The sequence below is a fragment of the Coregonus clupeaformis genome, chromosome 30, assembly GCF_020615455.1.
Source record: "Coregonus clupeaformis isolate EN_2021a chromosome 30, ASM2061545v1, whole genome shotgun sequence".
Taxonomy (NCBI): domain Eukaryota; kingdom Metazoa; phylum Chordata; class Actinopteri; order Salmoniformes; family Salmonidae; genus Coregonus; species Coregonus clupeaformis.
The window spans coordinates 1-103,925 of NC_059221.1; the positions used below are offsets into that span (position 1 = coordinate 1).

Consider the following 103,925-nt stretch of genomic DNA (forward strand, 5'->3'; position numbering starts at 1 on the left):
AACTAAACAAAGTGGCCGACAACTCAGAGAAGCCCAAACAGGGATTCTGGGAAGAGTTTGAGGTACGAGAGCGGTGGTATCGTCATCACCGCCAGTGTGTTTAAATGACTGTGGATTACACATATCATCTCATATTCCAAAACATGGAAGTCAAGATTAAGAGAATGTAAATCCAGTATGTTCATGAGGCATTTCCTGAAGGACAACACACAGCACATTATTGTTAACTCTAAGATGGACACCACTGGTTCCTGTCATAGTCTGGTTATGGGCCCTGATCAAAGGTTGTGCACTATATAGTGTGGTCCTCTGTAGCTCAATTGGTAGAGCATGGTGCTTGTAACGCCAGGGTAGTGGGTTCGATCCCCGGGACCACCCATACGTAAAAATGTATGCACACATGACTGTAAGTCGCTTTGGATAAAACCGTCTGCTAAATGGCATATTATATTATATTATTATTATATAGGAAATATGGTGCCATTTGGGATACAACCTGGGTCTAAGGGATTTGTCTCATTATAACCTCTTGATTTTACCCTCAGCCTCCCCTAGGGGCAGTGGATGGGTACACACTGCATAGGGCCAGGTGTGTTCAGGCATGACTATACAAAAAGTTGTCTAGCATGAGTTTACATAATAAGATTCATGATCTGATGTACATCCAATCCATAGTGACCCCTACTGTATATGTGACCAAACATACCCAAAGCAGGCCTAAGCCAAACTCAAATTATTATGATCTAATTATATTTACATTACATGTCAGACTGATGTCCTTAGTGTAATAGTTAACTCGTGCTTTTTCTGTGGCTCAGATTCTTCACTCCAAAATGACTTCCTAGGCTTTGGTCAAAAGTATTGCACTAGATTGCCATTGGGGAATGCCATTTCAGATACTGCCTCTGTCTGACTTTTTTGTATGTCTTCTTTCTCTCACCTTGTTCTCTTCTCTTCTTTCTTCTCTCTTCTTCCAGGTGCTACAGCAGCAGGAGTGTAAGCTCCTCTACCCTAGGAAAGAAGGGCAGAGAGCAGAGAACAAGAGTAAAAACAGATACAAGAACATCCTCCCTTGTGAGTGAGATATCGACCTGTACCTCCTGTCTACAAAACCTCCCTGTGCGTGTGTGACCAAAGACCCTAATCCCTGTCTATCTGTGTTCCAGTTGACACCACACGGGTGGAGATCAGGGAAGCAGATACAGACGTGCCTGGCTCCAACTACATCAACGCCAACTACATCAGAGTGAGTTCTGGAAACAGCCTGGAGATGAAGAACCAAGAATTGAGTTATGCACTTCATAGCTGAGTGGAATAATTGCACTTAGGGGCGAATCCTAACTTCCACTTAAGTAAATGTTTCCCTTAATCTCCCATTGACATCAAAGCATGACTAATGCTGCTTTTTGACTATAACACCAGTGTTACACTAGTGTATACACCCTTATGTTATACTAGGGAAATTGTCAGCTAGGGCTGACAGTGAGGACTTGTGAAGAGCAGAATCAACAACCTCTGCATAATCAAACGAGTTGCTTTGTGAGAAGGTGTTAAAGTTGACAGTTAGCCATTGTTATGTAAATGAAAGCTGAAATGTACCAGTGGCTTGGCATTGACCCCAAGCGAGAGCAGTTCCGCCGGAGCCATGGCCCAGTGAGACACGGGTGCCGGCCCGAGTAGATGGAAACAGAAAAGTGAACATTTGGCTTGAATTTGATTTGCCCCTTACACTTAGTGCCTTCAGAAAGTATTCATACCCCTTGACATATTCCACATTTTGTTGTGTTACAGCCTGAATGACAAAATTGATTTATTTTCTCACCCACAATACACCATAATGACAAAGTGAAAACAGGTTTTTATAAATGTCTTCAAATGTATTGAAAATGAAATACAGAAATATCTAATTTACATAAGTATTTGCACCTCTGAGTCAATACTTTGTAGAACACCTTTGGTGGCGATTACAGCTTTGAGTCGTCTTGGGTATGTCTGTATCAGCTTTGCACATCTGGATTTGGGGATTTACTTCCATTCTTCCTTACAGATTTTCTCAAGCTCTGTTAAGTTAGATGGGGAGCGGCGAACAGCAATCTTTAAGTATTTCCACAGATTTTCAATGGGATTCAAGTCTGGGCTTTAGCTGGGCCACTCAAGGACTTTCACATTCTTGTTCTGAAGCCATTCCAGCGTTGCTTTGGCTATATGCTTGGGGGGGGTCATTGTTCTGTTGTAACGTAAATCTTCGCCCCATTCTAAGGTCGTTTGCACTCTGAAGCAGGTTCTCATCAAGGATTTGTCTGTATTTGGCTCTATTCGTTGTTCCCTCTATCCTTACCAGTCTCCCAGTCCCTGCTGCTTAAAAGCATACCCATAGCATGACGCTAGCCACCACCATACTTCACGGTAGGGATGGTGTTAGACGGGTGATGCGCTATGCCTGGTTTTCTCCAGACATAGCGCTTTGCATTCAGGCCAAAGAGTTCAATTTTTGTCTCATCAGACCACAGAATATTTTGCCTTATGCTCTCAGTCTTTCACATGCCTTTTTGAAAACTCCAGGCATGCTGTCATGTGCCTTTTTCTCAGGAGTGGCTTCCGTCTGGCCACTGTCCAATATAGCCCAGATTGGTGAAGTGCTGTAGAGACTTTTGTCCGTCTGGCAGGTTCTCCCAGATAAGTTATATGTTCAGCCAAAGAACTCTGTAGTTCTGTCAGAGTGGTCATGTGGTTCATGGTCACCTCGTGACCAAGGACCTTCTTGCCCTGTTGCTCCGTTTGGTCAGACGGCCAGCTCTAGGCAGAGTCTGGGTAGTTCCAAATGTTTTCCATTTCCCAATGATGGAGACCACTGTGCTCTTGGAAACTTTCAACACACTAGAAATTGTTTTATACCCTTCCCCAGATATATGCCTCAACACAATTCTATATCAGTGCTCTACGGACAGTTCTTTGGACTTATAATTTCTGATCTGACTTGCACTGTCAACTGTGGGACCTTATATAGAGAAGTGTGTTTCTTTCTAAATCCTGTCCAAACAATTGAATTGGCCACAGGTGGACTCCAATCAAGTTGTAGCGACATCTCAAGGATGATCAAATGAAATTAGATGCACCTGAGCTCAATTTGGAGTGGCATAGCAAAGGGGTGTGAATACATAATGTTGTCAATAAATTCAAAAATGTCAAACAACAAATTTCCACTTTGTCATTATGGGGTATTGTGTATAGATGGGTGAGAGAAAAAAATCATTTTGAATTCAGGCTGTAACACAACAAAATGTGGAATAAGTCAAGTGGTATGACTACTTTCTGAAGGCACTGTAAATATTACAGCAATATGGCCATATTCTAATGTGCGTAATATGAAACAGATCTGAGCACTGGAAACTCTGGAAGTTCCTCACAATGTCTCTACTGATGGACCCATACATATTGTCACAGTCGGCCCCAAAGTTTTGTCCTTTTCCCATACTGTAGCCTATGTGCTGTCATAGCCAACTCTTCTATGTTTGGCATGAAAATGAACTAACACAGTGAGGAATTGGCTAAAGCACAAACAGACTGAACCACCACCAGGCTACCAATGTTCATATGTTCCCCACGAATGAAGACATGAAATTAATGAAGTACTGTATGTTTCTCTCGTCCAGAGTATGCATGAAGAGGGCCGCCACGTGGAGGAGGGCAAGGTGTTCATCGCCACCCAGGGCTGCCTTCAGAACACCGTGGTCGACTTCTGGAAGATGGTCTACCAGGAAAAAACACACGTCATTGTCATGACCACCAAGGAGATGGAGAGAGGACGGGTGAGGGCATAGAAGTATAATTACTGGGTCCAAAATCTGGTCGGGCGATAACGGTATCATCTATGGAACCACATACAGTCGTGGTCAAAAGTTTTGAGAATGACACAAATACTAATTTTCACAAAGTCTGCTGCCTCAGTTTTGATGATGGCAATTTGCATATACTCCAGAATGTCATGAAGAGTGATCAGATGAATTGCAATTAATTGCAAAGTCCCTCTTTGTCATGAAAATGAACTTAAAACATTTCCACTGCATTTCAGCCCTGCCACAAAAGGACCAGCTGCCATCATGTCAGTGATTATCTCGTTAACACAGGCGAGAGTGTTGATGAGAACAAGGCTGGAGATCACTCTGTCATGCTGATTGAGTTAGAATAACAGACTGGAAGCTTTAAAAAGAGGGTGGTGCTTGAAATCATTGTTCTTCCTCTGTTAACCATGGTTACCTGCAAGGAAACACGTGCCGTCATCATTGCTTTACACAAAAAGGGCTTCATAGGCAAGGATATTGCTGCTAGTAAGATTGCACCTAAATCAACCATTTATCGGATCATCAAGAACTGATATTCTGCAAAAGGTACAGGGATTGGACTGCTGAGGACTGGGGTAAAGTCATTTTCTCTGATGAATCCCCTTTCAGATTGTTTGGGGCATCCGGAAAACACCTAGTCTGGAGAAGACAAGGTGAGCGCTACCTCAGTCCTGTGTCATGCCAACAGTAAAGCATCCTGACACCATTCATGTGTGAGGTTGCTTCTCAGCCAAGGGAGTGGGCTCACTCACATATTTGCCTAAGAACACAGCCATGAATAAAGAATGGTACCAACACATCCTCCGAGAGCAACTTCTCCCAACCATCCAAGAACAGTTTAGTGACGACCAATGCCTTTTCCAGCATGATGGAGCAACTTTCCATAAGGCAAAAGTGATAACTAAGTGGCTCGGGGAACAAAACATCGACATTTTGGGTCCATGGCCAGGAAACTCCCCAGACCTTAATCCCATTGAGAACTTGTGGTCGATCCTCAAGAGGCGGGTGGACAAACAAAAACCCACAAATTCTGACAAACTCCAAGCATTGATTATGCAAGAATGGGCTGCCATCAGTCAGGATGTGGCCCAGAAGTTAATTGACAGCATGCCAGGGCGGATTGCAGAAGTCTTGAAAAAGAAGGGTCAACACTGCAAATATTGACTCTTTGCATAAACTTAATGTAATTGTCAATAAAAGCCTTTGACACTTATGAATGCTTGTAATTATACTTCAGTATACCATAGTAACATCTGACAAAAATATCTCATAACACTGAAGCAGCCAACTTTGTGAAGACCAAATACTTGTGTCATTCTCAAAACTTTTGACTGCGACTGTACATTCCCCCATGGTGGGGATCCCAGTTTGCTCTTTTCACAAATAAATTAAAACGTTAGGCATTCAGAATTGTTTTATAAAAGAGGGGAGAGGAAGGGGATAGGCATTCCTATCAAGTCAATGTAATACAATTTCTATGGATGAAGGTCTCACGCTGACACCATCTCTGTTTAGAAGTACATCAGTGGATGGGTTGCATGTAGGGACGGATAGATACTTATCAGAACTGAACTTCAGGAGGCTAGCAATACATTGTTTGGCTAACTCCCCCCCTCCCATCCAAAACAGCTGGTTGTCAGCCAGTCTCCTGGATGAGCAGGATAGTATGACAGCTAAGCTGCTTGTAAAGCTGCTTGTGAAGAAAGCGTGGCCTTCTAGATTATCTAATGCTCCACTTTTCCCTCTTCAGAACAAGTGTGTGCGTTACTGGCCCGACCTCAACGCCACTAAGGAGTTTGGGAAAGTGAGTGTGAAGAACGTGGAGGAGCATCCGGCTCAGGACTACATCCTGAGGGAACTGGAGGTGACGCGTTTGGACAGGGTAAGACAGCCCCCTGTAGTGACCACATAAATCCAAATAGGTTCTTTATAAAATTGGTCTAGTTTGGTATGGCACATTGTCTTTCACCTTAACTAAGTCCACTTGTGATGGGGGGTTGATTTCTGGTTGGATAAATTAATGTATAATTAACAGGTACCACAGGCCATTTCTGAGTGACCACCGTAAGATTTGAGTAATGCACTATTTTGCCAAGTTCAACGTGCAAATCGCCCCTCCACCCATTTCGCTTCCCTTAATTGAATGGGGCTGCCGTGTTTCATCTCCCAACGCGTTCAAAGGACGGCTGACTGAAAAGACACATATGGATTGACCATGCCTCCACAGCCAAAGTATGCTATGGTTTGCGTGCCCTGCTGAAGGACCCTAGTATGCGGAATAGGTGGTTGGAGTCTGCACAAGTAACGTTAGCTTGGTGTGCAACGACCGGTGGTTGTAAGTATAACCAGAGATACTGGAAAATAATGACCTCTCTGGTATAACTTAGCTAATGGCATTAGATAACGTTATTGCTTGTTATGTAGCTTGGTATCTATCTTGTGATATAGCGAGGCAGGCTAGCTAAAGTTTTAGCTAACGTTAGAGTAGCTAGCTAGATAACTAGCTAGTTAATTACCTCATTACAACTTAGGTCGTAGCTCATACAAGTATATTGTGTATTGTCTAAATACTGCTGGTTATGTAACGTTATATTTTGATAATGCTAGCGAGGAAGGCTAGCTAGCTACATGCTAGCTAAAGTTACATAGATAGCTAGCTAGCTAATGTTAGCCTACAAGTCAGATTTATAATTCAGTTCGTAGCATATACAAGTGTATTCTGTATTGTCTAGGGCAGGGTTTCCCAAACTCGGTCCTCGGGACCCCAATGGGGGCACTTTTTGGTTTTTGCCATAGCACTACACAGCTGATTCAAATAATTAGCTTTTTGGTGTTAATTTAAGGTTAGGCATAAGGTTAGCAGTGTGATTAGGTTAAGAGAAATTGTAGAAATGGGCGGGGTTTGACTTTGTGGCTGTGGTAACTAGCGACGACCTAGAACTAGATTGACCCAAGTTACTTCCCTGATGACACAGATGGCTTCATCAACGTGTTATGTGAAAAGTTGTATAAAAAAATACCCAGTTCGATCAACTAGTAGGTTAATTACCCAGCCAAGCAGATACAAGTAGTAGAGTCATTTTGGTTGTGAAGTGCATTATCAAAAAGCGTTGTCCTTTCTTTATAACAAAATGCAATTTATCGCTTGGCTGTCTATTGTATCACCCTGTCACAGGCCCTCCCAGTCAACACCACCTCATAAGATGAGTAAGTACATTGTTTATGAGGATTGCCTGCTGCAGTTGTTTGAGCGATTTCCAGTTTGCGCCGAACATGCAACATAGAGAAGACCAGCAAGGGGACCCTCAGCATCATGCAGACGTGCCCTCGCTGTGAGCATTCCTATAAATGGAATAGGGCGGACACATGAATAAGGTTAGTTGAAACAGTTTCGAGTTTTGTCCCAATTCACCTTCATAACCTAGCCTGGTGGAACCAGCCTGATTCCTGCGTTTACCATTCTATTTCACTTCACATATCATGATATCTGAAGTGAAATAAAAAGGTGAATGCAGCGATCAGATTGGTTCTACCATGCTAATCATAACCACCATTGATAATCTAATCAGTGCTCTGTGTGTTTGTGTGTGACCGACCAGTATCTTTGATGAGGGGACAGGAGCTGATCGACGCTGCTATGCCCATCAATGGGGCGCTGGCAAAGACCTTACCTCCTGCCTCACATCTTGCCTGCTCGCCAATGGTCGTCGATGGGGAGACCAGAATTAGGTAGGTTTAGTCTGACCTGTTCAAACTTCGAAATAGTATGTGTGTTTGTCATATATCACCTATCCTAACTGCCTTGGTAATAGAACAGTGACTATGTGTGTATGTGTTCACAGAAATATGTATGGAGCCAGCACATGGAGACTTGCAAGATGATGTGATGAAGTCCAGACTGATACTGATGTCTCTAAATGGGACCTGGCACTCTGCATACATTTTTTACTAGACACAACTTTTACTTGTATTGTTTTTTTTATTTTTATTGGGTTGAATGGTATCAGTCAATATGGGGAGGGAGAAACCCAATGTATTCTGCACCAGGATCAATGAACTCCTGTTGTATACGGGACACCACACAGGGAGGTACTCTGACATGTTTGCCAAGGTAGCCCCATTACCACCAGACAAAATGCCGATAGGCACAGTATCTGTATTGGCTGGGAATGACAATAAAAAGTGAAAGGTGCAAATTGTTATACTGTATTAGCAGAACACTGCTTCTATGGTATTATGTAAAGGGTTGTTTATTCTACATGGACCTGTTACTACATTTGAAAGTTAGCAAAACACTTAGTTTAGAATATCTACAGAAAGTCAACAATTGCATTCTTCTCATATTACTCTGTAGGCTACTGACCTATTCAAAGTTTCCGCCGGCATCTCCCCATACATCTGCCTGTAGTTATTGAACTCAACCTGCCGGAGGTTTGTTTGTTGTGATTGAGTGGGGGGAAACGGCTGCGGGCAAGGTTCTGACAAATGGGTGTGTCATGGTGGTGGCAAGGACACACTCAAGAAACACACACATCAAACCACACCCCCAAGCCAACTCACGTTTGGCTTCTGTCATGGCCGCCAGCATTTCTTGAGGAGCAAGCCAAAAACCGAGGCCAAATCAGCAGGTGCAGTTCCCTATTAAGTAAGAACCTTTTTACTGCATAGTGTCATAAGGCCCCGATTCCGACATAGGAAATGTATGGCTTTTCCTACGCACTTCTCAGTAGTTGGTATTGAGACTTACCTTATAGAGGTGCGTAACCAGGTTTGCTGGTGTGGCGCCCTTGCGTACACTGAATACATTGAATTCAACCCCAGAAAAAGCACCCAATGGGCAGCCTGCGTATTTGACCAGGGAGTTTTTGTTCAGTTAGTTTTTCTAAAACAGGGATGGGCAACTTTGATGGGGAGGGGATGCCACAACAAATCTGAACTCATCATGATGGGCTGCTGTGGCATTGTGGGTCTGTGTACCAACATACATAGCAACACATGCCTTATGGGGGTCCTAAGCAAAATGTTGCGAGCAAAACATTTTAGCGGCCCCCTTATTGACAGCGGAGAGAATAATAATAATAAAAAAGTTAATTTCCTGCAATTATACACTTTGTCATGTGGTGTAGAGAAAATGTTGCAGTTTTAAAGCAAGTTTGCTGCAATTTTGCACATTTTGCAATGGGGCAGAGAGAAAAAGTGCAGTTTTACAACTAATTTCCTGCAATTCTACACATTTTACCATAGGGTAGAGAGAAATGTTTGCTGTTTCTTAAATGATATCTGAGGTGATTGAGAATAACAAAATAAATGGGGGCCACCCGGTCGGTAATTCAACCATGTTGACTACAAGTTTAGATAGCTAGCTAGACTAATTTACCAATCTAAAAATGTTTAGCGGATATGGGTGAGTGACTGTCAGAGACTGACATAACAAGAGAAAAGCTTGTGTATTCTACTATTCTAATTCTCAACAGTAAGTTGAGACCCCGACTGAGTTAATACAATACAGTGGGGAAAAAAATTATTTAGTCAGCCACCAATTGTGCAAGTTCTCCCACTTAAAAATATGAGAGAGGCCTGTAATCTTCATCATAGGTACATGTCAACTATGACAGACAAATTGAGATTTTTTTTCTCCAGAAAATCACATTGTAGGATTTTTAATGAATTTATTTGCAAATTATGGTGGAAAATAAGTATTTGGTCACCTACAAACAAGCAAGATTTCTGGCTCTCACAGACCTGTAACTTCTTCTTTAAGAGGCTCCTCTGTCCTCCACTCGTTACCTGTATTAATGGCACCTATTTGAACTTGTTATCAGTATAAAAGACACCTGTCCACAACCTCAAACAGTCACACTCCAAACTCCACTATGGCCAAGACCAAAGAGCTGTCAAAGGACACCAGAAACAAAATTGTAGATCTGCACCAGACTGGGAAGACTGAATCTGCAATAGGTAAGCAGCTTGGTTTGAAAAAATCAACTGTGGGAGCAATTATTAGGAAATGGAAGACATACAAGACCACTGATAATCTCCCTCGATCTGGGGCTCCACGCAAGATCTCACCCCGTGGGGTCAAAATGATCACAAGAACGGTGAGCAAAAATCCCAGAACCACACGGGGGGACCTAGTGAATGACCTGCAGAGAGCTGGGACCAAAGTAACAAAGCCTACCATCAGTAACACACTATGCCGCCAGGGACTCAAATCCTGCAGTGCCAGACGTGTCCTCCTGCTTAAGCCAGTACATGTCCAGGCCCGTCTGAAGTTTGCTAGAGTGCATTTGGATGATCCAGAAGAGGATTGGGAGAATGTCATATGGTCAGATGAAACCAAAATATAACTTTTTGGTACAAAGAATGCTGAGTTGCATCCAAAGAACACCATACCTACTGTGAAGCATGGGGGTGGAAACATCATGCTTTGGGGCTGTTTTTCTGCAAAGGGACCAGGACGACTGATCCGTGTAAAGGAAAGAATGAATGGGGCCGTGTATCATGAGATTTTGAGTGAAAAACTTCCTTCCATCAGTAAGGGCATTGAAGATGAAACGTGGCTGGGTCTTTCAGCATGACAATGATCCTAAACACACCGCCCGGGCAACGAAGGAGTGGCTTCGTAAGAAGCATTTCAAGGTCCTGGAGTGGCCTACCCAGTCTCCAGATCTCAACCCCATAGAACATCTTTGGAGGGAGTTGAAAGTCCGTGTTGCCCAGCGACAGCCCCAAAACATCACTGCTCTAGAGGAGATCTGCATGGAGGAATGGGCCAAAATACCAGCAACAGTGTGTGAAAACCTTGTGAAGACTTACAGAAAACATTTGACCTGTGTCATTGCCAACAAAGGGTATATAACAAAGTATTGAGAAACTTTTGTCATTGACCAAATACTTATTTTCCACCATAATTTGCAAATAAATTCATTAACAATCCTACAATGTGATATTCTGGAGAAAAAAAATCTCATTTTGTCTGTCATCGTTGACGTGTACCTATGATGAAAATTACAGGCCTCTCTCATCTTTTTAAGTGGGAGAACTTGCACAATTGGTGGCTGACTAAATACTTTTTACCCCCCACTGTATGTTGAGCATTTGTTGGCTGCTTTTCCTTCACTCTGTGGTCCAACTCATCACAATTGGGTTGAGGTCAGGTGATTGTGGAGGCCAGGTCATCTGATGCAGCACTCCATCACTCTCCTTCTTGGTAAGATAGCACTTACACAGCCTGGAGGTGTGTTGGGTCATTGTCCTGTTGAAAAACAAATGACAGTCCCACTAAGCCCAAACCAGATGGGACGGCGTATCGCTTCAGAATGCTGTGGTAGCCATGCTGGCTAAGTGTGCTTGAATTCTAAATAAATCACAGACAGTGTCACCAGCAAAGCACCCCCACACCATAACACCTCCTCCCTGCTTTACGGTGGGAAATACACATGCGGAGATCATCCGTTCACCAACACCGTGTCTCTCAAAGACACAGCGGTTGGAACCAAAAATCTCCAATTTGTTTTTTTGTGCAAAATGATAATATTCTGGCTGATAATGGTGTCGTCAAGGAATAAAATGGGCTGTTGTGTGGCCCTCAAGGGAATTTTTATTTAACTAGGCAAGTCAGTTAAGAACAAATTCTTATTTACAATGACAGCCTACACCGGCCAACTGTACGCTGCCCTATGGGACTCCCAATCACGGCCGGTTGTGATACAGCCTGGAATCGAACTAGGGGGTCTGTAGTGACGCCTCAAGCACTGAGATGCAGTGCCTTAGACCGCTGCGCCACTCGGGAGCCTGTGTGTTAGAAATGCCAGAGCCGATTTATGGTCCCAGTCCGCCCTTCCTACAATTTGAAGGAAACTAACACTGAAGTGACAGTTAAAAATGTGTGTGGGTATTACTGAGAGTGGCTACTGATAGTGGCTAATATTAAACATGATACTAATTGAGAAAAGTCTTGGTGTATAATTTAACCATTAATTACAGTATAGTGCACAAATCAACTCGGTCGGTCCGGCGATACTGTCTTTGCGCAAGGCTTTCCATATAGGGAACAGTGGCATATTTAGCTTGGGTCTCCAAATTCCATTCCCACAAATTATGAGGCCATACAATTATAATTCAGAATTACAGCACAGCTATTTATAGCCAAAATACCTATCATAATGATATCATTTTCAGCTTGCTTCCACATGACTGGTTTCACATTAGTCTCAAGTGATCATAAGGAAAAGTAATCTAAAGCAATCGCTATGCTTTCTCAGTATTTGTGTTTATCATCCCCTTCTCCAAACTGATTACACCTAATAATTTACCTGTAATAGCTCTTATCAAATTATAAATTATAGTGCATGGATAATGGTGTCATTCTTATCGGAGAAAATCATGAGAGGTGTTTTCCCACTTGCAACCGATAGGTTGCGCAACATTATTAATGTGTTCCTCACGCGTAAAGGTGCTGGAATTATCCGGAACTTAAATCAAGGTCAGAATTCGCGTATCTGTAGACACACCTCTGCCACACCTCCATTTCTGTGATCTCCATCCCAAACGTATACACTACTGGTCAAATGTTTTAGAACACCTACTCATTCAAGGGTTTTTCTTTATTACTATTTTCTACATTGTAGAATAATAGTGAAGACATCAAAACGATGAAATAACACATATCTTTGCTTATTTGAGCTGTTCTTGCCATAATATTTTAAAATGTTTTTGTCATTTAGCAGACACTCTTATCCAGAGCGACTTACAGTTAGTGAGTGCATACATTTTCATACTGGCCCCCCGTGGGAAACGAACCCACAACCCTGGTGTTGCAAGCACCATGCTCTACCAACTGAGCTACAGGATACTAATATGGACTTGGTCTTTTACCAAATAGGGCTATCTTCTCTATACCCCCCTACCTTGTCACAACACAACTGATTGGCTCAAACGCATTAAGAAGGAAAGAAATTCCACAAATTCATTTTTAAGAAGGCACACCTGTTAATTGAAATGCATTCCAGGTGACTACCTCATGAAGCTGGTTGAGAGAATGCCAAGAGTGTGCAAAGCTGTCATCAAAGCAAAGGGTGGCTATTTGAAATATAAAATATATTTTGATTTGTTTAACACTTTTTGGGTTACTACATGATTCCATATGTGTTATTTCATTGTTTTGATGTCTCCACTATTATTCTACAATGTAGAAAATAGTAAAAATAATGAAAAACCCTTGAATGAGTAGGTGTTCTAAAACTTTTGACCGGTAGTGTAGCTGGCTGGCACATGCGCTTCCCGAAGTTCAAGGTCAGAATACGTGTAGAGAGAAAAGTGCATAAAAAGAGAATGTAGTTCCATTTACGCGTGCATAACTATGGTCTGAATTCCCCCCCAGGTGAACGCCTGCTGAAATAGGCATGTAAACTGTAGTGCTACCTATCTCCATCTGTAGAGGGAGCTGGTGAGGTATATCTGGCACTACCAATACCTGAGCTGGCCTGACCATGGAGTGCCCAACGAGCCTGGGGGCGTGCTCAGCTTCCTGGAGCAGGTGAACCGCACGCAGAGCGCAATTCCAGACACCGGGCCCATTGTGGTCCACTGCAGGTAAAACAGACAGAGGGCACACATTGTGACAGATGGCACGTATCAGACACAACACCTCTCCAAGCCCTACTGACATAAAGGAGGTCATTAAAGGGCCTAAATGCCTCTCTGTTTGTGATGACCGTCCTTATTGGTTATGTTTGGGAGAACACCGTCATGTGATATGGAAAGATAAATATATAAACATAAATATATCATTACGGGTCTATTAGTCTAGGACTGTATACATCAAGAGTACACCATTAATCAGTGTTATACTATACATTTAACAGACCAAAAGGTAGGATGTATTTTCACATTTTAGTATAAAGCTCAACTGTATCATATAGATTTGTTCATATTTGTAAGTGTAACATATTAGTAGTGCAGGAATACTCAGGAGCCAATGGTCATAGAGTATGCCCAAAATTCTGCTTGTAACTTTAGCGGAATGGTAGTTTGGGTCTATGTCTGTTATGAAAGTGCCACCTAATTGTAGTAATATAGTGCTATTGTCTCCTTTGACCCCCCCCAGTGCAGGAATCGGGAGAACAGGCACCATAATTGTCATTGACATTCTCATTGACATCATCAACAGACAAGGTAAGAGAATGTCAAACATTATGGTTACCAGTCCTAACCAAACGTTACCGCTATAAAGTCATTTCTATCCAAACGTAATGTCTCTGACATCAGTCCTGGCCAAACGTTACGGCTCTGACATCAGTTCTAGGCAAACGTTACGGCTCTGACATCAGTCCTATCCCAATGTAACGGCTCTGACATCAGTCCAGTCCAAACCTTACAGCTCTGATATCAGTCATATCCAAATGTTACAGCTCTGAGATTGTTTCCTATCCAAACGTTACGGCTGTGAGATCCTGTTTTTTTGGAAGGATCTGCATGTAGTAGAGATTAGTATTTGGGAGAAATCTGTGTAACTGTGCTAAATATGCTGCCCTTTGACCTTTGTGCCTGTGTGTGTGTGTGTGTGTGTGTGTGTGTTGTTTTCAGGATTAGACTGTGATATCGACATCCCTAAGACCATCCAGAGGGTCCGTCAGCAGCGGTCAGGCATGGTGCAGACGGAGGCCCAGTATAAGTTCATCTACATGGCCGTCCAGCAGTACATTGACACGGCACAGAAGAGACTGGAGGAGGAGCAGGTACCTACCAAACACTCAGTAGTATAGGAGTAGTGGAAGTAGTTCTGTAATATTGTCACTACTGTGGCAGTAGTAGTATTCTAGCAGTAAATGTGTCCCTTTTAGTCACAGTTACTGTATATTAGCAAGGAACAGTAGTAGTTATTACTAAAGGTACTAGTAACTATTGTACCAACAGCAGTATTGCAGTACATATTCTCTAAAAGGACTGTCTGGAGCCTAGGTATTGCCTTACAGTTGGAGCCCCAAACATTGAATCAAGCTATTATAAAAAGGAACAATCAAGTTGAACCCGAGTTACAGGGATTACATTTCTGGGTGTCAACCAGCAAAACATGTTGGCCAGGTGCGCGTTATGCTACCCTGTCTCAATGGGCGGCAGGTAGCTTAGTGGTTAAGAGCGTTGTGCCAGTAATCGAAAGGTTGCTGGTTCTAATCCCCGAGCCGACTAGGTGAAAAATCTGTTGATGTGCCCTTGAGCAAGGCACTTAACCCTAATTGCTCCTGTACGTCGCTCTGGATAAGAGCGTCTGCTAAATGACCAAAAAAAAAATAAAATAAAAATAATGAACGAACTTATTTTTCATGTTATGAAAACATGGTTTCTTGTGGCCACTTTGCAGAGGAACAAAACGAAGGAGAGGGAGTACTCCAATATCAAATACCCCCAGATGACCAATGCCCGGTCAAAACCCAACATGACATGTGTGTCACGCTCCTCCTCTGTGTGAGTAGCCCTGCAAATACACACACTGCTCATAGTCCACAGACAAATGCTACTTTACTCTCTCTAAATGCACACTATCGTTGACATCTGTATCATATAATTCCATCCACATCCAATGAACATTGTCTGAATGAACATGAAATTGAATTTCAGCTCACCATGTTTTGTCTGTGTGTGCGTGTGTGTGCGTGTGTGCGTGTGTGTTTGTGTGATGCAGGGTGACGAACGACAACCCGTCTGGCGTGTATGAGAACTTAAACATCAAGAACCCAAAGACCTTTGGGAGCAGCAGTAACACCAGGAAGTAAAGTCCAGCCACGGACCTCTGCCTCTCTCAACCTCTCTGTGAGTACTCTATTACTGTGGCTCGTTTAGTTATTAGTTATATTACATTATAAAGGCTCATACGTGCTTATAACAAGTTATGAAGCATCATACCGGCAGGATTTAAGTAGTGTTATTGTTATTTTCTAAAATAAATCATTTATCACTTTTTATTGAGCAACTGCTCCATATACTCTTAGATTGCTCTATTTGATTGATAAAATGTGATAATAACCAGCCAACGAGCACCAAAATAAATTATTGGCGAAGAAGCATTTAAGATAAGATAGATAAGAAAGCATTTTATTGTCGGCTTACATAACATAAAATACAACTTACAGATGATGTGGAGGTCAGGGAGTTATAGAAGTTTAACAGGATAGTTAAACTCAACATTTCAATCAGATTTACCCCTCTACAACTGAAAAAAATGGTTACAGTACACTCTTAGAAAAAAAGGTTGATCATATAAACAAAAATAGTTATATTGTTTGCTTCGTACAGTAACAGTCAAAAGTTTGGACTCACCTACTCATTCAAGGGTTTTTCTTTATTTTTACTATTTTCTACATTGTAGAATAATAGTGAAGACATCAAAACTATGAAGTAACATATGAAGTCATGTAGTAACCAAAAAAGTGTTTAACAAATCAAAATATATTTTATATTTTAGATTCTTCAAAGTAGCCACCCTTTGCCTTGATGACAGCTTTGCACACTCTTGGCATTCTTTCAATCAGCTTAATGAGGAATGCTTTTCCAACAGTCTTGAAGGAGTTCCCAAATATGCTGAGCACTTACATTTTACATTTACATTTTAGTCATTTAGCAGACGCTCTTATCCAGAGCGACTTACAATTAGTTAGTGCATACATATATTTTTTTTTCATACTAGAATCGAACCCACAACCCTGGCGTTGCAAATGCCATGCTCTACCAACTGAGCTACATCCCTGCCGGCCATTCCCTCCCCTACCCTGGACGACGCTGGGCCAATTGTGCGCCGCCCCATGGGTCTCCCGGTCGCGGCCTGCTACACTTGTTGGCTGCTTTTCCTTCACTCTTCTCAATTGGGTTGAGGTCGGCTGATTGTGGAGGCCTGGTCATCTGATGCCGCACTCTATCACTCTCATTGGTCAAATAGCCCTTACACAGCCTGGAGGTGTGTTTTGGGTCATTGTCCTGTTGAAAACAAATAATAGTCCCACTAAGCGCAAACCAGATGGGATGGCGTATGACTGCAGAATGCTGTGGTAGCCATGCTGGTTAAGTGTGCCTTGAATTCTAAATAAATCACAGACAGTGTCACCAGCAAAGCACACCCACAACATCACACCTCCTCCTCCATGCTTCACGGTGGGAACCACACATGCGGAGATCATCCGTTCACCTACTCTGTGTCTCACAAAGACACGGCGGTTGGAACCAAAAATCTCAGATTTGGACTCATCAGACCAAAGGACAGATTTCCACCGGTCTAATGTCCATTGCTCGTGTTTCTTGGCCCAAGCAAGTCTCTTCTTGTTATTGGTGATCTTTAGTAGTGGTTTCTTTGCAGCAATTCGACCATGAAGGCCTGATGCACACAGTCTCCTCTGAACAGTTGATGTTGAGATGTGTCTGTTACTTGAACTCTGTGAAGCATTTATTTGGGCTGCAATCTGAGGTGCAGTTAACTCTAATGAACCTATGCTCTGCAGCAGAGGTAACTCTGGGTCTTCCTTTCCTGTGGCGGTCCTCATGAGAGCCAGTTTCATCATAGCGCTTGATAGGTTTTGCGACTGCAGTTGAAGAAACTTTCAAAGTTCTTGAAGTGTTCCGTATTGACTGACCTTCATGTCTTAATGTAATGATGGACTGTCGTTTCTCTTTGCTTATTTGAGCTGTTCTTGCCATAATATGGACTTGGTCTTTTACCAAATAGGGCTATATTCTGTATACCTCCCCTACCTTGTCACAACACAACTGATTTGGCTCAAATGCATTAAGAAGGAAATAAATTCCACAAATTAACTTTTTACAAGGCACACCTGTTAATTGAAATGTATTCCAGGTGACAACCTCATGAAGCTGGTTGAGAGAATGCCAAGAGTGTTCAAAGCTGTCATCAAGGCAAAGGGTGGCTACTTTGAAGAATCTAAAATCTAAAATATATTTTGATTTGTTTAACACATTTTGGTTACTACTACTACTGCTATGTGTTATTTCATAGTTTTGATGTCTTCACTATTATTCTACAATGTAGAAAATAGTAAAAAAATAAGAGAAACCCTTGAATGAGTAGGTGTGTCCAAACTTTTGACTGGTACTGTATATGGAACCCCTAAAAGTTATATATACTGTTTAACCCTTTTATAGGGTTCTTTGATCAGAACCCTAGAGGCTCTTCTTCAATGAACCAAAATGGTTCCATATAGAACCCTGCATGGTGCCATTTATGAATTATGGCTACTACTAGTAATATTTTGAGCTAAGAATATAATTTAATAAACAACTAAATAATGGACAAAAGAATACCAGCATAATTTTTTACATTTATTGTCAATATATGCAAACATAGTTTGAAAATATGCACTGGTGGCAAGTAAGGCATCTCTTTGTTTGAATGATGGCCCAAGTCAACTTTGCCTGACTTCTTTACAACACAGTACAATACTTTGTCCATTAATTACAGTGAACAGCAAAAATGTGTCATCTGCTCTGTTTTCAACCCCCCCAAACAGTAGACCTCACACATACAGTTGAGACGAGCAGAGGTTCATGCTACATACAGCGCCCCTGGATGGAGAGCATGTTGTGGCGTTAAGGGCCTTGCTCAAGGGCCCAACGGTAGGGGAATGTTTTGAGAATGTGAACCCAGCAACACTCCAGTTGTCAGATTAATTCTGCTCGTTTTCTTTCCGGCGCCCGGCCCATGATTCTAACCGGTCACCTTTCCACCACAGGTCCAACTCCTTAGCCACTGGGCTACCTACTTGACTGTTTCCAGAGAAGAAGAAAAAAGGAGTTAATATTCAGAAATAAGCTAGAGTTAATCTGGCAAAATGAAGAGAAAACGCTATACAGACATATCATTATTATGATGTAGAAGAACAACTTGCATGCTGTTGTTGTCAGCCGCAGCCGAAAGAGAGATCCTCTGCCTCTGATAGTTCTGGGTTACTGCCAGACTGAGAAAAACATAAATAGTGTGTTAAAAGTCATGTAATGATTAACTAGGCTATTGAATCACCAAGACTTATTAAACATAATTGATTATAAATAATGTATACATACCTCCTCTCAGTCAGCAACAGTCTTCAAATGGCTTCATGAGACATAGGCTAGTTCCCTAAATTGACTCTGCACTGAAATACTAAAATAAAATAAACAATTAGCTAATTGCCAATGTCAGTCTGGGTCTGTAGCTCTATTTGACATATCCCATAATAAAAAATTAAATTTATTTGAAAAAGTTAGCTGGCTAGCTTTTAAAGTGGCAAATTAAAGTAACCGAACTTTTTCTGTTTCGCTAGCTAAGTTAGCTAGATAGCTAGCTAGATTACAAATATGCTCAAATTCTAATAAGGTTTTAACTTTATTTATCTAGCCTATAGTTTAACATATGACTTCATATATTTGAATTAAATAATCAACGTTGCTTACCTTAATACATAGAAAAATAACGTGCTTATTGGTAGGCTACTTGCAAGTTGGTTCAACCAGTTGGTTTTTGAATCGGAATGGCAGTAAAAAAAAAAAACACATGTAAAGTGTTGGTCCCATGTTTCATGAGCTGAAATCAAAGATCCCAGAAATTTTCAAATGAACAAAAAACTTTTTTCTCTCAAATTTTCTGCCCAAATTTGTTTACATCCCGGTTAGTGAGCATTTCTCCTTTGCCAAAATAATTCATCCATCTGACAAGTGTGGCATATCAAGAAGCTGATTAAATAGCATGACCATTACACAGATGCACCCTGTGCCGGGGACAATAAAAGGCCACTCTAAAATGTGCAGTTTTGTCACACAACACTATACCACAGTCCGGGTGGCCATTTGATTAATTGTTCAGCAGTCTTATGGCTTGGGGTAGAAGCTGTTAAGGAGCCTTTTGGACCTAAACTTGGCACTCCGGTACAGCTTGCCGTGCGGTAGCAGAGAGAACAGTCTATGACTTGGGTGTATATATATGTCCTGGGTGGCAGGAAGCTTGGCCCCAGTGATGTACTGGGCCGTACGCACTACCCTCTGTAGAGCCTTACGGTCCGATGCCGAGCAGATGCCATACCAGGCGGTGATGCAACCGGTCAGGATGCTCTCGATGGTGCAGCTGTATAACATTTTGAGGATCTGGGGACCCATGCCAAATCTTTTCAGTCTCCTGAGGGGGAAAAGGCGTTGTCGTGCCCTCTTCACGAATGTCTTTGTGTGTTTGGACCATGATAGTTTGTTGGTGATGTGGACACCAAGGAACTTGAAACTCTCGACCCGCTCCAATACAGCCCCATTGATGTGAATGGGGGTGTGTTCGGCCCTCCTTTTCCTGTAGTCCACGATCAGCTCCTTTGCTTGATCACGTTGAGGGAGAGGTTGTTGTCCTGGCACCACACTGCCAGGTCTCTGACCTCCTCCCTATAGGCTGTCTCATCATTGTCGGTGATCAGGCCTACCACTGTTGTGTCGTCAGCAAACTTAATAATGGTGTTGTAGTCGTGCTTGGCCATGCAGTCGTGGGTGAACAGGGAGTACAGGAGGGGACTAAGCACGCACCCCTGAGGGGCCCCCGTGTTGAGGATCAGCGTGGCAGATGTGTTGTTACCTACCCTTACCACTTGGGGGCGGCCCGTCAGGAAGTCCTGGATCCAGTTGCAGAGGGAGATGTTTAGTCCCAGGGTCCTTAGCTTAGTGATGAGCTTTGTGGGCATAATGGTGTTGAACGCTGAGCTTTAGTCAATGAACAGCATTCTCATATAGGGGTTCCTTTTGTCCAGGTGGGAAAAGGCAGTGTGGAGTGCAATAGAGATTGCGTCATCTGTGGATCTGTTGGGGTGGTATGTGAATTGGAGTGGGTCTAGGGTTTCCGGGATGATGGTGCTGTTGTGAGCCATGACCAGCCTTTCAAAGCACATCATGGCTACCGATGTGAGTGCTACAGGGAGGTAGTCATTTAGGCAGGTTACCTTCGCTTTCTTGGGCACAGGGACTATGGTGGTCTGCTTGAAACATGTAGGTATTACAGACACGGTCAGGGAGAGGTTGAAAATGTCAGTGAAGACACTTTCCAGTTGGTCCGTGCATGCTCTGAGTACACATCCTAGTAATCCATCTGGCCCCGCGGCCTTGTGAATGTTGACCTGTTTAAAGGTCTTGCTCACATCGGCTACGGAGAGCGTGATCACACAGTCGTCCGGATAAGCTGGTGCGCTCATACATGCTTTAGTGTTGCTTGCCTCGAAGCGAGAATAAAAGCCATTTAGCCCGTCTGGTAGTCTCGAGTCACTGGGCAGCTCGCGGCTGAGTTTCCCTTTGTAGTCCGTAATAGTTTGCAAGCCCTGCCACATCCGACGAGTGTCAAAGCCAATGTAGTAGGATTCAATCTTAGTCCTGTATTGTCGCTTTGCCTGTTTGATGGTTTGTCAGAGGGCATAGTGGGATTTTTTTTAAGCATCCGGATTAGTGTCCCGCTCCTTGAAAGCGGCAGCTCTAGCCTTTCGCCTGAGCTGACAAGGTAAAAATATGTTGTTCTGCCCCTGAGCAAGGCAGTTAACCCACTGTTCCCCTGGCACCGAAGACGTGGATGTCGATTAAGGCAGCCCTCTGCACCTCTCTGATTCAGAGGGGTTGGGTTAAATGTGATAGACACATTTCAGTTGAATGCATTCAGTTGTACAACTGACTAGGTATCCCCCTTTCCTTTTCCTTTAGCTCGGTGCGGATGTTGCCTGTAATCCATGGCTTCTGGTTGGGATATGTACACAAGTTTGGACACACCTACTCAAGGGTTTTTCTTTATTTTTACAATTTGTACGTTGTAGAATAATAGTGAAGACATCAAAACTATTAAATAACACATATGGAATCATGTAGTAACCAAAAAAGTGTTAAACAAATCAAAATATATTTTATATGTGTGGTTCTTCAAATAGCCACCCTTTGCCTTGATGACAGCTTTGCACACTCTTGGCATTCTCTCAACCAGCTTCATGAGGTAGTCACCTGGAATGCATTTCAATAAACAGGTGTGCCTTCTTAAAATTTAATTTGTGGAATTTCTTTCCTTCTTAATGCGTTTGAGCCAATCAGTTGTGTTGTGACAAGGTAGGGGGGGTATACAGAAGAAAGCCCTATTTGGTAAAAGACCAAGTCGATATTATGGCAAGAACAGCTCAAATAAGCAAAGAGAAACAACAGTCCATCATTACTTTAAGACATGAAGGTCAGTCAATACGGAAAATTTAAAGAATTTTGAAAGGGTTCTTCAAGTGCAGTCGCAAAAACCATCAAGCGCTATAATGAAACTGGCTCTCATGAGGACCGCCACAGGAATAGAAGACCCAGAGTTACCTCTGATGCAGAGGATAAGTTCATTAGAGTTACTAGCCTCAGAAATTGCAGCGCAAATAAATGCTTCACAGAGTTCAAGTAACAGACGCATCTCAACATCAACTGTTCAGAGGAGACTGTGTGAAATTTTGTAAAAAAAGAAATATTTCACCATTATTTAACCAGGTAAGCCAGTTGAGAACAAGTTCTCATTTACAACTGCGACCTGGCCAAGATAAAGCAATGCAGTGCGATAAAAACAACAACAACACAGAGTTACATATGGGATAAACAAAACGTACAGTCAATAACACAACAGAAAATCTATATACAGTGTGTGCAAATGTGGTAAGTTATGGAGGTAAGGCAATAAATAGACCATAGTGCAAAAATAATTACAATTTAGTATTAACAGTGTGATAGATGTGCAGAAGATGATGTGCAAATAGAGATACTGGGGTGCAAATGAGCAAAATAAATAACAATGTAAATAACAATATGGGGATGAGGTAGTTGGGTGGGCTAATTACAGATGGGCTGTGTACAGGTGCAGTGATCGGTAAGCTGCTCTGACAACTGATGCTTAAAGTTAGTGAGGGAGATAACTGTCTCCAGATTTTTGCAGTTCGTTCCAGGCCTTCATGGTCGAATTGCTGCAAAGAAACCACTACTAAAGGACACGAATAAGAAGAAAAGACCTGCTTGGGCCAAGAAACACGAGCAATGGACATCAGACCGGTGGACATTTGTCCAAATTTGAGATTTTTGGTTCCAACCGCCGTGTCTTTGTCAGACGCGGTGTGGGTGAACGGAGGATCTCCGCATGTGTATTTCCCAGCATGGAGGAGGAGGTGTTATGGTGTGGAGGTGCTTTGCTGATGACACTGTCTGTGATTTATTTAGAATTCAAGGCACACTTAACCAGCATGGCTACCACAGCATTCTACAGTGATACGCCATCCCATCTGGTTTGGGCTTATTGGGACTATCATTTGTTTTTCACAGGACAATGACCCAACACACCTCCAGGCTGTGTAAGGGCTATTTTACCAAGAAGGAGAGTGATTGATTGCTGCATCAGATGACCTGGCCTCCACAGTCCCCCGACCTCAACCCAATTGAGATGGTTTGTGATGAGTCGGACTGCAGAGTGAAGGAAAAGCAGCCAACAAGTGCTCAGCATATGTGGGAACTCCTTCAAGGCTGTTGGAAAAGCATTCCAGGTGAAGCTGGTTGAGAGAATGCCAAGAGTGTGCAAAGCTGTCATCAAGGCAAAGGGTGGCTATTTGAAGAATCTCAAATATAAAACATATTTTGATTTCTTTAACACTTTTTTGGTTACTACATGATTCCATATGTGTTATTTCATAGTTTTGATGTCTTCACTATTATTCTACAATGTAGGAATCAGGAGGATAGAATTATGGTCAGATTTGCCAAATGGAGGTCGAGGGAGAGCTTTGTACGTGTCTCTATGTGTGGAGTAAAGGTGGTCTAGAGGTTATTTTCCTCTGGTTGCACATGTGACATGCTGGTAGAAATGAGGCCACTAGTAGCGCCGCTTCTGGATGAGCATTTTCTTGTTTGCTTATGGCCTTATACAGCTCGTTGAGTGCGGTCTTAGTGCCAGCATCGGTTTGTGGTGGTAAATAGATTCCTACCAAAAAAATATAGATGAAAACTCTCTTGGTAGATAGTGTGGTGTACAGCTTATCAGGAGGTACTCTACCTCAGGCGAGCAATACCTCGAGACTTCCTTAATATTAGACATTGTGCACCAGTTGTTATTGACAAATAGACACACACCACCACCCCTCGTCTTACCGGACGTAGCTGCTCTGTCCTGCCGATGCACGGAAAACCCAGCCGACTGTATATTATCCGTGTCGTCGTTCAGCCACGACTCGGTGAAACATAAGTATTAAAAAATGTTATGTCCCGTCAGTAGGATGGTCTTGAACGGAGCTCATCCAGTTTATTCTACAGTGATTGCATGTTGGCCAATAGAACGGATGGGAGAGGCGGGTTACCCACTCGCCGACAAATTCTCACAAGGCACCCGGATCTGTGCCCCCTGTAACTCTGTCTTTGCTTCATGCGAATGACGGGGATTTGGGCCTGGTCCAGGAGCAACAGTATATCCTTCGCATCAGACTCATTAAAGAAAATACTTTGTCTAGTTCGATGTGAGTAATTGCTGTTCTGATTTCCAGAAGCTATTTTTGGTCATAAGAGACGGTAGCAGCAACATTATGTACAAAATAAGTTATAAACAATGCGAAAAAACACACAAAATAGCACAATTGGTTAGGAGCCCGTAAAACGGCAGCCATCCCCTCCGGCGTCATTACTCTGAAGGAGTAGTGATTATGGGATTAATTTAGTTGTCGTGCTCACTACTGTGTTTATGTGTGCATTTCTATTAGGAGTGGTTCCGGTGTATGTCTAACACGGTGTAACATTGTGTGTGCTTCAGTTTCAGCAGAGGTGCCGCTTCGCCAGTGCCTGATTAATGGGGGGCCTGTGGAGCTCTGGCCCCCGAACCCCCTGGCGGTGGACCCTACCTGGGGTGAAGGTGGAGGTGCTGACCCCTCCTAGTCTCCCCCCTTCTGCTGCCCTGCTGGCTGTCTGGAGCCTTCCCCTTCCACGGAGAGAGGGGTGTAGCGCAGGGCTCTTGTCCTTCTATTTCCACCCCCACCCCTCTCTCTCTCTATGACCTCTGCATGACTTCATGTCTCTTCTACAGGCTCTACTGTTTACTGACAGTGCCTTGTCAACAGACGTGTCTGTAACCCCCCTTCCTCCTCCCACAGTTGTTCCACACCACCCAACCCACCCATCCATCAACCATCCCACCACCCCAACCCAACCCACCCATCCATCAACCATCCCACCACCCAACCCACCCATCCATCAACCATCCCACCAACCCAACAAATGTCCTTTGCTTATTTCTGTTGACTCTAACTAAATTGACAAAAGAAACAAACAATTGTGTACTCTTGTGCGATATACATTTTTAAGTGATGCTTTGCTCCGTCGTGTTCCGTCGTGGGGTGGATGGGACAAGAAAGGATGAAGCTAAGCCATTTCTCTTCTCACTCTCAGAATTCTCTCTCTCTCTCTCTCTCTCTCTCTCTCTCTCTCTCTCTCTCTCTCTCTCTGCTGGCTCTCATCAAATAGAACCAAAGACTTTAGCAATGTTCTATTCTTGCTAGCAGCAGTCATTACTGCAGTGTTGAGCGATTTGTACCACGTGAGGCACTGGCACGGACAAGCTAACTCCTTACTCAACCCTCACCCATACCTTTATGAAAACCCTTCATTTTGAAAGTCAAGAGGAAAGTCAGGGTGTTCGCAATGGCCCTTTGTCAGTTGGGAGCTGATTTCAGAGTTGGGGTGGAAAAGTGGACATTTTCCATTTTTGTACAGGGAAGTATTTCTTCAATATAGTTTGAGAAGTACTTGTTTATCCCACCTGTTCCACCGATGGTCTCTTGTGCCAATAGAAGACGTGCATGCTCATCTACTGTAGTGATTCTACCATTACAGTTGCTGAGAGCCTATTCAATCAAAGATAACAAGCTCCTCTTCGGACTTACTCAAGCAATTTAGTTTGAATCTGTGTCCTTTCATTTGATTGTTGTTTATTTTATTGTTATTATTGGTGTGATTTTGTAATGCACAGGACATGTTTTTTTATGTTTTTGTTTATTGGGGAAAATGAAAAAGCAGTGCGGTATTGCCTCCGAAGGAAGAAAGATCCAATTCCATTGTTATGAATCGTCAAAAAAGCAAGATTTTCTGCCCTGCACTTGCTCTGCAGATCCTGGTTTATATGCGGGAAATGAACATAGTTTGAGGTCAACGTTGGCCTCAGCGAAAGTCTGCAAAGGTTTTCATCCTAATCTAATGGCATAACGAACAGGGTTAAACATCTGCCAAGCGAGAGAGAGGAGAGGATAGCAGAAGATGGGACAGGATAGGAGAGAAGTCAGAATGCTAGCCAGGCTCACTGATGTGGGCTGCCATCGCTGAAGTCTTTAGCCAAACATTGCTGGGCCAGATGGCCTATAGCCCAAGATTAAAGAATAGTCTCCAAAAAGCAATCTACAAGATGGCTATAATCCAGGCTTGACGATGGTGGGAGTGAAAACCGACGTCAGCGATGATGTCATAAGGAGGGAGACGCCGCACAGCAAAGAGCCTTCTGTAATATATTTTTAAATATACATGTACATAATGGGCAGTGGCTTCTTTCTAACTATTCTTATCATTTTGCATAAAAATCTAATGTTGAAGATGTTCACACCTGTAGCCCAGTTGGTAGAGCATGGCGCTTGCAACGCCAGGGTTCTGGGTTCGTTTCCCACGGGGGGCCAGTGTGAAAAAAATATATGATGCACTCACTAACTGTGTGTGTAGGGCTGTACTTGTACATGGTGTTCAGGTCTTTTTAATTAGGGCTTGGCAGCACATCTGAGGGACACATTTGCTACATCGTCCCCTGCTCGGCCTGACACCAACTCAGTAACTTTCAGTAATGCTGAAAAAAGGAATGTTCATTATTTCCTTTTTAGCTGAAGTTTCAGTATTTCAGAAAGCACAGCTAAATCAGTCCTAATAGGATACGTCATTCGTTGCAATTTGGTTGTTGATATTATATTCATGCTACATTGAGCTCCAAAAGTATTGGGACAGTGACACATTTGATGTTGTTTTGGCTCTGTACTCCAGCACTTCTTACCATGATTACGGATAGTCCTGAATGAATCGTTAATAATGATGAATGAGAAAGTTACAGACACACAAATATCATAATCCCCCCCAGAATGCTAACCTCCCCTGTTATTGTCATGGTGAGAGGTTAGCATGTCTTGGGGGTATGATATTTGTGCGTCTGTAACTTACTCACTCATTATTCAGAATTCATTCTGGACTATCCATAATCATGGTAGCATCTACATTAATGTAGGAGTGTTTAGAAACATATTATATTCTTATTTACAATAAAAGTGACTCCAAAATGACACAATACATTATTTACCATTCATTTCAATTAGGCACAAAATAATCTGAAACCGCCAAAACAATCAGCAAATGCATCCAACAAGTTTGTAGAGTCACAAGCTTCATGTAATCATTGTGTGCTAGGAATATGGGACCAAATAGTAAACTTTTGACAATTGTAATACATATATAAGTGAATTTGGCCCAATACTTTTGGTCCCCTAAAATGGGGGGACTATGTACAAAATGTGCTGTAATTTCTAAACGGTTCACCCGGTATGGATGAAAATACCCTCAAATTAAAGCTGACAGTCTGCACTTTTACCTCATAGTCATTGTATCATTTCAAATCCAAAGTGCTGGAGTACAGAGCCAAAACAACAATAAATGTGTCACTGTCCCATATACTCACTGTATATTCTGAAATCACTGGTAGCTTTAGGTATTTTGAAATGAAGTGGTATGCTATTCTGAAGTGAAATGATCCCTCTCCATTGTTCAACTGCCTGCCCAACTCCTAATCTTGTCCATTGAATGAAAAGTTATTTTTTTGTTTTCTGTTTTCTTAATTATGTTGCGCTGTTGTTGATGATGATAATGATGATGATGTTGATGATTTTGTATTGTATTTCACTTTGCCTCTATGGGTCAAAACTTTTTATGATGTGGTGAAACATTGAGGGGAAAATCCTTAACTTCTACTTATGACACATTTTCACTTAGTCATGTATTGATGTCAGTGGGACACTGAGTGAAAACTTTACTTAGGTGGAAATTAGCATTCGCCCCTAACACTTCAATACTTGAAATTCTGTTTGAAGCTTCTGAGTCCTTTAGCTGTGGGCTTGTGATCTGTGACTGTCAGGATGTCCATTGGCTGTTTAAAGAGTACAGTATGTTGGTAGTCTGCTAGAAGTATACGCCATCAGTGTTGTAAGTTTTCTTTTCATTTACTGAGGTGTTTCAAATTGTACATTTCCTATTTTCTTTTGATGCATTTTGTTTTGTATAAGATTATTATGATTATTATTGTTATTATTATTTGTGTTTCTATTTGGTGTTATTACACCATTGATAATAACATCATGATAATGATTTGTAAGCTAAACAGGTGTTCTTGGAGGTATACAGTAATTATATCAGTTATTTTATTTCTGCTCTTTAAATTGACTTGAATATGATGTTGACATAGTAAAAAAAAATACTTGTTTCTTTGTTGGTTGCAATATGCCTGATTTGAGTAGTGGTATACTGACTGTTGCTGTGTTCGGATGAAGACTGTTTCCCCCTCTTGCACTGGCTTAGCCCAAACGCCTTCTGTCCAGGCATATAGCGCTGATGCAATGAGTTGGTCAGAAATTACAACAAAATGATTAAATATTTAATAGTTTAATAAAAATCTATGAAGGAAATATCCAATATTTCATAAGATCTCTGCTCATTCCTGTCTCTATGTAATGATAGTTTGTTATGTCAAGTGCCCACTTGAATGCTGTAATAATGTGACTTCCTGTTGCTGATGTCCGTAGACAGTTAGCGCAACCTTTACTTATAAGCAGGGAAATGTGAAGTGATTTTCTTCTGCAGGAAATGTGTTATTTCTTAGGTAAAAGCAAAAGACAGACTAATGCAACTTTTTTCATCGCTATAAACTATTTGCTTATGTCATATTTAGTTAGCTATACTTAGTTATACTCCTCTTTTGTGGTTATGCTCTTACATTTTACATTTTAGTCATTTAGCAGACACTCTTATCCAGAGTGACTCTTGTGTGCTGTAATGTGACGTGCCAATCAATGTCCATGCCTTTCATGAGACCATATATTTACCTTTCAGCAGGAAGAAATGCATTATTAAACTAAAGCACTTATATTTTATAACTTTGCATATCTATCTAACACAGGGTAATAAAATGCTTTCTAAAATAGATTTTATTGCATTCTGAAGTAGGGTGTTTTTCAGACTCATATCAATACTCACTACTGTAAAAAGATAACTCCTAACTGGAAAGGCCACTCCTTACTGTAGTAGGAAGGGTTCACTATTCCTTTGAAGCAGTTTACAACCTTGTTGTTAGTAACAATGGTTGTGTATTGGAAAAATCCTGACTGGTCAATGGTGTGTGCCCAGATAAGATTCCATCACTCAACTTTTAAAAAAGTATGCTAAAAACTTGAAACTCGAACAATCCGCTAACATTGACACAATGGGAAAATATAATTATTTATTATTGAAATGTTGAAATAGCATGGGCGACCGAGAAAAATACATTGGTACAATTTAAGGCCAAGTGGCAAACAATAATGCAGACACTAGGGAAGGGGGAGTGAGCATGTGGGTCTGGGCAGAGGAGATGTGGTCATTGTTTGTGTGTCTGTAAGTTGTTGTTCGTATGTATACGTTTGTTTTTGTAATGTTTTTTTTTTTTAAGAACAAAAACATATTAGAAAAATACAATAAAAATATTCTAACAGGAAGTGGGAAACAGCAGTCCATGAATCATTAGTTCCTACCAAGGCCACCCATCCATGTCTATGTAATGTTGGTCAATCCTGATTAGAGAGGTGCTGTACAAAGCTTTTCATAAACAAAGCTATGCAGTATTTTCCTAAACCTAGACCATGCCTGTATTGTTTTTCATTTATTGTAGTATTGTAAACTAAATATATATCCAAATATTACAATCAACTATACATTTATATACACTTACAATTTCAGCATTGCGTTTTGGCATAGAATTATTTTCAAATCAGATAAGAAAGCTAACCTTGCACATTGATCTTAAACTTAACATTTTGAGTCGAGGTTCCTAAGTTATTCCGTTTCAGTGTCTGCTCTGACTTGAATACACAACAATAATACTTTGTGTGTTGTGAAAGCAATGTCGGACATATTTGGTTTGAAAAAAAATCACCTAGCTGTCAGACTATACTGTTGCACTGTGGCCAACAAATCTGATAGTGTATATATTAATAGATTTCACCCAGATTGTGTCTGAATATTACAACGCATTTTATCCACATATTATATTGTTACAGCAAAATAACAATTTTAAGGATAATCTCAAACAATTTTAGTTAATCAAAGTGCAAGGATTGGAATTAATGTATGAATTTCAATAGGAATGTTATTTGTAACTTTCTTGTCAGAATAATGACGCTGAGCACGCCATTATCAATTGTTAAAACAATTGGGATGGAGTGTGCAGAGTCTCTCACCATTGAGTGCTATATTTAGTCTTCTTTGATTCAGTCGTGGGCCTTAACCACATGGCCTTGTGCTTTTCAATGAGCACTCTGGGGATCTGTGGGCTTGTGAACCAGGTATCCGGCCTACTACATACATGTGTTTTAATTAAAGGCATCCTTTGTGAGACGGTGTATCCTGGCGAATGGGGTAGTGGCGGTGGTGGTGAAGCCGTGTACTGAGCCCACGGAGCGTGGCATGCAGCGCATATTGCCCGTGGTGACAATGCACTGCAGGGGCCACAGCACCATGATCACCAGCAGCACCATCAACACGATGAAAAGCAGCAGCCACTTCCAGTTGTTCAGCCGCTCCAGGAAGCCCATGTGCTGGGGCCGCGTCTGAGCAGGGACCTCGTCTGCCTTGCTGGCCCCGATGTCGATGCAGATGCAGAAGGCCGAGGTGGAGCTGGATGTTCCGGGGTCGGCCTCCAGTGGCCGCTTGTAGCACAGCTTCTCCCCATCCAGCCACACAGGTTCCTCGTGCTGCTGGTGGCTGGGCAGTTTACACAGTACCTCCTGGCTGGTGGCCAGGGCAGGCGGACCCTCCTCGGTTAGGAGGGTAGGGTGGCGGCAGAATGGACAAGGGATCTTGCTGCTGCCGCTTCCTTCCTGCTCTCCTAGCGAAATGGCCATGAGGCGCGATAGGCACTCAAGGCAGAAGGTGTGGGTGCACTCCAGCAGCTTGGGCGTCTTGAAGACATTGTCGTAGGTGTTGTAGCAGATGGAGCACTCGGGTTGGCTACCAAAAGCAACCATTTTGTTCAGGTCCACATTCTCTTCCTGGGGCATCACCTTGGTGTGCCACACCTGAGGGATCTGCGCCATCTTGAAGGGGTGTTCTGTATTATTTTCTCCCTTTCTTTGGTCTTTTGATTGGTACTCCCTCTTTTCCCCCTTACTCTTCTTTGTTTTTTGGTGTGGATTATCTGAGAATGAATGAAAATCCAGATTATTAATATTTTAATGACGTGTTCAGATGGTGTCTGGCCCGTTATTTTACTAGAACTGTGTAAAATCTATTTTTAACATCACACAGTGTGTACATAATCCCAAATGGTTAACATGATTTCATTCAAGAGCATATTATAAAGTAGGTCATAAAGGTTTATGTCCCCATGCAGGCAGAGTTCCAATACCATTAGGTTATTCCCTTCAGAATATGATTACCTTCTGACCTAATGTAAGGAGATTCATATTACACTCAAAGTAGTCACAAATAATCCAGCATTTGGTGGAATTTAATGTGTATAAATTGAATGTATTTTTAAACATATTATATATATATATCAGTCCCAAGCCAAATCAGCCTATCAGTCCGTTTATGTCACTAATTTCATGTATCTGCTTGTCAAGCCCTCATATTTAGCCTCACATTGAAGTGCTTTACTGTTTTCCTTTTAGCACAACCAGGGCTACAAGTAGAATGAAAAACTTTTTGACATAAAATGTTACATTCATGAGTTTAGTTGAATACTATGACTACAAGAATGAGGTCCGCCAAACAAAAACCTGATTTAAAAAAACATTTACAGTGGGGAGAACAAGTATTTGATACACTGCCGATTTTGCAGGTTTTCCTACTTACAAAGCATGTAGAGGTCTGTAATTTTTATCATAGGTACACTTCAACTGTGAGAGACAGAATCTAAAACAAACATCCAGAAAATCACATTGTATGATTTTTAAGTAATTAATTTCCATTTTTTTGCATGACATAAGTATTTGTTCACCTACCAACCAGTAAGAATTCCAGCTCTCACAGACCTGTTAGTTTTTCTTTAAGAAGCCCTCCTGTTCTCCACTCATTACCTGTATTAACTGCACCTGTTTGAACTCGTTACCTGTATAAAAGACACCTGTCCACACACTCAATCAAACAGACTCCAACCTCTCCACAATGGCCAAGACCAGAGAGCTGTGTAAGGACATCAGGGATAAAATTGTAGACCTGCACAAGGCTGGGATTGGCTACAGGACAATAGGCAAGCAGCTTGGTGAGAAGGCAACAACTGTTGGCTCAATTATTAGAAAATGGAAGAAGTTCAAGATGACAGTCAATCACCCTCGGTCTGGGGCTCCATGCAAGATCTCACCTCGTGGGGCATCAATGATCATGAGGAAGGTGAGGGATCAGCCCAGAACTACACGGCAGGACCTGGTCAATGACCTGAAGAGAGCTGGGACCACAGTCTCAAAGTAAACCATTAGTAACACACTACGCCGTCATGGATTAAAATCCTGCAGCGCACGCAAGGTCCCCCTGCTCAAGCCAGCGCATGTCCAGGCCCGTCTGAAGTTTGCCAATGACCATCTGGATGATCCAGAGGAGGAATGGGAGAAGGTCATGTGGTCTGAGGAGACAAAAATAGAGCTTTTTGGTCTAAACTCCACTCGCCGTGTTTGGAGGAAGAACAAGGAGGAGTACAACCCCAAGAACACCATCCCAACCGTGAAGCATGGAGGTGGAAACATCATTCTTTGGGGATGCTTTTCTGCAAAGGGGACAGGACGACTGCACCGTATTGAGGGGCTGATGGATGGGGCCATGTATCGCGAGATCTTGGCCAACAACCTCCTTCCCTCAGTAAGAGCATTGAAGATGGGTCGTGGCTGGGTCTTCCAGCATGACAACGACCAAAACACACAGCCAGGGCAACTAAGGAGTGGCTCCGTAAGAAGCATCTCAAGGTCCTGGAGTGGCCTAGCCAGTCTCCAGACCTGAACCCAATAGAAAATCTTTGGAGGGAGCTGAAAGTCCGTATTGCCCAGCGACAGCCCCGAAACCTGAAGGATCTGGAGAAGGTCTGTATGGAGGAGTGGGCCAAAATCCCTGCTGCAGTGTGTGCAAACCTGGTCAAGACCTACAGGAAAAGTATGATCTCTGTAATTGCAAACAAAGTTTCTGAACCAAATATTAAGTTCTGCTTTTCTGATGTATCAAATACTTATGTCATGCAATAAAATGCAAATGAATTACTTAAAAATCATACAATGTGATTATCTGGATTTTTGATTTTAGATTCCGTCTCTCACAGTTGAAGTGGACCTATGATAAAAATTACAGACCTCTACATGCTTTGTAAGTAGGAAAACCTGCAAAATCGGCAGTGTATCAAATACTTGTTCTCCCCACTGTATATGAATAATGTAAGTACAGAAAATGTTGGCTCAGTGGGATATGAACATTCAAATAGTATGTGACAACTGTGTTCAATTTGGAGTTTGTGACAACAACTATATGACTCTATTACGGTATAATAGACACTATTTCCTGAGCAGAAATGTATGAAATGGACTGTTATATCCACAAAACCTCACCCATTGTCTTATACCCATGTCTGTGATCTGTCTGTAAGTGTTTGAAGTCTGTTTGGGAGCTATAAAAAGCTCAGGAAAGCATCCGGAATTAAAGCTGCAAGCAGCATTGACGGAATTACGCTGTGTGCCCACTGTGCCACCATCAGGACAAATTGGACACATTGCCCTAGGACGAGTTACTTCTGTACTATTTACCACGCTTGCCAAATATCAGAACTCAAAATCAAACTGATCATGCAATATTATTTGCTTTTGATGTATTTTGGACAATTTTCAATGATGTTGACTACTTTAAACGTCCAGAACCGCAGGACCGATCGGAACCAAAATGTTTTGTTTTCTGTTTTCTTAATTATGTTGCGCTGTTGTTGATGATGATAATGATGATGATGTTGATGATGGTTTTGTATTGTATTTCACTTTGCCTCTATGGGTCAAAACGTTTTATGATGTGGTGAAACATTGAGGGGCAAATCCTTAACTTCTACTTATGACAAATGTTCACTTAGTCATGTATTGATGTCAGTGGGACACTGAAAACATTACTTAGGTGGCAATTAGCATTCGCCCCTAACACTTCAATACTTGAAATTCTGTTTGAAGCTTCTGAGTCCTTTAGCTGTGGGCTTGTGATCTGTGACTGATAGGATGTCCATTGGCTGTTTAAAGAGTACAGTATGTTGGTAGTCTGCTAGAAGTATACGCTGTCACGGTTTCGGCCGAGGCTGCTCCTCCTCCTTGTTCGGGCAGGCTTCGGCGGTCGTCGTCCCCGGAGTACTAGCTGCCACCGTTCGATGTTTCATGTTTGTTTGGTTTTGTCTGTTTGTACACCTGTCCCTTGTTAGTGTTTGATGTTGTTTCTAGTCGGTTGTGTTAGACCGTGAACTGTATTTACTCTCGTGTTTTGTTGTTTTTCGAGAGTCCGCACTGTGTGCGCTATCGTCGTTTTACGCAATGTGTTTATTGTGCGTAATTTGTATTTTGCCTCCCGGTTGGGTTGGCTGTTCGCCTGTTTCGTGCTGCTTTCGTTTACTAAAGTCTGTTCACGAACGCCCGTGTTTCCTGCGCTTGATTTCCACACCGCATCTACACTCAGCTACTGACAGAATCACACATCAACCCATGGAATCAGCAGGAGCAACCGCGCCAACGGACATCATGGAGGACCGTCTTCGTGGGCAGGAGGACAGGATCAACCAGATCGGTCACGCCCTGGATCGGGTGATGAACACTCTCCACCGATGGGAAAGCAGCGGGGTACCCACGCCCCCACCTACCGGACCATCCCCATCGGTCAGTCCTCCTGTCCCCCTTCCGGAACCCAGCGGGATTCGGCTCTCGCTCCCGAGGGCGTACGACGGCTCCGCTGCCGGGTGTCAAGGGTTCCTGCTGCAAGTGGAGCTCTACCTCGCCACCGTACACCCGGCGCCCTCGGGACACGAGAGCGTCTCCGCCCTCATCTCCTGTCTCACCGGCAAGGCGTTGGAGTGGGCCAACGCCGAATGGAGGAGAATAGACGCCGCTACTATTACCTATGCGGAGTTCTCCCGCCGCTTCCGGGCGGGGGAGCATCTGTTCTACCTCCGACAGGGGATGAGGAGCGCACAGGATTTTGCTTTGGAGTTCCGGACTCTAGCGGCAGATGCAGGGTGGAATGAGCGGGCCCTCATAGACCACTTCCGCTGCAGCCTCCGGGAGGACGTCCAGAGAGATTGGCGTGCAGGGGATACCACGTTGTCGTTTGACCAACTGGTCGACATGGCCATTCGGCTGGACACCCTGCTCGCCACCCGTGGACGTCCCGGGTGGGGGTTGCCCATTCCACCTTCCGGCACCTCCGAGCCGAGCCCTATGGAGCTCGGAGGTGCTGGCGCTAGAGAACGGAGGAGTAGGAACCCGAGGGGGCCGTTCCCTGCACCAACTGTGGCCGTGGAGGGCACACCGCGGCTAGGTGTTGGGGAAGGTCCCCCGGTGGAGGTGAAGGCAGGCCACGCATTGGGGAGTCCTCCCAGGTGAGTAGGCGCCCTACTTACCCAGAGCTTTCTGTCGTTCACATAACCTTGCCTGTTTGTTTCCCACAGGTTGCACCTCGTTCCCAGCATAAGGCGCTAGTAGATTCAGGCGCAGCTGGGAATTTTGTAGATCGCCAGTTCTGTGTAGAGTTAGGGATTCCTCTCCTTCCCGTTGATAAGCCTTTCCCTGTACATGCCCTAGATAGCCGTCCGTTAGGATCTGGGTTAATTAGGGAGGTCACAGCGCCCCTTAGGATGAAGACGCAGGGGGGTCATGAGGAGACGATTCAGCTCTATCTGATTGACTCTCCTGCGTATCCGGTGGTGCTGGGACTTCCCTGGTTGATTACCCATGATCCTACTATTTCGTGGGCGAGAGAAAGCTCTTAAAGGGTGGTCTGTTCAGTGTGAGGGGCTATGTCTGGGTGTTTCCATAGGGGCGACCTCGGTGGAGAGTCCAAATCAAATGCCCGCACTGCATATTCCCCCGAGTATGAGGATTTGACACTGGTGTTTAGTAAGACAAGGGCGGCGCAGCTGCCGCCTCATAGACGGGGGATTGTGCGATAGATCTCCAGTTAGGAGCAGCACTCCCGCGGAGCCATGTGTATCCCTTGTCTCAAGAGGAGAGGAAGGCGATGGAAACTTACATCGCCGAGTCTCTGAGACAGGGATACATACGGGCCTCCACTTCACCCGCTTCCTCGAGCTTCTTTTTTGTGAAGAAAAGATGGAGGTTTGCGCCCGTGTATTGATTACCGCGGTCTCAATCAGATTACGGTGAAGTACAGTTATCCACTTCCTCTGATTGCGACTATGACGGAGTCATTACACGGTGCTCAGTTCTTCACAAAATTGGATCTCAGGAGCGCATATAACTTGAGTGCGCATTAGAGAGGGCGATGAATGGAAGACAGCATTTAGCACGACCTCCGGTCATTACGAGTATCTCGTCATGCCATATGGGTTAATGAATGCTCCCTCAGTCTTCCAATCCTTTGTAGATGAGATTTTCCGGGACATGCAGGGGCAGGGAGTAGTCGTGTACATAGACGATATTCTGGTGTACAGTTCTACCCGAGCTGAGCATGTAGCCCTGGTGCGCCGAGTGTTGAGGAGACTGTTGGAGCATGACCTATATGTCAAGGCAGAGAAATGTCTGTTCTTTCAGAAGTCGGTCTCCTTTTTGGGTTATCAGTTGTCTGCGTCAGGGGTGAAGATGGAGGTTGACCGGGTGTCAGCTGTGCGTAATTGGCAAACCCCAACCACTGTGAAAGAGGTGCAACAGTTCTTGGGTTTTGCGAATTATTACCGGAGGTTTATCCGGGGTTTTGGACAGGTGGCAGCTCCCATAACGTCTCTGTTGAAGGGGGGTCCGGTGCGCTTGCGGTGGTCAGCTGAGGCGGACAGGGCTTTTGGGAGACTGAAGGACCTGTTTACCTCGGCGCCGGTGTTGGCGCATCCGGATCCCGCTTTACCATTCCAGGTAGAGGTAGACGCGTCCGAGGCCGGTATTGGGGCTGTCCTCTCACAACGGTCTGGCACACCACCTAAGCTCCGCCCCTGTGCCTTTTATTCTAAGAAGCTCAGTCCGGCGGAGCGGAATTATGACGTAGGGGACAGGGAGCTGTTAGCCGTGGTACAGGCCCTAAAGGTGTGGAGGCATTGGCTTGAGGGGGCTCAACACCCCTTTCCTCATTTTGACGGACCACCGTAACCTGGAGTACATCCGGGCAGCTAGGAGACTGAATCCCTTGCCAGGCCCGCTGGACTATGTTTCTAGCCCGGTTTGTGTTTAAAATCACTTACATCCCTGGGTCCCAGAACGGGAAGGCAGATGCCCTGTCTCGGCGGTATGACACGGAGGAGAGGTCCGTTGAGCCCACTCCCATACTACCAAAGTCTTGTCTGGTGGCACCGGTGGTATGGGAGGTCGATGCAGAGATCGAGCGGGCGTTACGCACCGACCCAAGTCCTCCACAGTGTCCAGTGGGTCGGACGTCACGTTCCGCTCGAGGTACGCGATCGCCTCATTTATTGGGCTCATACGTCCCCCTCCTCTGGACATCCAGGTATCGGCCGGACAGTTCACTGCCTTAGCACTAAGTACTGGTGGCCAACGTTAGCCAGGGATGTGAGGGTTTATGTCTCCTCCTGTTCGGTGTGTGCACAGTGTAAGGCGCCCAGACATTTGCCCAGGGGTAAGCTACAACCCCTGCCCGTTCCACAACGACCCTGGTCCCACCTCTCGGTGGACTTTGTTACAGACCTTCCCCCCTCACAGGGGAATACTACCATCCTGGTCGTTGTGGATCGGTTCTCGAAGGCCTGTCGTCTCCTTCCCATGCCGGGTCTCCCTACTGCCCTACAGACCGCTGAGGCTCTGTTTACCCATGTCTTCCGGCATTACGGGGTACCCGAGGATATAGTGTCTGATCGAGGCCCCCAGTTCACCTCCAGAGTGTGGAGAGCCTTTATGGAACGGTTGGGGGTTTCGGTGAGCCTTACCTCGGGTTACCACCCGGAGAGTAATGGGCAGGTTGAACGTGTCAACCAGGATGTGGGTAGGTTTCTGAGGTCTTATTGCCAGGGCCGGCCGGAGGAGTGGGCGAGATACGTTCCGTGGGCCGAGATGGCGCAGAACTCTCTCCGCCACTCCTCCACCCAACTAACCCCTTTCCAGTGTGTGTTAGGGTACCAGCCGGTTCTGGCACCTTGGCACGAGAGCCAGATCGAGGCCCCTGCGGTGGATGAGTGGGTGCGGCGCTCGGAGGAGACATGGAACGCTGCCCACGTCCATCTGCAGCGGGCCATCCGTCGGCATAAGACGAGCGCCGATCTCCACCGCAGTGAGGGGCCTGTATACGCACCTGGAGATCGAGTCTGGCTCTCGACCAGAAACCTGCCCCTCCGCCTGCCCCTGCCGGAAGCTGGGTCGGCGGTTTGTGGGGCCATTCAAAGTCCTGAGGAGGTTGAACGAGGTGTGTTACAGGTTAGAACTGCCTATTGATTACAGGAATATTAACCCCTCGTTCCATGTGTCTCTCCTCAGGCCGGTGGTAGCTGGTCCACTCCAGGACTATGAGATAGAGAGACTCCTCCGCCCCGTTGGACATCGAGGGGGCTCCGGCGTACACTGTGAGGTCCATCCCTTGAATCGAGACGCCGGATGGGGGGTCTCCAATATCTCGTGGAGTGGGAGGGGTACGGCCCGGAGGAGCGGTGCTGGGTGCCGAGGAGGGACATATTAGACCTGTCCCTGCTGACCGAGTTCCATCGGGGTCATCCTACGCGCCCTGCTCCGCTCGTCCTGGTCGTCCCCGAGGCCGGGATCGGCGCACGGCTGGAGCCGCGCGTCAAGGGGGGGGTACTGTACGGTTTTCGGCCGAGGCTGCTCCTCCTCCTTGTTCGGGCAGGCTTCGGCGGTCGTCGTCCCCGGAGTACTAGCTGCCACCGTTCGATGTTTCATGTTTGTTTGGTTTTGTCTGTTTGTACACCTGTCCCTTGTTAGTGTTTGATGTTGTTTCTAGTCGGTTGTGTTAGACCGTGAACTGTCACGTTATCGTTTTGTTGTTTTTGATCGTGTCTCTAATAAAGAGTATGTTTGCCTGCAACGCTGCGTCCTCATCTCTCACCGACGATCGTGACATACGCCATCAGTGTTGTACGTTTTCTTTTCATTTACTGAGGTGTTTCAAATTGTACATTTCCTATTTTCTTTTGATGCATTTTGTTTTGTATAAGATTATTATGATTATTATTGTTATTATTATTTGTGTTTCTATTTGGTGTTATTAAACCATTGATAATAACATCATGATAATGAATTGTAAGCTAAACAGGTGTTCTTGGAGGTATACAGTAATTATATCAGTTATTTTATTTCTGCTCTTTAAATTGACTTGAATATGATGTCGACATAGTAAAAAAAAATACTTGTTTCTTTGTTGGTTGCAATATGCCTGATTTGAGTAGTGGTATATTGACTGTTGCTGTGTTCGGATGAAGACTGTTTCCCCCTCTTGCACTGGCTTAGCCCAAACGCCTTCTGTCCAGGCATATAGCGCTGATGCAATGAGTTGGTCAGAAATTACAACAAAATGATTAAATATTTAATAGTTTAATAAAAATCTATGAAGGAAATATCCAATATTTCATAAGATCTCTGCTCATTCCTGTCTCTATGTAATGATAGTTTGTTATGTCAAGTGCCCACTTGAATGCTGTAATAATGTGACTTCCTGTTGCTGATGTCCGTAGACAGTTAGCGCAACCTTTACTTATAAGCAGGGAAATGTGAAGTGATTTTCTTCTGCAGGAAATGTGTTATTTCTTAGGTAAAAGCTAAAGACCGACTAATGCAACTTTTTTCATCGCTATAAACTATTTGCTTATGTCATATTTAGTTAGCTATACTTAGTTATACTCCTCTTTTGTGGTTATGCTCTTACATTTTACATTTTAGTCATTTAGCAGACGCTCTTATCCAGAGTGACTCTTGTGTGCTGTAATGTGACTTGCCAATCAATGTCCATGCCTTTCATGAGACCATATATTTTCCTTTCAGGAGGAAGAAATGCATTATTTCAGGAGGAAATAAACTAAAGCACTTATATCTTATAACTTTGCATATCTATCTAACACAGGGTAATAAAATGCTTTCTAAAATAGCTTTTTATTGCATTCTGAAGTAGGGTGTTTTTCAGACTCATATCAATACTCACTACTGTAAAAAGATAACTCCTAACTGGAAAGGCCACTCCTTACTGTAGTAGGAAGGGTTCACTATTCCTTTGAAGCAGTTTACAACCTTGTTGTTAGTAACAATGGTTGTGTATTGGAAAAATCCTGACTGGTCAATGGTGTGTGCCCAGGTAAGATTCCAGCAGTAATCACTCATCTTAAAAAAACGTATGCTAAAAACTTGAAACTCAAACAATCCGCTAACATTGACACAATGGGAAAATATAATTATTTATTATTGAAATGTTGAAATAGCATGGGCGACCGAGAAAAATACATTGGTACAATTTAAGGCCAAGTGGCAAACAATAATGCAGACACTAGGGAAGGGGGAGTGAGCATGCGGGGCAGAGGAGATGTAGTCATTGTTTGTGTGTCTGTAAGTTGTTGTTCGTATGTATACGTTTGTTTTTGTAATGTTAAAAAATAAACAAAAAAATATTATTAGAAAAATACAATAAAAATATTCTAACAGGAAGTGGGAAACAGCAGTCCATGAATCATTAGTTCCTACCAAGGCCACCCATCCATGTCTATGTAATGTTGGTCAATCCTGATTAGAGAGGTGCTGTACAAAGCTTTTCATAAACAAAGCTATGCAGTATTTTCCTAAACCTAGACCATGCCTGTATTGTTTTTCATTTATTGTAGTATTGTAAACTAAATATATATCCAAATATTACAATCAACTATACATTTATATACACTTACAATTTCAGCATTGCGTTTTGGCATAGAATTATTTTCAAATCAGATAAGAAAGCTAACCTTGCACATTGTTCTTAAACTTAAGTTATTGAGTTTCAGTGTCTGCTCTGACTTGAATACACAACAATAATACTTTGTGTGTTGTGAAAGCAATGTCGGACGTATTTGGTTTGAAAAAAAATCACCTAGCTGTCAGACTATACTGTTGCACTGTGGCCAACAAATCTGATACTTTAGATATTAATAGATTTCACCCAGATTGTGTCTGAATATTACAACGCATTTTATCCACATATTATATTGTTACAGCAAAATAACAATTTTAAGGAAAATCTCAAACAATATTAGTTAATCAAAGTGCAAGGATTGGAATTAATGTATGAATTTCAATAGGAATGTTATTTGTAACTGATGCTGAGCACGCCATTATCAATTGTTAAAACGATTGGATGGAGTGTGCAGAGTCTCTCACCATCTAGTGCTATATTCAGTCTTCTTTGATTCAGTCGTGGGCCTTAACCACATGGCCTTGTGCTTTTCAATGAGCACTCTGGGGATCTGTGGGCTTGTGAACCAGGTATCCGGCCTACTACATACATGTGTTTTAATTAAAGGCATCCTTTGTGAGACGGTGTATCCTGGCGAATGGGGTAGTGGCGGTGGTGGTGAAGCCGTGTACTGAGCCCACGGAGCGTGGCATGCAGCGCAAATTGCCCGTGGTGACAATGCATTGCAGGGGCCACAGCACCATGATCACCAGCAGCACCATCAACACGATGAAAAGCAGCAGCCACTTCCAGTTGTTCAGCCGCTCCAGGAAGCCCATGTGCTGGGGCCACGTCTGAGCAGGGACCTCGTCTGCCTTGCTGGCCCCGATGTCGATGCAGATGCAGAAGGCCGAGGTGGAGCTGGATGTTCCGGGGTCGGCCTCCAGTGGCCGCTTGTAGCACAGCTTCTCCCCATCCAGCCACACAGGTTCCTCGTGCTGCTGGTGGCTGGGCAGTTTACACAGTACCTCCTGGCTGGTGGCCAGGGCAGGCGGACCCTCCTCGGTTAGGAGGGTAGGGTGGCGGCAGAATGGACAAGGGATCTTGCTGCTGCCGCTTCCTTCCTGCTCTCCTAGCGAAATGGCCATGAGGCGCGATAGGCACTCAAGGCAGAAGGTGTGGGTGCACTCCAGCAGCTTGGGCGTCTTGAATACATTGTCGTAGGTGTTGTAGCAGATGGAGCACTCGGGTTGGCTACCAAAAGCAACCATTTTGTTCAGGTCCACATTCTCTTCCTGGGGCATCACCTTGGTGTGCCACACCTGAGGGATCTGCGCCATCTTGAAGGGGTGTTCTGTATTATTTTCTCCCTTTCTTTGGTCTTTTGATTGGTACTCCCTCTTTTCCCCCTTACTCTTCTTTGTTTTTGGTGTGGATTATCTGAGAATGAATGAAAATCCAGATTATTTATATTTTAATGACGTGTTCAGATGGTGTCTGGCCCGTTATTTTACTAGAACTGTGTAAAATCTATTTTTAACATCACACAGTGTGTACATAATCCCAAATGGTTAACATGATTTCATTCAAGAGCATATTATAAAGTAGGTCATAAAGGTTTATGTCCCCATGCAGGCAGAGTTCCAATACCATTAGGTTATTCCCTTCAGAATATGATTACCTTCTGACCTAATGTAAGGAGATTCATATTACACTCAAAGTAGTCACAAATAATCCAGCATTTGGTGGAATTTAATGTGTATAAATTGAATGTATTTTTAAACATATTATATATATATATCAGTCCCAAGCCAAATCAGCCTATCAGTCCGTTTATGTCACTAATTTCATGTATCTGCTTGTCAAGCCCTCATATTTAGCCTCACATTGAAGTGCTTTACTGTTTTCCTTTTAGCACAACCAGGGCTACAAGTAGAATGAAAAACTTTTTGACATAAAATGTTACATTCATGAGTTTAATTGAATACTATGACTACAAGAATGAGGTCCGCCAAACAAAAACCTCATTTAAAAAAACATTTACAGTGGGGAGAACAAGTATTTGATACACTGCCGATTTTGCAGGTTTTCCAACTTACAAAGCATGTAGAGGTCTGTAATTTTTATCATAGGTACATTTCAACTGTGAGAGACGGAATCTAAAACAAACATCCAGAAAATCACATTGTATGATTTTTAAGTAATTAATTTCCATTTTTTTGCATGACATACAGTGGGGAAAAAAAGTATTTAGTCAGCCACCAATTGTGCAAGTTCTCCCACTTAAAAAGATGAGAGAGGCCTGTAATTTTCATCATAGGTCCACGTCAACTATGACAGACAAAATGAGAAAAGAAAATCCAGAAAATCACATTGTAGGATTTTTAATGAATTTATTTGCAAATTATGGTGGAAAATAAGTATTTGGTCAATAACAAAAGTTTCTCAATACTTTGTTATATACCCTTTGTTGGCAATGACACAGGTCAAACGCTTTCTGTAAGTCTTCACAAGGATTTCACACACTGTTGCTGGTATTTTGGCCCATTGCTCCATGCAGATCTCCTCTAGAGCAGTGATGTTTTGGGGCTGTCGCTGGGCAACACGGACTTTCAACTCCCCTCCAAAGATTTTCTATGGGGTTGAGATCTGGAGACTGGCTAGGCCACTCCAGGACCTTGAAATGCGTCTTACGAAGCCACTCCTTCGTTGCCCGGGCGGTGTGTTTGGGATCATTGTCATGCTGAAAGACCCAGCCACGTTTCATCTTCAATGCCCTTGCTGATGGAAGGAGGTTTTCACTCAAAATCTCACGATACATGGCCCCATTCATTCTTTCCTTTACACGGATCAGTCGTCCTGGTCCCTTTGCAGAAAAAACAGCCCCAAAGCATGATGTTTCCACCCCCCATGCTTCACAGTAGGTATGGTGTTCTTTGGATGCAACTCAGCATTCTTTGTCCTCCAAACACGACGAGTTGAGTTTTTACCAAAAAGTTATATTTTGGTTTCATCTGACCATATGACATTCTCCCAATCCTCTTCTGGATCATCAAATGCACTCTAGCAAACTTCAGACGGGCCTGGACATGTACTGGCTTAAGCAGGGGGACACGTCTTGCACTGCAGGATTTGAGTCCCTGGCGGCGTAGTGTGTTACTGATGGTAGGCTTTGTTACTTTGGTCCCTGCTCTCTGCAGGTCATTCACTAGGTCCCCCCCGTGTGGTTCTGGGATTTTTGCTCACCGTTCTTGTGATCATTTTGACCCCACGGGGTGAGATCTTGCGTGGAGCCCCAGATCGAGGGAGATTATCAGTGGTCTTGCATGTCTTCCATTTCCTAATAATTGCTCCCACAGTTGATTTCTTCAAACCAAGCTGCTTACCTATTGCAGATTCAGTCTTCCCAGCCTGGTGCAGGTCTACAATTTTGTTTCTGGTGTCCTTTGACAGCTCTTTGGTCTTGGCCATAGTGGAGTTTGGAGTGTGACTGTTTGAGGTTGTGGACAGGTGTATTTTATACTGATAACAAGTTCAAACAGATGCCATTAATACAGGTAACGAGTGGAGGACAGAGGAGCCTCTTAAATAAGAAGTTACAGGTCTGTGAGAGCCATAAATCTTGCTTGTTTGTAGGTGACCAAATACTTATTTTCCACCATAATTTGCAAATAAATTCATTAAAAATCCTACAATGTGATTTTCTGGAAAATTTTTTCTCAATTTGTCTGTCGTAGTTGACGTGTACCTATGATGAAAATTACAGGCCTCTCTCATCTTTTTAAGTGGGAGTACTTGCACAATTGGTGGCTGACTAAATACTTTTTTTCCCCACTGTAAGTATTTGATCACCTACCAACCAGTAAGAATTCCGGCTCTCACAGACCTGTTAGTTTTTCTTTAAGAAGCCCTCCTGTTCTCCACTCATTACCTGTATTAACTGCACCTGTTTGAACTCGTTACCTGTATAAAAGACACCTGTCCACACACTCAATCAAACAGACTCCAACCTCTCCACAATGGCCAAGACCAGAGAGCTGTGTAAGGACATCAGGGATAAAATTGTAGACCTGCACAAGGCTGGGATTGGCTACAGGACAATAGGCAAGCAGCTTGGTGAGAAGGCAACAACTGTTGGCTCAATTATTAGAAAATGGAAGAAGTTCAAGATGACAGTCAATCACCCTCGGTCTGGGGCTCCATGCAAGATCTCACCTCGTGGGGCATCAATGATCATGAGGAAGGTGAGGGATCAGCCCAGAACTACACGGCAGGACCTGGTCAATGACCTGAAGAGAGCTGGGACCACAGTCTCAAAGTAAACCATTAGTAACACACTACGCCGTCATGGATTAAAATCCTGCAGCGCACGCAAGGTCCCCCTGCTCAAGCCAGCGCATGTCCAGGCCCGTCTGAAGTTTGCCAATGACCATCTGGATGATCCAGAGGAGGAATGGGAGAAAATCATGTGGTCTGAGGAGACAAAAATAGAGCTTTTTGGTCTAAACTCCACTCGCCGTGTTTGGAGGAAGAACAAGGAGGAGTACAACCCCAAGAACACCATCCCAACCGTGAAGCATGGAGGTGGAAACATCATTCTTTGGGGATGCTTTTCTGCAAAGGGGACAGGACGACTGCACCGTATTGAGGGGCTGATGGATGGGGCCATGTATCGCGAGATCTTGGCCAACAACCTCCTTCCCTCAGTAAGAGCATTGAAGATGGGTCGTGGCTGGGTCTTCCAGCATGACAACGACCCGAAACACACAGCCAGGGCAACTAAGGAGTGGCTCCGTAAGAAGCATCTCAAGGTCCTGGAGTGGCCTAGCCAGTCTCCAGACCTGAACCCAATAGAAAATCTTTGGAGGGAGCTGAAAGTCCGTATTGCCCAGCGACAGCCCCGAAACCTGAAGGATCCGGAGAAGGTCTGTATGGAGGAGTGGGCCAAAATCCCTGCTGCAGTGTGTGCAAACCTGGTCAAGACCTACAGGAAACGTATGATCTCTGTAATTGCAAACAAAGTTTCTGAACCAAATATTAAGTTCTGCTTTTCTGATGTATCAAATACTTATGTCATGCAATAAAATGCAAATGAATTACTTAAAAATCATACAATGTGATTATCTGGATTTTTGTTTTAGATTCCGTCTCTCACAGTTGAAGTGGACCTATGATAAAAATTACAGACCTCTACATGCTTTGTAAGTAGGAAAACCTGCAAAATCGGCAGTGTATCAAATACTTGTTCTCCCCACTGTATATGAATAATGTAAGTACAGAAAATGTTGGCTCAGTGGGATATGAACATTCAAATAGTATGTGACAACTGTGTTCAATTTGGAGTTTGTGACAACAACTATATGACTCTATTACGGTATAATAGACACTATTTCCTGGGCAGAAATGTATGAAATGGACTGTTATATCCACAAAACCTCACCCATTGTCTTATACCCATGTCTGTGATCTGTCTGTAAGTGTTTGAAGTCTGTTTGGGAGCTATAAAAAGCTCAGGAAAACATCCGGAATTGAAGCTGCAAGCAGCATTGACGGGATTACGCTGTGTGCCCACTGTGCCACCATCAGGACAAATTGGACACATTGCCCTAGGACGAGTTACTTCTGTACTATTTACCACGCTTGCCAAATATCAGAACTCAAAATCAAACTGATCATGCAATATTATTTGCTTTTGATGTATTTTGGACAATTTTCAATGATGTTGACTACTTTAAACGTCCAGAACCGCAGGACCGATCGGAACCAAAATGTTTTGTTTTCTGTTTTCTTAATTATGTTGCGCTGTTGTTGATGATGATAATGATAATGATGTTGATGATGGTTTTGTATTGTATTTCACTTTGCCTCTATGGGTCAAAACGTTTTATGATGTGGTGAAACATTGAGGGGCAAATCCTTAACTTCTACTTATGACAAATGTTCACTTAGTCATGTATTGATGTCAGTGGGACACTGAGTGAAAACATTACTTAGGTGGCAATTAGCATTCGCCCCTAACACTTCAATACTTGAAATTCTGTTTGAAGCTTCTGAGTCCTTTAGCTGTGGGCTTGTGATCTGTGACTGTCAGGATGTCCATTGGCTGTTTAAAGAGTACAGTATGTTGGTAGTCTGCTAGAAGTATACGCCATCAGTGTTGTACGTTTTCTTTTCATTTACGGAGGTGTTTCAAATTGTACATTTCCTATTTTCTTTTGATGCATTTTGTTTTGTATAAGATTATTATGATTATTATTGTTATTATTATTTGTGTTTCTATTTGGTGTTATTACACCATTGATAATAACATCATGATAATGAATTGTAAGCTAAACAGGTGTTCTTGGAGGTATACAGTAATTATATCAGTTATTTTATTTCTGCTCTTTAAATTGACTTGAATATGATGTCGACATAGTAAAAAAAAATACTTGTTTCTTTGTTGGTTTCAATATGCCTGATTTGAGTAGTGGTATACTGACTGTTGCTGTGTTCGGATGAAGACTGTTTCCCCCTCTTGCACTGGCTTAGCCCAAACGCCTTCTGTCCAGGCATATAGCGCTGATGCAATGAGTTGGTCAGAAATTACAACAAAATGATTAAATATTTAATAGTTTAATAAAAATCTATGAAGGAAATATCCAATATTTCATAAGATCTCTGCTCATTCCTGTCTCTATGTAATGATAGTTTGTTATGTCAAGTGCCCACTTGAATGCTGTAATAATGTGACTTCCTGTTGCTGATGTCCGTAGACAGTTAGCGCAACCTTTACTTATAAGCAGGGAAATGTGAAGTGATTTTCTTCTGCAGGAAATGTGTTATTTCTTAGGTAAAAGCAAAAGACAGACTAATGCAACTTTTTTCATCGCTATAAACTATTTGCTTATGTCATATTTAGTTAGCTATACTTAGTTATACTCCTCTTTTGTGGTTATGCTCTTACATTTTACATTTTAGTCATTTAGCAGACACTCTTATCCAGAGTGACTCTTGTGTGCTGTAATGTGACTTGCCAATCAATGTCCATGCCTTTCATGAAACCATATATTTACCTTTCAGGAGGAAGAAATGCATTATTAAACTAAAGCACTTATATTTTATAACTTTGCATATCTATCTAACACAGGGTAATAAAATGCTTTCTAAAATAGCTTTTTATTGCATTCTGAAGTAGGGTGTTTATCAGACTCATATCAACACTCACTAATGTAAAAAGATAACTCCTAACTGGAAAGGCCACTCCTTACTGTAGTAGGAAGGGTTCACTATTTCTTTGAAGCAGTTTACAACCTTGTTGTTAGTAACAATGGTTGTGTATTGGGAAAATCCTGACTGGTCAATGGTGTGTGCCCAGATAAGATTCCATCACTCAACTTTTTAAATAGTATGCTAAAAACTTGAAACTCAAACAATCCGCTAACATTGACACAATGGGAAAATCAAATTATTTATTATTGAAAAATAAATTGGTACAATTTAAGGCCAAGTGGCAAACAATAATGCAGACACTAGGGAAGGGGGAGTGAGCATGCGGGGCAGAGGAGATGTGGTCATTGTTTGTGTGTCTGTAAGTTGTTGTTCGTATGTATACGTTTGTTTTTATAATGTTTTTAAAAAAAGAACACAAAAATATTATTAGAAAAATACAATAAAAAGATTCTAACAGGAAGTGGGAAACAGCAGTCCATGAATCATTAGTTCCTACCAAGGCCACCCATCCATGTCTATGTAATGTTGGTCAATCCTGATTAGAGAGGTGCTGTACAAAGCTTTTCATAAACAAAGCTATGCAGTATTTTCCTAAACCTAGACCATGCCTGTATTGTTTTTCATTTATTGTAGTGTTGTAAACTAAATATATATCCAAATATTACAATCAACTATACATTTATATACACTTACAATTTCAGCATTGCGTTTTGGCATAGAATTATTTTCAAATCAGATAAGAAAGCTAACCTTGCACATTGATCTTAAACTTAACATTTTGAGTCGAGGTTTCTAAGTTATTGAGTTTCAGTGTCTGCTCTGACTTGAATACACAACAATAATACTTTGTGTGTTGTGAAAGTAATGTCGGACGTAAAGTGGGGAAAAAAAGTATTTAGTCACCCACCAATTGTGAAAGTTCTCCCACTTAAAAAGATGAGAGAGGCCTGTAATTTTCATCATAGGTACACATCAACTATGACAGACAAAATGAGATTTTTTTTCTCCAGAAAATCACATTGTAGGATTTTTTATGAATTTATTTGCATATTATGGTGGAAAATAAGTATTTGGTCAATAACAAAAGTTTCTCAATACTTTGTTATATACCCTTTGTTGGCAATGACACAGGTCAAACGTTTTCTGTAAGTCTTCACAAGGTTTTCAAACACTGTTGCTGGTATTTTGGCCCATTCCTCCATGCAGATCTCCTCTAGAGCAGTGATGTTTTGGGGCTGTCGCTGGGCAACACTGACTTTCAACTCCGTCCAAAGATTTTCTATGGGGTTGAGATCTGGAGACTGGCTAGGCCACTCCAGGACCTTGAAATGCTTCTTACGAAGCCACTCCTTCGTTGCCCGGGCGGTGTGTTTGGGATCATTGTCATGCTGAAAGACCCAGCCACGTTTCATCTTCAATGCCCTTGCTGATGGAAGGAGGTTTTCACTCAAAATCTCACAATACATGGCCCCATTCATACTTTCCTTTACACGGATCAGTCGTCCTGGTCCCTTTGCAGAAAAACAGCCCCAAAGCATGATGTTTCCACCCCCATGCTTCACAGTAGGTATGGTGTTCTTTGGATGCAACTCAGCATTCTTTGTCCTCCAAACACGACGAGTTGAGTTTTTACCAAAAAGTTATATTTTGGTTTCATCTGACCATATGACATTCTCCCAATCCTCTTCTGGATCATCCAAATGCACTCTAGCAAACTTCAGACGGGCATGGACATGTACTGGCTTAAGCAGGGGGACACGTCTGGCACTGCAGGATTTGAGTCCCTGGCGGCGTAGTGTGTTACTGATGGTAGGCTTTGTTACTTTGGTCCCAGCTCTCTGCAGGTCATTCACTAGGTCCCCCCGTGTGGTTCTGGGATTTTTGTGTGGTTCTTGTGATCATTTTGACCCCACGGGGTGAGATCTTGCGTGGAGCCCCAGATCGAGGGAGATTATCAGTGGTCTTGTATGACTTCCATTTCCTAATAATTGCTCCCACAGTTGATTTCTTCAAACCAAGCTGCTTACCTATTGCAGATTCAGTCTTCCCAGCCTGGTGCAGGTCTACAATTTTGTTTCTGGTGTCCTTTGACAGCTCTTTGGTCTTGGCCATAGTGGAGTTTGGAGTGTGACTGTTTGAGGTTGTGGACAGGTGTCTTTTATACTGATAACAAGTTCAAACAGGTGCCATTAATACAGGTAACGAGTGGAGGACAGAGGAGCCTCTTAAAGAAGAAGTTACAGGTCTGTGAGAGCCAGAAATCTTGCTTGTTTGTAGGTGACCAAATACTTATTTTCCACCATAATTTGCAAATAAATTCATTCAAAATCCTACAATGTGATTTTCTGGATTTTTTTTCCTCAATTTGTCTGTCATAGTTGACGTGTACCTATGATGAAAATTACAGGCCTCTCTCATCTTTTTAAGTGGGAGCACTTGCACAATTGGTGGCTGACTAAATACTTTTTTTCCCCACTGTATTTGGTTTGAAAAAAAATCACCTAGCTGTCAGACTATACTGTTGCACTGTGGCCAACAAATCTGATAGTGTATATATTAATAGATTTCACCCAGATTGTGTCTGAATATTACAACGCATTTTATCCACATATTATATTGTTACAGCAAAATAAAAATGTTAAGGATAATCTCAAACAATATTAGTTAATCAAAGTGCAAGGATTGGAATTAATGTATGAATTTCAATAGGAATGTTATTTGTAACTTTCTTGTCAGAATAATGACGCTGAGCACGCCATTATCAATTGTTAAAACAATTGGGATGGAGTGTGCAGAGTCTCTCACCATCTAGTGCTATATTCAGTCTTCTTTGATTCAGTCGTGGGCCTTAACCACATGGCCTTGTGCTTTTCAATGAGCACTCTGGGGATCTGTGGGCTTGTGAACCAGGTATCCGGCCTACTACATACATGTGTTTTAATTAAAGGCACCCTTTGTGAGACGGTGTATCCTGGCGAATGGGGTAGCGGTGGTGGTGGTGAAGCCGTGTACTGAGCCCAGGGAGCGTGGCATGCAGCGCAAATTGCCTGTGGTGAAAATGCACTGCAGGGGCCACAGCACCATGACCACCAGCAGCACCATCAACACGATGAAGAGCAGCAGCCGCTTCCAGTTGTTCAGCCGCTCCAGGAAGCCCATGTGCTGGGGCCGCGTCTGAGCAGGGACCTCGTCTGCCTTGCTGGCCCCGATGTCGATGCAGATGCAGAAGGCCGAGGTGGAGCTGGATGTTCCGGGGTCGGCCTCCAGTGGCCGCTTGTAGCACAGCTTCTCCCCATCCAGCCACACAGGTTCCTCGTGCTGCTGGTGGCTGGGCAGTTTACACAGTACCTCCTGGCTGGTGGCCAGGGCAGGCGGACCCTCCTCGGTTAGGAGGGTAGGGTGGCGGCAGAATGGACAAGGGATCTTGCTGCTGCCGCTTCCTTCCTGCTCTCCTAGCGAAATGGCCATGAGGCGCGATAGGCACTCAAGGCAGAAGGTGTGGGTGCACTCCAGCAGCTTGGGCGTCTTGAAGACATTGTCGTAGGTGTTGTAGCAGATGGAGCACTCGGGTTGGCTACCAAAAGCAACCATTTTGTTCAGGTCCACATTCTCTTCCTGGGGCATCACCTTGGTGTGCCACACCTGAGGGATCTGCGCCATCTTGAAGGGGTGTTCTGTATTATTTTCTCCCTTTCTTTGGTCTTTTGATTGGTACTCCCTCTTTTCCCCCTTACTCTTCTTTGTTTTTGGTGTGGATTATCTGAGAATGAATGAAAATCCAGATTATTTATATTTTAATGACGTGTTCAGATGGTGTCTGGCCCGTTATTTTACTAGAACTGTGTAAAATCTATTTTTAACATCACACAGTGTGTACATAATCCCAAATGGTTAACATGATTTCATTCAAGAGCATATTATAAAGTAGGTCATAAAGGTTTATGTCCCCATGCAGGCAGAGTTCCAATACCATTAGGTTATTCCCTTCAGAATATGATTACCTTCTGACCTAATGTAAGGAGATTCATATTACACTCAAAGTAGTCACAAATAATCCAGCATTTGGTGGAATTTAATGTGTATAAATTGAATGTATTTTTAAACATATTATATATATATCAGTCCCAAGCCAAATCAGCCTATCAGTCCATTTATGTCACTAATTTCATGTATCTGCTTGTCAAGCCCTCATATTTAGCCTCACATTGAAGTGCTTTACTGTTTTCCTTTTAGCATAACCAGGGCTACAAGTAGAATGAAAAACGTTTTGACATAAAATGTTACATTCATGAGATTAATTGAATACTATGACTACAAGAATGTGGTCCGCCAAACAAAAACCTGATTTAAAAAAACATTTATATGAATAATGTAAGTACAGAAAATGTTGGCTCAGTGGGATATGAACATTCAAATAGTATGTGACAACTGTGTTCAATTTGGAGTTTGTGACAGCAACTAAATGACTCTATAACTGTATAATAGACACTATTTCCTGGGCAGAGATGTATGAAATTGACTGTTATATCCACAAAACCTCACCCATTGTCTTATACCCATGTCTGTGATCTGTCTGTAAGTGTTTGAAGTCTGTTTGGGAGCTATAAAAAGCTCAGGAAAACATCCGGAATTAACGGGGTTACGCTGTGTGCCCACTGTGCCACCATCAGGACAAATTGGACACATTGCCCTAGGACGAGTTACTTCTGTACTATTTACCACGCTTGCCAAATATCAGAACTCAAAATCAAACTGATCATGCAATATTATTTGCTTTTGATGTATTTTGGACAATTTTCAATGATGTTGACTACTTTAAACGTCTTCTTTTCCAGAACCGCAGGACCGATCGGAACCAAATTTTCCAAAACTCTAGCTTAAACAATATGGCCGCAATGAGCAAATGAGCTTGCATTAATGTTTTTTCCTGTCCAACAGTGCCACAATGTGGCCAAACTCAACCATATTTTACAGGTTAGCTAGACTCATATCCTTGAGCATGTGTGGTAAATTTGAGTCAAACCGATCAAGAGATGTACCCGTTATAGTGCCAACGTGTAGTCGATATGAATGTGCTTGCGTATATTGAGTCTTCACAGTGTTTGGAACATGTGTACCAAGTTTCGTTACATTACGAATATCCGTGACTGATATATATGCATTTATGTGCAAACCATGCCCACGTAAATGGTTATTGGTCAGTTTGACATACTATGTTGTTTGACGTTCTAGCCTGGATTATAGTGTGTTTACAGACCTTTGTCCATAGATGCCATATATCAAGTTTTGCCAAGGTCGCCATTCGGTGTCAGAGGAGTAGCGTGTTTTTCACCAAATTCAAAATGGTGGAAAATCCATCATAGCGGACTTTATGGGTTCTTGAGGCAAATTAGTTTCTTAGGAGGAGAGGGACCTATGGACTAAACTTCATGACTCTAGGTTACACGGGTGCGGGGGCTGACCTTTCAAAGTTAGCATTTTCAGTTGCTTGTTATTGGCATGGTATTGAACTTGGGCCTTTACCGTGTTGCTAAGTTGCACAATCCTGGGCCTTTTCATCTCACAGGAGTTTACATTTTTTTCACCAAAAAAGCAGATAAAGGAACATAATAATAATAACAATAATGAACTTGAACAAATACAATAGGGTTTCACCAGCTTTGCTGCTGAACCCCTAATTATCACAATGCAATACTTCTTTAAGATCTTCTATGGAGAAAAACCCTTACATTCTAACGAGTCCTGTGCAGCTGTGACCATCGAGCAAAACAGACAACCCGTGCGTGTTTGTGAGAGTCTAAGCTTTCCATGATGGGGTCATAGTCTGTAGCTCAAACCGTTTGGACTTTGGAGATGTTTTCATGAGAACAACCTATTTCGGGATGTTGTCTCACAAACTGCGCTTTAGCACAGCTCCCATCTACCGCAGAGGCGTGTGGCTGCTATGGGCGGATCCAGGGCAACAGAAAGTCTATAGCTGGAACACGGACTCAGGAGGTGTTCAGAACCACCCACATTTCAGCTCTGTCATATTGGGGCGCTGTATTGAAGCCACCGCGCAGCCATCTTGGGACTCCTCTATTTTGGAAGCATTTACATTGATACATTTATTCTATTACAGACACCTTAATGCATACTTTTAAATTATATTATGTGAGCTGAACATAAAAAAATATGGCCGACCGGTAGCTTCAAAGTCACTCAACGGCCAATACATAGCGTCAGCAATCCAGGGTTTATATAAATCATTGCTTACTACAAACTAAACCCACTGTAAAGTCCTTGGGCAACCTCTTGCATCTCCTGGGCAACATTCATCAGGGAAACGTTGTGAAACGTTGCAGATAGAAATGTGATGAATAGAGCTGACAAAATTGTTCAGAGGCATTTCTGTTCTACATAATATATATTTACACTACCAGTCAAAAGTTTGGACACACCTACTCATTCAAGGGTTTTTCTTTATTTTTACTCTTTTTTACATTGTAGAATAATAGTGGAGACATCAAAACTATGAAATAACACATATGGAATCATGTAGTAACCAAAATGGTGTTAAACAAATCAAAATATATTTCAATTAACAGGTGTGCCTTCTTAAAAGTTAATGTGTGGAATTTATTTCCTTCTTAATGCGTTTGAGCCAATCAGTTGTGTTGTGACAAGGTAGGGGGGTATACAGAAGATTGCCCTATTTGGTAAAAGTCCAAGTCCATATTATGGCAAAAACAGCTCAAATAAGCAAAGAGAAATGACAGTCCATCATTACTTTAAGACATGAAGGTCAGTCAATACGGAACATTTCAAGAACTTTGAAATGTCTTCAAGTGCAGTCGCAAAAACCATCAAGCGCTATGATGAAACTGGCTCTCATGAGGACCGCCACAGGATTGGAGGATCCAGAGTTACCTCTGCTGCAGAGGATAAGTTCATTAGAGTTACTAGCCTCAGAAATTGCAGCCCAAATAAATGCTTCACAGAGTTCAAGTAACAGACACATCTCAACATCAACTGTTCAGAGGGGACTGTGTGAATCAGGCCTTCATGGTCGAATTGCTGCAAATAAACCACTACTGAAGGACACCAATAAGAAGAAGAGACTTGCTTGGGCCAAGAAACACGAGCAATGGACATTAGACCGGTGGAAATGTGTCCTTTGGTCTGGAGTCCAAATTGGAGATTTTTGGTTCCAACAGTCATGTCTTTGTGGGTGAACGGATGATCTCTGCATGTGTAGTTCCCACCGTAAAGCATGGAGGAGGAGGTGTTATGGTGTGGGGGTGCTTTGCTGGTGACACTGATTTATTTAGAATTCAAGGCACACTTAACCAGCATGGCTACCACAGCATTCTGCAGCGATACGCCATCCCATCTGGTTTGGGCTTAGTGGGACTATCATATGTTTTTCAACAGGACAATGACCCAACACACCTCCAGGCTGTGTAAGGGCTATTTTACCAAGAAGGAGAGTGATGGAGTGCTGCATCAGATGACCTGGCCTTCACAATCTCCCGACCTCAACCCAATTGAGATGGTTTGGGATGAGTCGGACGGCTGAACGAAAAGCAGCCAACAAGTGCTCAGCATATGTGGGAACTCCTTCAAGACTGTATTCCAGGTGAAGCTGGTTGAGAGAATGCCAAGAGTGTGCAAAGCTGTCATCAAGGCAAAGGGTGGCTATTTGAAGAATCTCAAATGTTAAATATATCTTGATTTGTTAAACACTTTTTTGGTTACTACATGATTCCATGTGTAATTTCATAGTGTTGATGTCTTCACTATTATTTTACAATGTAGAAAATAGTAAAAATAAAGAATAACCCTTGAAGGAGTAGGTGTGTCCAAACTTTTGACTGGTGCTGTATATCGTTTATTTCACTTTTATTTAACCAGGAAATTTCCTTGAGTTAAGAAATGTATTTTACGAGGGCGATCTGGAAACCTATCTGATCTATATCTGAGGATTTCACAAACTCTGTGCACTGGCTGAATGAGGCCCAGCTGTTGAAAGCATCTTTATAGTGAGGGGGGAACAGTTATGTGGGACTCTCATCAGGCAGTACTAGGGATGGACACAGAGCTCTTTGTTATTCCCTGTTTTTGCAGACGTCAGCACGAGCACTCTTCACAGAGACCTCCCTCTGGCCAGAGCCTCAAAGTCACCCACCCAGCCATCAGTCTGACCAACAGACAGACAGTGTTATAGCACCACCACTATTGTACCACAACCATTAGCCATCCAGTATTGTATACTCTGAGTCAATACATGTTAGAATGACCTTTGGCAGCGAGTCTTTCTGGTTAAGTCTTTAAGAGCTTTCCACACCTGGATTGTGCAACATTTGCCCATTATTCTTAAAAAAATTATTCAAGCTCTGTCAAATTGGTTGCTGATTATTGCTAGACAACCATTTTCAAGTCTTGCCATAGATTTTCAAGCAGATTTAAGTCAAAACTGTAACTCAGCCACTCAGTAACATTCACTGTCTTCTTGGTAAGCAACTCTGGTGTATATTTGGCCTTGTGTTTAAGGTTATTGTCCTGTGAAAGGGGAATTCATCTCCCAGTGTCTGGTAGAAAGCAGACTGAACCAGGTTTCAATATAATCAAAATCCAGGCTGTAACACCACAAAATGTGGAGAAAGTCAAGGGGTGTGAATACTTTCAGAAGACACTGTAACTACATATGCTACTTCCTGACAAATGACAAACTTTCTGGTATTGGTTCGGGTGTGATCGACACCTGTGTTCCTCTAATGCAGGATAGGTATGTAGCTAGTAGGTTCAGGACAGGTGATACAGTGCCTTGTAAAAGTCTTCATCCCCCTTGGCGTTTTTTCCTATTTTGTTGCATTACAACCTGTAATTTAAATTGATTTTTATTTGGATTTCATGAAATGGACATACACAAAATAGTCCAAACTGGTGAAATGAAATGAAAAAAATATCTTTTTTCAAAAAATTCTACAAAATAAATAACGGAAAGGTGGTGCGTGCATATGTATTCACCCCCTTTGCTATGAAGCCCCTAAATAAGATCTGGTGCAACCAATTACCTTCAGAAGTCACATATTTAGTTAAATAAAGTCCACCTGTGTCACATGATCTGTCACATGATCTCAGTATATATACACCTGTTCTGAAAGGCCCCAGAGTCTTCAACACCACTAAGCAAGGGGCACCACCAAGCAAGCGGCACCATGAAGACCAAGGAGCTCTCCAAACAGGTCAGTGACAAAGTTGTGGAGAAGTACAGATCAGAGTTGGGTTATAAAGAAATATCCGAAACTTTGAACATCCCACGGAGCACCATTCAATCCATTATTAAAAAATAGAAAGAATATGGGCCCCACAACAAACCTGCCAAGAGAGGGCCGCCCACCAAAACTCACGGACCAGGCATAGAGGGCATTAATCAGAGGCAACAAAGAGACCAAAGATAACCCTGAAGGAGCTGCAAAGCTCCACAGCGGAGATTGGAGTATCCGTCCATTGGACCACTTTAAGCCATACACTCCACAGAGCTGGGCTTTATGGAAGAGTGGCCATAAAAAAGACATTGCTTAAAGAAAAAAATAAGCAAACACGTTTGGTGTTCACCAAAAGGCATGTGGGAGACTCCCCAAACATATGGAAGAAGGTACTCTGGTCAGATGAGACTAAAATTGAGCTTTTTGGCCATCAAGGAAAACACTATGTTTGGCGCAAACCCAACACCTCTCATCACCCCGAGAACACCATCCCCACAGTGAAGCATGGTGTTGGCAGCACATGCTGTGGGGATGTTTTTCATCGGCAGGGACTGGGAAACTGGTCAGAATTGAAGGAATGATGGGATGCTGCTAAATTCAGGGAAATTCTTGAGGGAAAACTGTTTCAGTCTTCCAGAGATTTGAGACTGGGACGGAGGTTCACCTTCCAGCAGGACTATGACCCTAAGCATACTGCTAAAGCAACACTCGAGTGGTTTAAGGGGAAACATTGAAATGTCTTGGAATGGCCTAGTCAAAGCCCAAACCTCAATCCAATTGAGAATCTGTGGTATGACTTAAAGATTGCTGTACACTAGCGGAACCCATCCAACTTGAAGGAGCTGGAGCAGTTTTGCAAAAATCCCAGTGGCTAGATGTGCCAAGCTTATAGAGACATACCCCAAGAGACTTGCAGCTTAATTGCAGCAAAAGGTGGCTCCACAAAGTATTGACTTTGGGGGGGTGGGTGAATAGTTATGTATGCTCAAGTTTTCTGTTTTTTGTCTTATTTCTTGTTTGTTTCACACCAAAAAATATTTTGCTTCTTCAAAGTGGTAGGCATGTTGTGTAAATCAAATGATACAACCCCCCCCCAAAATATATTTTAATTCTAGGTTGTAAGGCAACAAAATAGGAAAATTGCCAAGGGGAAGGGGGGTGAGTTTCGTTGCATGTGTTCCCCCTCGCCATGCCCTGAGAGGGCAGCCCAACCCCTCTCTGTCCGGCCCCAGCTCTGCCAGCCGGCTGGTACAATGTGTCTGCTTGTTCTTCCTCTCCTCTCATTGCTCCATCTACCGTTGGCATTCCTCCAGGGCCAGCCTCTGCCCAGGCCTCCCCTCTCTCTCGCTCTCTCTCTCTCTCTCTCTCTCTCTCTCTCTCTCTCTCTCGTCTATCTCTATCTAGAGTATCTCTCTCTCTCACACACACCACCATGTCAGACACAGAAACAATTGGAGGCCATCAAAAGAAGTCGCGATGGATCCCCTAACTCCCTACGCAAACTACAATGTAGCAACTGCTTTGATGTTGGAAACAATGTAAAACAATCAACTAAGTAGACCAAGTGAGAATATCTGCAGTTTATCTGTGGCCTATGGGTTTTAATTCCAACCTTTGTTAAACTTGTTATACCACTGTTAACGTTATCCTCCCACGATCCCAATCCACTGTTTGCACTTCAGGTAGAAGTTATCCCCCAAGCACAGATCTAGGATCAGCTTACCCTCCCTAACTCCTAACTGGAACAATCAGGTTTATTTAACAGTCAACATTCCACAACACTGACCACATATCAGTGCTTACGGGCACATGTTAACGTGCGGGACCACTGACAGTTAGTCATTGATATAATCTTTGTCAGGCAAGTCGGACCTGATTATCTACCACAGGAGCATGAGGAAGGAGAGCCTTTGTTTTGCCTTGCACACTAGTGCTCCCTGAAGTTTGAAACCTTCCTCCCTGCCTGCCCTGTCTCTATCTATACGACCCGCTTTGGCTATCAGTGGCACGTTTTCGCCCTATCGCCAGCTTAGCCGAGTGACCCGGTTTTGTGACTGCCTCCAAATCTATACATGTTGCCTGAGCTGAGATATTTTGTGTTGTTGAGTGTTAAGTGTTGTGTTTTTCCGATTCTCAGAGTGGAATTTTAGCTTGTTTAAAGTCTTCGGTAACATTTGATAATGTCTTTCACGAATAAACCATTATAAATGCGTATAAATGTTTACAATTAATTAAATACTTATTTATTAACAGTTTATAAATAGTTTATCAATGCTTATTCATAATAGCTATTTTAAATTGTTACCAAGTCTTCCTTTTTAAATGGTAAGCTAAGGTAAGTACAGTAGGCTACAGTGCCTACAATTCTATGAAGCAAAGCATGTAGAGTAATGTGTTGACTTTTTAGGGCAGCAGCTGTTGTTTTCAACTGACTAGCGTGGCCAGAGGTGGACTGGGACCAGAAATCAGCTCTGGCATTTCTAACACAACGGACCATTTGTTTTCTTTGTGGCCCCCACAACAGCCAAAAAAAATCCCTTGAGGCCCCCACACTGGCTCATTTTTTTCCTTGTGACCCCCATTATTAGCCAGATAATACTCATTTTGCGCAAAACAAAAACGAGACAGGCCCACTTGGCTAAAAATGGACCAGCCCATCTGGCATTTGCCCGAAATGCCAGATGGCCTGTCCGCCCCTGAGCGTGGCCTTTGTGTTCTTCAGCAGTGTGTATTTTGAGGTCATCTGGTGCATAGGCAGTTAAACTGCCTTTCCCTTCCATTGCTGCTCTACCTGTTCACCAATTGCAAAGTAAATGTAACTTGATCCTCAGAAACGTGAGGTGTGCAACAGCATGCAGTTCTGCTGAAAAACTTGCTCTGATATTAAGTTAATTGACCACATGTGAAAACAATCTAAAACAACATGTTTTATCCTATGTATCAGTTGGGGCAAACTCATATGTTTGCACTGTATACATACAAGCTAAGGTCAGCAAAAGTTAAAAAGTTCCTGCTAAAGTTTGCTCTTACCTGTATAGTGATAATATTGTCAGATGACCCTCTCTCTCTTTGTCTTTGTAGTGTATTACAGGTATTTCCTGATCGATTCTCCCTTCTGTAGACAAAAACACATCTTCAGGCCAAGTTGGATGACTGGGGGTCCCACGGAGGAGGTGTGAATTGTGGGGATCACTCTACAGCTATGTGTTCCATGGTCATTGGGAGCTAGGCTAAACAAATGGAAGTCAAGCAAGCTGCAGGTGTGCTCTCACAAAGCCTTCACAGTAGCATGAGGTGTTTGCATTAGCCTGGGGGTCCTTCTCTCTCTGTGTCCGTTGGTCGTCTCTCACCTGCCCTACTCTTCCGACTCCCTTTTCAGCTCTCTGTGTAAATGACACTGATAGGCAGGGGAACAAAAAGGTGGCCTTGAGGGAGTGTCTGAAGGGGTGGGGGGAGGGGGAGGGGAGGGGAGGGGATAGGGATAGGGATAGGCTAAGGAGACTCCATGAGGAGTGAAACACACATTCTTGCCTCTCTACCTTATACTCCCTTTCACCCTCTTTCCTTACTCCCCCTCTCCTTCCCGCTCTCTCTCCCTTTTCCTCTCTTTCTCTGTCCTGCTCCTTCTGTCTCTCTTATCTCCCACCAACACACTCATGCACAAACACACTGAGATTCTCAAATCAAATCAAATGTTGTTACTGCTCTTACCCTATGAAAGGTAAGGTTGGGAGTGTTGAGATAGGCTGGGTGGTAGCACCCTATGTAACTGTTCTCAGGGCCTTCCCATCTACTGTGTGTGATCACACTTCAGGCTTACATAGTATGAGCCATATCTCAAGAAAGTCAAAATCAAGGGTTATAAAATAGTATAAGATTCACAGCGCATTACACCATATGAATGGGTTTATACTGTCACAACACATCTCTTATAGACTGCTTTTGTCATTGACAATGCATTGACGAGCTCATTGCAGTCCCTTCTGCTTTAGACACTAATTTGTGGTTCCACATGAAAGTTTACCTGGGTCCCCTTAGGGTTGCAAAATTCCGGTAACTTTCCCAAAATTCCCAGGTTTTCCAGAACTCCCAGTTGGAAGATTCCTGGAAACTGGAGGAAATAAGCAGGAAATCCGGAATCCTCCAACCATGATTTCTGGAAAATCTCTGCATTTTTTGAAAGTTACCGGAATGTTGCAATCCTAGGGGCCCTACTATTAACAGCATTCCATTAAGAACACTATTTGGACAGTGAAGCTAAAATGTTTAATTTGGCTCTATTCTCCAGCATTTTGAATTTGAGATCAAATGTGTTATATGAGGCGACAGTACAGAATGTCACCTTTTATTTGAGGGTAGTTTCATAAATATATTTTTATTCATTTAGAAATGAAAGCACTTTATGTATCTAGTCACCCCATTTTGAAGGTGTCATAAATATCTGGACAAATTCAATTATAGTGTATTCAAGTATTAGTATTCGGTCCCATATTCCTAGCACACAATGACTACATCAAACTTGTGACTACAAACTTGTTGGATGCATTTGCAGTTTGTTTTGGTTGTGTTTCAGATTATGTTGTGTCCAATAGAAATTAATGGTAAATAATGCATTGTCACTTTTATTGTAAATAAGAATATAATATCGTGAATGAATCGTGAATAATGATGAGTGAGAAAGTTACAGAGGAACAAAGATCTTACCCCTAAAACATATTAACCTCTCACCATTACCAATAACAGGGGAGGTTAGCTTTTTTTGGTGGTATTATATTCATGCCTCTGTAAATGTCTTACTTATCATTATTCACGATTCATTCATGTTTACCCATAATGATGGTAGCATCCACATTAATGTAGAAGTGTTCAGAAACATATTCTATTCTTATTTACAATAAAAGTGACTCCAAAATAACACTATTAATTATTTACCATTAACTTCTATTCGACACAACATCATCCAAAACACTGATTTATTTCATTATTTAACCTCTATTTATACAGGTTATTCTCATTGAGATAGCATTTCTTTTATAAGAGAGTGCTGTTATAATCAAGACATCCATCCTGAAAAAGTGGTTGTATCACAAGGTGGGTAATTGAAAACGGTACATCACATATCCGCTTGCTTCAGGTAACCGTGTCTGTTTTAATAACACATGGCAGTTCATGGTGACATGGGTCTGGGCCATTAGCAATACCTTGGCCTAGTGATAACAGGTGTAGCCCACCTGTTATTTAGTAACTGGAATACAAATACTGCTGTTTCATATCACCACAGTCATTTATTGGTTGCTGAGGTGTGGGGGCTTGCATGTGCCTGAGGGGGAAGGGAGAGGGGGTAACAGAGGAATACTTCATTTAATAAACTTCCTTAATACCTGGAATTTGTGCGCTTGCCCGTAAATATGTCGCCAGCCTTTAAAATTTGTGACTGTCCCGAAGATAAGCAACGGAGCACACAGCGACCAATGACAAGACGGTTTGATTCAATTGGTTGCTAGATGAAACTTGATGCCCGCACGTGAGCGAGCAGTAATGGTTGCTGCACTGCCTTCGAGGAAAGGGCAATAAAATAATACTATGTTTACTATCTACATTTTACTTCTGGGCCTGTTGGGGCATTTGCTTATACAAGCAAGATAGGAAAGAGGCAATTTGTTTCCATTTAACATAAGTTCATCATGGGCTTCTATTGTAAGTCGCATAAGTGTCTTGTAAACCTATATTGTAAGGTGTTATATGTGTTTTAAAGCCAACTTTGTTGGTATACACTGTTGGGGGCATTCAGCTTTGTTTTTGAGTGCTTCAAGATCGGTGTGATTTTGCAAGTATATTTCAAATATGAAATATGCCTTGCTACAAATACAATAAATATCAGGGTTAGTTAATCAGTCATTTATATTTATGTGTATATTTGTTTTGAACCAGAAATGCATGGGTCATTATTATTCAGTCAATATGCAGTGTGTGATTAAATTAGCCAGCGCTGCAAAGGGAGAGATTTGATGATCAATGTATTATGTAACTCTGAACTGCTCAACTCAAAAAGCACCCAGGCTCCTTTTTATGCCGAACAGCATTTCTCTGAATCGATAGAGTTCAACAGGTCGGAGATGGAGAAGAAATCATACACCTTAAGGCCATTAGTTCTCCACCCTCCATTTACCAGCAGCCAGCCCATGCTCACCTGCGCTCCACAGCTTAGCATACACGTGAATAGATGAATCCGTTCCAGTAACAACTAAACTATAAAACCTTCAAACTGAATCATACTGTATGCCCCTAACTAAGGCAGGCACGGATACAATGTATCTCAATTCAAAGATGCTGTTTATTTTGAAGCCGCTTATCAGCGCAGTGGCCTCGATGCCTGGGCCTGTGAACGGAGCTGACAGATGATTTTGGTACAGTGAAGGCCAGCGCAACGCATGAGAGTCTCTGAGACGTTCTGGATCTTGCATAATAGGTTCTGCAGTAGGAAAGCATGTATCTCTGATGCAACGAATGAGACACTCCGAGATGTTTTGCATCTTGCTTAGTAGGTTCTGCAGTAGGATAGCTTGACCATCTCTTGGCTTCTTGGCTAGATATGATATTTCAAATTAGTTGAATTATTTGCTTATGTTGCATTTTCCCTAAGTCATGCATTGAAGTCAATGGGGAGTTAGGATTCACCCCTTATTGAATAGCATCTAAAATATACTAATTAACTATTTTTTAAAATATTTATAATTTTGTCACATAGTCCTATATTTTTGCACATGTCAGAGGTAAAATAAAACCCATTATCATCCATTCTACAACAGGACCATAGAGATGTATAAAGATTGCTACTTGGAAATAAGCAATTTTTCTAATAAAAGCTTTACACTTTTTTCAAACATCAACAGTAGAAGAAAATGTACTACTTTAAAGTGGAGATAGCTTCAATGGCGCCGCCCATGCTGTCATACAACGTTGTGATCTCTACAAATCTATATGAACAGGACCCAGTTCTGTTGAACATCAGTTCAATAATACTTCAGTTCACCTCAGGTCCAACTTGAATACACTTTGATGCTCTGCATATGTGGTTTAATGCTGCATTCACGTGCTATCGAAAACTCAGAACCTCAGAGTTAAAATGAATGTAAGTTCATTACAAATAACCATCCCGCAATAGGGAAGTGGGAGCTAAAGGTTAATGGTCCCCCAGACTACCTGCCGCACCTCCCCCAGAACACCCCACCCTCTTTAGCCCACTACCTCGGAGCGGTGGATACACAAAAGCAAACAAACAAGCAATTACCCTAACAAACTACAAAAGGACATAAACAGGAATTACATACAAAAAAATATATTAAAACAATTATACAATAAATACAACTCAACAAACAAAAAACAACTACAATTGTCATATGAATAGCGATCAGGAGCACCTTTCCTTTGTCTATGAAATCAGGCCCATCCCTCTTGACGTGTTATTGGGTCCCGACTAATCAGTAAAATCTTGAGACCTCCCACTTTCTTTTGCAATCAATCCTTGTAGTGTATAATAGTGTTTGACTGTTATTTTGAAATATTCCAATACTAACATATTTGTTTCCCTTGTTAGGCTCAAAATTATTCCTTGTTAGGCTCTCATTTTGGCCGGTGGGGAAAACTGCAAAAACCTTATATTGAACCCAAGCCAACATTAACCATTTAATGAATTGCTTGTCAGAGTATACATAGAAAAACATACATATTGAACTCTGTGTATAAACCAAATATGGATTTTTTTTGGCCTATTCACTGTAAAAAGTATAAAAGCTAAATAATAAGTAATTTGCCTTAAGGTTAAGGGCACAGAGCAATAACATACAAAGACGAAGTTGAAATATGGATATTTATACAACAGGTGGGTCTAATGCTGGATGCTGATTGGTTAAAACCACGTTCCAGCCAGTGTCTATTTCACGACTAGGCTTACCACTGGCTAAGGCTATGACATTGAAATGCCTATTTACAGTTCCATCTCACTTCGCAATCCACTGTCTCATCAGACCAGCCATGCAATTGATAAACTTGATCTCCACTGTAAAAAAAGCATCTACTGTAGACATTATCTCCCCTTGCTTTTTGCTTGCATTTGGTTTGCAACAGCAGAGATTTGTATAACCCTTGCTGTCTGTCTCCGAAGTTTGTAACATTGCTGTCCCCCACGATGAAATCACGCCCCTCACCCCATTTTACCTAATGTCCTGAAATTCAGTACATAGGTCCCGCTCCTCGCAAGGAACAAATTTGCCCATTGACCAATAAACATTCATGTGGGCACAGTCTGGCACATAAAAATCTGCATATAAATCAGTCAATTATATTTATATTGTAACAACATTTGGTACACATGTTGCCAACACTGTCAAGAATAAACATATGCAAGAACATTCATATCGACCAAACAGTGGCGCTATAACGTGCACATGTTTATATCTCTTGATCTGTTTGAAATTTGGAACACATGCTCAGGGATATGAGTCTAGTGAAGCCACGCGATATCTCAGACACCACTGGCATGATTTTGACAAAACTTGAATGATGCGTCTTGCCATAGAGATCCAGCATTTACAAAATTACACTGATTGGCCCCAGGGGGCTGCTAAGGTTTAATTATTTTACATTCTTCATTGTAACCACAATGTAACAAATAATCGAACTCTGGTTCGAACTTTAGCAAAATAACTAGCCTACTGTGCACAAATGAGTTTACATCCCTGTTAGTGAGAATTTCTCCTTTGCCAAAAGAATCCATCCACCTGAAATGTGTGGCATATCAAGAAGCTGATTAAACAGCATTATCATTACACAGGTGCATCTTGTGCTGGGAACAATAAAAGGCCACTCTAAAATGTGCAGGTTTGTCACACAACACAATGCCACAGATGTTAATTTCTCTACCATAAGCCGCCTCCAACGTTGTTTTAGAGAATTCTTTACATGCGGGGTCATGGGACCAGCCACCCGGACAGTTGATGAAACTGATGAGTATTTCTGTTTGTAATAAAGCCCTTTTGTGGGGAAAACCTCATTCTGATTGGCTGGGCCTGGCTCCCCAGTAGCTGGGCCTGGCTCCCAAGTGGGTGGGCCTATGCAATCCAAGGCCGCTGCCCAGTCATGTGAAATCCATAGATTAGGGCCTAATGAATGCCATGTATCGTGAGATTTTGAGTGAAAAAAAAAAAGTATTTAGTCAGCCACCAATTGTGCAAGTTCTCCCACTTAAAAAGATGAGAGAGGCCTCTAATTCCCATCATAGGTACATGTCAAAAAAATCCAGAAAATCACATTGTAGGATTTTTAATGAATTTATTTGCAAATTATGGTGGAAAATAAGTATTTGGTCACCTACAAACAAGCAAGATTTCTGGCTCTCACAGACCTGTAACTTATTCTTTAAGAGGCTCCTCTGTCCTCCACTCGTTACCTGTATTAATGGCACCTGTTTGAACTTGTTATCAGTATAAAAGACACCTGTCCACAACCTCAAACAGTCACACTCCAAACTCCACTATGGCCAAGACCAAAGAGCTGTCAAAGGACACCAGAAACAAAATTGTAGACCTGCACCAGGCTGGGAAGACTGAATCTGCAATAGGTAAGCAGCTTGGTTTGAAGAAATCAACTGTGGGAGCAATTATTAGGAAATGGAAGACATACAAGACCACTGATAATCTCCCTCGATCTGGGGCTCCACGCAAGATCTCACCCTGTGGGGTCAAAATGATCACAAGAACGGTGAGCAAAAATCCCAGAACCACACAGGGGGACCTAGTGAATGACCTGCAGAGAGCTGGGACCAAAGTAACAAAGCCTACCATCAGTAACACACTACGCCGCCAGGGACTCAAATCCTGCAGTGCCAGACGTGTCCCCCTGCTTAAGCCAGTACATGTCCAGGCCCGTCTGAAGTTTGCTAGTGTCACAGTTCCCTCAGCCAGAACCCAAAAGCAGACCAGGACAAGGAGAGTTGAACGAAGGTGAGGGTTTATTAGATACGACAAAAGGTGCAGTATAATCCAGGGACAGAGCGGGCGGCGTGGTTGAGTAGTTGGGGGTGCAGTCTGGGTCCAGTGATGGCTCGGCAGCCGCCGACCATCAGGCAGAGGTGGGGTGAAGGTTCCGGACGTGTGACTGCAGGTGGAACAAAAACGGAGGTAAGGACACAAAAACTCAACAAAGTACAAAATAACAAAACTCACGCTAGAACGCTCAACTGATACACAGAACACCTACTGTTCATGGCTAACGATCCGGCAGGAACTGGAAGTTGGGCCAGAGCCTAAGAAAGGTGCTGATTAGGCCCAGGTGTGCAGATTGCTAATAGGAAGCAGGTGCGGAAACCAGAGCGCTCCCCCGGAGCGTTCCCGAACCCTCGGGAAACTGGAGATTACGACCAGACCCCCGACTCAGACAGCCGGGATCGTTACAGTACCCCCTCCGACGAACGCCACCGGGCGGACTCCCGGAGCGCCAGGATGGAGGCGGTAAAAGTCCCTGATGAGATCCGCATCTAGGACCTGTCGCCGCGGAATCCAACTCCTCTCTTCAGGACCATACCCCTCCCAGTCCACGAGATACTGGAAACCCCGGCCCCGCCGTCTGGAATCCATAATGCGACGCACCGTGTAGGCAGGACCACCTCCGATCATCCGAGGAGGAGGAGGAGGAGGCGGAGGAGGCAACAGAGGACTGAGGAAGACAGGCTTGAGGCAGGAGACATGAAAGGTGGGATGGACTCTGAGCGTCCTCGGTAGTTTGAGTCGCACTGCCACTGGATTGATCACCTTCTCCACCACAAACGGACCAATAAACTTCGGTAACAACTTCCTAGACTCAGTCCGTAACGGAAGATCCCGTGTGGCCAACCAAACCCTATCTCCGATGGTATAGGTGGGAGCGGGGATCCGGCGACGATTCGCCTGGAGCTGATACCGGTCCGAACCTCTGAGGAGTGCCTTTCTGGCCCGATGCCAGGTCCGGTGGCAACGCCGAATATGGGCCTGAACAGAAGGCACTGAGAGCTCCTTCTCCTGAGAAGGGAACAGGGGAGGTTGGTAGCCATACAGGCACTGGAAGGGAGACATCCCAGTGGCAGATGTAGGGAGAGTATTGTGGGCATACTCAACCCAAGGCAACTGAGAGGCCCAGGAGGTGGGGTTGGAAGAGACCAGACAGCGTAGCGTGGATTCCATCTTCTGGTTGGCTCTCTCCGCCTGACCATTGGATTGGGGGTGAAAACCAGATGTGAGACTGACTGTAGCTCCAATGGCCAAACAGAAGGACTTCCAGACAGCAGAGGTAAACTGAGGACCACGGTCGGAAACGATATCACTGGGCAAACCGTGGACCCTGAAAACCTCCCTAACCAGGATCTCGGACGTCTCCGAGGCAGAGGGAAGCTTGGCAATAGGCACAAAGTGGGCGAACTTGCTGAATCTGTCCACGATAGTCAGAACGACCGTGTTCCCCTCAGAAGCGGGCAACCCCGTGACGAAGTCCAGGGCCAGATGCGACCATGGACGCCGGGGAATAGGAAGGGGATGAAGTAGTCCAGAGCTGGGCCGATTGGTACTCTTATTCTGCGCACACACTGGACAGGCAGCAACAAAACCCTGAGTATCCTCGGCCATGGCAGGCCACCAAAAACGTCTGCGAAGAAACGCCATAGTCCGAGCCACGCCGGGGTGACAAGCCATCTTGCTGGCGTGGGACCATTTGAGGACAGCAGGACGAACCGACTCAGGCACAAACAACCGACCGGGTGGACCGTTACCGGGACCGGGCTGAGTCCGAAGGGCCGCCAGCACCTCCTCCTCAATCTTCCACATCACTGCTCCCACGACGCAGTTCCGGGGAGAATAGTCTCGGTCTTGGACCCACTCTCCTCCGTCTTGGAGAACATCCGGGACAAGGCGTCCCGCCTTGCCGTTCTTAGATCCAGGTCGGAACGTCAGGGCAAACTTGAATCGTCCGAAAAACAACGCCCACCTGGCCTGACGGGAGTTGAGACGTTTAGCCGATTGCACGTAAGCAAGATTCTTGTGGTCAGTCCAGACAATAAACGGTTGCTCCGCCCCCTCCAACCAGTGGCGCCACTCCTCCAAGGCAAGTTTCACCGCGAGAAGCTCCCGGTTACCCACATCGTAATTCCTCTCTGCAGGCGAAAGGCGACGAGAGTAGTAGGCGCAGGGATGGAGTTTACTGTCCGTGGAGCATCGCTGCGACAGGATGGCGCCAACTCCCACATCCGACGCGGGCCCACTTCAACGACGAACTGACGGGCCGTGTCCGGTTGAGAGAGAATCGGTGCGTTGGTGAATCGCCTCTTCAAATCCAGAAACGCACGATCCGCCTCCGGATTCCACTTGAAGGTCCTGATACTGGAAGTCAAGGCAGTTAATGGAGCGGCCACACGGCTGTAATCCCGGATGAATCTGCGGTAGAAATTCGCAAACCCCAAAAATCTCTGGAGTTGCAATCTCGCACCGGGCTGGACCCATTCCAGAACCGCTCTAACCTTCTCCTGATCCATCCTAATCTCACCCCTGGAGATGATGTACCCGAGAAAGGATGTAGTGTGGGCGTGAAACTTCGCACTTCTCGGCCTTCACGAACAGACGATTCTCCAACAATCGCTGCAGAACCTGCCGGACATGCTGGACGTGGTCGGAAGGTTCCTTCGAGAAGATCAGAATGTCATCCAGGTAAACAAACACGAAGAGACCGATCATATCTCTCAGGACGTCGTTCACCATACTCTGGAATACCGCTGGAGCATTGGTCAGTCCAAACGGCATCACCTGATACTCGAGTGACCCATCGGTGTATTGAAACCCGTCAACCACTCGTCCCCCTCTCTGATCCGGACCAGGTGATACGCATTGCGTAGGTCTAGCTTGGTGAACACCGTAGCACCCTGTAAGGAGTCGAAGGCAGAACTCATCAAGGGCAGGGGATACTTGTTCTTGACCGTGATGTCATTCAACCCCCCGATAATCAATACACGGTCGAAGAGAGCCATCCTTCTTTCCCACAAAGAAGAATCCTGCCCCCAGGGGTGATGACGAGGGACGAACGAGACCAGCAGCTAGGGACTCCTTGATGTAGGTCTCCAACGCCTCACGTTCAGGTCGGGAGATACTGTATAACCTTCCCTTGGGGTAGACAGCTCCAGGAACCAGGTTGATGGCACAATCATATGGTCGGTGGGGAGGAAGTGACAGAGCCTTCTGCTTACTGAAAACTTCCCCCAAATCGTGATATGTCTCGGGAACCAGGGACAAATCTGGGGGTTTAGCCTCAATCACCTGACTGGGAACCGCATGGGGGCAGGCAGTCTTGAGACAGTTAGCATGACAATCAAGGCTCCAACTCGTTACCTTGCCCGTCGCCCAATCGAACGTGGGATTGTGTTCCTTCAGCCAGGGGTATCCAAGGACCAGAGGAACATGGGAAGACGGCAGAATGAAAAATGAAATCATCTCCGAATGATTCCCCGACAACCGCATCTTAACCGGTTCGGTCCTCATCGTGATACGTGCCAGACTACTGCCGTTCAGAGTGGTCGCTTCAATGGCTTCCGGCAATTGCTCCTTGGAAAGCCCCAGCTGTTCCACCAACTCGGCATCAAGAAAGCTTCCATCGGCACCTGAATCGATAAAAGCGTTAAGCGCTAAGCTCTGATTCCTGTTCACAAGGGTAGCCGGGAAGCGGGGTCTGACAGAGGTACTGAGAGGTTGAAACTGGCTCGCTAAAAGTCCTCCCAACTTTAGCGAGCCGGGCAGTTTGACGACCGCCGGGAACCAGTGGAGATGTAATCCCCCGAGCGACCACAGTAGAGGCAGCAGTTGGTCTTACGTCTATGTTGACGCTCCTCCTTGGTTAACCCGTGCCGCCCCACTTGCATGGGTTCAGAATCGGGAGAGAGGTCCTCTCTACTAATCCTTAGTGGTGGAGAATGATCGACGTGTTCTGGTCCACCACCCGAGCCGACTGGGAACTGAGAAGCTGATCGATTGGACGGACCCCATTGCTTCTCCCTCCTTCGCTCTCGGACTCGATTATCCACCCGAATAGACAAGGCTACCAAGCTGTCCAGGTCACTAGGCTCCGGATAGGAGATCAACTCATCCTTGAGCTGCTCCGACAGGCCCTGGTAAAAGGTCGCTTGCAAAGACTCCTCGTTCCACCCACTCTCCACAGCCAACGTCTTGAACTCGATCACGAAGTCGGCCACGCTGCGAGTTCCTTGGTGAAGAGAAAACAGACGCCTAGCTGCGTCCCCTCCTCGGACGGAATGGTCGAAGAGCTTCCTCATCTCGGCCGTGAACCCCTGGTATGAAGCCATGCAGGGATCCTGTCGTTCCCAAACGGCTGAAGCCCACTCCAGCGCTCGACCACGCAGCAACTCAATCAAAAGGCTATCCTAGCCTTGTCAGTGGCATAAGAGTAGGGCTGTAGATCGAACACTAATCCACACTGCATAAGGAAGGAACGGCATCTTCCCAGCTCCCCCTCATATTTATCCGGCGTCGGGACCTTGGGCTCACGGAGGGACACAACTTCAGAAGCGGCAGGCGAGATGGGTGAAACCGGTAGTGAGTCCTCCACCGGACACTGGCGTTGGTTCTGGACCTCCGTCAGGCCGGTAGAAAGGTTCCGAACTGACAACGCGATCTCCTGTAGTACCATGCTATGATGGCCCAACATCTTCTCCTGCTGGGTAATGGCATGGCGAACAGAGTCCAGGTCCGCTGGGTTCATAATTGGCCGGATCGTTCTGTCACAGTTCCCTCAGCCAGAACCCAAAAGCAGACCAGGACAAGGAGAGTTGAACGAAGGTGAGGGTTTATTAGATACGACAAAAGGTGCAGTATAATCCAGGGACAGAGCGGGCGGCGTGGTTGAGTAGTTGGGGGTGCAGTCTGGGTCCAGTGATGGCTCGGCAGCCGCCGACCATCAGGCAGAGGTGGGGTGAAGGTTCCGGACGTGTGACTGCAGGTGGAACAAAAACGGAGGTAAGGACACAAAAACTCAACAAAGTACAAAATAACAAAACTCACGCTAGAACGCTCAACTGATACACAGAACACCTACTGTTCATGGCTAACGATCCGGCAGGAACTGGAAGTTGGGCCAGAGCCTAAGAAAGGTGCTGATTAGGCCCAGGTGTGCAGATTGCTAATAGGAAGCAGGTGCGGAAACCAGAGCGCTCCCCGGAGCGTTCCCGAACCCTCGGGAAACTGGAGATTACGACCAGACCCCGACTCAGACAGCCGGGATCGTTACAGCTAGAGTGCATTTGGATGATCCAGAAGAGGATTGGGAGAATGTCATATGGTCAGATGAAACCAAAATGGCTGGGTCTTTCAGCATGACAATGATCCCAAACACACCGCCCGGGCAACGAAGGAGTGGCTTCGTAAGAAGCATTTCAAGGTCCTGGAGTGGCCTAGCCAGTCTCCAGATCTCAACCCCATAGAAAATCTTTGGAGGGAGTTGAAAGTCTGTGTTGCCCAGCGACAGCCCCAAAACATCATTGCTCAAGAGGAGATCTGCATGGAGGAATGGGCCAAAATACCAGCAACAGTGTGTGAAAACCTTGTGAAGACTTACAGAAAACGTTTGACCTGTGTCATTGCCAACAAAGGGTATACAACAAAGTATTGAGAAACTTTTGTTATTGACCAAATACTTATTTTCCACCATAATTTGCAAATAAATTCATAAAACATCCTACAATGTGATTTTCAGGATTTTTTTTTCTCATTTTGTCTGTCATAGTTGACGTGTACCTATGATGAAATTTACAGGCCTCTCATCTTTGTAAGTGGGAGAACTTGCACAATTGGAGGCTGACTAAATACTTTTTTTCCCCACTGTATTTCAATTGACTGATTTCCTTATATGAACAGTAAATCAGTAAAATCATGGAAATTGTTGTATGTTGCGTTTATATTTTTGTTCAGTATATATTTACTCATTTTAGCACCCTTGTCAAAAATGACTCCAGTGCCCCCATCGGTGGAATGAATACACCCCTGATCACATGCAAACATAGTTCACTTTCATAGCAGCCACATACAAAAAGCATGATCACTTTGCTCGTTGTATAATTCCTTCTCACATGTACTCGATCTCCTCCTCTCACCTTTTCCCTTTTTCTTGTGGACAGTGCACAACTCATCAGCTGTCTGTGACCAGACGAAAAAACCTTTCCAAGTCAAACCTTCATATCATAACCACTAACCACTACACACATCCTACATCGTTGTCCCCATATTAGCTAACGTCATAGTCAACATAGCCAGTGGCGGCTCCTGAAAAAATTCTCAGGGGGGGCAATTTTTCTGATGATTTAGGTGACCTACACACATTTTAAAAAAGATATGTCCAGCAACAACATGAAGACAGGGGCAGCATATAAGTCAATACCAGAAGCATTTATTGACTGATCTCAAAAGTGTTGGCTTACCAGGGTTGGTGGAGCCCTCAGTTTCATCTTTGCCTCGCAAAGCTAACTCAAACACTCCGCAAAACTTCACACACTGGATTAGCCGGCTGAGGATGTAGCGGTTCTTGCTAATGTCGTAGTAAATATATTTGTTATAGTGAATATGGAATATGATATGTTGAGTAAAATGTTGTGCTAAGATCTATTTAGGTCAGGAGCTGGTTATAAGTTCTGTTCCTATCCAATAACAATGGACAAAAGGGTCCTATCTTGTCAGCCTTGTCAGTTTCAGTTCTCCAGTAAACTTGTGATTATCAACACTAACCTCATCGTTGTGGCGGCGGACAGCTAGCCTGTATCCCTCATCCAGTTGAGTGGGAATGTTCACTCTCCCCAAAGCAGACAATCTCAAACAGCTATCCATGTGGGTCTTTGACAGCTCATGTTTCTTAATCTTTCCTGAAAGATGGTGCATGTCCGTTACACACCAGTCGCTGTCCAAGCGGTGCTGTCTGCCGTGCCGCCTTCAGGGTGAAAGAGTAAGCAGGGGGTAGCAGAAGACTGCATTAGCTACATCGCAGCCTGCTAGCCAGGTTTTTCGTTCGTACCAATTTTTGGAAAATCCTCGGGTGTAGGACTTCCCCCCCTTTAGTAGAAACCTGTTGAATTATTAAATTTGGTCTGGGAGGTCCTAATTGTTTCGTTGCCAATTTATCTTCATTTGTTCGCCGACAAAAAGGAACTTCTTTCAAAGACACAATCGAGTTGCACTGAAGCCTAGCCATTTTGATAGTAGTAGTGAATTGATTGACGCTCACGCTGCTACCCGCTCTTTTCTTAGTTACGTTCATGGTTATGTTACGTATGACGAAAGCGCGTAGTGCAAGCCCTCAGAAACCCATAGAGATTGTATTGAAAGCTCTGATATTTGAAAAAATAGATTTTACATGGGAGTCTATGACAGACTTCTGGGCGATTTTCAACCTGACTGAAATCGCCCCAAAAGGGGGGGGGGGGCATTTGAAGCACGACTTTAGCCTGATTGGACATTTAGTGGCACTGTGGCAGATCAGACGTCTAGATTACAACACTGATAACTACTGTTGCCGTGATATAATTGATTAGAAAAAAAATCCCTTCCTTTTCCCGTTTGGCAGTGCGTCGCCCATATCGCCCTATTGAACACACCGCCCCTGAACATAGCTACTATAACTAGCGCGTTAATAAACCTGTTACAATTATGCAGTAGAGTGTACCATCAGCAAGCAGTTTAGCAGTTACACCAGCGGGCCCCGGAGGCAATAAATTAATACAACTAAAAGCTTACCTTGACTTGGAAGAGTTCCAGTGTTGGATAGCCATAGCCAGCTAGCTAACATAGCATCCCTCTCTGTTTGAGCTGGGTGTTTGCATTCACAAGCTAAGTAAGTGAAAGTGAAAGTAAATTATTATTTTTTTAAATATAGCTAGCTCTCTCTTTCTCTCTCTCTCTTGCTTCTCTTTCATTTTTGAAGAAATTAATTTGTTCAAAACTGTTAAACTATTGTCTTTCTCTCGCTTTGAGTCAACTACTCACTCACCACTAGCTAGCTAGCTGTAGTTTATGCTTTCAATACTAGATTAATTCTCTGATCCTTTGATTGGGTGGACAACATGTCAGTTCATGCTGCAAGAGTTCTGATAGGTTGGAGGACGTCATCCGGAAGTTGTCATAATTACTGTGTAAGTCTATGGATGGCGGTGAGAACAATGAGCCTCCTAGGTTTTGTATTGAAGTCAATGTACCCAGAGGAGGACGGAAACTAGCTGTCCTCGGGCTACACCATGGTGTGATCATGCTGTTTGTATGTGGTTGCTATGAAAGTGAACTGTGTTTGCGTGTGATAAGGGGTCTATTCATTCCGCCGAATCTGTTGAAAAATGTTTCCTAAACGGAAGCAAATGGAACGAAATGGGGATAGTAGCCTAAACCTATCGACGTTACATTGAGCTGCGTGAATGGAACATGAATGACAGCTGTCAAATAAATAATGCTCATAAAAATGCTATCGTTCTCCCTCATCTTAAATGGCACTGACCACCACTGGTGTGTGAGTGAGGCGCATGGGAAAGAGAGAACATAGAGAATGCGCAAAACTGTATTCATCATAATATTAATTAAACATGAATTGCCTTAACAATAACATTTTAGCATAAACACATATTTTGCCTGGGTGTATTCCTGTCGCAGGACATCGGTTAGTAGAATATCTTTGTAGATATTGCATAGACGGTCGAGTTCGGGAGCTCCATGCTGGGTAAGGTCTCTGTCGTTGTCGGGTAGATTGGCAGGGTTTAGGAGTTTGTCCATGCAAGTCAGATAGCTCAGATCATCCTCTGCGAATCTGTCGTTTAGGCCCTGGATAAGGTGCGAGATAAAGTCTGTGCGCACTTGCCTGTGCACACTCACATTGCCATCACCGCTGAGGAGGAGTTTGTGGCCTTTGTAGTAACTGGGGTTGGCAGCGGTCTCATCCATGAGCTGTCGCTCATACACACGTTGGTTGTCAGAGAGATCTTGTAGGGCGGCCCTGGTTGAGATCTTGCAGGGCGGCCCTGGTTGCCACAACCATCGGCTTGATGTGTGCAAGAGACACATTTTCTTTCTGGAAAACCAGGTTCAGTTTGTCCATGATTGGAAGAAAATCCAGCAAAAAATGGGTTATTGCTACGAAGCTCTAGCTCTTGATTAGCTTCAGCAGGCCCTCAGCGATTAGATTCCTCTTTGTTGCCGCGTCCTCTTCCATCTCCATCACCAATGCAGGCCAATTGAAGTGAATTCCCTCGACCGCTCTGGATAGGGACAGCCACCTCACAGCACTCGGTTGCTTCAGGCTGATTTTATCGTTGTTGTCTAGAGTGGTATGGAGTTTGCGGTGTCTTGAGCAATGACAGGCTGCATACTCAAAGTACTTGTATGCGAAATTCAGCCTGCGGGCTGCCAGTTGGGGAACCCTGGTGTAGGTGGTACCTGACTGAAGGGCAGGGCAGCCATTTTCTTTTTGCAGCGCTATCAACTGTCTGGTATGTCCTCTTTTTCCATATAGTCTATACAGTCCGCAGTTGCACCGTTTTTGAGTCTTTTGTTTGCTTTTCTGCCTCTTCCAATGTTAGACTACTCCCCAAAATGTTTTGCAAGGGCTGAAGCAACACTGCATCCCGGTGGTCACTCTGCTCTGCATGACGTTTTAATGCACTTTTCTGATATGGTGAAGGAATAATCTTTCCCACATTTCTCACATAAAGAGCAACACATGTTTCCATGACACACCATCTACTACTTTTTCCTTCAATTGAAGCCGTTTCCGTGGGCCATTAGCATTAGCTGCCATCTCTGTAGCTGCAGTCTGTCATTTTCTCTGTCTCTGTCACATTCTCTGTCACAGTGTCTCTCGCAGTCTCTGTCTCACTTTCATTTCGATTTGCGGAGGGGTTAAAGAACCCTTGTAGTGTTCATTGTGTTAATTGGCTCGTCATTGTTTATGTTGGCTAGCCATTCCATTCATTCAAGCTTTTTAAAGGTGGTTTAAACGTAACCTAGCAACAAAAATACCACTGACAGCTACTCCTGGCACACACACCCTCCCAGCACTGCCGCAGACAGGCAGAGAGAAAGCTTGTGGTTTGAACAGTTTGAACGTTTTGGATAATCACAGCGAGTCTATTTTAATATAAACATTTGGAACTTGAAATTGAATGTCATGGTCAGTACACCTGCGTTTTCAGAATGCAACACACATTCGTTATGCTTTTTTTCTGCATAAAAAAATAAAATAAAAAGACGTTGAATATCCCTTTGAGCATGGTGAAGTTATTAATTACACTTTGGATGGTGTATCAATACACCCAGTCACTACAAAGATACAGGTGTCCTTCCTAACTCAGTTGCCGGAGAGGAAGGAAACTGCTCAGGGATTTCACCATGAAGCCAGTGGTGACTTTAAAATAGAGTTTAATGGCTGTGATAGGAGAAAACTGAGGATGGATCAACAACATTGTAGTTACTCCAGAATACTAACCTAAATGAAAAGAAGGAAGTCTGTACAGAATAAAAAATATCCATCCTGTTTGCAATCTCATCAATCTACACACAATACCCCATAATGACGAAGCAAAAATAGGTTTTTATAATCTTTTGCTAATTTATAAAAAATAAAAAACAGAAATACCTTATTTGCATAAGTATTCAGACCCTTTGCTATGAGACTCGAAATTGAGCTCAGATGAATCCTGTTTCCATTGATCATCCTTGAGATGTTTCTACAACTTGATTGGAGTCCACCTGTGGTAAATTCAATTGATTGGACATGATTTGGAAAGGCACACACCTGTCTATATAAGGTCCCACAGTTGACAGTGCATGTCAGAGCAAAAACCAAGCCATGAGGTCGAACGAATTGTCCGTAGAGCTCCGAGACAGGATTGTGTCGAGGCACAGATCTGGGGAAGGGTACCAAACAATGTCTGCAGCATTGAAGGTCCCCAAGAACAGTGGCCTCCATCATTCTTAAATGGAAGAAGTTTGGAACCACCAAGACACTTCCTAGAGCTGGCTGCCCGGCCAAACTGAGCAATCGGGGGAAAAGGGCCTTGGTCAGGGAGGTGACGAAGAACCCGATGGTCACTCTGACAGAGCTCCAGAGTTCCTCTGTGGAGATGGGAGAACCTTCCAGAAGGACAACCATTTCTGCAGCACTCCACCAATCAGGCCTTTATGGTAGAGTGGCCAGACGGAAGCCACTCCTCAGTAAAAGGCACATGATAGCCCGCTTGGACTCAGACCATGATAAACAAGATTCTCTGGTCTGATGAAACCAAGATTGAACTCTTTGGCCTGAATGCCAAGCTTCACGTCTGGAGGAAACCTGGCACCATCCCTACCGTGAAGCATGGTTGTGGCACCATCATGCTGGGGGGATGTTTTTCAGCGGCAGGGACTGGGAGACTAGTCAGGATCAAGGCAAAGATGAACGGAGCAAAGTACAGAGAGATCCTTGATGAAAACCTGCTCCTCAGGACCTCAGACTGAGGCGAAGTTTCACCTTCCAACAGGACAACGACCCTAAGCACACAGCCAAGACAACGCAGGAGTGGCTTCGGGACAAGTCTCTGAATGTCCTTGAGTGGCCCAGCCAGAGTCCGAACTTGAACCCGATCAAACATCTCTGGAGAGAACTGAAAATAGCTGTGCAGCAATGCTCCCCATCCAACCTGACAGAGCTTGAGAGGATCTGCAAAGAAGAATGGGAGAATCTCCCCAAATACAGGTGTGCCAAGCTTGTAGCGTCATACCCAAGAAGACTCAATGCTATAATTGCTGCCAAAGGTTCTTCAACAAAGTACTGAGTAAAGGGTCTGAATACTTTGTATATTAGCAAAAATTGTTTTTCCTTTGTCATTATGGGGTATTGTGTGTAGATTGATGAAGGGAAAAAACAATTTAATCAATTAATCAAGGCTGTAACCAAACAAAATGTGGAAAAAGTCAAGGGGCCTGAATACTTTCCGAAGGCGCTGTACTTGGTTTTAACTGCATTAACTACCAATTTCAGTTCAACAAAGGCATTCTGAGGGGCAATAAAGGCAGATTGAAGCTTTGACAGAGCCTGGTGAGCTGTGGGGGCAATAGCATACACCACAGTGCCATCTGCATACAGGTAAAACGTTTATGTTTTGATTTTGATAAAGCAATATTGTTAATGTTGTTAATGAAAGGAATTGATCCCTGTGGGACACCATTTGTTATGTCCAGAAAACCTAACACACAGTAAATACACACTGCGTTCTGTCCTTTAAATAATTTTCAAACCAGCTACACGCAGCCTGGTCCAGGTAAATTGATAAAAGCCTTTGAATAAGAAATGAGTGATCCACAGTATCGAAGGCTTTAGACAAGTCAATAAAAAGGTACGCACAGTGTTTCTTCTTACAGTATGTGAAGCCACAGTCCATCCATTCCTGCCCGAACAGTGACTCCTACTGGTATATGAGGGGTAATGCAATGTTGATATTTGGTTGGGTTCACAATTCAGTATCCAGTTTGTCTACAAATTAATGATTGATATGTTGGATTCACGTCTCCATCTCAACCAAAAATCGAAGTTAAAGAATATAACTAAATGAAATCAAACTTTAAATACACTTCAAATAAAGTTTGATTTAGTCCTATTTTTCAACTCTTTCAACTTTTTTGGTTGCGATGGAGACGTGAATCCAGCATATTAATAACTTGCAGATTAAATTTGAAATCAAGCAACCTTCCTTCATATACAAGACAATATCCAAAGGTAAATGTGTATTATTATTATTATCATGAATTTGGCATCCTATTTATCTACTTCTAAACTTCCAAAGATCCAATCAACCATGTGTCATGATCGTCATAATGATTGGACCAAGGCGCAGCGTGATATGCGTACATCTTTTTAATAGTGTACTGGCAACACGATACAAAATACAAAACAACCAAACGAAACGTGAAGTCCTCGGTTAACAACACAAACCAACACGGAACAAGATCCCACAAAACACAAGTGCACAACAGGCTGCCTAAGTATGGTTCCCAATCAGAGACAACAAGCAACAGCTGATTCTCATTGCCTCTGATTGAGAACCACCCCGGCCAACATAGAAAACACATGAACTAGAAACTGAACATAGAACACAAAACATAGACCCTACACACCCTGGCTCAACATATAAGAGTCCCCAGAGCCAGGGCGTGACAGTACTCCCAAAGGCGCGGACTGCGACCGCGCCAACATAAACCCAACAGGGAGGGGCCGGGTGGGCATTCCGCCTCGGAGGCGGATCCGGCTCCGGGCGTGACCACCACCCTCTAACAACCCCCCCGTAGCGCCCCTGGTCTGGTCCCGCTGGCTGGAGCTGGACTGGACATCGGTGGAGCGGATTGCTTAGGCTCCGGTGTGGAGCAGCTGACCGGTACCTGACCAGGCACCGGTGAAACAGGCACGGGCTGTGCCGGACTGACGACGCGCACCACAGGCTTGGTGCGGAGAGCAGGAACGGGCCGGACCGGGCAGACGACGCGCACCATTGGCTTGGTGCGGGGAGCAGGGACAGGCCGGACCGGGCTGACGAAGCGCACCACTGGCTTGGTGCGGGGAGCAGGAACAGGCCGGACCGGGCTGACGACACGCACCATTGGCTTGGTGCGGGGAGCAGGAACAGGCCGGGCCGGGCTGGCGACGCGCACCATAGGCTTGGTGCGGGAACAGGCCGGGCCGGGCTGGCGACGCGCACCATTGGCTTGGTGCGGGGAGCAGGGACGGGCCGGACCGGGCTGACGAAGCGCACCACTGGCTTGGTGCGGGGAGCAGGAACAGGCCGGACCGGGCTGACGACGCGCACCATTGGCTTGGTGCGAGGGGCAGGAACAGGCCGGGCCGGGCTGGCGACGCGCACCATTGGCTTGGTGCGAGGGGCAGGAACAGGCCGGGCCGGGCTGGCGACGCGCACCATTGGCTTGGTGCGAGGGGCAGGAACAGGCCGGGCTGGCGACGCGCACCACAGGCTTGGTGCGAGGGGCAGGAACAGGCCGGGCCGGGCTAGCGACGCGCACCACAGGCTTGGTGCAAGGGGCAGGAACAGGCCGGGCCGGGCTGGCGACGCGCATCACAGGCTTGGTGCGAGGGACAGGAACAGGCCAGACCGTACTGGGAACACACACCACTGGCCTTGTGTGGGGATCAGGAACGGGCCGGACCGGACTGGTAACACACCTCAGTACCTCTCGCCGTGCCTCTACACTCTCCTTCCGTCTACTGACCAATGGCCCCCGTAACCTGGTGGCCTTCTCTCCTCGTCCACAAACTCGCCCTTTATCTGCCTCCAGCAGCCCCGTCGTCCATGCCGTGTGCCCCCCCAATTTTTTTTATTGGGGGTGCCTCTCGCCTGTCCGACGACGACACTGTTGGCGCCGTACCTCCTCTCTCGCCAGGGCTTTAACTTTAGTCCATGGCCCTTTGCCCGCGAACATATCCTCCCAGGACCACCATTGGCCCACCTGGGCCATCGCCAACCTCTCCAGCTCCTTACCCGGCGTTTGCTCCTGGAAACGCTGCTTGGTCCTGTTTTGATGGGATCTTCTGTCACGATCGTCATAATGATTGGACCAAGGCGCAGCGTGATATGCGTACATCTTTTTAATAGTGTACTGGCAACACGATACAAAATACAAAACAACCAAACGAAACGTGAAGTCCTCGGTTAACAACACAAACCAACACGGAACAAGATCCCACAAAACACAAGTGCACAACAGGCTGCCTAAGTATGGTTCCCAATCAGAGACAACAAGCAACAGCTGATTCTCATTGCCTCTGATTGAGAACCACCCCGGCCAACATAGAAAACACATGAACTAGAAACTGAACATAGAACACAAAACATAGACCCTACACACCCTGGCTCAACATATAAGAGTCCCCAGAGCCAGGGCGTGACACCATGAATGAATGACAGTATACCTAGCTACACATTGAAATGATGGTGTCCTTTGTTGGGCGAATCAGATGTCAATGTAGCCTACATAAACCCAACCTCACTCCGAATTTACTTTCACATACAGCTTGTGTATGAAAAGTTAGAGGAGTTACTTTCAACTATTCAATGTTATTTAGGTAGTCTACACAAATGAGTATGGAAGCTGATCAATGTCTTAATGTGTTGACATAATAGCTCAGCTGAAATGTACACTGCTTTTTTCCAAAGCTAAGCAGGGTACATAGAGGTGGCATCAGGATGGAAGACTCGTTTTCACTGAAGTGTATTACCACTCATATACAAGTAGGAGTGGCTTCACATTTTACTTTTCTACGTGAAGTTTTCAACGCAATTTCAACGTATACATAGTTCTGATGATTATATTGAAATTAGATTGATGTAACAACCTGTTAGTCAGATTAAGTCAATGTATTTATATTGAAGTTTTACCCTAATTTCAATGTTTACAACACTGGTTAAAATGAGATGAAAACAGTACTGGTTGATTACTTCAAATGTAATATATTTTCCACCTTGATTCCACTTCACAAATGACGTTGAAACAACGCTGATTCAACCAGTGTGTGCCCAGTGGGTAGTTTTCTAGCTAGCAAGGGGAAGAGCCTCCATAGCAACCATTTTTTTTTGCCATAGCTACCTGCCAATCCAATGAGCGTCTAGTGAACCTTGGCTGGCAACAATGCCAGTCCAGAGTTTATTCCGTTTACATAAATCAAACGCCCCAAGCGTCAAACGAAACTTTTACAAGGGAAAACATCCACCTTGGCATAAACACAGTGAATAGTAGCTCATCCGAGCTACACGCTCTCACAACAAACAATGACTCACAAAGACAAGGGGAACAGAGGGAACACTTATACACATACTCATTAGGGGAATGAGCACCAGGTGTGTGTGATTGACAAGACATGACAAGTGGAGTGATGAGAATGGGATCGGCAGTAGCTAGTACTCCGGTGACGACGAACGCCGAAGCCTGCCCGAACCAGAAGGGGGGGCAGCCACGGCGGAAGTCATGACATGACCAGCCGGCTTGGGTAGCAACCTCGGGACTATAGCCGTGTGGAAGAATGAAATAGTATGAATAAATTAATCAAAATAAAATTTTTAATGAAAATATGTCAATCATTATTTGAATATGTTGGTAACTGTTGAATAAAAGTGATAATGCCCTCGAAGATGTGGTTTGGAGGATATATTGGCACGGTTGGCTGGCCCTCGACCAACCACATTGCCAATATATCCTCCAAACCACGGCTTCTCAGGCATTATCACTTAAATATTTGTTCATTTGAAATATGGGTAAAAGGTTTAAAATAGTGTGGCCACACTGTTAACCAACCTTGAAGCTTTGCTCAAGAAGTGTATGAACACTCATTTGACTAATTTCTCTTGCATCCTTTTGTATGAAATATATCTACAATATATCATATTGGATCATCAAGGGCACCCTCAATGTCATTAAAAGAGCCACAAAGACCAGTAAGTACACTCTCAGGTATACTGTATATCCCTTCAGTCTTGTTCTTGCTGTATGCAAAGAAAACTAATTTCCTCCAACAATACATTCCTGAAAAGATTTCAAGTTTTTGTAATATCCTTTGAATTTGAGTGTCTTGTGAGGGCATTAGAGTGGCCGTAGATGAAATAACTTTGTTTCTGGCATGAGTTCAAGATAGTCGTAAGACATCTGTCATTGGAGAGAAGATTACAGCAATTTTGAACAGGGAACAGGTACAGTCAAAGCTACAATGACCATATCCTCACAAACTTTAGTAGTAAGGGCAAAGAAGGATGAAGGCAAGAAATGCAAGTAATTATGTGCTATGCGTTGGAGAGATAGAATACAATGTAACGGAACATACTGGAAACCCCTGATATTATATGAGCCACTTTACAAATAATTTTGAATTATGAAGACTTTGTACCATGAATAATGTTACATCTGAGAACAATAATACATAGATAGCATTGAGAATGGTTGCATTCAGAGACGACAGAGAACATTATAACACATTCAGAACATTTTAAAATCATATACATGCTCAATTCATATGGTATCTAAATAAAACAATACACCTTTGTGAAATACAGTGATGGTGTGATGCATTCAATGTACTGTACTTCCTTGATGTAATCACTGATCTGTAATTGAGTGGATGGTGCAGACAGAGGAGGGGGTGCGAGGGAGGTGCTGTGTTATTTCATAGTTTTGGTGTCTTCACTATTATTCTACAATGTAAAAAATAGTAAAAATAAATAAAAACCCTTGAATGAGTAGGTGTGTCCAAACTTTTGACTGGTAGTGTAGCAATGTTCCAAGAAACACACCTGCTACAAAAGGACACACATAGAATAGAGAACCATTTGTACAAACTGGCTGCTTTTTCATCAGCCCCAAACAAAACTAAAGGTGTAATTTTACATTTACATTTTAGTCATTTAGCAGACGCTCTTATCCAGAGCGACTTACAGTTAGTGAGTGCATACATTATTTTTTTAAATATTTTTTTTCATACTGGCCCCCCTGTGGGAATCGAACCCACAACCCTCGCGTTGCAAACGCCATGCTCTACCAACTGAGCTACATCTCTGCCGGCCATTCCCTCCCCTACCCTGGACGACGCTGGGCCAATTGTGCGCCGCCCCATGGGTCTCCCGGTCGCGGCCGGCTACGACAGAGCCTGGATTCGAACTAGGATCTCTAGTAATCATAATGATACATAATAAACTCAAAATTACCATCTTGGGTAAAGGCTAAGACCAAAAAGGCAGAATCACTATCCTTAAATGTATCCATAATGGAAGAAATTGCCTTTATTAGTGTGTATGCTCCAAATTCATATGATCCTACTTTTTTTTTTATTATATGAACAGCATATTGTTAGAATTAACTGAATTACATCTAGTTATTGGGCCAGACATGAATGCCATTTTGGACATGTGGGACAAATCTAATAAGACCAACTACAATCCACACGCAACCAAGGCTCTACATTATATACTCTCTGATTAGAACCTCATTCATGCCTGGCAAGCACATAATCCTAAAGCAAATTAGTACACTTTCTACACAAACAGGCATAAATCATTGTCACGAATCGATTTCATATTATTACCTACATCTCGATTTTCTTTAATCAAGAGCTTGTCTGACCATCACACTTACTACTGCCAACTTCAACTTTCTGAATCTCCTAAAAGAGCCACAAGATGGCGTTTCAATGTTTCATTATTACAAAATCCTACATTCTGAGATCAATTTCAAATTGAACTAAATTAATTTATTATGATCAAAACAAATTTAGTTGATGACTCCTGGATTCTATGGGATGACACCAAAGTTTTTTTTTTTTATGCAACTGCATTTGCATCTGAGAATTGGAAATGTTGTTAATTGTGTTAGAGCGTTCTAAACACTTTTCAGACCATGTAGCTATTACTCTTTCCAAAGTCAAGACAGAACTTAATGTATTGATAAGACAGAGAGCAGAATTTCGCCATCCATCGAGTAAGACTCAACCATTACTTCCATTGTAATCGTCCTAGTCGTTTACTGGCCAAAAGAAGCTACGCAGTAATGATCAAGTAGTTGATATAGCAACTAAGGAATCTGAAACAGGGTAATTACTGTCAGAACCCAAATGAATCAATCAAAGATTCTATAAAGAACTGTACACCTCTGATTGTAAATCCACACCAAGCCAGACTAAGTCCTTTCTAAAAGAATTAAGAACTCCTCTTCTCTCAACAGAGGAAGCCACCTCGCTGGCAGCCCAAATCTCTCTCAATGAACTCAAAAGGGCATTGGATAGCATGAATAAAGGCAAATAATCTGGATGGGACAGTATTCCTCCTGAAGTCTATTTAACATTTTTGAATCAATTAGGTCCACTATTACTCGAAATAATTAATACAGCCATTCACAAAGGTTCATTTGGAAGAGGTGTGAACACAGCACAAATGTTGCTTTTATTAAAAAAAAGGTAAGGATGCCACCCAGTGTTCTCACTATCGCCCCCTATCGTTGATAAATACAGATATTAAACTGTTTTCCAAAATGTTGTCGTCCCGTCTCGATCAACATTGATCCACACAACAAAAATGTGGGTTTGTTAAAAAGCATTTATACTCGGATAACCTCCGTCAACTATTACATATCTTAGATTCATCATCAGAAACAACAGCTCCTTGGGCTGTATTAGCTCTCGATGCAGAAAATGCTTTTTTAAATCTCTGGTCTGTCTTCGAAAATATGGGAATGTGCTCTAATTTCAGTAATATGATTAAAATACTATATGCCAATCCCTCAGCCATAGTTAAAATAGGCAATATCTGCTCAATATCTGCTCTTCAGAATCACTAGAAGCAGCACACAAGGCGATCCAATTTTGCCTCTGCTATTGTTATTATCCATGGGACCTCTGGCCCAGGCAATTCATCAATCGAAGGAAATAACACACATTTCTTTCAAATCTACTGATCACTTCATCTCATTATATGCAGACGATATTTTACTATATCTATATATTGGTGTGGCTTCCGGGTTAAGCGAGCAGTGTGTCAAGAAGCAGTGCGGCTTGGCAGGGTCGTGTTTCAGAGGATGCATGGTTCTCGACCTTCGCCTCGATGGGACAAGACTGTAACTACCAATTGGGGAGAAAAAGGGGTAAAATAAATAATAAATAAATATAGGGCCAGATAAACGATCCTGGATAAAATGTATACATTTACAAAGATGGAAAGAAGTATGAGAACTATCCGTACCAAACTTTAAATTGTATTTCCAGGCTCTAGCATTGCGCTCCATCCTAAATTGGTTTAGACATGATTCTTCTGCCCCCTGGCTGTGTATAGAGAGAAATATGGTGTCTCCTATTGCCCTGGAAGAGGTGGTCTTCACTGATATCTAAACAATGTAAACAACGCTTTGGTCCTATTATTGCTCACACAATTTCAATTTGGCGCAAAATTGAAAAACATTGTAACTGGGAATCAAAATGGCATGCCCATACTCCAATATTTCACAATTATGCCTTGCAATCTGGAGGGCGGCCTTTTGCATCCCCCCAATGGTCCAAATGTGGAATCTGTACCCTTACTGATATCATGGACAGTAATGGTTTGAGAATTTTCCAAGATTTGAAAGATACATACACATTACCAGGCAACTCCTTTTTTCTATATTTACAGCTTAGGTCAGCTATGCTAGCCTATTGAAACCCAATTACCGAAACATCCAATGATGGGATGTATAAATAAATTACAGTGGGGAGAACAAGTATTTGATACACTGCCGATTTTGCAGGTTTTCCTACTTACAAAGCATGTAGAGGTCTGTAATTTTTATCATAGGTACACTTCAACTGTGAGAGACGGAATCTAAAACAAAAATCCAGAAAATCACATTGTATGATTTTTAAGTAATTAATTTGCATTTTATTGCATGACATAAGTATTTGATACATCAGAAAAGCAGAACTTAATATTTGGTACAGAAACCTTTGTTTGCAATTACAGAGATCATACGTTTCCTGTAGGTCTTGACCAGGTTTGCACACACTGCAGCAGGGATTTTGGCCCACTCCTCCATACAGACCTTCTCCAGATCCTTCAGGTTTCGGGGGCTGTCGCTGGGCAATACGGACTTTCAGCTCCCTCCAAAGATTTTCTATTGGGTTCAGGTCTGGAGACTGGCTAGGCCACTCCAGGACCTTGAGATGCTTCTTACGGAGCCACTCCTTAGTTGCCCTGGCTGTGTGTTTCGGGTCGTTGTCATGCTGGAAGACCCAGCCACGACCCATCTTCAATGCTCTTACTGAGGGAAGGAGGTTATTTGCCAAGATCTCGCGATACATGGCCCCATCCATCCTCCCCTCAATACGGTGCAGTCGTCCTGTCCCCTTTGCAGAAAAGCATCCCCAAAGAATGATGTTTCCACCTCCATGCTTCACGGTTGGGATGGTGTTCTTGGGGTTGTACTCATCCTTCTTCTTCCTCCAAACACGGCGAGTGGAGTTTAGACCAAAAAGCTCTATTTTTGTCTCATCAGACCACATGACCTTCTCCCATTCCTCCTCTGGATCATCCAGATGGTCATTGGCAAACTTCAGACGGGCCTAGACATGCACTGGCTTGAGCAGGGGGACCTTGCGTGCGCTGCAGGATTTTAATCCATGACGGCGTAGTATGTTACTAATGGTTTTCTTTGAGACTGTGGTCCCAGCTCTCTTCAGGTCATTGACCAGGTCCTGCCGTGTAGTTCTGGGCTGATCCCTCACCTTCCTCATGATCATTGATGCCCCACGAGGTGAGATCTTGCATGGAGCCCCAGACCGAGGGTGATTGACCGTCATCTTGAACTTCTTCCATTTTCTAATAATTGAGCCAACAGTTGTTTCCTTCTCACCAAGCTTGCATGGAGCCCCAGACCGAGGGTGATTGACCGTCATCTTGAACTTCTTCCATTTTCTAATAATTGCGCCAACAGTTGTTTCCTTCTCACCAAGCTGCTTGCCTATTGTCATGTAGCCCATCCCAGCCTTGTGCAGGTCTACAATTGTATCCCTGAAGTCCTTACACAGCTCTCTGGTCTTGGCCATTGTGGAGAGGTTGGAGTCTGTTTGATTGAGTGTGTGGACAGGTGTCATTTATACAGGTAACGAGTTCAAACAGGTGCAGTTAATACAGGTAATGAGTGGAGAACAGGAGGGCTTCTTAAAGGAAAACTAACAGGTCTGTGAGAGCCGGAATTCTTACTGGTTGATAGGTGAACAAATACTTATGTCATGCAATAAAATGCAAATTAATTACTTAAAAATCATACAATGTGATTTTCTGGATTTTTGTTTTAGATTCCGTCTCTCACAGTTGATGTGTACCTATGATAAAAAGTACAGACCTCTACATGCTTTGTAAGTAGGAAAACCTGCAAAATCGGCAGTGTATCAAATACTTGTTCTCCCCACTGTATATGGGCTGCATGATTACAAATTCATTGTAATTGTAGGCTAACTCTGTAAGCTGCCTGCACAATCAATGAACCAACAGCATTGCCTAGGTGTCACACCCTGGCTCGGGGACTCATTATGTTGAGCCAGGGTGTGTTCATTCTATGTTTTCTGTTTCTTCGGTGGGTGTTCTAGGTTGTCGATTTTCTATGTTTGCCGGTGTGACTCCCAATCAGAGGCAACGAGTGTCAGCTGTCGGCTGGTTGTCTCTGATTGGGAGCCATATTTAATCTGTCGGTTTTTCTTTCGGGTCGTGGGATTTTGTTCGTGTGTGTTCGTGTTGTACCATAGACGTCACGCATTCGTTGTTTATTGTTTTGTTCGTGTGAGCATTTAATAAATAGAATATGTTCACTCGCAACGCTGCGCCTTGGTCTCCCTCATTAGACGAGCGTGACAGAAGAACCCACCAAAAATGGACCAAGCAGCGTGAAGAGGAGAGAGGAAGGACCTGGGATCAGGGGAGTAGGAGTTTCGGCTGGGCCACGCTAAGTGAAGAGGAGAGAGGCTGGTCTATGAAGCAATGGATCGAGAGTCTGGCGAGAGCTAGGGAGGCCTGGTCCACGGGGAGGAGAGAACCCCAGAAAATTTTTAGGGGGGGGCTCACGACGTGGACGACGGGGCAGCAGGAGGCCGCGATGGAGCGGTCCAGCGGGTGTGAAGAGGAGGCCGCCAGGTTAAGGGGGCCACTGGTCACAGAGGAGAGGGAAAGTGTGGAGGCACGGCGAGAGGTACTGGGGTGTGTTACCAGTCCGGTCCGGCCCGTTCCTGATCCCTGCGTAGGGCCAGTGATGTGTGTCCCCAGTACGGTCCGGCCTGTTCCTGTTCCTCGCATCGAGCCTGTGGTGCGTGTCGTCAGCCCGGCCCGGCCTGTTCCTGCTTCCCGCATCGAGTCTGTGGTGCGCGTCGCCAGCCCGGCCCGGCCTGTTCCTTCTCCCCGCACCAAACCTGTGGTGCGCGTCGCCAGCCCGGTCCGGCCTGTTCCTGCTCCCCGCACCAAGTCTGTGGTGCGTCTTGTCAGCCCTGTCCGGCTCGTTCCTGCTCTCCGCACCAAGTCTGTGGTGCGCTCGCCAGCCCGGCCCGGCCTGTTCCTTCTCCCCGCACCAAACCTGTGGTGCGCGTCGCCAGCCCGGTCCGGCCTGTTCCTGCTCCCCGCACCAAGTCTGTGGTGCGTCTCGTCAGCCCTGTCCGGCTCGTTCCTGCTCTCCGCACCAGGTCGGTGGTGCGCGTCGCCAGCCCATTCCGGTCCATTCCTGCTCCACGCACCAAGCCAGGGGTGTGTATCGTCAGCCCGGTCCGGTCCGTTCCTGTTCCACGCACCAAGCCAGGGGCGCGTGTCGTCAGTCCGGCTCCGGCCAGCGGTGCTAGACAGGACCAGGAGTACTTTGGGGGGTTGGAGAGGAAGTGGGGATCAAGCCCGGAGCCGGAGCCGCCGCCGAGGAGGAATGCCCACCCAGCCCTCCCCTGTTTTGCTCGTATTTAGGCGCGGTCGCAGTCTGCGCCTTTAGGGGGGGGTACTGTCACACCCTGGCTCGGGGACTCATTATGTTGAGCCAGGGTGTGTTCATTCTATGTTTTCTGTTTCTTCGGTGGGTGTTCTAGGTTGTCGATTTTCTATGTTTGCGGTGTGACTCCCAATCAGAGGCAACGAGTGTCAGCTGTCGGCTGGTTGTCTCTGATTGGGAGCCATATTTAATCTGTCGGTTTTTCCTTTGGTTTTGTGGGTTCTTGTTTCGAGTTAGTTTAGTTTCACCGTGTACTGTCACGTTATCGTCTTTGTTTGTTTTGATCGTGTTTCACTTATTAAAGAATATGTTTGCTTGCAACGCTGCGCCTTGGTCTACTCAATCCTACGACGAGCGTGACACTAGGCCTATACGTTCTCTCCCAGACTCATGGATAGAAACGTTGGAGCGTAGCATAAGGTAACCAGTCAATTAGCACACATAAAAGTGCAGTCCACACTAAAAGGCGATTACTAGAATTTGTTTAATTTTGGAGTGTAGGCTAGATCAATTAAAAACATCTTAAATCAGTTTTTTAAATGTTTTTTTTGCCGTCTGTAATATGCGGTAGGCTATGTATTGTATAACGAAAGGCACAATCATTATTTTAATTCAGGGTTTTTTTCAAGCTTGCGTATGGGTGTTTTGAATTAATCCTCACCTTAAAAGCACTGTCCATTTCGTTGTTATGCTTTAAAACAACATCCACAACCAGTGGTGAACTGTCATTCAGGGCAGGTGGGGCAGAGCCCCACGGGCCCCACGGGGGGAGACCAGGGACGGTGACCAGTGACGAAGTCCAGGGATATGTGAGACCAGGGACGGTGAGGGACAGGAAGTGGTCCGGGCCTTACTGAAAACCTCCCGGAGGTCCTGGTACTCTGCGGGAATGGCAGAGAGGTCTGGGGCAACTTCCGAGCCCACAGGAAGACATCCCGGGGCAGGCTGCGCCGATTTCAGGCAATGGGCGTGACAGGAGGAGCTTCAGCCCATGATGGCACCAGCAGTCCAGTCGATGAGGGGATTGTGTCGCTGGAGCCAAGAGAATCCCAATACTACGGGAACCTGAGGAGACTTAATCAGCATGAATTGGATAGCCTCGCTGTGGTTCCCTGACACTTGTAAGTTGAATATGAGAGGTATTGTGGGTGACCCAGCGCTGTAACAGCCATGGGAATGGAGAGGGGCTGAGTGGGGATGCCCAGCTCGGATGCCAGGGTAGCATCCATAAAACTGTCATCGGCCCCTGAGTTGATGAGTACCCGGAGAGATTTTGAATGGTTTCCCCACAGCAGGATGGCATAGAGAGGGATGTGAGTAAGGGGAGAGGAAAAGTTATCCGTATGGCCCACCAGAGTACTCGCCCCTACCGGTGAGCCTGGTCTTTTAGTGGACAGGAGGACACGAAATGACCAGTAGTCCCGCAATACAGGCAACTCTTCATTTGAAGCCTGTGTAAACATTCGGCTGGAGACAGCCTAGCTCTGCCTAGTTGCATCGGCTCGGGAAGAGGTGAATCGGCAGACTTCGGAAACTCTCGGGGGAACTCGGGTAGCCTCGGGTTCTCTGGAAACTGAGACGTCGGGGACTTCCAGGAGGCCTCGGAGGCGAAGTGGAATCCTTGGGTGGGCAAGTGGAATCAGACCTCCTCTCCTTCCTACGTTCCCGTAACCGCCCATCGATCCGAATGGTCAAGGCAATGAGCGAGTCGAGATCCGTCCGTAGTTCCCTGGCTGCTAGCTCGTCCTTAACTTCCTCCGATAATCCATGCAGGAATGTGTCGAACAGCGATTCCGGGTTCCAGGCATTCTCAGCTGCCAAATTGCAGAAAGCCACCGCATAGTCTGCCACACTGCGGGAGTCTTGCCGAAGCTGGAGTAACTTCCGGGCAGCCTCTTTTCCAGACAATGGAGAATCGAAAACCTTCTTCACCTCCACCACGAACTCCTCCAGACTGAAGCATACGGCCGACTGTTGTTCCCACACTGCTGTAGCCCAGGCGAGAGCCCTCCCGGACATCAGCGTGATGAGGTACGCTATCTTCGAGCGGTCCGAGGGGAAGGTGGAGGGCTGCAGCTCGAAGATGAGAGAACACTGAGCGAGAAACGCCCGACAGGTTCCCGACTCTCCAGCGAAGTGTTCCGGGGGAGGTAAGCGGGGTTCTCGGGAAGCCGGGGTGGCCGGGAGACTTACTGAGGGTCTGGGAAGTTACCATCATGGTAGACTGCCTAACAGACAACCCGCGGAATTGCTCCATCAATGTGTTCAACGCGCGGTCATGGCGTTCGGCCAAGGTCTGGAAACCTTCCATAAGACCATGAAGCAATTCCTTGTGCCTTCCAATGTTGGCTCCTTGGGAGGAGACGGCGTTGCGGAGCTGGTCCGAGTCTGCTGGGTCCATCATGGCCAGTACGTACTATCACGGCTCAGGAAAAGACCCAGATGCAGACAGTTCGAAGTAACAAAAGTTTATTACAAAAACAGGGGGCAGGCAAACGACAGGTCTAGGGCAGGCAGAGGTCAGTAATCCAGAGCCGAGTCCAAAAGGTACAGAACGGCAGGCAGGCTCAGGGTCAGGGCAGGCAGAGGTCAGTAATCCAGGGCAATGTCACAAGGTACAGAACGGCAGGCAGGCTCAGGGCCAGGGCAGGCAGAAAACAGGGACTAGAAAACAGGGACTAGAGAAAAAACAGCAGTACGGGAAAAACCGCTGGTAGGCTTGACGAGACAAGACGAACTGGCAACAGACAAACAGAGAACACAAGCATAAATGCACTGGGGATAATGGGGAAGATGGAAGACACCTGGAGTGGGGTGGAGACAAGCACAAAGACAGGTGAAACAGATCAGGGTGTGACAGTTTTAGAGAAATGTAATCATCGACTATTGTAAGGGCTTTCATTGTCTGCCCCCTTTATTTATCCTACGGTTCTGACTTGGTGTACAGGGAGAACACTGTAAGAATGGCCCATGTTCTGAATTCGGTCGCTGTACATTTCAAAAGTGCTGAACAAATAGTTATATTGACTATGTCCGTCCTAGCTCGCTCATTAATGTCTTAATCGAAATTACGGATTGCCTCTTATCCGCTTGTCGTCCCCTTATGTCATAGTTTGTAAATCTCAATTGTCAGTAGAAACCACATTTGTTTAAGCAAGTCAGCCATATCAGCTATGTTTTTTTAAAGGCTGTAAATGAGGCTGAATGAACTGTTTCGCTGCCAGACAAGGCTCTGCTGATAGCCAGGTGTAGCAGGGGGAAGGTGTTGGGACTGCTGTTGGAACTCTGGTGTTGGGACAGCTTTATGTAGGCCCTAACAGTGGGCACCGTTTGTCACCGTTATAGTGCAATTAATATATTGTTTAGTGTTATGTTGTGTAGTGGCTTTGCTGGCATGCATCCCACATTTTTTGTTTGCCCCACCAAGATCTACATGCTAAAATCGCCACTGTCCACAACGACCATGTTTTCCACTCAGTTTCAACCTGTTGTTGAACTTCTTTCTTCAAATTGATCAGTCACATTTTGATGATAAGTGTTTGATGTGATATTCGATTGCATTGATGTCAGAGTGGTTCGAAGGACAATAGAGCCCTGAGTACCAGCGAGTTGGGTACTACCAACGCATGTCCAGAGTGCATAAGAGGAGATTACCGTGACTCAACGGTCACATGGAATTTTACCGTGGTAATGACTCATGACTGCCGGTGTGGCTGTAATGCAGTCACTGCAACAGCCCTATTCACAGACTGTATTTAACACAAAGGAATTGTTTTACGATGAAATTGTCCCCAACACCCAACCAGTAGCAGTGCGTGGGTAAAATCACTGGGGAAGCCAAGCCAGGAAGAAATTGCCATATTATAACCTATGTGTTGTGATAATTGCGTTGTTTGCTCTATGACCTGTTAGATCATATGCCTTGCCACCGTGATAGAGAGGCCTAAGGCCGAGACAATAAGAAGACACAGTGGCAAAATAAATTCAACCACACCTGCCTGTGTTTCATCACAAAACCGGAGAGCAACATCTGTCCGGTGAAGTCCACAAAGCATATTGCATGTAACAAACATTTTTATTTTTTATTTTTTTTATTTCACCTTTATTTAACCAGGTAAGCCAGTTGAGAACAAGTTCTCATTTACAACTGCGACCTGGCCAAGATAAAGCAAAGCAGTGCGATAAAAACAACACAGAGTTACATAAGGGGTAAAAAACATAAAGTCAAAAATACAACAGAAAATATATATACAGTGTGTGCAAATGTAGCAAGTTATGGAGGTAAGGCAATAAATAGGCTATAGTGCAAAATAATTACAATAGTATTAACACTGGAATGCTAGATGTGCAGAGATTATGTGCAAATAGAGATACTGGGGTGCAAAAGAGCAAAATAAATAACAATATAGGGATGAGGTAGTTGGATGGGCTAATTTCAGATGGGCTGTGTACAGGTGCAGTGATCGGTAAGGTGCTCTGACAACTGATGCTTAAAGTTAGTGAGGGAGATAAGAGTCTCCAGCTTCAGAGATTTTTGCAATTCGTTCCAGTCATTGGCAGCAGAGAACTGGAAGGAATGGCGGCCAAAGGAGGTGTTGGCTTTGGGAATGACCAGTGAGATATACCTGCTGGAGCGCAGACTACGGGTGGGTGCTGCTATGGTGACCAATGAGCTAAGATAAGGCGGGGATTTGCCTAGCAGTGATTTATAGATGGCCTGGAGCCAGTGGGTTTGACGACGAACATGTAGTGAGGACCAGCCAAGATTTAACTTTGGATTGGAGATTGTAACAAACATGCGGGGTGCGAAGCATGTTTTCCAGGTGAGGAGGGAGGATGGGGGCAGGTGGATGTGGACTGAGACGGGGAATGGGTCGAGGTTATCTTTGCATGCATGTATTTGATTGTTTTTGTACCTGTAACCCCACTGTGAAAAAGAAAAATGACAAAACTAAATAAAAAGTTGGTCACAAAAAATAAGAAGAAACCAGGAATACAGGGTTGCCATGTTCAAAGTTAACCGGCCAAATTGGGCTACTTTGAAAATGATGTCGCAGGTGAAAATGTATTCGTCACAGGTTTTTGGGCTACTTCTAAGTTGCACGCCATGGCATTTCTCTTTATTTATTATTTTTTTCTAATTTCAACGTGACCTGCGACCTGCTAACTATCAGATAGTGAGGCAGGCTGTTGCTAAGTGAGTAGTGGGGAGGGCCGGAGGAGTGTTTGTTTGCGAGAGCGCTGCAGCAGGCAGCTGAGTCCACTATTGGCTCACAAGAGTCACGTGAGTGAGAGGAGACAGAGCAGCACATGCACATGTCTTGACAACTTTTTACCAGTTGTAGGTGGGCTATTTAGATTGTCATTATGAAGACACCTATTTCTTTCCAACCCTTTTTCCATAAAACATATTAACACGCTAGATCTAATAAGCATCAATAAATAACGGTGACGTACTGTAGCACTGGAAAACGACTTTGGGTCACTAGAGCACATTAGATACATTTGTTCGGAGGTGGTTTAAACTCCATTCTAATGTCGACTTTGCTAATGGAAAACCGCATCAAGCGAAGTGTTTTACGCATGCTCAGTTCTTGGGTCTCGAAGGCTGCGGGAGTGGACATTTTAAATGGAAGTTATGGAACACCCTCACGTGCTTCTGTTATTGTAAGGTTCTGTATTTATTTTCTTAGTTCACCTTGTGTTCTTGAACGTAGCCCTGTCTCTTTGTGTTCTTGAACGTAGCACTGTCTTTCATTTTTGTTCATTGATTTCACCTGTGTTAGTTACTCACCTGGTTTCATTAGCTCCTTATTTAGTTCAGTTCTTTCTGTTTGTGCCTTGTGAGGTATTGTTCATTTTGATTCTACTAAGCCTTTTCCTAGCTCGTTTGTGAGAACCAGTTATAGCATTCAGTCTTAGTTTTGTTTCACCTGCCTGTGACCACGATTCCTGCCTTCTGCGAAGGTGTAATAAACACCTGCCGCACTCTGCGCGTGAATCTACACCTTATTTCTCCCTGAGTATTCATTACAGTTATGGGGAAAAGTCCTTAATGAAACTGCCATTAAATGTGGAGAATGATACATTTGCATCTGTTGGCCATCAAGTAGCCTATTAATTTATCTGCCATTCTAGCCTACCCATTTATAACGGGTTGTAGTCTTAACATCTGGCACATAATAATGGCACAATTACCAGAAAATAGCCTAATATTTGTTTTTGGAAGTACGTCCAAGTGTTACTTGCGCAGAGATCCTCTGTCCAATTTCATCACTCAAACTCTCCTGTCGGATTTATCTATAGCTATGCACACTCGCAAAAGGGATTTATTTACAATTATAAACCGGGTTCGAGCCCTGAATGCTGATTGGCTAAAAGCTGTGGTATATCAGACTGTATACCATGGGTATTACAAACTTTTTACTGTTTTATTAAGTTGGCAACCAGTTTTACGTCTGGAGTTTCTGGTATAAAACTTGAACGGCTAACGGCTGTATCCAAGCATTCTTGCGACAAATTCAAATTCCTTTATTACATCACGTCATAGCTTGCAATAATTATTATTTTGATGAAATATAGCTTTTAACGTCGTTACAAGTTACGTCAACATTCCTTCTTAATTGGCTCGATAACGTTATTGGAAAAAAAATGTATTGGAGAAATGTGGCAACTCCTCTCTTGGGCTAGTTTTCAGGCCTTTTGGGTCAGTTTTGAGTGGTCATTGGGCTAGACGTTTTTGCTAGACCTGGCAACCCTGCAGGAAGACCAAAGATTACCTGGATGTGAACTGTTGAAGCCGAGCTCAAGGCCAGACTAGGGCTGGAAAGGCGTCTAAAATAGCCCAGGACAGAAAGAAAGAAAGGGACCTTGTGGATGCCTAATATGCCACCTGGCACATGAGACCTATACGTAAGTGAGTAAGATATGTACAGACTGTTTGAAGTAGTTACTCCTCTTTGTGTCGATGAACAAGGTTTAGACTCTCTGTAGATGTGTTGCTATCTTTGCGTAGAGCAGGAGAGAGTTTGTTTCCGTTTGCAGTTCTCAGATCAGCAAAAGTCACGTTGTTTCCTGCAAGTTTTTAAAGGTAGAGAGTATTTTACACACCTGTTTAAAGTTCCTTTACAACCTCTACCATCGTTGTGATCGGCGTCGTCGTCATCATCTTATTATTATTATTATTATTATTATTCATCAGCAACTTCATTATCATTATGTTTGTGTGCGTGCCTGCCTGCGTGTGTGCTTCTGCTTCAGTTCAGAGGGGAATAAAACACAGAACGCTGATTCAGGGCATTATTGGTATCTATAACTATGCTGTGATGATAAAAACTTGAACAGCTGGCTACTTTGCCAGTGGACACTGGAGACTCCTGTGTCTCTCTCTTAAGTCCTCTACTACTTGTCCCCTTTTTGCCTTCACTGATGTTTCACCTATCCTGGATGAAAGCATTTTTACTGGGAAGTTGCTTAGACCTGGGCCCCTATTAGCTCCGAGTAGAATGCTGATCTAGGATCAGCCTCCTCCCTCCTATTTATTGTCATTCAAAAGCCTAAACTGAATCTACATCAGCCCTCTTACTTTGTGAAACTATGAATACGGTTCAGTTATCTCAAATCATTGCAGGGAAATAAAGCCACTTTACAGATGCACCTTCGCATGTGGTCAACCTGTTTTTGATTATTCACCACATGGGGATGCTCATGCACCATTGTGTGCCTCATCCTGTTCGTTGACAATGACAGAGCTGCACCACAGTCCTCTTATCCTTCATGTTGTGGAGAATGCCTAAATTAGGATAACTGGTGTCGTGAGGTCATCTTGTTATGAAAACCATTTCCCTTGGAGCAGGTAAATGCCAAACTTGCTTCAGCTATGCAGCTATGTTTAACATACAAGAAAACACTGATCTGTGTCATTTCTCCAATAATTTTGAATACATGTATTTTTATGAATATGAAAATGTGCTGAATAACTTACAGCTGAGAGCAAGGACATAGAGGACACTCAGAATGGATCTGCATTATAAGTAATGAGAAATGAATTGAATAACACATTCAGAACATCTTACAATTACATGATAGATCTAAATGACATTATTCATAACCATTGTCTTGTGTGTATGTGAATGTAACAAGGGAGAAGTATGCCCCATGGTGGTGTTAAGCATCCATGCGCTGTAGGGGAGAGTGGGGTAAGTTGAGAAAAGTGTGTTAAAGGTTTCATGATGCTTGTATCTAAACCAAAGTAGATCATTTAAATATTGTTCTATACATCAGTTGGGGTCTCAATAAGCTTTAGTATGAGGTCCTAAACCTAGCATGAAAGTACATCCTTGTAACTGACTAGGCTAAAATAGTCAAAATGTTTTCCTTGGGGTAAGTTGAGCCAATGGCAAGTTGAGCAAATTGAAATGTTTTCTCTGGCCATTCCTAACCTCCACCAAGTCTTCCCGTCCACCTGTACCTCATAGGAGAATCTCCCTGAGGAGAATCCCTCCTTTCCCAGGACAGATAAGTAATTTTTAGTTGTCGGGGTGTGTCTGCCATGTGTCTGCATAGCTCACTTGTTTTCCATCCTCAGACAGGATGAGACAGGATTGTGCTTTATCAGGGTCCAGTGTCACATCCATTGACCACTGCTGCATCCACTTCAGCTCGGCAACGCACAACTTCTTCACTTCTCTATCTCTTTATTCTGTGTCTCCTCCAGCTGAGAGAGAGCTTCCCTCACATTCGCCACATACAGACTGCTGTGAAGCCTGATCTGAGACCAGTTCTTGGTATGTGGAAGGGTACAGAGGGATGGGGAGCTCTGGAGGAGGTGGTCCTCAGTGAGTGACAGCTTCTGTAACTCAGTGCGTCTCCTCTGTAGCTCTGTGATTTCTACCTCTTTGATGAGCCCCTCAGCCAGCCTCTCTGCAATCTGATGAGGCTGCAAGTGAGTCTTACAGTAGGAAGTGAGACATTCCACCCAGGACTTCACAAGCCACTTCTCCAGGCTCGGCAGGGGACTTATCTCTATCTCTGGCTCCACATGCAATGGAGATTGGCTCATTGAAAACATCCAGACAGATAAAGCACAGGAACTGATCTTCAGACAGAAGACTGCTGGGGAATTCAATTCCTAGAACACAATAAAACAAAAGCGTAAAGTTACCTAATTCAACCCCGGATCTATGAAATTATGAGTGAGGTCCCTCACTTTGTGTAATGACTGGGAGCGGAGTCAATCTAGGAAGATCCAACTACACAATGTCTGTCATAGACAGACAGAAGCAACTGCCAACAGTGGAACTCCACTTCCTATATAAGGGGCAGTAGGCGCGCATATCTTCACGTCTAAGTACATGTGAGTCTTCCTTACGCAAAGTGTGAAGGGTAACGCGTTGAGAGACCTCACTCATAATATCACAGAACCGGGGTTATGTTAGGTAACCTTACGTTCTATTTCCATTACTCATTTGGTCTCTCACTTTGGGGATATAGCCAACTCCTGTAGCGCTCATATCCTCTCCGTAGCCAAGTCTAAACAGGAGGATCCTTCAGAGATCCCGACACTAAGCACTGTATGTACTTCGAGGGCGCAGTGACGTCCAGTCAGTAGAGCCTCATGAAGGTATGGGGGATACCCCAACATGCCGCAGTACAAATCTCTTGAATAGAGATGCCTCGAACAATGCCCATGAGCACTCAAGCCCTCCGGAGGTGTTAAACCCTTGCTATAATATGCCATTATAACAGCCTCCACTATCCATAGGGATAAACACTGGCGAGAAAAGGGCCTCCCTGCATGGGGAGATGCTCAAGAGACAACGATCTGATCGCTCTAGTAGGGCTCTTGTCCTGTCCATGTAGATGCGCAATGCATGTTCTGGACACAAGCAGTGCTCTTAAAATGATGAAATTAGGTTGTAAAGCAACCTTGGATAACTCCGGGTCAATGTGTAGGCACAAGTGGTGAACTGACAGCTCTTGCAGCGCTCCCGCTTGGTATGCGGATGCAATGGCTAATAGTGAAGCAGTTTTAAATGAGAGAAACCTCCTTCCCCTGTTTTACAGCGTCTCGAACGGTCTGCATAACTTTCAGAGGTATATCTGTCGCATTAACCATCAGCGTTTCACGGGTCAGGCTCAAAGAGCCACATGCCCAGACGGGGATGCTACTAGGGTGTAGGCAGATGCTGACAGCTGCCAGGGTGTAGGCGGAGTACTTGGTAACAGAGAGACCGACAGGGCCCATAAGCCTGGGAATCTAGGCGTGTGGAACGCAATTTTTCCATTGGAGCAATTTCACTAGAGGGAGTGTACCCTCATTGTAGGCTATTGCTCCTTCACCCAAATGAGCCAGTTGATGACAGTTAAACACCTTTTCCTCATCTGGACAGACCACCGTAACTTGGTGTACATCCGGGCAGCGAGGAGGCTGAATCCTCGCCAGGCCAGGTGGGCCCTCTTCTTCACCCGGTTTGATTTCACACTATCATACATTCCGGGTATGAAGAATGTGAAGGCAGACGCACTGTCCCGGCTGTATGACACAGAGGAGAAGCCCAGAGACAACACCCCCATACTCCCGGCCTCCTGCATCGTGGCGCCGGTAGTATGGGCGATGGACGCAGATATAGAGCGGGCATTACGCACAGATCCATCTCCACCTCAGTGTCCAGCTGGGCTGCGGTACGTGCCTGCTCTTATCCATAATTGTTTGATCTAATGGGCACACACGTCACCCTCCTCTGGTCACCCAGGTATCGGTCGTACAGTGCGCTGCCTGACCGATAAATACTGGTGGCCAACCATGGCTAAGGACGTGAGGGTGTGGTGGTTGTCCCACTGGCTATCATAAGGTGAATGCACCAATTTGTAAGTCGCTCTGGATAAGAGCGTCTGCTAAATGACGGAAATGTAATGTAAATGTACGTCTCCTCCTGCTCGGTGTGTGCCCAGAGTAAGGCACCTAGGCACCTCCCAGCGGGTAAGTTTCAACCATTACCAGTTCCACAACGACCATGGTCTCATCTAAGTATTGATTTTCTTACTGACCTTCCCCCCCATCCTGGTCGTTGTGGACAGCTTTTCGAAGTCCTGCCGCCTCCTTCCTCTGCCCGGTCTCCCCACGGCCCAACAAACTGCGGAGGCCCTATTTACTCACGTCTTCCGGCACTACGGGGTACCAGAGGATATAGTGTCCGACCGAGGTCCCCAGTTCACGTCTAGGGTCTGGAAGGCGTTCATGGAACGTCTGGGGTCTCGGTCAGCCTGACCTCTGGATTCCACCCCGAGAGTAATGGGCAGGTGGAAAGGGTTAATCAAGATCTGGGTAGGTTCCTGCGGACCTACTGCCAGAACCGGCCGGGGGAGTGGTCAGTGTTCTTGCCATGGGCAGAATATGCCCAGAACTCTCTCCGCCACTCCTCCACTAACCTAACGCCCTTCCAATGTGTTTTAGGTTACCAACCGGTTCTGGCACCGTGGCACCAGAGCCAGACCGAGGCTCCTGCGGTGAATGGCCAACGCTGACCGCCACCGCAGGGAGGCCCCGGTCTTCGTACCGGTGGATCGGGTCTGGCTTTCGACCCGGAATCTGCCCCTCCGCCTGCCCTGCCGGAAGCTGAGCCCGCGGTTTGTGGCTTGTCAATCACACACACCTGGTGCTCATCCCCTAATTAGTATGAGTATAAGTGTTCCCTCTGCCCCCTTGTCTTTGTGAGTGATTGTGGGAGGAGAGTTTGTGGGAAGCGCTCCTATCTTCACTTCGTTCGTCATCCTTACGGATTCGATTAAGATCTTCTACTCTCCTCAGTTATCGACTTGGACCTCTGCTCTCCTGCTTACCTGTTCACTGGTGGCCCGGCAAGGACTCCGTTGCCGAGCGGAGGACAGCAGCTTCTCCTCAAGAGGATTGAGCTCACACGACAGCTACTTCAAGTAAGCTGCAGTGCACGCCAGCTTACTTGTGCCAGTTAGTGAGTGCATACATTATTTTATTTTGCATACTGGCCCCCCGTGGGAATCGAACCCACAACCCTGGCGTTGCAAACGCCATGCTCTACCAACTGAGCTACATCCCTGATGGCCATTCCCTCCCCTACCCTGGACGATGCTGGGCCAATTGTGCGCCGCCCCATGGGTCTCCCGGTCACGGCCGGCTATGACAGAGCCTGGATTCGAACCAGGATCTCTAGTGGCACAGCTAGCACTGCGATGCAGTGCCTTAGACCACTTGAAAGTAGTACTCCTCTGTGTCTCAATGAGGTCTAGACTCTCTGTAGATGTTTTATATTTGTGAAGAGCGAGTTTGTTCTGTGTGCAGTTCCCTGCAAACTTGTTTACTTTCACTTGATTAAGTTTCCTGCTGCTGCATTGCTGCTCTTAAAGGGACAGTATTTTACAGACGTCTGAGGTTCTTCTACCAACCACCATCACCTGTTTTTGACTATTCCCCACATGGGGGGCGCATTGTCTTCCTCATCCCGTTGCCAATGACAGCATTCAGCTGAAGGCTTTGCATGACTTGATTCGGAGTAGTCAGAGCAGCACCACAGTCCTCTTAGCCCATGTCTCGACAGTTCATGCAGCTTTAGAATTCAGATCATATAATTCTGATAATGGAATTCTGAACGCGTTATGCATCTACACCTACATTTAAATGTGTCTACCGTGTCCACAGTGTGTCATGATTCCCTTGCTATCTTCAAATGCAAGTATCCATTCTA

General features: G+C 44.3%; 4 protein-coding genes across 4 annotated transcripts; 1 reads left to right on the top strand and 3 right to left on the bottom strand.

The window, feature by feature from the left end:
* Positions 1-5: 5 nt before the first annotated feature.
* Positions 6-26,909, top strand: LOC121545977 (tyrosine-protein phosphatase non-receptor type 11; the record flags this gene model as incomplete). The annotated part of the gene is made up of 11 exons (XM_041856937.2): positions 6-62; positions 978-1,074; positions 1,167-1,246; positions 3,654-3,809; positions 5,593-5,724; positions 13,282-13,436; positions 13,951-14,018; positions 14,430-14,581; positions 15,205-15,308; positions 15,526-15,653; positions 24,634-26,909. Coding segments are annotated over 10 exons (1,092 nt in total), but the record flags the coding sequence as incomplete, so codon positions are not given.
* Positions 26,910-30,262: 3,353 nt separating this feature from the next.
* LOC121545976 (RING finger protein 223-like) lies at positions 30,263-31,302 on the bottom strand. Its single transcript, XM_041856933.2, has one exon. The coding sequence runs from the start codon at positions 31,238-31,240 to the stop codon at positions 30,518-30,520; it is 723 nt and encodes a 240-aa protein (XP_041712867.2). The 5' UTR covers positions 31,241-31,302; the 3' UTR covers positions 30,263-30,517.
* A 9,385-nt stretch (positions 31,303-40,687) lies between these two features.
* LOC121546780 (RING finger protein 223-like) lies at positions 40,688-42,631 on the bottom strand. The gene has a single exon (XM_041858017.2). It carries the CDS (start codon positions 42,521-42,523, stop codon positions 41,801-41,803), a length of 723 nt encoding a protein of 240 aa, XP_041713951.2. The 5' UTR covers positions 42,524-42,631; the 3' UTR covers positions 40,688-41,800.
* Positions 42,632-50,833: 8,202 nt separating this feature from the next.
* Positions 50,834-61,014, bottom strand: LOC121546779 (RING finger protein 223-like). Its single transcript, XM_041858016.2, has 2 exons — positions 60,677-61,014; positions 50,834-52,155 (listed from the first exon to the last, which is right to left on the bottom strand). Exon 2 carries the CDS (start codon positions 52,053-52,055, stop codon positions 51,333-51,335), a length of 723 nt encoding a protein of 240 aa, XP_041713950.2. The 5' UTR covers positions 52,056-52,155; positions 60,677-61,014; the 3' UTR covers positions 50,834-51,332.
* Between the last annotated feature and the right edge of the window lie 42,911 nt (positions 61,015-103,925).

Bases quoted from the DNA above. Each gene is read 5' to 3' on its own strand.
- LOC121545976 (XM_041856933.2), bottom strand. From the start codon at position 31,240: ATGGCGCAGATCCCTCAGGTGTGGCACACCAAGGTGATGCCCCAGGAA.
- LOC121546780 (XM_041858017.2), bottom strand. From the start codon at position 42,523: ATGGCGCAGATCCCTCAGGTGTGGCACACCAAGGTGATGCCCCAGGAA.
- LOC121546779 (XM_041858016.2), bottom strand. From the start codon at position 52,055: ATGGCGCAGATCCCTCAGGTGTGGCACACCAAGGTGATGCCCCAGGAA.